Source organism: Tiliqua scincoides, chromosome 1, assembly GCF_035046505.1.
Source record: "Tiliqua scincoides isolate rTilSci1 chromosome 1, rTilSci1.hap2, whole genome shotgun sequence".
In the NCBI taxonomy this organism is placed as follows: Eukaryota; Metazoa; Chordata; class Lepidosauria; order Squamata; family Scincidae; genus Tiliqua; species Tiliqua scincoides.
The window spans coordinates 222,263,977-222,408,155 of record NC_089821.1 but is presented as its reverse complement, the minus strand read 5'-3'; the positions used below and the strand labels follow the sequence as shown (position 1 = coordinate 222,408,155).

The window sequence follows — 144,179 nt, the reverse complement described above, 5'->3', positions numbered from 1 at the left end:
GGCAAGATGCCACAAGGAGGCAGAGACAAGGCTATGGGTGGAGGGAAATGGTTAATTTTGTTTGTTTGTTTTGGGTTTGGGTGGGGTTGCTAAAGTCCATTAGAAAAGTCATGACTTTGCGAAAGGTGCTCCCATGCCCAGGGAGGGAGGTGCTTCTTCTTGACCCTGAACTATCCATTGGACTGAGGATGTATCCTGATTTTGTGTCTCTGGGAGGGGCAGAGGAGGAGCCACTTGGCCATAGGGACAAGTGGGTTTTGCAAGTGGTGGGGGAAGCCAGGGGAAGTGGTTCCAGGAGTGAAAGAAAAGGAGGCGCACCCACACCTTGTGTGCTTTCATTGCATCAATCACTCAGCCGCACGTGGCAACAGTTGGTATCTCTACGCGCTCTCTTTCAGGTGTTCTCAGCGCAGCGCCCACCCAGGCAGCGTTCCTTAGTTTTTGGACAGGCAGGCAGGGCAGGGCAGGGGTGTTGGGATATATACTTCTGCAGCAAGTGAAGGCAGCCTGTGCCTTCTTTTGGGGGGGGGGGCTTTATTCTACTCAAGGCAGGGTTGCTTTAATCAATGAATGCACACCAGTGCACAGAATTTCAAAAAGATATTTTCATTAGCAACCAGCTAGGCAGTTTATGGGGGTTCCTTGTTTAGGATAATCTCTCATTATCAGGCTGGGGATAGTACGGAAGGAACCTATTGAAGCATTCTGCACTGCTACCTTCACAAGCATGGCTTTGGTTTACGGATGAGATGGGTGGGGACAGCAGGGGAATGTTTAAAGAGAACTCCAACACAGAGACAGAGACAGAGAGAGAGAGAGAGAGAGAGAGAGAGAGAGAGCCCAGTAGCAGCTCCATTTTTTTCCTACAGAGATGTCACTGGTTTTTTAAAGGGCAACACTCATGACTTGAGTCTTCCCATTGCGAAAACACTCTGGGCGACTTGGAAAGTTTGCCCATTAGGACTTGTTTTCAAGTTTAGTTGCAGGGTGGTGGAGACTTGTGACTTGACTCGAGTCAAGCCAGGCTGGACTTGCCCATCCCTGGTATGTGTATGTGTAAGCTCTTTGAATTCTGTGATAAGTGTTGCGTTGCTTTTGGCCCTCTGCCTCACTTCTTGTGAGTAGCAGTGAACTGCTTCCATTTTGCAGTCAGCAACGAGCCAGCAAGGCCCAGGAACAGTGATAAGAAGGCTGCAAACACAGAAGTAATTTGTGTGATGGTGGGGCATGATTTTTGAAGCTTTTTGTAGGGCTCCCTCTTATCCATAGTTTCTATGTACATAGGAGGGCAGGGAATGTATCCCCCACCAATACAGGGGGATGCTTGCACATGTTTATGTATTTATGTGTGTATACATATAATACACATTTTTAAAATGACATGGGGCCCAACCCTATCCAACTTTCCAGTGCTGATGTAGCAGTGCCAATGGGGTGTGCGCTGCATCCTGAGGAGGGGGCAGTCACAGAGGCCTCCTCAAGGTAAGGGAACATTTGTTCCCTTAAGGAACAATATAGAACTGAAGAAGATGAATAAAGGGGTCCCTGCCTCAATGTCATTGGGCTTTTCATTTGGACAGCAGGGGAGACATCAAAGGAGAGCAAAGGAAATTCAGAGACAAAGGTAGCATGAATAAAATGCCCAAGTGCAGTGACATCTACCTTAGCTTCAGTGAAAGGCCCCTGCGTGAGGGAAGTAGGGCCTTTCCACTCTATCCATCATCAATTGGCTTGGTTTCTACCAGGAAGAATGCTCCAAAAATACATCTGTCATGATATGGGGACCTTAATAGCCCTCTGGATATTGGGGGCTTGCTTTTTCTCTCCAGTTGCTATTCTCAGCTGCTCCAGTTTTGTGTGCTCCTGAGCTTCAGTTGCCAGAAGGGCTTCACAGAGGCTTGGGAAACAGCAGGGCAGCTAAGCATAGCAGCTGTCAGAAAGCAAAAGTAAAATGAAGGGAAGACAACTGAGAAAGGGCCAAGTTGTAAGTGTGATCAGGTTGATTATCAAATACGCAGCACCTGCTAGGGCCAGGCTTGAGCAATGACTGCCTAATTGAAGGATTTGTCCTCTGGATTTTATTTTTTACAATGTGCATCTTCCCAAGGATATCTCACTTAGAAATTTGCATCAGTGATTTGCTGAGGGCTTCTCCCTAAAGAATCATGATTTAATTGCTGTTATTATCTTCATAAAGCTGTCCGGGTGGCATTTTTTTTTCCTCAGTGGTTATTTAAAGCTTATCTCAAAGACAGTGATAGCCATGGAAGGTCTGGTTGGAGACAATCGTCCTGGAATTCCACCAACAGAACTGTGGTAAAAAATAATAGGCCTCCTAAATCAATCATTGTCTGTCTGTAATTTATGTCATTGTTGTATTTTCAGGCCCATGCAGGGCATACACAGTACATCATTAGTGAGAAAAGCAGTTACCAGATATTATAAAAAGATAACTGCAGAGATAGTTAGTGTCAGCCCTCCGAAGAAGAAGAAAATAAATACTTTGACAATGGGTAGGAACTCGACATTATATATTTCAACGCAAAAAGACTGAGGAGATGTCTTACTATAAAACACAAAATACTGCTCCCCCAAGCTTTAAGAGTTCACATTCAGTTTAACAAGCAAAACTTTCCAGAAGGGATGTTCTTAGAGCCATTGAGAGGTCAGAGGATGTCAATAGGGTTTCCAGGATTCTTCTCTCTCCGGTGGACCCATCTAACCTTGTCCCTTTCTGTAGGGCCAGCTTTAGAGCTATGGGGCCCCTTTGGAAACATTTTTTGTGGGACCTCAGGTTCACAGCCAAGGTTCATAGAATCTTAAGAGATATAAACACAATGCATTATAGAGTTTATATCTCTGTGGTAGAATGGAAAGCCATCAAAACATGCGCTTAAAAAGTGTATGTGAGTTAATGGACCAAATCAGGGCTCTCCAAACCCCAGCCCATGGGCCAGATCTGGGGTTTGGAAAAAGCCCTTCCTCCCCCAAGCGGCGCTTACCATTCTGCCTTGTTGACACTTTTCTTTCAAGCTGATCTGGTTACAGGGACACTCTGGGCAGTTGCATCTGCTCGGACATCCTGCTGCACAGCCTGCTGGGATGCTGGGCAATAAACCAGAGTATCCATGTAACCAGATCAGCTTGAAAGAAAAGAAGCAACACAGCAGAATGGTAAATGCTGACCAGGAAGGGGAGGGCTTTTTGGGGACATAGCAGTTTCCAGTTTGGAGACCACTGGACCAAGTGGATCTAAGCACATTTTAATATAAAATTGCATAAAAGATTATCCTAGCACACGCACACACACACCCAAGTCATGGGGTCCCAGTGGGAGCAATTGGTCCCATTGGCTTAAAGCCGGCCCTGCCTTTCTGCCAAGTTGTGGACATACCATCCAGCAAAGAAGACATGCCTCTACCAATTCAACTGATCAGTCATCGCATGAGGACAATAACATCTCCTACAAAATATACTGGGAAATGGAAGTGCTTCATCCCACCACTACTGAGTGGTAGCATTGCTAATGTGTGTCCACAAGGGATCCTACAGCTAATTATGCATGTTAATAATTTATCCTTCAACCCCAAATAAAACCATCCCAAGTTCCATTTTGGTTGCTCTTCTCAATATTGGAAATGTTGCTAAATGTCAGCATTGTGGGAACTATCACTTCAGCTCTACTGCTTTTGCACCGATATCTAAAGGACCGTGGGGGGCCCTCCAAACCTCCCTGCCCTTGTATTGTTCTGTGTAGTGAGAGCTGCAGTTGTTACTGTGGCTTTGGAACATGTTTTGGATTGACAGTTTGCACTGAAGAATCTTTTTCTGTAGAACCTCTGATGTGTCAGATACCATTAGATTGCAGTCGCATTTGCCATGGCAATTGCTATTATTGCATTTTGGAAAATCAGTCCTGGTGCACAGTGTCTTGGGCAGGCCAAATACATTTTGTGCTCTTGCTCTGAAATGTTCACTGCAGTCCATCTGGGGAACCTGCATCCTCAGCCACATCTATAACAGTCTGTCTGCTTGTTGAATCCTGCACATGCTGAATTCCTGTAATATAGGATGACAGTTGAAAAACAATAAGGCCTACATTGCTCTGGCATTTCCCTTCTCTTAAAATAAAATACTGTGTCATGGACCAGTCACAGCTGCACATTTCTGAAGAGCACTCTGTGACTTTCAAACAAAACAACATCAAAGTCTGAAAGTGAGCACCTACCAGAAAGTCCCAAGTGTAAAATAAGAAGCTGAAATGTTCTGTGCTCAGGCGATTCTAAGACTGAGGAGGTTGGTTTGGTTATCTGTTATTTCAAAAGCACTTTGGACCATGAATTTGTCTCCGCCAATAATGTCACTCCTGCATTGGAAAGCCTCAAGTTCGCATCTCTGTAGGGTTGTTCTACACAGAAGTGAAGCAGAAACGTGAAGTGGCTCCTACTCAAGAACAATAACAAACAACTCTAATTCTTACATTGTCTTTTGAATAGTGAAGACACCCCAAGATGACTTTGCCCTTATTTTTTTATATGGTGAGTTTCTGGAGGGAAATTCATCTGGCAAGGTCTATTGTCCATGTTAGGTTCTGGTGATCCCTAAGATAGTGTTGAGAGGGATCTGGAGTCACTTTTAGGAATCTGTGCTTCATTCCACCCCTGATCTGCCTTCATAGGTCAACGCTGGCACAAGTCCAAGCTGACCCATCAGGCCAGCTGGGTCCTTTCCCAGGGTAAGGGAACAAATGCTCCCTTACCCTGAGGAAGCCTCAGCATGTCAAAACTCCCCATCCATCAGGGGATGCCACACTGGCACTGCTGCATAGCTGCACAGAGAAATATGGTTAATTGGGTTGCCCATTACCATAGTGAAGGGGAAAATAGAGAGCATTTTGAGAGAGCATTTGATTCTCTCTTTCTCTCTAATACACACACACACACCCATGCACACGTACACACGCAGGCACAGAGAGAGAGAGAGAGAGAAATTCACTTTCACCAGCCTCTGAAGATTACATTTGGCTGAGTAAGAGACATGCAAGGAAATTGCTATTTATGTTAAATAAGTAGAGGGGTTGGTTTAGACGAAAACAAAGGAAAAGGTTTACAGAAATATCTCTCATAATGCAGGGAACTCTTCCAGAAAGTTGAGTGCTGTATGAAACAGACCTCAGTGATATTGCTAAGGTAGGAAACTGGCAGTGACTTGCTGCATGCTTCCCAGAATGCACTGCTCCCATTGTTTAGAATAACTGTCAATCACACGGGGACAAAGAGTGCTGAACAAATCCATGCTAAAGGAAGCAGCATTAGGGGAGGTAATACACTGGAATCCATGGAGATAAAAAGGAGCAAAACAAAAGATATACACAATCAAATTCTACACTTGAGATCAAAGGCAAAGTTCAACAGAAATAAAAAAACAGTTTCTAACTAAAAGCTTCTCAGCCTGAAAGCAGGACTTGCGATCAGCACCACCTGATACCAGAAAGATCTTAGTAATTAAGGGCCCAATCCTATCCAATTTTCCAGGGCCGGTGCAGCTGTGCCAGTGGGGTGTGCGCTGTATCCTGTGATAGGGAGGCAATCACAGAGGCTTCCTCAAAGTATGGGAACATTTGTTCCCTTAGCTCAGGGCTGTATTGTGGCCGCACCGGTGCTGGAAAGTTGGATAGGATTGGGCCTTAAACTGTCTAGGTTGAACAGAATCACAACTTCCATCCTGGCTTGTGTGGCGTCATGCAGCTTAAACTATCTGGTTAGGGAACCAATCCTATACAACTTTCCAGTGCCAATGCAGCCACAACGCAGCCACCGAGGTAAGGGAACAAATGTTGCATCAGCTCTGGAAATTTGGCTAGGATTGGGCCATAGGTCTCTTTTATCCGGAGGCTACCCCCGCCCCTGAAGTTCTGATAGGTTTAATTTGAAATTTTCAGACTCTCAAAATTTCCCACTTCTAAGTCTGGTGAGGTTTCATTTGTGCATGACCAGGTGTAGGCTAAACCCAACAGGAATCCTGGAAGATTTTGGTCAAAGTTCTTGTTTTCCTGGTAATCCCAGACTGGACATTACACATCTTGGAGGTGTGCTATGTGCGGTACATGACCCAGAGCTCTTGACAGGATGGAAGAGGTGACAAGCTGATTCCTGGTTAGACTCAGTCAGTGGTGCCATTAGGGGAGTGCAGGCCACACCGGATGATGCATGCGGGGGGGTGATGCGGAGGGATGATGCACGCAGGGGGAGTGATGCATGCGGGGGGGGGGGGTTGGACCACTGACCAAAATTGCTGTTTTAGGTTTATATTAGAGAGACTGGAGTTCATACCCTTGCTCAACTATGAAGGTCACTAAGTGATCTTGGATCAGTTTACCCTCCCTTACAGGGCTGTTATGAAGATAAAGTAGGGAATTACGTATATATGTAGCTCTGTGCTCTTTGAAGGAAAGGCAAAGATAAAGATGAAACACTATCCAGAACTGTACATCCGTCTTAGGATCCGCCGTCCCGTCCCCCCAGGGGCTCTACAGGAGATCTGGACAGGGCCCAAGCGGCAGTAGACTTACCCCTTCTTGGTATGGACCACAATGAGCACCGATTACTTTGAAATATGCTGTTTATTCTTGTTAGACGTTTGCCATTCACTGGCTCTCGTTACATCACAGAGCCTGATGGGTAAGGGTTAGCCCCTCCCTCCAGAGTCAGTGCCCCCCGTCTCTCTAAGAGTTCATGAGTCCTGGTCCTTGCCAGGCTCCTCTAGTTGCAAGGCAGCACACCCCAAGTTCCATGAGTCTCCATTAACATGAGCTCTGGCACTGCCACTATCCAGGATGTGGGTGATCTTTCAAGGTCTGTGAGGGGAACCAGCTGTTGGAGGATGGGGTTTGGGAGACCCCAATACCTGGTTGTCCTTTGCCAGCCCCTCGGGAAGGGGGTTCCTGGTGTGCCCTTTGGGTTTCCCCCACTGAGTCTAATCTCCCTTCGGCAAGAGGGTGCCCCCTCTCCGTGGCTCCCAGGGCTGCTCTTCCCCGGCCGTACACTGAGCCTCTGAGCGGCTGGGTACGGTTGTGTCTCCTCACCAGTAACTGGAGCCCCAGGAAGAGCCTCCTCTCCTTTTGGCTGCTGGGCTCCATATGAACCCAGCAACCAGACTCAAGGGCCCCAACCCTTCTGGCCATGTGATCCTCCTCAGATCTGTTATCTGGCCCTACTCCTGGGGTGACCCCTTTCCTTGGGGCTGGATCCTGAAGGTACTTATCCACTTCCCTGACTGCCCTCCTTCCCTCCTGAGGAGTCCCTTGTCCCCATGGGCACCTGCAGTGTCAGAGCTGGGCCCTGGTGACAAGAACCAAGGCTTGAAACAAGAAAACAGCAGGGAAAAACATCTTAGTGCCATCAAAATGTAATGTGAAAATTCTAAGTTCAGTTAGTCCCACAGCTTTCCTAGAGCTGCATGTAGCTGCCTAACCTCTTAAAAGGTGTTTCGTATTTGTGGGCTTCCATTAAGAAAAACATGGTTGTGTTTAGTTTGTTATTTTTTTTTTCTGCTTATTGTTTACAATTTCACTTAAAGTGCACTGCAATTCATGAGGCCCTGTTTGGATTCTTGAAGGTCACTCGGGTCTCTGTATGTAGTCATACAATCCTGTTTTTCAAAGGTCAGCAGGAAAAAAAATCTGAAACTCTCCTTTTGGCCTACTCTGGCTCTGGAGTAATCTGATACTCCAGGAATCAATACATTCTCGAGACAGCGTTCCATGGAAAATGTAAACCTTAATGTTATCTGATATTTGGGTTGTACAAACTCAAGCAAATTGCAGAAACTATAATCCCAGGCTGTGAGTCGCTGGTCCAGATCTAATCAGTGACATGCTCTTCTGTCCATCAGCGGCATTCCTTGTGTGGCAGAGGGAAAATGGGCCCCATCTTATTACAGGGGTTGTTTTTGTTTCCTGCAGTCGCAAGATTTGTAGAGGATTGAATAAGGCGATGTGGTTCTGCTGTATTCGAGTATTTTCAAGTGTGCAGCTGCATAATGCTTTAAAAATGCTAGCTCTTCATGGGGTCTTGTAGACTACATGCTTTGATTGTCACCGAAGCCATGCTGACATCTCTGATAACTCCAGTTAAAAGGATGTCAAGTCACAGGCAGTGCCGGCCCATTACGTTTTGCTGCCCAAAGGAGAGCACCAAATGGCATTCCTCTTCATTCCCTTTCCTTTCATTCTATTAAAATCTCTCACACACACGCCCCCGATTCCTTCTTTTTCCTTTGAGACCTCTCTCCCTTTCTATTTAAAACTGAAGTAGAAAAGAACCATGGTTCCATTTTTTCCTTCTATCTTCTGCAAGGTATCCATGGGGTCATTCTGAATGACCAGAATTTCTGAAATTCTGATAGAATTTTGAAATATTCTGAAGAAAGTCAAGATGGATAGTGCTGGTGGGAAATTGGAACATTGTAAAGAAAGAGGGAGGAAAGTGTGTGCAGGGGAAGGGGTATTTGGGTGGAGCTCTGCTCCTTTAGGGTCTGTTCACACTCTTGTTCTTCCAAGAAGACCATGCTGTGCTGACTGGACAGTACTCCTATCATGGGATAATGGCTATTAAGTCATATGTCTAACCGTCATCAATGCTAAACAATGATGAATGGCAGTGTGTTTGATCTTTGACCAACAATAGCTGGTTCACACATGCAAACCATCATCTGATGTTGCCATTGTCTGTGACAAACTGTTGGACAGCTGCTGCCAGTCAATGCAAACAGTACTGAACTAGATGGACCATTGGTCTGTGTTCCTTTATCATGGGCTGTGTTTCAGAGTTCTAATTCATGCAAACTAGATGATTGATGTAAACCTGCTTTCCAAAGCCAAGTTTGCTTGTGCCATAAATATATCAGATTTGTGGGGGGAGGGGACATCTTCATCACAACAGTACTAAAAGAAATGAATAGGTAACATTCAAATGAAAATGCTCCATCTTTCCCAATGTGCCCTGAGCACAGTTCATGAATGTGTTTGAAGCACCTGAATCCTGTTAATAGTCACTCTGGTGGGCCCGTAATAGTTATCATTTACTGGTCCTAAATTTGCTCTTGTAATTATGGTCTTCCATACTTGTGTGTGTTCCCAGCAAGCACTTGCTTTTTAAAATGGACTACCACAGATTTCTTTCTTTATTTTAATGCTTCAGAGGAAAGTGTCTTGCAGCCAGCACCTGACACAAGACAACAATTCAAAAGGTCCTGGGAAGAGCAAGAAACCAGCAACTCAAAGGGGGCATGTTTCATGAGATGAAAGCATTTTTGGAAATTTCCCGTGGAAGCCTCCAGTGTGAATTCTTCTTTTAAAGAGTCACCAATTTTTATTTTTCTCACCAAGTTCGCTTTGGAAAGCTTTAGGAAAGCTTTTACGTAAATCAGAACTAAGCAGGTTACTTTGTAAAATGCAAATGTAGAATTTTTTCATAATAATAATAACAATAATAGTGACATTGTTAAAAGCTTAGTAATTGTTCTGAAATTAAACACGCATTAAGCAGTTAGCTTTCTTTTCCTTGGACACCTGTGTTTGTGTAACAGAACCCAGCTTGGAATTTTCTCCAAAGTCGAATGATTAGCTCCAGGAACTGGCAATTCCCAGTTACCATCCCCAAGCAAAGGTCTAATTTCTGACACTCTGGAACTAGCCATATATCGCAGGCTTCAAACTTTTCAGATGGAGCACCCATCTTTAACTCCAATCCAGGGAAATGTAGGTCAACTAGGACCAGCAAAAGAGGTACAGTGTGTGACTTGCAATACTACAGGCTGCGTTCATCAGCCAGCCACGTGAAAGCTGCATGCTGAGAATATGGAGAATGGCATTCAACTTTAAGGTGAGGCGGTCCTGCCAGCAAACCAAGCAGAGCTCTCCAAGCTCTGAGAATCAGCAAAAGTAACATTTTGTGACCTGGGAACAGTTGGCACAGTCGGTGGGGCAGCTTTGAAAGGAAGCACAACTGGAAAGTTTTGCAGGTGCTTGGAACCAAAGTATGTACAGGTTCAAAAATGTTGTGGGGTGGGGGGGTGCACAAATTGTGACACTGGCTATATGGCAGAGTGTATGAGGAAAAACTGTACAGACTGCATTAGAAAGAAAGAGAGATCACTTCTGAGAAGTGTACGCAAGCAGTGGCATCGCTAGGGAGGTGCGGGGGGTGCGGACCACACGGGGTGACATGCAAGAGGGGGGTGACATGCAAGAGGGGGGTGACATGCTAAAATTGAGGTGGTTAGGAGTAATACCATCATGTTATATACCGTTGGATGTGGAATTTCAAACTGAATGCAATGCAGAAAACGGGAGTGAAATACCACCTTTCTATCAAAAGTTATTGGCAAAAAACTGGAAAACAAAAAATGCATGGAGCCCAATGGAAAGTTAAACCAAGCCATATCACGTATTTACTCATGAGTAGGTGAGCGTGCCTTCATCCATCTGAAAGGGCAGGCTGAGAGGAATCCAACAACACCAGGATGGTCTTGATCCAATGAATGTAGCCCCCCAAAAACACCCGAGAAGAAGGTCCCTCCCTCCAAGCTGGTGAATGTATCGAACCCTACCCCCTCTAATGACTCACATGGCAGATTTAAAAACACCACCTGGGAAGATTGTTTATGTAGCTGCAATTTAGGCGAAGTAGAATCAGCCATACAAATTATGTTGCACTGTCCCAGATATCAAGCGCTAAGACAGCAATTTCTCTCTCCCTTGCTCAATGCTAAAACAGGGCATTCTGAGAACGCTATAATTCAATTCCTTCTAGCAGGTGACATAGAGCATACAACCCTCTGAGTTGCACAGTTCCTAAATTTGAGTAATCTGAATCGAGCCAGGCTTTCTGTACCAAGCAATCACTGAGTAGATTACATCTTGGCAATATCTGTAGAGTAACTGATTGTTTTCTATCTTTTAAATAATTCATGTGTGTATGTAAAATGTAATGTATGTTTGTATCTGTGTGTACACGTAGGTGCGCACATAAACATATATTTGTGTACTGCTTAGGTTTCTATTCTCTCTACGATTTCTGTACAGAGTCTTCACCCATCAAATGTTTATGCCTAATAAAGGTTTTGTTGACTGTTGACTGTATTGAGCCCTATGGAAAGCGAAAGTAAGCCACTCACAGTAAGCGTGAGTAAGCAAATGTGCCTTGGCTGCTGGGCAGGTCAGGCAAAGGGAAATGTGAGGCCACCAGAATGGTCCTGATTTGATGCAACTGGAGCTCAACAAATGCTCCAGAAGGCAGCCCCCTCCATAAAAAGAATGAAACAGAGGCTTGACAGGGTAAGGTGAATTTTTTTTCTGTTTTAGGCTGCAAGCCTATCCACACTTTCCTGGGAGTAAGCCCCACTGACTATAATGGGACTTACTTCTGGGTAGACAGGCATAGGATTGGGCTCTCAGACTTGTAAAGCCAGGTGGGTTCTGATAGTGATATGCTTGAAATATAAGAACTTAAATTGAACTGGGTCCTGGGTAGGGGTGAAAATCTTACTGATGCTTTTTTTTGGGTGGGGGGATGTTATTGAAGGCAGGCTACAGAGAAACTTGGTGGAACAGGGCTGGCTTTCCCTTATTTATTTATTTTACTTTAATTTATTTACAATTATTTATTTTAATTTGCTTTATGATGGGTCCTGGACAGATTGTCATTCTAAAAAGTGGGTTCCAGTGCTAAAAGTTCGAGAACTGTTACTAAGTTGACACCCTGGGGGGAGGTGACACCACTAGTGACCAAAATCACTAAAATCACAGTTTGCAAAAATGCCATCATGTTATATATCAATCAATGTATAATTCCATGCAGAATGCGATGAAACAAACTGCATTGACATATCTTTATTCTATCAAAAGGTATAGCCAAAAAACCAGTGGGGGCGGGGCAATGGTAGATCACCACGTCCACCACCTGGAGTGTTGCCCCACTCACTGCAGGGGGGTGACGCACTGGTCTCCTGCACCAGGTGACGTGAACCCTAGTGACACCACTATACACAAGAGCTGCTTTTGACATGGCCTTTTCAGTGTGGAAGCTGTCGCATCTGGGGTAGAAGTCCTTTGCCATCACCGTCTCTGCAGAGAAAGAAAGGAATAGACTCATGTTCAGAAAACATGTGCTAATAGAAAGACACACGCTTCTGAACAACCTCTGCCAAAGTCTCTGCCACAGTTTGCCTTTGTTCATGTGAACAGAGTCTCAGGGCGTAATCCTAACTGCGCCCTGGGCTGGTGCAAGTCCCTTGTGCTGGCCTGGGAGGGTCGCAATTGTGCTGTAAAACACGTTTACACCTCCATAGGAGTGAGCTTGGCCAGCTAAGGGACGTGCGCCAGCCCATGGAGGCCAGATCCAACCTCTGTGGCAACAGGGAATGGTAGGTCTGTGCCGGCCAAGCTCAACCAATGCAAGCATCGGGGGGGGGGCATGGGGAGGGCAAGGAGGAGGCAGGGCCATGACCTGGAAGTTATGCTGGATGCAAGCCCTGTTCCCAGGTGGCGCAGAGCAGTTCCAGATTGCTCTATTCAGCTTGGATCTGCGCCACCTCTTTATGGGGCGCAGATATGAGTAGACCCATTGGGACTGCTGCGGCTCTCCCCAGGGTAAGGGAAATTATTCCCCCTTGCTGTTAGAGGATAGAGACAGCAAACAAGCAGCAAAAAGTTACCCAGCAATGCCTGATCATTGCGCTACTGTTTGGATTTCAGCCATTGACCAAAGAGTTTCCATAGCCACTTGCCAATCCATGAAGCAGAGATTCCCAAAATGCGGTCTGTAGACAGCTGCTTTGTCATATGGTGCTGGCTCCCCTCTGCATTGCAAACGGGTGCATCATATCATCTAAAATTACACCAAAGCATTTTCAAAGATTCTTGTTGCATGGAACCAAGTTGCGACAAAGGCAGCCGAAATAGTAGTGTGAAACTGCCCTGATGGGCATAATCTTTCTCACTGTAGCAAATGTAAAGAGAATTGACAGAGAGCCATTAGTTGTTTGTTTGATTTTCTCTGTAAACCGCTTTGTGAACTTTCCGTTGAAAAGCAGTGTAGAAATACTGTTGTTATTATTATTATTATTATTATTATTATTATTATTATTATTATTATTATTATTATTAATAATAATAATAATAATAATAATAATAATAATAATAATAATAATAATAAATACTTCGAATAATAATACTCAGCATTTAACCAGTGTTTTGTGAGAGCACAAAGTGCTTCCTATATACCAGTGGTTCGCAAAGTAGGGTGTCACAACACCCCAGCCAGAGAACCCTGACCACTGCCCCTTTAAGGGGCAGAGAGGGGGAGAAGGCAGCGACGCAATGCACTGGAGCATTCCATTTTGGAAGGGTGCAGGGGCTTGCTCCCACTTACCAGAGCCTGCAGCAGCCTTCTGGGGGTACGGTGAGCCCCTGCACCAGCCTCCGCGGTGCTCCCCACCATACAGAGAAAGTCAAAATCGCAATTGCGACCACTTTCAGTTTAACAAATACAAAACTGGAAGTGGTTGCGACTGCAATTTTAAGGGTCTCTGCAGAGTGGGGAGCACTGTGGAGACTGGTGTGGGGACTCCCCCGCACCCCTGGGAGGCTGCTGCAGGCTCTGGTAAGCGGCAGTAAGCCCCTTCGCTCCTCCAAAGCGGTGTGATCTAGCGCATCGCATTGCGGCCTTCCCCCTGCCCCTGCACACACTTACTGTGGCTCAAACTCCCTGAGAGTTTGAGAACCATTGCTATATACTATCTCAGTGTTAGCAAGTGTCCATATAGCAACACAATAAAGCAGCAGTTTTCAAACTCTCTAGGAGAGTTTGAACCACTCTGAGTCATTGCGGGGGCAGGGGGGAGGCAGCGACATGATCCCCAGGATCACATGGCTCAGGGGGCTCTAGGGGCTTGGCTGTACTTCCCAGAGCCTCCTGCAGCTTCCTGGGGGTGTGGGGAGCCCTGCACGACTGTCTGCAGGGCTCCCCAAAGCTTCAAAAGTGAAAGTGGAGCAATCGCGCCCCGCTCTACTTTCATTTCTTAAGCTTCAGGAGGTTTAAGGCTCTGCCTCTTCCCTGCCTCCTTGCTGCCCCCGCGCCTTAAGGGGGCAGAGGCCAGGGCCCACAGCCTGGAGCGTCGCAATGCCCCAGTTTGAAAACCCCTGCAATAAAGTAAATAGCAGTCCAATCCTAACTTAAGTTCCCCTCCCACCAATGCAATAACAAAATGTGTGTTGCATCCTGTGGGGGAGGGACAGTCATGGAAGTCTCATCATAGTACAGGAACTTGTATCCTGGGGCAAGCCTCCACTGCCCAAAAGGGTCTCCTTGGATCTGCGCCAGTCATTTTACTGATGCGAAACCAAAGAGAGTAAGGGAGAGGGAAGAAGGAAGAGAACAGGGATAAGATCCTGGTGTAAACCTCTGAGTAGAAGCCATAGGATTGAGCTATAATGGTCCAACCCTATCCGGGCTGGCCCTGAGTATGCAATGGTGCCAACATAGCCTCCGCTGCATGCTGTGGGCTGGCCATGGACCAGGCAGTGTGAAGAGGTAAGTATAGTACATTTATACTTACCTGATTGGTTGTTCCCTGGTGCCCAATGGGCCTATTAGGTTCTGCACCAGCAAAAGAGCTGGTGTAAATCTGAGTAGTTTCAAGGGGATGTTGGGCCTGGGCCAAGCACATAGGACATGGATGCTGCCACCGCCACTGAGATCTGCCCCGGCCCAGCCCAATCCCTGCCCCAATCCTGCCATGAACTGCCACCTCTGCTATCTTACCTGCATCAGCAGAGCATCCAGGCAGTTGTGGTGCATGCGTGCAGCCTCTGGCCATTTGCACCGGCAGCCACTGCAAAACAGAGTCTATGACACTGGGTCATGAGTTACCATTGGGCAAACCTGCCCTAGTATCCTACAGAGGCCTGCTTACAGGGATGGGAACTCAAGTCAGGTCACTCAGACCTGAGTCATGGAAATGTGTGTTTTTCACTGCCTTGTGGACTCATGAGTCGTGTGCCTGGAAGACTCAGAAAAACACTCAAGTCAAGGGCCCCTTGGCTCGGCACTTGTCCCCATACATGCAGATTTGAGTCTGTGTCTGGATGTGCTTGCTTACTGTTTTCGTGGCATGAAAAAGCTCATGGGGCCATCATTCAGACTGGGTAATCAGCAGGGACGTTCCAGCCACACGGCAGGGAAGGGTTAATGTTTGCGTTTGCATCTGAGCAGGAGGGAGGAGGGAGGAGTGGGCTCTCTTGCCCGTCCCTGATAGGAAGGAAGGAACAAATTATCATTGGCTGAAGCAGTGTTTCTCAAACTGTGGGTCAGGACCCACTAGGTGGGTCACAATTCAATGTCAGGTGGGTTCCCATTCATTTCCATATTTTATTTTTGATATATTAGACTTGATGCTGCTATGGTATATGACTGCATTGGGGGAAATGTTACAGATCTGTTCTTTGAACAGGATACTACATATATGCTTTTAAGAATGATAGTCAATGGGGCTTACTCTTGGACAAGTGTGAGTAGGATTGCAGCCTAGGATTGTTAAAAATTTCCTGCTTGATTATGTCACTTCCAGTCATGACATCACTTCTGGTGGGTCCTGACAGATTCTCATTCTAAAAAGTGGGTCCCTGTGCTAAAAGTTTGAGAAACACTGGGCTAAAGGATGGGTGTCCGATATTTTCTTTGACTCATTTTTGAGTCTCAGGTGGGCTGTTACTCTAGATTCAACCTGAGTCAAGCCACATTGGATTTGCCCATCCCTGCCTGCATATCATTAAGTAGGAGTTAGTTTCCTTTTTAAGTCATTGATTTTCTGTTTTACAAAATTTATAGAATGTTTCTAAGAAAGGAACTAACATAAATAAAACAACAGATACATGATGAGAAAGAGGAGTAAATTTCTAAAAGGAGATCCGCTGGGCCTCCAACCTGCCTACCCTAGCAGCAACAAGGGAGAGGCACTCTGCACATGCTCACAGATGGTCTCCTTTATCACATCACAAGCATCCCAAGCTGAAAAATAGTTTTTGGAGTGAAACTCAACTACATCCAGACTCAAATGAAGCCCTGTTATGAAAACAATTTATTTGGAATAACGAATGACCTGAACGTCATGCTGAAATACAGCCCCATTCCATGGATGCCGCTTGGAAACAGACTGGGATCGTTCAGAAGCCAGCATGGTGATATCATAGACCACAACCAAGTGAGGAATGCTGGGAGGCAGCTCCAAGAAGATCCTGGATGGGTAGCCGGACAAATTAAGCTCCTACACATGCTTTTCAGCAGGGCAGCTGCATGGAGTTCAGTAGGAAACTCTTTGTACTACACGATTAGGTCACAGACACAAACAACAAGGGCCCAGAGAGCCTGCGTAGCAGCCAGCATTTACATCTGTATGTGTCATATTCATGTCACTAAAAATCAAATGCTTTCAAGGAGAATCTGAAATGAACGCTCAAATGACAAATATGCCCCGGAGAATAAAAATGTAAGAGGGGCAAAGGAAGGGGGAAAATCCCCTTACACTTGCAAAAATTGCATCGCTACTGACACAATGGCTAAGGGGTAAGCTTTCAGCAAGAAGCACAGATGCGTATTCAGCTGTGCAACTTCCATTAAGATTAATCCCGTCAAACGTTTGCCTTTAAGGATCTGGGAGGAGGACGAGGCTGCGCAAGTGAGGAGGGCCTATTCATTGCAGAAACACACAAATCTTGCAATGGGGAGAGAGGAACAGGAATTGAATGGTCATGGGAGAGAATTAGGGCAAGGAGCATTAAGATTCTCCCCGGCCCTTGTCAGAAGCGATTGTACTTGGCGCTGTGGATTTAGACACTGAATTTGATCTCATTTGTTGGTGACCAAATTATTACCAGGACAGTCTTGAGAGAACAGGGATGGGTAAAAACAGAAGATTCTGAAGAGGGGGAATTGTGGGAGCAGATTAATTCCATTTAGGTTATTGAACTTCTGCCACGAAAAGCAAAGGAAGGGAAAGCCGGCCCTAGTCACAGGATAGTGTCCCAATAGCTGCTGAGAACTTGTTCCTCCTCCCTCTCTGGAGAAAAAGAATCCTTTGTGATGACGCAAGTGAGGAGAAAGACAGGATAACTCCATTCACCAGCCAGAGGAACAAGAGAGGCTGTACCCTTTCCCTTTCTGTAGCGCCTTTTGAGACAGAATTATTTCAGTTGCTCAGTAGCTACAGAACTAGGGGGTGGGAAGGATAGGATACCTGCATTCATTTGCCAAAGAACTAAGACCTGCTGGAAGACTGCATCCAGTAGAAATTGTACAATGAGCAACTGCTCTCTGACTCTGTGCCATATGGCAGTGTCCATTGGGGGGGGGGGAGGTTTTAAAATATTTTGAGAAAATCCATTTCTTTGCTCTTTCCTTTGCTGTCCCTATTCATCCAAGCACAGTGTCTTTTCTAGTAGTTGTGAGTTTCTTTGTAAGCCCCTTTGGGGTAAGAAATAATGGTCTCATTCCTTTGGCTACATTATGAACAATCCCATTATGAAAGCTTTCTTGAAAAGTGATTTATAAATCTTCTTAGCAATAACGTTAAACATGTAAAAGCCCAATCCTATCCCTTGCCACACCATAGCATGCAGCTATCATAAGGCCCTTTATGATTGCAGATCTGCTATCTATTATAAATGGCCCATAGGATTGGGCCAACAGTAAACCACTCAGAATGCAATCCAAAGCCCCTATTAGGCCACCGCAAGTTCCTAGCACAGGCCTGGAGGTGTTGCGAAAGCGCCATAAGGTGTTGAAAAAGTGCCACTTTTGCATTACCAGGAGAGTCAGGAGGCTGCATCCACGACACCGACTTAAGGTTGCACAGGCTGAGTCAGGCTGGTGCGAGGGTCTGGGGAGGGCAGGGGGAGGGCATTTGAGGGGTTTTCCAGGGCAGAGGGAGGGCAGGCAGTTTGGTGGGTGGACTGAACCCAGGAGGGGGTGGTGCCAGGATCAGGCCACTCGGATCTGTGCTATCTTTTTAGGTAGCACACTCGGGCCACTCAAATCTGTGCTACCAAATATGCTACCCATTTGGTCCACTGCCGCATTACCCAGGGTAAGGGGAATCTATTCCCCTTGCCCCGGTTGCACCACAGCCAGCCCCAACCCTGTGTTGGATACAGTGGCTGCAACCCTGTGTTGGATACAGCACAGGCCAGCTGACCTGCCTGTTCCAATGCAGGTTAGGATCGGGCTGCCCATTGCCTTTGGGATGCAAGTGGGGTATAAAATTGATTAATTAGTTAAATGGCTTGGAGTGAATAACAAACCTAACATTGCAACCCAATAAAGGCAATGCATTAAGCTGTCCATTAAATCATCATATGCTGAATACTAAAATAGAATTGAAATCCCGGGAGACCGGATTACCTTTCACTCGTAAAATGCTCCAGTGAAGGAGAAGGGGCACTGCTAAGTGATAGAAAATATGTACACAACCTCTAGCACCACCAGTTAAAGAATAGCAGGAAATGCCGTCTCCGTTTGAGACTCTAGAGTAGAGGTGCCCAAACCCTGGCCAGGGGCCACTTGCAGACCTCGGGGACTCCCAATCCAGCCTGTTGGGAGCCCCCAGTCTCCAAGGAGCCTCTGGCCCTCTGGAGACTTGCTGGAACCTGCGCTGGCCTGATGCAACTGCTCTCAGCGTGAGGGCGACTGTTTGACCTCTCACGTGAGCTGTGGGATGAGGGCTCCCTCCACTGCTTGCTGTTTCACGTCTGTGATGCAGCAGCGGCAGCAAAGGAAAGGCCAGCCTTGCTTTGTGTAAGGCTTTTATAGGCCTTGAACTATTGCATGACCTCCATTCATTCATATAAGTTCCATCTCTAATATATTCATTTATGTAAATTTATGTACATTTATTTAAATTTGAAATGTAAATTAATTCTTTTTTTTTCTCGGCCCCCAACACAGTGTCAGAGAGATAATGTGGCCCTCCTGCCAAAAGGTTTGGACACCCCTGCTCTAGAGACGTCAGTGGGCTACTTGCAGGCCCAACCCAAGTGCCAAAGGGCACAAATTCCATCACTATAGCTGCACACAGCCCCTGAAAAAACCATGCAGAAGGTGGCAATATGGCATTCAACTCACTTCTCTGAGGTTAGTGGGTAGTTGGCCAGATCATCACATTTCTGCAGTTGTCGTCCCCCAGCACACATACTGGCAGCACTGGCAATTCACTTCCCTGCCCTCTTACTTGGCTCCTTCCTTGTATGGTCTCTTTAAACAAATCAGGAAGTGCAGAATGCACTGGCAGAGCTCATGCCATGTCTGGAACTTCCTGTTGGCTTAAGGATCTTGGTGAGGATGACACCACAATCGTATGCTAGAGCGGAACATACTCCCTTTGTAATCCATACTCCCTGCTTTGGGGAATAATTGCAGCAGAAGAAAATGCACAAAATGTGTGGATCAAATAATGGACCCCTGTCCAGAAGCACACCCTGCTTAGCTTAACAAAGCAAGGCAGCAAACCTATGGGTCATGGAGCTCAGGCAAAACCAAGGGAAAGCAGCACACCACTGCCACAAGCTCTTATTAACCCATTTTTGCCTGGCCCACAGCTGTACACATTTGATCCCTGTCGCATATATGCAGCATCGGGCAGAAATAGCTTTAAAAGCAGCCAAATGGATCACCCAACTACCAGCTTGAGCAAGGCAGACCCTGCTTCGTTATTCATGAGCCCAATCCTATGCATGTCTACTCAGTTGCGTAGCTGCCATTGTGTAGGGAGGATACAGTGATCCCAGGCAGCACATTGCAGAACTCTTGGGGGGGGCGTGGCACTGCCACCCCCCACATTGCAATCCACCTTCCTGTTACACCTCATTCGCAGTTTCGAGGCTGATGGGCATCCCCGTCTATTTCCTGTGATTGGCTGGTCTCTGCACTGGCGCCTGCTGTATTTGGTGCTGCTGCCGAGAGCCTGGCAGGGCTCACTGTATCCTCCCTACACGAGCAGCCAGCAGGAACTGTGCAGGTAATACCTCTTTCTCTCTCTCCAGTGAACTAGCAAGTGGGGCCTTCTTCCTTCCCCTTGCCACTGGATTTGCTGTCCTTTGGAGTTCCAGGCAGTTCAAAGAGTTCAGGTTTGGTTTTAAAAAAGTTTTAAAAAAGACAATCAAAGCCAGATGCAGGAGCAGTTTCAGGTCTACAATGCTGTCTCGTAATACACCTCACTGCTTTTTGTATCTTCTCATTTATTCAGCCCATTCCAGCCTATTCCCTTTCCCCCTTTACACCACCCCTCTGTGTTCCTCTTGGACCACCATACCCCTCCATTGTGCTTCTCCCAAGGCAAAGCTGCCACTGGTATTGTGGAACAGAGACATAGGTCCACGAGCCCTGCATACTCTTCCGGCTTCTTGCAGTTCACTGACATCTGAAGTCATTCAGAGTTTCCTTTTCCCTTGCCTTGTGCAATAAGTAGTTCCTTCAAACCAATTTGTGAAACTCTTGCCTCCTGCTTCTCATCCTCCACCTGATAATTGCCAGGAAGTAGGGCCTATGAGAGGAATTTTATTGGGGAGTACAAAGTTTCTTTTGGGCCCCTTCCCAATGGGAGAGGGGGGCAATGGGGGCAGGCAGAATGGCGGGCAAAATAGGGCGGGGGGAAGGTGCTAACAGCCACAATAGTCTTTGGAACCAAGGTCTACTAGGCTTCTTGATGCAGAGCCCAGGTCTACCCAACCATGCAGCACTGGCAGCTAGATAAAGCAATATGGAAAACCAAACACACTCCTAAGTCTCTCTAAAGTCTTTAAAATATATATAATTCATTGCAGAAAATTAGCATCATCATATTTAGGCTCACACTAGAATGGACCAAAATGAACTTATAGCCCCACAGCTGGGTCCCTGAGCTTCTATATGCTCCTTCATAGTTCTGGGATCCACAAGCCAAAGAGCTATTGAGGCAGGCTAGTTTCCTCCCAGATGGGTCATAGATGCATTCCTGAGCCCCACATGTATGGCTTGCAGCAGCAGTTAACAATGCATGCAATGTGGTTGTGCCCACCATCATGCAGAGGCAGTGAGTTCTGGTGAGATAAGAAAATGTCAGATCCCAGGAACTTTCTGGGCCCCCTCCTTTGACTCCTGGACCCCCTTTCTGACCTTGGGCCAGGGTACAAAAAATTATCCCCTGTACCCCCCTCTCCTAGGCCCTGCTAGGAAGGGAAAGTTCACTAGGTATACATCCCCCTCACCACCAACAGAGTCCTGTGAAATTCAGAACAGCTACACCTTCTATGCAACCCTTTGGGTGCACAAAAGCCTTCTCAAGATTTGGACTTGGCCAATGTATGCTTACCATGCTCCAATATGCTAGAGTTCAGTAGGAACCTCTTTATGACCACAGCAGTCTTACAAATTATCAGAGTTTTCTAGAATTGCAGTTGCTTGTGTGGGTTTTGAATTATGAAAACAATCTGTACCACAACCTTGGCCATTAACAAAAAGGGAGCCTTTTGGTCAATTATATGTTTATGAAATGTATATGGGGTATATAACGTATTCCAACATACACTCTTATATTGCTTTGCAACTGATTGTTTGAGCAGAAATACAATTAAACTCTGGCAGCAAGGCCCCGCTGAACACACCAGATGTTCTTGCCACTTTCTTCCACTGCTCTCATTTTCACTAAGAGAAAATTCAGTTATAAGTGGTTGCTCTTTCTAAGGTATTTTATAGCCCTTTCTGTGAAATATGATTTGTTTCTGTGTGATCATGATACATAAAAATATGCACATTATTCAAAAGATTACACCTTCTTCAGGATTCCTCCTGAACCAAAATGGCGTATTTCATACAAGAAAGGAAAGGCTGAGTTTGGGCTACTGGAATACAAGCTGAATTGATGGATAGCATTCTCTAGAAGGCAACACTACATTCATTCTGTGTCACAGAAATGAATAGTCAGTAGCAGACCTGCCATTCACTGAATGGGGCAAATGCCCCAAGTGCGGATAGTAGTAGTAGTAACTTTATTGTCATTGTGCTACAGCACAATGAAATTTGTGCACCTTTGAGATACAAGCATAAATATATACTACAATTCCAACAATCACACTCTACAGACTCGCCCACACAGGCTTCCATGTGGCGTTAGAGGTGAGCTTGAAAGCACTGACATAAGGGGTTAGGATTGCACCCTATGGCTTGTAACCCATAATGGATTTTTCCTGCAGAAATTGGTCCAATTCCCTTTTAAAGGCATCTAGGCCAGATGCCATCACCACATGCTGTGGCAAGGAGTTCCACAGACCAACCACACACTGAGTAAAGAAATATTTTGTTTTGTCTGTCCTAACTCTCCCAACACTCAACTTTAGTGGATGTCCCCTGGTTCTGGTGTTATGTAAGAGTCTAAAGAGCATCTCTCTAGCCACTCTATCCTTCCTGTGCATAATTTTGTATGTCTCAATCATGTCCCCCCTCAGGCATCTCTTTTCTAGGCTGAAGAGGCCGAAACGCCGTAGCCTTTCCTCATAAGGAAGGTGCCCCAGCCCCGAAATCATCTTAGTTGCCCTCTTTTGCACCTTTTCCATTTCCACTATATCCTTTTTGAGATGTGGCGACCAAACTGGACACAAGACTCCAGGTGTGGCTTTACCATCGATTTGTACAAGGGCATTATAATATTACCCGTTTTGCTCTCAATACCTTTTCTAATGATCCCAAGCATAGAATTGGCCTTCTTCACTGCCTCTGCACATTGGGTCGACACTTTCCTCGACTTTTCCACCACCACCCCAAGATCTCTCTCCTGATCTGTCACAGACAGCTCAGTACCCATTAGCCTATATGTGGTTTTGATTTTTTGCATGATTTTTCATGACTTTTGCATGATTTTTGCATGAAAGACTGAGTTTGGGCTCCTGGAATACAAGCTGAACCCTGCTCAACCTTGTCTCCAGGTCATTTATGAAGAGGTTGAAAAGCACCGGTCCCAGGACAGATCCTTGGGGCACACCGCTTTTCACCTCTCTCCATTGTGAAAATTGCCCATTGACACCCATGCTTTGTTTCCTGGTCTTCAACCAGTTCTCAATTCATGAGAGGACCTGTCCTCTAATTCCCTGACTGTGGAGTTTTTTCAGTAGCCTTTGGTGAGGGACTGTGTCGAACACCTTCTGAAAGTCCAGATATATAATGTTCACGGGTTCTCCCGCATCCACATGCCTGTTGACCTTTTCAAAGAATTCTATAAGGTTCATGAGGCAAGACTTACCTTTACAGAAGCCATGCTGATTCTCCCTCAGCAAGGCTTGTTCGTCTATGTGTTTTGAGATTTTATCTTTGATGAGGCTATTCTACCATTGATAAGGTAAGGGGCATTCTGACAAGAACAAAGGATTTTTGTGAGTATATTTGTACTGTGAACTGAGACATAAAAATCTTGTCTTTTGGCTTTCCTCCAGCCACAGATTTATAATCTCCTTCCTTTCCCAATAGACTGAAACACAAAGCTACTTCAGGCTGGGGAACTATGAGGAAAAAAGCACAAGGAACAGGGAGACTCTTCCCACCTTTCAGCTCTCAAACAATTTCATCATGTATTTTGCAAGAGGCCTATGACATAAGGCATGTTTAATCTGAAGCTGAGCGTGGCTCTGTTTGTGCTTCACCGTTGAGCAAAGTTCATGGGTGGCTTCCAAAATCTGACCACCATTTCTGCTTAGGACAACTGTGTTTCAATGACGGTGGTTGTGGAGGTAAGGCGTCAACCCCCTTACCACGTGGGTATCTTAACCCCAATTATTCCATAGGAAATTTGCCCAGGCTGGGCTTTTTGCATTGCTGTCATTACAAAACTGTGCAAAAAAAGAAAAAGAAAAGAAAAGAAAAAAAGACAGCAAATCAATTTCATAGTCGGTGCTCACGCAGCAGGAGACAATTCATACTGACATTTGATACCTGCTGGCTGCTGCTTCCAATTATGCCAGATGCTGGAGAGCAGGGCTGTCGAAATAACAGTGTTGACGGTGCAATCAGACTGGTTAAGATTCGGGGAGCGTGGTTGCACTCGGTTCAGCATGTCGTCAAATTCCCACCATAAGTAAAAGAGTGACACCTACTCCTTTATTTTGTTAACTTCTTAACTGGCAGGGAGACACACATTAATTCAATGTAAAGCTGCATCTTTGGCTAGAGAACTGAAATCTGCCCAGAGGCCAACTATCAAAAAGATTGGAGGAGATGTGAATGAAAAGTGAAATAAACATGATAAGCCCCTTACAATAATACAGCCCTACCAGACAGTACGATAAGAGTGCATGGCAGCCCTGGAGGCGAGATCATGTGCAACACTTGTCCAGTGGCTCATCGCACATGAGGGAATCCCCACGTCATCCGATTCAATTCAGTGCATCCCTGAAACAGACTCAGAACTTGGTCAGGCAAGACTGAAAGCAGAGTACAAGAACAGAGAATTGCTAAGGCCTTAACTGGTTTACTGAGACAGAGAGGGGTAGTCATCCCTTTGCAGCAGATGCCTCAGCATAAGTTGAGAAAGGAGGCCAGCGGGGAATCTCTGACAGGAAGCATGAAACAGCAGAATTCCCCTGGCCCTCTTCCTTCCACACCATTCGGAGAGTTGGAAGAAAACAATCAAGTTTTAGAATTAAAGGCAAGGCTATAGTAATCACAACACATGCCTCCCTTAATCAACCCCTTCCCAGGTGCAAAGAAAGATAATAGGCCAAGATGATAGCTGAGCAAGATCACCCTGGCCCAAGCTCAAAAATCCTCACTTTCTTTCTGTGCCTTCTGTAGCTTTGATTAGAAATGACCCAATCAAGCTGGTTTCTCATATAGACAGTGAAGTCCCTTCATTCCAGGGGTACTTGTGAAGTAGAGGACAAAATGCAACAAATAAGTTTCATCCCAACTCTCACATTCAGATATGATTATTATTATATTTTATTATTTATTTTGTGCTGCCTGAACTGTGGTTTTTAACTTGCAAATCTTAATATCATTGTTCCTGTTATTTTATTGTTAGTATTGAGTTCCACTTTGTGATTTTGAAAAACGGAAAAGCAGCCTAAAAAACCGTTAAATGAATCAATAATATGGTGTGTCTTTTATCTATCTTTTTCATGCAACAAACATCTAAATATACAGTACATGGTTATGCAGGGAAAGGCCTTGGTACAGAAAGGTAGAGGAACAGGGCCTGGAGGTTTTGAAGTATGTGGCTTGACTTGGTTCTACTAGAAGATCTACTATGTCCTTCACAGTATCTTTCTATCAGCCCTATCTTAACTGGGCATTTATAACAGTGGAACACAGTTGTCCATAAATGTCCATACGGCAATATGCAGAATGTACCATCGGCAGCCACATTGAAACAGCTGCCACAAACTATGGTGGTGCCAGAGACTCACTGCCAGATCCAGTTACCTCCACCACAAAATGTAAGCTGATGGCGGGGGGGGGGGAGGGGGGTGTAACAGGGGGGGCTCAGGGCCTGGGATCAGGCCATTGAAATGCTAGTTCTGGCAGCAGAGAGGGGAGTTAGGATTGGGTTAGGGTTAGGGTTAGAGTTAGGATTGGGATTCTGGATTAGAATTAATATCACAATTTCCTGACTTTCCAACAGTACAATGAATACCAGTGGTGTAGGAGGGCAGGGAGTAGTAGTGTAGTGAGGTGGCTAAGTTTGCAGATGACGCCAAACTTTTCCAAGCGGTGAAGACCAGACGTGATTTTGAGGAGCTCCAGAAGGATCTCTCCAGACTGGCAGAATGGGCAGCAAAATGGCAGATGCGCTTCAATGTCAGTAAGTGTAAAGTCGTGCACATTGGGGCAAAAAATCAAAACTTCACATATAGGCTAATGGATTCTGAACTGTCTGTGACAGATCAGGAGAGAGATCTTGGGGTGGTGGTGCACAAGTCGATGAAAATGTCGACCCAATGTGCTGCAGCAGTGAAGAAGGCCAATTCTATGTTTGGGATCATTAGAAAATGTATTGAGAACAAAACAACTAATATTATAATGCCGTTGTACCAATCGATGGTAAGGCCACACCTGGAGTATTGCGTCCAGTTCTGGTCACCACATCGGAAAAAGGACAGTGGAAATGGAAAAGGTGCAAAAGAGAGCGATTAAGATGATTGCTTATGCACCGACTCTGTCGACACTCTTTCTCTCGATACCGAGCTAAACAAGCGCATCGGTAAAACAGCTACCACGTTTTCCAGACTCACAAAGAGAGTCTGGTCCAACAAGAAGCTGACAGAACATACCAAGATCCAGGTCTACAGAGCTTGCGTCCTGAGTACACTTCTGTACTGCAGCGAGTCATGGACTCTTCGCTCACAACAGGAGAGGAAACTGAACGCTTTCCACATGCGCTGCCTCCGACGCATTCTCGGCATCACCTGGCAGGACAAAGTTCCAAACAACACAGTCCTGGAATGTGCTGGAATCCCTAGCATGTATTCACTGCTGAAACAGAGACACCTGCGTTGGCTCGGTCATGTCGTGAGAATGGATGATGGGCGGATCCCAAAGGATCTCCTCTATGGAGAACTCGTGCAAGGAAAGTGCCCTACAGGTAGACCACAGCTGCGATACAAGGACATCTGCAAGAGGGATCTGAAGGCCTTAGGAGTGGACCTCAACAAGTGGGAAACCCTGGCCTCTGAGCGGCCCGCTTGGAGGCAGGCTGTGCAGCATGGCCTTTCCCAGTTTGAAGAGATACTTGGCCAGCAGTCTGAGGCTAAGAGGCAAAGAAGGAAGGCCCATAGTCAGAGAGACAGACCAGGGACAGACTGCACTTGCTCCCAGTGTGGAAGGGATTGTCACTCCCGAATCGGCCTTTTCAGCTACACTAGACGCTGTTCCAGAACCAACTTTCAGAGCGCGATACCATAGTCTTTCGAGACTGAAGGTTGCCAAAGTAAGATGATTGCTGGGCTGGGGCACCTTCCTCATGAGGAAAGGCTACGGCGTTTGGGCCTCTTCAGCCTAGAAAAGAGGCACCTGAGGGGGGACATAATTGAGACATACAAAATTATGCACAGGAAGGATAAAGTGGATAGAGAGATGCTCTTCACACTCTCACATAACACCAGAACCAGGGAACATCCACTAAAATTGAGTGTTGGGAGAGTTAGGACAGACAAAAGAAAATATTTCTTTACTCAGTGTGTGGTTGGTCTGTGGAACTCTTTGCCGCAGGATGTGGTGATGGCATCTGGCCTGGATGCCTTTAAAAGGGGATTGGACAAGTTTCTGGAGGAAAAATCCATTAAGGGGTACAAGCCATGATGTGTATGCGCAACCTCCTGTTTTTAGAAATGGGTTATGTCAGAATGCCAGTGCAAGGGAGGGCACCAGGATGCAGGTCTCTTGTTGTCAAGTGTGCTCCCTGGGGTATTTGGTGGGCCGCTGTGAGATACAGGAAGCTGGACTAGATGGGCCTATGGCCTGATCCAGTAGGGCTGTTCTTATGTTCTTAGGTAGGGGGGTACATTGCCCCGGTACCACGTCTTGAGGGGATGCCAACCTGCACTCCCAATGGCAGATTCTGAGGCAGGTGGGGGCCTCTAGCAGGCCTTCTGAGGCCAGAGGAGGCCATGTGCAGCCTCCCTGCACCTCAGACCACTTTCTGGACACCCCCTAGAGGTGTTCTGGGAATCTGCCTACCAGAGGTATTAGATCCCAAGGAGTGTATTAAATGTTTTGTGCCCCCAGATTCCTTAGCTAAGACACTGCATGGCAAATGCAAGCCTTCAATGCCCCCAATACTCTCCCAGTTCTCCTGCAAAAGCATAACTGGGCCATGATAGAAGTATCATTAGTTTAGAAATGCTTACAGTGGGGACAGTCCCTACTGCAGTTGATGAAAGCCAGTTGTACTCTTACTCCAGAATTGGGATTCATACTTGCTGCTCTATAGTCTTCTCTGACTAGAGTTGCCTTCTGACCAGCATTTTGCTAGGGTTGCCAATTAATCAACATTTTACTGGACCAAGCAGTAAAACCACATTATGGCAGGTGAATAAACATCAGATTCTGCCAGACTCCATCCATGACATGCTGTCCCATCAACCTCTACCATAAGCCACCAGGTTCTCACATAGCTCTGCTTGTTCTGACTGTACCTCTAGGCCCTGTCTGGTGGGAGCAGGAGAGGGAATCAATATTTTTGAACTCTAAGTTGTCATCTCTTTCTCTTTTCTCCCGATTTGAATGATGCAATGTTTCCCATGGTAAAAGTAACATGCAGGAGAGAGAAACAGATTCACAGAAGCAGGCCCTGCTTCTGACTTATGTACATTCACCAGACTGTTACACAGTTTCTATGTGCAGAAGCATGTGCAGATACACACAATTTTTATTTTTATTTTATTTTTCACATTTTTATAACAATCTTTTTCCAAGGAGCTCAGGGTGGTTCCTCAGGGTACACCCTGAGTTCCTTTTCTCCTTTTGTCCTCACAACACCCCTGTGAAGTAGGTGAGACTAAGAGAGAGTCACTGGCCCAAGGTTACCCAGGAAACTTCATGGTTGAGCAGGATTTGAACCTAGATCTTGCAGGTCTAACTCCAGAAACATCCTAGCATGGAGAGGGCCGGGGGGGGGGTATAATTGTACATATACATCTAAAGACATAGAATTGGCATGCAGTCAGTGGGAGGCATGCTGTTGTGATCCCACCTTACCTTACTATGCATGCTTCAATGGTGTGAAAAGGATTTCTGTCTGTGACTCTGTAGAAATTAATGGAATTGGCCTAGTAACTGCACAAAATCATTGGGATCATGTCGATATAAGTGCCAGTGTGAGTACATCAAACATATGGAGCGAAAATGGGATCCTACTGGTTGACCCTGTCCTCTCATCACCACGCATTCGCTCAAATGTATATGGATTTGTCACGTGAATAGGGCTTATGTCAAAATCTTTGATCTACTGCATAAACCTTTACTTATTAAGATTCAGAAAACCTATGAAGACCTTGCTCTATTTACGATAACCTGTCATCACAAAGCCCAATGGGCACTGAAACATTCCTACTAAAAGTTGGGAAATCTATTCCATCTGTCTCTGTGATCCCCAGCATTAATATCTTTTTAATATGCAATGATAAGAGTTTTGTTATTAATGAGCAAATAACATTAACTTTATATTAAATGAATACTTGGGACTCTAATTTAAAATGTTGCTCTTAATCTCAGACAATGAAGCCTATGGCTAATTTAAGCACGTACTAAGCCACAATGGCTGTAACTTTGCAAAGCTTCAGTGACTCCTTTGCAATTATAGCCTTGGGAATTTCCAGATGAAGAAGAATGGGAGAAGACAAACGAAAACAAGCTTTGGTGCTGCTTCCTTCCTAGCAGAAACTGATTACAGAAACTAAATCTTAATTTCAAATTTCACTCCTATATTTGCTGAGAAAACATACATACATACATACATACATACATACATACATACAGTAGTGATCCATTTCACTGAGATGCATGTTAAGGACTTCTATTCTTTGAAGTCAGATCTTTCTCTCTCCTGTGAATGCTTTTGACCAACAGCATGATGGTCACAGGGTTCAGCTTTGGAACAAGTTATTCCTCCTGTGCAGCGGTAGATAATCCAGGCCCCTTATAAGGGTACTTCCACCTTTATGGTCCATCTCTGAATTGACCCCCAGGGCAGTTGTAGACATTACCTAGGAGTTCTGTGACTGGAACTCTCCACATCCTTTAGTTTTCAAAAAGCAGTTATGGGGAGGGTGCAATTTGGATTAAGGCCCATGGTTCAGGGTTAAACTCTTGCCCCTGCACCAATTCCCCAAGGCAAATTCCCCTCTCAAGCTTCTATTAGTGTGGAGGTGCCTGTAAGTTTTCTTCTCTGAAATTAATAGGAAGTTCAGGGGGATGATTTACCACTGGGGAATCAGTATGGAGGTGAAGGGCTAAAACAAAATGAAACAGAACAGAAAGCTGCCTCTGAGCCATGGGACTGTTCCAGACGGCTGCTTTTTCAAAAAGACCCATAATTCACATTATAGAACTTGAGCAAAATGCCCAGTATGATTCTACAATAAGACACAGTGCTGTTGTGTATTTTGGGGGCGCTGATACAAATGGCCTGAGGCCCTATGCATGTAACAGCAGCTTCCAGGTGCCACACAATTGCAGGTAAGGTGGTGTTGGGGGACAGGAGGGGAGGGAGCAAAGAAAAAGTGAGGTGGGGATCAGGGGGAGAGAAGAAGCTTTGCAAGGGTGGGAGGGGTTGGATCTCAGCAGCACTAGCGCACACTGGATCCAAACCCTACCTCTCAATCAGACATATGCCAGTTGGCTTGAAGTTCTTGAGCTTGAAGCAAGTAAGTGTACTTTATGAAGGCCCTGCCTCTCATAATGATTCTAATAGCCCAGGGATAGCCAGTTTCTTCCGCCTTATGACTTGATACTAGCCATGTCAGCGCCTGGGTTTCTTGGTGAGGAAGGCCAAGGTCCAGACCTGACGTGCCAGACACCATAGTGCAGAGGCGGTTGAGATGCTGTCTCCTTTCATGCTGAGAATAACACTCACGCGGTGGGAAAGCAACCTGAGATCAGAGTTGTCTTCAAACTTCCCTCCCATCTCAGTAGCACCATCATTCCCAGGGCAGAAAATTCATCCCAAGATTACTGATATCTGCTGCAAATATACCACCAGCTCCAAGATGTCTGAACGGAGGGGACAAAATGTTGAAGATAACATTGATCAGCTGCTGAAAATACATCATTGCACAGGATTCTGAGACACTACTGTGAATTGGCCTCAGGATAGTGGAAAGTTTGCTTCTTTGAAAACTTGCCATTACTTTTCCAAGCCTCTAAAAAAAAGTTAAGAGGTAGGGTTGATTTGGCTCTTGGGAAAAATTTTTCATGACATCCCTTACTCATCCATCTCAGTTTACCTTACTCTGGAGCTCTCTCTAAGTTCCAGTGTAATTCTGAGAGGCCCAAATCCCCCTCCAATGAGTTCCTCATGATCATCCATTCCGGGGGGGGGGGGGGTTGACAATGATTAGCAGCTTACTGTAACAGGCTATCACAAGGGGTTACTTGATCCCAAGGAGCACTTTATGTGCTTGACACTCTGCCAAAAGTGTTCTCCAGTGGATAGCACAATAAATGTGTGCAGTTTATTTTTTGGAAGAATCATAAAAAGATTTAACACTGAAAGACTGACTGAAGAACCATAAAGGAACCCATAATTTTGTCAGTTCCAAATTTCCCTTTATTGGCACTCTATTTTTTATTTTTGTGTTGCATGTCACTGGAAAAGGTAGATATTCGTTCGTAGAGGTAAAATTATGAAGAAAAATAATTCTTTCAGGACTAGTGCATGACAGAATCATACATTCTCAAAGTATTATTGGGGTGTCCCTGTGAAAATTCAAAGAGCTTCCAAAGAGATGCCAGCTCCTCCCATACATGTAGCTTCAATGGACCAGTCAGCAGAGGTCAGTTCACACACAAATTGGGCATGCATATTCTACAACAGGGAAGTGTGAGAGTGAGCTTTGGGTTTTCGTGTCTTTTTCCATCTCATGCACTTGATGAAATGCATAATACGATGGACGATAACTGACCCATTAGCTTGGGCAACAGAAATATAAAAAGGGAATCTGTTCAGGCATGATGATAATGAAAATAATGATTAATAGCCCAATATTCATTATCAATAGCCCAGATAATGAAAATAATGATTAATAGCCCAGTCCTATCCCCCACCAGCCCCACTGATGCAGCCACACCAAAAAGGCAGGTCCTGCATCCAGCAGTGGAGGGGGGAGCAACCCAAGCACAAATAGGAGGCAAGTATAAAGCATTTATACATTGCTCCCAGTAGGCTCTGGAGCTGTCTATGGCACCGGCGTCACTAGGGAGGTGCAGGGGGTGTGGGCTGCACCGGGTGACGTGCCCTGGGGGGGAGGATGTGATAACATTGCGGCTTCAGGAGCTATCCCATCATGCCATACACCATTTGATATGGAATGCCCAATGAAGTGCAATGCAAAAAACAGAATTGAAATTGCTCCTTTCCTTCAAAAGTTATGGCCAAAAAACCGGAAAGAAAAAATGAACGGATCCCTTTGGAAAATGAAAGTGAGCTGTATCGTGTGTTTATTTGCGAGTAGGAGAACTTGCCATAGTCCGTCGGAAAGGGTAGGCTGAAAGGAATCCAATGACACCAGAATGGTTCCGATCCAATGAAAGCAGCCCCCCAAAAACACCCAAGAAGGTCCCTCCCTCCCAGCTGTGCGTGTGAGCAGGAAATGAAGCCATGAGTAAACACAAAAGGGAGAAGGAGGTCCCTCCCTCCCTCCCAGCTGCAGTCTATTGAGCCCTATGGAAAGCGAATCAGCCTCACGTTGCATTTACTCACGAGTAGGCAGACGTGCCCTGGCTGGTGGTCAGGTCAGGCAAAGGGGAATGTGAGGACACCAGAATGGTCCCGATCCAATGGAGCTGGAGTGCAACAAATGCTTCAGAAGGCAGCCCCCCCCAACTAAAAAGGACAAAAAAGAGGTTTCAGCTGGTAAGAGGAAGTTTTCTATTTTGCACTTCCAAAGCCAGGAGGGTATTTATCTTGATGTGCTTGAAATAGAAGAACTTTAAACTGGGCACTGGGGAGGGCTGGAAATATCTCTTTTTGGGGGGGGAGGTATTGCAGGCAGGCTACAGAGTAAGTTCCATTGACCAATGGTCTTCTGAGTAGATATGCATAGGATTGGGCTCACAGGCTGCAATCCTACCCACACTTTTCCTGAGAGTAAGCCCCATTGATGACAAGAGGACTTACTTCAGAGTAGATTCACTTGGTGGAACTGGACTGGCTACCCCTTATTTTATTATTTCTTTTATTTTAATTTAATTATTTATAATTATTTATTTTAATTTGCTTGATGATGTCACTTCTGGCCATGACATCACTTCCAATGGGTCCTGGACAGATTGTCATTCTAAAAAGTGGGTTCTGGTGCAAAAAGTTTGAGAATTGCTGCAATAAGGTGTTAATAAGCTGACACAGGAGTGTGTGTGTGTGTGTGTGTGTGTGTGTGTGTGTGAGAGAGAGAGAGAGAGAGAGAGAGAGAGAGAGACTCTACAAGTTTTCAAAATCACTAAAATCAGAGTTTGGAGGAATAATCCCATCATGTTATATATCAATCAATGCGTAATTTCATGCAGAATGCAATGAAACAATCCACATTGAAATATCTGTGTTCTAACAAAAGGTACAGCCAAAAAGCCAGTGGGGGTGGGGCAATAGTACATCACCACACCCACCACCTGGGGCATTGCCCCGCCCACTGCATGGGGTGACTCGCAGGCCTCCCACATCGGGTGGCACGAATCCTGCTCTATGGATCTCCTCAGACATACGCCAACACTTTTGGTCCACAGAAAAGAAGCAGCTTCAAAAAGAAGGGAACAGAATCTGGCATGCATTATTGCTGCCAGATTCATCCTTCCCGCTGCCTCTCCCCCATGTTCCCCTCCCAGTTATGTCCCCAGTCCAACCTCTCTACATCCACCCTCCCAGACCTGCCATCTACTTACCTTTGTCTACAGAGTGGATAGGGAGATGCTAAAATAATGCCAATATGAGACATCTAAGAGGGATGAAGAGAAGACTGCTGCATCACCCATGAACCACAGCATGTTCTCTGCCATGCATGGAACAGGAAGGGAATGAGGCTCGGTTCATGCACTGCCAGTAGAACAATGTTGTGGCAAACAACCTTAGTTCTGCCTCAGAAGATTCATGTGAGAGGCTGGTCTTTCATGGATCCAGAAGTTTGCCATTCTAAATTTTGGGATTTGAAGAATGCCAACAGTCAGAAGGGGTCTAACTGCATCTTAGGTACACAATAGACTGGGGGGAAAAGAAATCAGGCTGGAGTGGATGAAGATGTATGTTTTGTGTGTTTTTAATTAACATGTATTCGCCGGGGTAATATATGGATTTTCTACAGATCAGAAAGAAGTGCCAGTCAGAAAGAAGCATTTTCTTTTCTTTGTTGTTGTTGTAGTTGTTTAAGATGTGAAGGTTTCGCCCAGAGCCTAGATGAGGAAATAGCAATAAGCAAGGAGGGACCCAAGGCTGCCATGATCACTTGGTCAATTTCAGTTCTCAAGCACAAAGTGCTCAAAACAAGTTAGTGATTTCTGACCATGTCCTTGCAGCAGTTCAGCTGAGAGATTGAAAGCAAACAGTGTTCACATTCTAATGTATTTTATCCTATACCAAGCAAAAATCTGCCAATTTCCCCTTACCTCTGGCTGAGCCACTTCAGGGCCCTATCTTGCGCTGGATACAGCACAGACCTCCTGGCATGCCTACTCCAGCATAAGACAGGATTGTACTGCACATCAGATTCAAAAAGCTGCCCTGCTTGGTTCAGCACAAATTATTTGTAAATTCATTACGATGTCCTAGGCCCCTGGGTGGGGCCCAACTAGTAATTATTGCCAAGTCCAGCTAAAGAACAGGCAGCTGCAAGATGATGATGATGATAGTTAAGATAGCAAAGGAGCTAAAGAAAGAGGCAAAAACATTCACGAGATTACCGAAATACTTTCTCGTGTAGTCTCCACAAGACAGAGAGTTGAAGAAATTCCAACTGCCCTGGCTTTATAATCCAAACTAGTCAAAAAAACTCTCTGCTGGATGTGAGGGTTTTTGTTGCTTGCTGCTAGGTTACATATGGGATTCATTTTAAGATCCTGTGGCTTTTCAAAGCACTGCACAATTTGGGCTCCAATACAGCTAATTGAGGTTTTGGTTCCCCGTTGCCCAGGGTCACGCTCTGCACTCAGCGGATACTGGACTGTGGCTTTTACAGAAATTTTAGACTGCTACAAGTTATTGGCTGTTGGAATACTTGCATAGCTCATCCTTCAACCATCACATGTCTCTAGGAAATACCATCACTGCGTACCTGGGCTATAAATGCAACATTTTGTGCTAATTTAAGGCTGACAAACATCTTACAGCTGTCACGTGAAGGCTGCTTTGACAGCTTCACAGGGTGGTGGTTGTGCCTGCCTTGGTGCAAAGCAATCGGTTGCTATCCAAGAAAGGGGGCAGGAATAAAGAGCCAAGAAGTAACAAATGTAAGGCTACATACTGTTAAATATCTGTGGAAATGACACAAGCAGGCATTGATTATTATCAGAACGATGACAATACCTGATTGTCTTTGAATCCCTTCTTAACTCATCAAAACATTCTTTGTTCATCACACGCTGGTTCAAGGGGCATGAAATAAGCAGCCCTATGACATCTGAGCTGCAATCCTAGGCACACTTTCCTGGGAGTAAGCTGCATTGAACACATTGATCACATTTGAACTGACTTTTGAGTAGACATGCATAGGATTGTGCTGTAAGACAGCAGCATTAGCAAGACTGAAAAAGAGAGAGGAAAGAAGAAAAGCCTGGAGAGGGGTGCAGATGAAGCAGTATTATCTATGACATCCCATGATTCAGAGCCATCCCAACAGATATGCTCAAAGCTTATAGCCCTCATACCTGAGCCGACAGCATCTTCAGGCCCCTTATTCCTTGCAGCTTATTCTTCTCTTCCTTGTTGATTTGGGACCTTCGGCTTGCCATCTCCACTTCATCACTGCAGTGCCCAAGCCTGATTGTGGTGTACACTCTTTTTTTTTTAATCACAAAAGCTCAGTCCTGTGTTCAATCATTTAGTCTGGCTGGTACTGAGGCCTAGTGCCAGAGAGCAGGGGAAGGTAACAGGAAGTCCTTTCACTGAACTTCAAAAGTATGCTGAAATGGACTGCTAGCTACTCACACTCAGCCGCCAGGCATTTTCTCGATCTAGACCTGATTTTGGATGAAAGTTCAGACTTTGAGAAGCCATTTCTTGCACTGTTCAGATCCTTCAAGGGCGTAGGAAAAAGTGCCAAAAGATGCTTACAACGCATAGGTGTCGCTCCAGCAATAAGGATTTAACCAGCCAGATGCAGGCTGCAGGAAGTCCTCCATCTGTAAGTGTGAAATGCCAAAGTCTGAAAGGGCTAGGCATTTCCATCATTTTCCTCCCTGAATGAACTTGGCCCAGATGGATAAATGGTAGACTTGAGTTCAAAAAGTGCTGGGGAGAGATTGTCAAATGAACCAGAGTCAGAACAACAGAAGCTCTTTAGAACGCTGATTACAGCCCCTGGAAGAACTGGGAGGAAGACACCATATGGCCAAGAATCTTGCCAGCTCTGTCTTAATGAACACAGACCGAAGTCAAGTGAGTTGCTTCAGCAGTGCCTTGGCTTACTTCATCCAGACACAAAGCCTGCCACATCCTCTGGAGGATATCCACAAATGCCCCCTCCTCCAGGGGCAGCAAGAAGGACAACAGACGGTGACCTCTGCCTGGCGACACTAGACAGTTCGCTTATCTCCTTCCTGTTATAAAAGCAGGAGCCTAAAAGGCAGCCTTGTCAAAGTTAAAAATAAGAGGCGTTTCCATAAGGAAACACAGAGCAATAATACATGCATTCGGTCTCTGCCAGAGTCATCTAGGCACACACTGATGTGTTCAAGTCTAGGAAAGAAAATCTACATATATCCCTCCCATGTGCAAACTAAATACAACTATATTTGGCAGAGTAAAATTTGTGTTTCCTTTTCCACTTCCCTAGAAATCACCGTCTCACCGGATTGACTCAGCCAATCTGAAACGTACAAATAACTTGCCTTCTCTGAATGATTTCTGCCTACACTGACTGCCATTAACATTAGCCGTAACAGATGAAGAGGCAAGAACAGATTGTTCAAATTACGAAGACCCTTTCGTTTCCTATTACAAGGAGAAAAGAAGCTGGCAACGTGGCAGAAACACTGGAGAACCAGAGAACATTGCTTTTCAGAACGTCAGTTAACAGGAAGATGTGCGTCATATGTGGATTCATATCCCATTCAGGCTACAATCCTATCCAGACTTTCCTGGGAATAAGCCCCATTGACAGTATTGGGACTTCTGAGTAGACATGCATAGGATTGGGCTCTTAGCCAAAAAACACATTTTGGGTGGCCCTGGGGGAATCATTGTTCTGGTTGGTGGTTGGTTGTGAGGATGCAATGGAATGGCTGGTTGTGAGGATATAATGAGATAACCTTATTGGGTCATCTGGAGCTCCCTGAGAAAAGTGCAGAATACTAGTATAAAAAAAAGAAAAAGAAAGAAGAAAACAGCCACCATCAGGGAAGTGATTTTGTGAAATCATAGAAAGCTGCCTTATTGTGAATCAGGTAATTGTCCACCTAGATGAGTGTTGTCAGCAGTTCTCCTGAGTTTCAGATGGGAATTTTTCTCTCTCCTACCCGCGGACTGACCTGGGGATATTCTTCATACAAATTATGTGCTCTGTCACTGAGTCACAGACCTTACCCTGAATTAGTCAGGAACTACTGGCCATAGCTGTGGGCCATTCAAGAGCAAATTCCTACCACTTTATGTAAATATCGGGGGGGGGGGTGTGGCAGGCAGTGGGCGGGGGATGGGATGAACAGGAGGGGGAATGATGAGATCTTGGTGGTAGTCGCACACACCAGGATCCTAACCCCTTTTCACTGCCCTCCTGAGTCTCCTTGGGAAAATAGCTGGCATAGGTCCAAGGAGACCCATGGAGACCAGGTGGCCTATGAGAAGGTAAAAAAAAGTTTTACTTACAGCTCTGGGGCTGCCTGGTCAACACCCCCCCCCAAGCATTCAGCCTGTGCTTTGGTAGGGTACTGCATGCTATGAGCTGGCAGGGGGCAGGCTTTGACTATAAGCCCCATAGCTATTTACAAATGTACAATAACTAGTAACCAGTTACCACTGGGAATAACTAGAGTAGCTGGGCCCAATGACTACAAGATGTACAGTAGTTACCTGGGTGTATGACCTTACTTTCGGTTCAGCAGAAGACTAAGCCTATGCCTGTTTGCTTGGCTGTGAAACAGTTGCCTCCATTAGCGTAAGTACATGAAAGGTACATGAAGGAGCGCACATCAGTGTACCCGTGGGGTTTAAGACCGGGTTAAAAGTGTTTGCTCAATGTCACATCAGACATTCAGTTATGCCAGTGTTACTTTTCCCTGGAAACAGCATTGTTTCTATCCAGATAACCTGGATACACTAGAGGTAATTCTCCATACCAGCACATTCAGAGCACCTCCCCGCACAGCAAAACCTTACGGCAGAAAAAAAAAAAAGCCAGGCTCCATACCAGCGCCAGAAGCTTTCAATTGAGGCTATTTTCATCCAGAAATCCCCTTTGTGGTTGTGTCAGTTCTAATTTAATGTCAGCAAGCTCATACATCTCTAGGCTTCCAAGTCATATAAAAAAAAACCTCACGCACTGATTTAGATTAGCTCTGACAGAAAATCAATCCTTGGGAGGAAGCAGCAGCCACACCTCAGCTTGCTTTTCAATGGAAAAGCCAGTACTAAAATTAAAAGTACTGTTAACTTCCAAACTGTGCTTTTTGTTGTTTTATGTGCAGCGTAACTGACCAAATGGGACATGTTCACTTTTAATGTGGTTTTATTTATTTTTCCGACAATATTTCTTTACTACTTTTTTTTCCTTTTATATGACATATTAATACATAATTCAGTAGTTTTTATGTCTCCCTGTACAGTCTGCATGATTTCTTGTGCTAGTGAACTCTACTATTTATGATCAAATGCCCCAAATGTCTTTTTTTTATTATTAATCTTCTTTTGGTGGTGAAGTTTGTTTAGTTTAGCTTTTTAGCCATTTTTCTAAACCTGCTGAGAATGTTTAACTCTTAAGATCCCCTGCCTGCTACGACTTTTTTAAAGATGTCCAATTCAGAGGAAGGATAACAGGAATGACAATGAGAGTAGGGCATACTGTCAACTGAGGAAAAGTCTTTATTGTTGGGATGGTGAATTCTCTGACACCAGTGTAAAAGGCTTCAAAAGGCCTTGCTAACTGTAGGAGTGACACAACCTGCTCCCCCTCATAAGGTGACAACCTTCCTATAGACAGTCCAAGAATTTTCTCCGATAATCTTTGTGAAGTGCTTTGAATCCACAAAATGTGCTAGCTGAATTATTCTAATTATCAGGTTGTGCATGGAGGACTGGCTTGCACACTAAAGAAAGGTTCTCTGGGGGGGGGGTGTTGCATCACTGTATGTAATACATAGGGGGATACATGTCACCTCTTGCGAGATTCCTGTATAGGAAGGTTGAACCACCCCATGTCAAGGGTAGAGGGCAGATACAGAAATGGAAGTTATTACAGACTGACAGTGCAACCCTAAGGATGTTTACTCAGAGAAGTAAATATTATTGAGTTCAGTGGAAGTTACAGCACAATCCTTCACATGTCTACTTGGAAGTAAGTATCACAGAATTCAATAGGGCTTATTCCCAGGTAAATGTGTATAAGATTGCAGCTTCAGGGCCCAATCCTGTGGTCCGCGGCACGGCTCCATGCCGCAGACCACAGTCGCAAACGTGCCATAAGGCATGTTTGTGAGGCTCACCGCCGGGCTCCCGGCTGGTGCTGGGCTAGAGCCGGGCGGTGGCCCAGGTTCCACGGCTCGGCGGTCTCCCAGACCACCAAGCTGTGGAACGGGAGGCGGGGGCGTGGACAGGGGAATGGGGGAGGCATTCTGGGGAGGGGGGAGGCCGGTGGGGGTGGGTGGGAGGCATGCCAGGGGGCGGGCGGGAGGCATGTCGGGGGAGGGAGAGAGGTGGATCCGCGGAGCTGTGCTCCACAGGATGCAGGGCGCTCGTGCAGGGCTGCACGCCCTACACGAGTACCTTTACTTTAGCGCTGACCTTTTGGTTGGTGCAAAAGAGAGTAACCCCATTGCAGGGCTGCTTACAATACCCTGGGAAGGGGACAAATGTCCCCTTCTTCCAAGGTGCCTCCCGTGGTAGTGCGGGAGGTGCAGGATTCGACGGCAGCCCTCCTCGGAGCTGCCAAGCCTGGGCGCTGCGGGCAGCTCAGGATTGGGCTGCCCCGCTCTAACAACTATATTTAAGAAGGCAGCCTCTGTGACATGAAAATGGAGCATTTTTATGAATTTTTTAATATTGTGTGCTTAAGTTCAAAAGACAGCCATGGAGCTTTCCCCCTTTTTTTATTAAAAGGACTATACACCTGGCTCTGTTTCTATTTGTATAGTATCATCAATGCCACATAAGTCCCTATGCCATAAAGTCTACAATTTAAATTTTGATTGAACACCTACATGTCACTTCCATCCCTGTTGCAACTACTCCCTAGTTGCCTGAACTACATCACTCCCATCTTGAGAACAACTAGCAAGGCTCCTGCAACCAACTTACACATTCTGATCTGACATGCCTGAAATCTGTTAATCATAAAATGCTAAACAATTAGAGAGGGAGGTAGATTGGTCGAAACACCAGAAATCCAAAGTGTGGTCCTTAGTGACTTTATTGGAAGATCCCAGAAAAGCATTTTATTACAAGTTGCTACTTGATGTTACTTCAAATATTACATTATATAGATACCAATACCAGAGGCAGTTTTTCAAGTGGGTGAGCCTCTTTCATTTAGCAGGGGGAGAGTAACTGGCTTGCCTCACCCCAGCAGTGTCTTTTCTAGTGGCTGTCTGCTGGTATTTTTTTGCATGTTTTTAGATTGTGAGCCCTTTTGGGACAAGGAGCCATTAGTCATTTGATTTTTCTCTGTAAACAACTTTCTTTTTCTTTGAAAAGTGGTATATAATAATAATAATAATAATAATAATAATAATAATAATACACATTGAGACCTGTGTCAATCTCATGTCACTTTCATATTTGGGGCAGGTTTAGACTCTTCTCTTTTTCCAGTTAGGATGTGAAACTGACACACATGTAACCATTCCAAAGTGACACTGACATGGGTTTCAAGAGAGACATGGATTTTAAAGTCTGACGTTAAAGAATTAAGACATTTACATATTGAAGCATCATTAATTAAAAAAGGGAAAGTTGCTGAGCTAGTGCATTGTTTATTAATTATAAACAAAGTCAGCTTTTAACTTTTCCCATATTGCAAATCTTATTTCTCCTCATTATTTCCCCTTATTATAAATCTTATTTCCCCTTATCAGTTCTTAACTTCATGACTTTTTCTTCTTCTCTTTGTTACATTCTTATATTCCCCATAGCTTTCTTAATGTACCTTAATGTATCTGATGAGTAAAGCAAGTTAGGGCAAAACATCCTTTAACAAAGCCACCCTATCCTTCTTTAGATGCTGTTGAAAAGTGACATCATAACTAGCAGGTCAATCCAAATGATTTGCAATTTCAGGAGGAGTTGAAGTCAGTCCTGCTCTGGCCCAAGTGAAGAAGTGTCCATCTGAGTGAATAGCTAAACTTCTATCTCCAACGGCTTGTCCTGGGTAAAAATGAGCCACTTAAAATAACACCAACAGGCTTACAGTTTAGAACGAGAGAGAGAGAGAGAGAGAGAGAGAGAGGTATTTATAACATTATATGACCTGTTGGAGAACTTTCTTCTTCTATCCTTGGCTGCAAAGCAACTGAGGAAGTAACTACCACTCCAGCCTCTATGCAAGCAGAAAGCTTTCCTTGAGACGGGAGATAAGTCTAATCCACTCTTTTCTAGTCTCTTCCAAAGTGCACAGTAATTCTGACCCCTTCCTCTCTCACTTCCTTAAAAAATCTGTAAGTACCCCAGTGCCAGTGATCATAGCATGATAAATGGAGGCGGTGAAACCAGAAAGATCCAGGAAAGTTGCTTTTTCAATACAATCATAAACCCCAAGACTAGTATGTGATATGACTGTATATGAACTCCACTCAAATCTTTAATTAGTCCAAAAGAGGCTCAGGAGTTCATATTCTTCTCCTCCCCCCTCCCACCACAAAAAAACACCTGCTGCCTACCTATGCTGAACCCCACTGCTCTTTTTGCCCTGTGCCACCATTCTTTTCAAATTGCATGTCCTACGGTGCTTATGGGAACTTTTTCTTACCTCAGCAAAGGCAAACTGCACGGGCAATCTAGATCAGTACTGTAGTGGGGATAGGGCTAAAATCTCCTACCCTCCATTGTCCCTGGGAGGGCTGATCTGGCTGCTATTTACCAAAGATAACAGAAGGAAGTCAGGGCCATCAACACAGCATGTAGTTTGGCCCCAAATGCACTTCGCACGTATTTCATTTTTATTTTATTTATTTGAAAAATTTATATCCTGCTTTTCCCATGTCAAAGCAAATGGCCAAGGTGGCTTACAAAGCACCATACTAAATGGACAATGTATCACAACTATAAGTAAAAAAAATCAAAAGAAAGCATCAAAACATTATACAGTAAACCATAAAAATGCGAAACAAAAAACCCCACACACATTGTCGAGCCATTGGGAGGAAACACAATAATCCAGGGAAGCAGTCAAGCCACAGCACTAGGACTGTGCAAAGGGCCAACATCCATCCATCAACTAAATGTCACTGAGTATTGGTGGTACTTATTTGATGTATATAGATAAATAAAATACAGAGAGAGAGATACACAAATATATCTATACAGATATGCAGATACATAAAATACACAGAATGCTCCTTGGAACCATGCTTGTTTTCCATACTGCAGGGGCCATTTCAATATGCTGGGAATGCAAACTGACAGTATTATAGCCATTCACACATAACTATTGCAACAAAAATGAGCTGTGTGTGGCAGAGAGGGGAGATGGTTGGCTATAGAGAAGGTCTAGGACAGGGGTCGGCAACCTTAAACACTCAAAGAGCCATTTGGACCCATTTTCCAGAGGGAAAAAAACCTCGGGAGCCACAAAACCCTTTTGACACCTAAAATGAAGATAACACTGCATATATAGTGTTGTGTTTTTTTTACCTTTATGCTCTTATAGGTCCCGTTTTTATAAAGTAGCCCCCTCTTGTAGCTTTTAGTTAGTTTTGTCATACATTCTTGTCCTGTGTTTTCAGACACCTGGTCCTCTATGGTGTTTTGCCTGATTCCAAGGCCATTCTCTGCCTGGAGAATTATGCCCACTTTAAGCAAATTAGCTCCCCTTTCCCCCAACAAATGACCCTGGTTCTGCCCTGCAGTCCTGCTGGACCCCACCTCCAGGGTAGCTCCCCTGTTCAACCTGCAGAGGTCCTCTCTCCTGCCAGCAGCCTCCCACCACTGCAGCAGACCCTGGATCGTCAGCAGGTCTTGGGCACAGCAGCCGCACTTCAAACTCCAGTGTCTCTAGCAGTCCCTTAGTCACAAAGTCAGTCAGAGTATCCAGGGCAGAGTCCAAAGTCAATAAGCCAAGTCACAATCCAAGGTCAGATTCCAAAGTCAGTCAAATCAGTCAGAGTATCCAAGTCAAAGTCAAAGTCCAAAGTCAATAAGCCAGGTCAGATTCCAAAGTCAACCTGCACTCCTTCTACAACCCACAAACCCTTCCTGCCTCAGGTGCTCTTATATCCCTGAGGACCCTATTGCCTTCCAGTGGCTGCAGCTGTGCAGCACACTCTGCTGGATGCCCAGGCCTTACCCTCAAAGGGGCCATTGCTGACACCACATCTACCTACTCACCAGATCTTCCTAGATTCCAATACAAGTGGGGGGGGGAGCAGATCTCTATACAGACCAGTGCAAAAACAGGGAGAAGGTTGGGGGGGGGGAAAGGGAAGATCTCTATATAGATATCACAGCAAGACCATTGCAAAACCCCTTGCACACAGAACCAACACATGGAAGTTGGGGGAGGGGCAGATCTCCATACATACCAGTGCAAAAACAGGGGAAAGGTGTGGGAGAGGGAAGATCTCTATATAGACATCACAGCAAGACCAGTGCAAAACCCCTTGCACACAGAACCAACAGATGGAAGTTGGGGGGGGCAGATCTCCATACATACCAGTGCAAAAAGAGGGGGAAAGGTAAGTCAGCCCCAGTAGAGTCAACGGGGCTTCATCCCAGGGATGCATGGACAGGAGTGCAGCCTGCGAGTGGCTCATCTCCCTGTCTACTCAGAAGTCAGCCCCAGTAGAGTCAACGGGGCTCACTCCCAGAGGAGTATATATACACTGCATATATAGTTTGCGCTCCCCTCTTGTAGGTCACAGTTATATAATACACTTCCCTCTTCTAGGTCCCACTAAAAGTCAGGTCCAGACCCACAGTTGGAGAACAACTGTTTTAAATTGTGCACAGGTGAACTGCTTGTGAAGGATACTGTCATTCTTTACTGTCATTTACTTCTGTACTTCTGTAAATGCCTTTCCACACAATACTACCTCTGAACAAGACCACTTAGTACTACTTAACACTGTTCACAAAGGTGCTCCTGAACAAACAAGCTAAGAGTTCAAAACGGCATAAAATAAAAGGCATACTAACAGTGATTACTTCCCAACCATGAAATATGCTTTGGTGCTACATATACAGTATGTTACACATACAGTATAAAAACATATACAGAATACCATCTGGTGCAGGGGTCTCCAAAACCCTTTCAAGTTTCCAAGTGAAGGAAATGGAGCAGTGAGCATGTGAGTGAGTGACCGGGGGATGCTGAGTGGGGAGCTTGAAGGCTGTAATCCTGTGCACACTTTCCTGGGAGCAAGCACAATGGGACTTACTTCTGAGGAGACGCGCACAGGATTGTGCTCTAAGCTTGGGAGGAGGGCAGAGCAACTGCACTCAATTGCTTGCTTTTGCCTTGGCTCCATGGGGTCAGGTTCGTTTATGCACCCTCCCCTACACGGGCATGTGGCTGGCGCTGCGGCTCGGGCGGCAGGGAACGTGCAGCGGTGGCGGCGGCAGCTGCTGCTGCTGCGGTGCGGGCTCTTTGGGCAGGAGCTGCTCCGCCAGCCGTTCATGCCCTCTCCTATGGGGTGCAGCCGCAGGAGGTGAGGGAGCTGCGCCTGTGCGCTCGGGCTGGTGAGCAGCGGCAGCTTCACGGGAGGGGCGTGCCCCTCCCCCCACGGCTTGGCCCCACAGGGAGCTGCAGAAGAAGGCTGAAAGAGCCGCTTGCGGCTCCAGAATGGCAGGTTGCCGACCCCAGGTTTAGGAGATAAGCAGGCTCCTTGATGGCACTAGGATGTGCAAAAGGATCTGGTCAAAGGAAGGGCTGGGTGCCTCTCTGTGCCTCCAAGACCTGAATCCAAATTCAGCCCTGCACAGCCCTGGTACAGAACTCCAGTATGAGAAACCTTACCAGTTGATTATCCACAGGACCTTTATAGTGGTCCTGTGGATGGGTTGTTTGTGTTCTTTAATGGGTCCCCTTTAAGGGAGGCAGGCAAGAACCTCTGGCAAAGTGCAATGTCATTGCGTGCAAGGGGATTGCAGAACAGTGAGACCTTCCAAATTAAATGATGTCTTCATCCTTTTAGTGAATGCATTAACATGATTGTGCTTGGCTGCCAGCAATTTTACTGTTGTTGAGAAGCATCCAGCAATTCCAAAAAGCTTTTTCATAGTCAATTCCAGCAATCGTGATGCTCATAAATCTTTTCCTCTCATTTGTGCGCATGCACAGATGCACACAGGCACACATTCAGTCTCCCACACACACGCAAATGGAACATTCTCAAAAGGACATTTTCCTCTGGGTGATACTCCTCAATGAGTTCCTTTCTTCTCTCTGTCCATTCTCTTCCTCTGGTGACATAATCTGGGAATAAGGTAGGGGGAAAGGTGTGCCATTATCTATAAGAAAGCAGCTTGAACCATGAGAACATAAGAACTGTCTTGTTCAGTCAGACCAAGGATCAGTGACCAGTTAGAGGTTTCTAGGGAGCTTACGAGCAAGACAGAAACCTCATGAAGTCCTTACCCTCATCCATCCCAGACCTTTGGCAATGAGAAATATAATGCCTCTTAACAGCGATCTCATGACCATATTTTTCTGAGCCAATTCTGTTGTTTGGGTAGTGGAGATGGAAGTTTCATTGTTACAACAAAAGGTGAGTGTGAGGAAGGGGAGCAAATCCTTGTCTCTCTCCTACCTTACCTCCCTGTGCTTTTATCATTGCAGGCACTTTTCCCCCCAGACTGACTCCAGTACAACAAGTGGAAAGGCAACCAAAGGGAGCAGGGTGTATTGGAATCACAGAAGATCAGGCAAGGAGCTAGGATGTAGAGGGTAAACAGCTGGGAGAGTCTTTTGTCTGAGATACTGGAAAGCCACAGCTGTGAAGGTAGGCAGCACCATCTTGCATGGAACAAAGGTCTCACTTGGTATAAGCAACTTCACATGTATACATTCAGTGAGATGCAGTGGTGTACTCAGGGCTTCTGGTGCCCAGGGCAATGCCTGTTGCCATGAAGCCATGCAGCATCACAATGTCATCAGCACATTCACACTGCTTCCTGATGAAGAAGCAGTTGGAATGTGAGCAGTCGGCCTCTGTCACTCCGCTGGCACTGGTGGGCTCCGCTGGCTACAACCTTCCCACCAGTGTGCCTTGGCCTCATCCTGTCACAAAGAGCTTTACAGCACTTTTGCAGCAGTGTGCATCGATGGAACATGTGTTCCTCTGGCGTAGGCCCTCAATACGAATGGGCCGTAAAATGCTGCTTATAAAGGAACTTCCATGGCTATAATTAAGGTTTGTCAATGCCGCCATTAAAAATACCAACTTCCAGAGGTTTATAACTGCCATAAAAAACCTTGCCTCAAGCTAATTTAGATAAGAGGCATTTTTCCCAAGTCAGCAGTAGTACACTGGCCTCAATTTAGTGCAAGTTTCCCAGCCTGTCTCTGCTTTGACGCCATTCCCTCCTTTTGTCTATCTCTGTCTCTCTCGCCCACCAAACCATTGATCTGTTTAAAACGGATAAAAATCTGTTTTGTCCGTTGTAACCTTCAGGAGTCGGCCAACACCACAGCTGAAAGTAAAGAGATGCGGTCACATATGTGCTACCTGGATGTCTGGCTCACTCACAAGTGAGGTAAGGCTCAGCGGTAAGGCTGAGTGGTCCCACAGCATGACAACACACTACACCTGGAGCTGTAATCTAGGTGAAGATAGGCAGATCTGACAGCATCTGAATAGGTAATTCTCCAGGGGTGTAGTTGAGGAGCAGCAGGGAGGAGTGGAGCTCTGAAACTTTTTCTACAGCAGCAAACTGATGTCGTAATTAGGAGCGCTGCCTTTAAAACTTTTTTCAGGAAAGCCAAGAAGACAAGGACGGGCTCAGCAGGAGAACAATGGATAAAAGTGCCTAGGGGCATCTGTTAATGTCATCCTGGCAACCCTTGAGAAATACAGGGGCTAAAAGACAATATGTAGCATCAAGACTACAGTCCTGTGCAAATTTACCTGGGAGTAAGTCCTACTGAACACAATGAGATGAATGTCTGAGCAAAGTTGAATAGGCTATTTGTTACTCTACTACAGTGTTTCTCAAACTTTTAGGAGATTTACTCCCTAAGTAAGTTTTTGTGGGGGAAAGGGTGAGAGCAATGACACAATCTCCAGGATCGCATTGCTGAGGGGGTGCTTGTACTCACACAGGGCTGCAGGACATTGCAAGAGGTGTGGGGAGCCCCACACAGCCTTCCGCAGGGCTCCCCAAGGTATGGAATGTCCAAAACAAGTGATCGCAAAGCACCTCCTGGAAACCGGAAGTGCTTTGCGCTCATTTTTTTAAATGTTCCGAGCCTCGGGGAGCCCTGTATGGAGCTCCCCACAAATCCTGGGGATTGCATTGCTGCCTCCCCCTTCCCCTGCCCCTTAAAGGGATGGGGTAACCTTTACAGGATGGGGGAACCTTTACCCCAACTGGTGGGTCGTGACCCACCAGTTTGAGAACCACTGCTGTACTATACCTTGTATATGTGTCCAGGATATTCTTAAATTCCATTTCTCAGTTTTTATATATTTGGTTTAAAGTATTGCAAACAACTACATGTGTTTTGGTAAAATGAGCTTGATCTTTAAATGAGCTATAGTTATTATCATTAGTTGTAAGTTTCAAAGTAGAAATAAGTGACAGAAGAAAACACTCAAAGAAATTTAAAGTTGATGTTGTTGCATAGCCTTCGTGGGGCATGGCAATGAGGGATGCCATGAAAATCTACTTCACTTTAAAATGTATCCCTACACCACTGAGTCTATCTGGGAAACCTGTGTTCACCACTGTGAGTTTTATAATGGAAGAAAGGCAGGATGTACCGTAAATGAATAGATAAATAAATTAACAGGCACCAGCCATAGGAGAATCAAGGCAGCTTTTCCTATCACTTTGGACATGGCTGGCTCCCCATGGAAACTGAGGGTGATCCCAAATCTTATGTGATGGTCCATCTAGCTCAGTATTGTTCACACTGCTTGGCAGCAGCTCTGAAAAGTTCTGGGTCAGGATTTTTCTCTGCCCGACCTACTGATGTTAAAGTTTGAACCTGGAACCTTCTGCATATAAATCTGAGGTATGAGCCCTTCCTCTTGAACAAATTCTATAGGCACAACAAAAGTGTCTACTGCTGTTGCAAAACCCTCCATAGTCATGACCCCCCACCCCCCCAAAAAAGAAACACATTTTAAGATAACATCTAGTTTGATCCTCAGATATTTCTGCATGTCTGTTTTAAAACAAATGAGATTTTTGCTGTCATAATTTTTCTAAGGAAACAGTAAACAGCTACAGAAAATCAAGTTATTAATTGGCATTAGTTCATCAATAAGATGGACTCTCTCACTAGTAGCATTCGGCTCCACTTTAACCCACTTTGGTAGTGCTTCCTGTATTTCCTGCTTCTTCTGCTCCGCTCTACAAAAGTGATATCATATCAGTTGTTTGTCAGTTACTAAAGCGAGTCTCATGGATCTGGCATTTTTAAGATAAAGGCAGAAAGACACAAATCCCAGTGTGGCACCATTTCAAATGCTGCTTCATACCTGAAGTAACAGGTGCATGCAACATCACCTTCTAAAACATTATCTCAAATTTGCTCTGGGTGCAAGCCACCTGACAAAGCATTCTGTGTGATTCTAAAACTTGCTACTAGCATTCTGTGTATCGGTTGATCCAGTAAAGGTACAACCTCCCTAGCTCTGCATTTCTTATATGGTGAGATCAATGCAGGAGTTTGATGTTACAAAAGTTTGGGGGTGATGTAATCAGGTCAACCTCAAACTTCTGGGCTGTTATATTGCCTTCAATATGAAAAGCCTGCCTCTGGACCACCTTAATTCAGTGATTGTTGGCCTGCTCTGGGCCCAGTCACTTTGGGTCCTCACTTGCGAGCAGCAAACACAATCATCACCAAGTGCACAAGGCAGATGGACTTGGGATGATCCCTGAATAGAGGCTCAAGCATTGTGGTGTCATTCCCTCCTTAAGGTGACAAATGGTGTAGCCCACACCAGCCGTACCCCATTGTGATGCCACTGGATGGTATAGTGATGGTACATGGGAAAGAGCAGAATTGAGGAAGGCTCCTGCCTTCAACAATATTGGGAAGTGGCAGAGGAAGGGGAAGCCAGGGCTTCACAGAGCAGGCTCTGGACTTAGAAAGTAGCTAGCAGCCTTGACCATAGACCACTGACAGACACAGCAAGCTGCTCTCCGGGTGTGAAACCTGCTCCATACAACTAACTGCTGCCCTAGCTTGGCCCCTGTCTACAGCACTACCAAGAGATGCCCTTAGTTAAGGAATTTCAACATGCAGTGCCACTGGGTAGATTCTTTGAACCTTGAAAATATGCATCATGAATGTAGTAGGGGGTAGAACTTCCTCATGCTTCAGGAAAGAGCTTCCATAGCATAGTTCTAATCTCCCTAGTCATCTCCTAAATCACAGATGAAATGTCCCCACTGTTGCCTTTTTCCTAGTGCTGCCATAAACCAAAACTTGAATGGACAATTTCCTGGGCTCAGCTAAAGCCTCCTTTTGCCATGGCTTTATATCTGCTTCCCAGTTATCTTCAGATTTATACTTCTGAGTGCCTCATTTAGCAACCTAGAAAACAAAGATGAGCCTGCTGTTAATAACGTTTTTCAGCATAGGTGAGAAGTAGGTGATACGAGACGTTATTTCTTCCTAGTGTATGAAGGCTATCTGAGTCCTTTAAAAAAATGAAAAAGGAGAGTGTGTGAGCCACATCTTTGCAACGTATTTTACAGCATTCTGAATGATATATGTATTTTTTATGTTTATGGAAGTGCCATCGAACAAAAAAACCCCGCCGCCTAATACTTTGACATGAAGGTCATTTGAAAGTTTTACAGCCTGCAAGGAAGATCCATTTTGTTGACAAAAAGCTCTCTCAGGGCTCTTTATGGTGCCCAAGCCTACTTGCCTTTCTCTCTGTCTAGCATTTCTCCCCCCCCGCTCCTTGCCCCCTCCCTCTAGACTAATTATCAACTCATTAAAGCTGTCCTAATGAATTATGTTACAGCATTAAGGAAGGACTCTGGGAGAGACAAGATGCAAGTTTAAGTGTAGGGAGGAAGGGGACAGAGAGATTCCACTTCTGTCAACCTCGGCAGCTTCAGCTAACTTGATCTGACTGCGCCAAACTCCAATGCCACCCCCTCCCTTCCAAAAATCATAAATATTTCAGCCAAAATGAATTTTAGATTGATATAAACGTGCTCTTGGGAGGAATTGGCTTCCTAATGTTCCTTGGCTCCTCAGAAACTGAAATTCTCCAGAAGGTTATGGCTTGTGAATGTCTGAGTAGACGCTCTTTGAACTGTATTATCCAAGTGTGCCTGTGAATATATACCGATTCAGATGGAACAACAGGGTGTCCAATAGGAACGTGCGCATTTAGGAAGCACAAAGATTAAAACACAAATGATTTGTCCTCAATCAGTCCTTACAGCCACTGAAAAACTATCTTGATTTATATTTGCACTAAGTGGGCAGAAATCCACCATGAATACCTGTTGAATAACTTCCATTCATGATCATGGTCTTGGGCAGGAGATAATTCCAATGAATGGGGCCCTTAAGCTACAATTCAGCACAGAGTCCCATGGTTAATATAACTTTTTGTGGCACACAGATAACAGAAAGCAGCAAGTAAATTTAGCCTATTGGTCATCACACAGCAGACTGCAGGACTGCAGCCAAAGAAATTAGGATTCATGTGCTAGCTAGTCCATGCCCACTGATATTAATTAGCTGTCCTTAGTTTCTAAGCACTTTGATTTGATTTTGGCGTTAAATACTTGAAAGGAAGGCTTCTTCATTCAAATACTCATCAAATAAAAGGAGCTTTATCCCCTTAAATTCATGCTGGGGCGATTGTGGTTTTATTACTTTGCATTTATTAAAAAATACCTGCTGGCTATATCTTCAGTGGACATTCTCCTGCACCGCCACCAATCCAACTTGAAGTTAAAACAACGTCCTGTTGTAATACATGAATAGAAAGAAACAGAAAGCATTGTGGGGGAGGCTTCATGGCAGCAGGCTTTGCCCTAATGTTTGCACATTTGTTGCAGTGTCTGAAATGAGCCTATACAGGGCTGGCATCGGGGTGGGGGGTGGGCCTATGTGCTGCGAATCTATGATTTGCATAGAGCGCCAGCCATCCCACCCTCTCATTGCAGGAGTTGCAACAGCCACAGATTTTCTTCAGAAAAGAGAAGAGAGAGAGTTCATCCAGACAGTCACTCTCCCCCAAGGCCAATGCAGCTGGGACATCCTTGCCCATCCTTTTCTCCAACTGCTCACCCTTGCCTTCAAGACCACTTGTCCGTCTGCCAGCCTACCTAATTCCTGATAAGTGGAGGGAGGAGAATCTATAATGACAGGAATAAGCACAGGAAGAGGCCAAGCTAGGGTGGTAGGGCATGCACTCACACAGAGGAGCTTCAAAAATGTAGAGACCCAAGGCCCAGTGAACTTTGGCAACCACCCTGAGAATAATAATAATAATAATAATAATAATAATAATAAATCAGATTTCTCCTCAGACTTTAATCCAAGGCAGTTTACATAGGCAGGCTTTTCTAAACCCCCATAGGGATTTTTACAATAGAATAGTTCTAATCTTTTGTCGAACTCCTCACTCCAGCTGGATACCTTCCTGGTCTGGCCTCTCTCTGACCACTTTGACCACTTTGCCTCCCATACTCAACTTGACAGTAACTCCTCTTTGCCACTGAGGGTCAGCTTGTCAGTATATCAGTGTGTTGTCAGTTCTCATGGCAGCCTTAGATCTTCAGGCATGTAAGACAGCAGCTCTACCACTGAGCCAGACCTCCTGCCCTGAGCCTATGTATATACGTGTATCATCTAGTCAACTGATAGTACACTTTGGGCATAAACCTAACCCCCTTATGTCAGTGCTTTCCAGCACTGACATAAGGGCAATGCAGCTCTGAGGTAAGGGAACAAACATTCCCTGACTTTGAGGAGGCCTCTGTTAGTTCCACCCAACTGCAGGATGCAGCACACGTCCCATCGGCACCACTATGCCAATTCTGGAAAGCACTGATATAAGGGTAAGGATTGTGCCCTTAGTGACTGAAGGGTTGAGCTCTGTTTGAGACAGTGGACACAAGAATTGAGGGGGGGCAGAAGCTGTGTTAGGTGGTGGTGGTGGTGTAGAGTGGGTGTGAAGTTTTGGGTATGTATTGGAATGCTCACTGGCTGTTAGCATACTGGCTGTTTGATGGTGACAGAGGTTCCAGGTTGGATACTGGCCATTACAGGTCAATTCCTGAGCCTTCAGGATTGATAGCAGTGGTAGCACCAGTGCACTATCAGGGAGGTGCTGTGGGGAGGCCAGTGCAGGACTTTATCCCAGGACCGCAAGCAATCTATACCAGCACTGGTTTGGCTCATTAGATTAAGGTTGCTTTTCTATGACTGAAGTGGGTGATTGGGACAGATGAAGTACTTATGAGTTCTTTCATATCACAGGAGGGAGGAATTTAAGAGGGTGTTGTCTTACATTTCACAGGTGAACCTTCTTTGGGTCAGGATGCAGAGCTAGTCTCCTCTTAAAACGGTTAGGCTAATTGCTACCCTGATATTATGCATGCAACTTGCTCCACTGAGCACATAGATAATAGTTCCATTAATTAATAGAATTGGGACCTTTGGTTTAAATGTATATTAAGTAAATATATATCAAGAGCAGTATGCAAACAATTGTCATCTGCATTACATGGGCATAACTCTCATATCCTAAATATTAAAATTAGGACACTGGAGATCCCAGGGTCAAATTTGGCCTCTGGGGCAGAGCCCAGATACTGGTTTGCAACCTCAGTGAGGCCTAAGACTAGTTGCTGAGTAGGGATATGTATATTCTAAATACTCTGTCCAGTTCCAAGTATTTGGTAAAGAATCATTAAAATAGATCCAGATGACAGCAACTGCTAAATCTTGTCACATTCGGGATCATTTCTGAGCATAGTAGCATACATTTTTAAAATACATTTATCCTGTGTACATTTTCTATGGCACTGTCCTTACACCAGATGACAGTAGCAATTCTTGGCAAGCGAAATGTTACAGCCCATGCTGCATGCATACTTTTGGAGATGGATTCATTATCACTAAGCAAAAAGTAAATACTTCCAGGAAAGCCTGCAAGCTGACATTTTCATGTGGCCCTCAAAACCTTTCACTACTGCAGGCAATAATTTAAGATGTCTTTTGAAATAAAAGGCCACAGATAACTGAGGTCTTTGTACTTTTAAGAGCTGTCAATAATTGGTGACTTTTTAAGTAAATGCATAACTCTCTTGACCCAACCAGTGGCTTAAAAAGCTGCTAGTTTACTGCAAGGTCCAGACTGCAGCCTTTTTTAATGTTTTTTTTAAAACTCTTAGCAAACTACAGCAAGTCATTCCTATTCTAAACTCCTTAAATTATGTGTGTGTGTGGGGGGGGGGGATTCTGGAATATTATCTGTTTGAATTTTTTGTATGCTACTATGATCTTCACAGTCATCTAAGGACAGGTTCTTGGTGGTGTCTTCTGTGTACCATCTGAATGGTGTTTAGACTGCACCCTTGGCCAATGGAGTGCATCACTTTGTTATTCTACTGTAATCCAAGGGACAGTGTTTTGTCATATTTTGGAGACCAGGAATTACAAGTCAGTAAAGCTATGATCTCACTTAAGGGCCTTAGAGAAATCTTAGTCTCTCCAGTTGTATTGCTGCTGCTGCTGCTGCTGCTGCTAAAGTGTCCAAATAGCATTTGTTTGCAGTTCTTTAAAAGGACTATTTGTGTGTGTGTGGGGAGGGGGGGGGGTTTCCTGTAAATGTTGTGAGAAACAAAACCTTATTTTAAACCGTCTTTTGGGAAGCTGGAGATTCTTTGTTTTTGTTCAGGAAATCCCTTCAAACTTGGGTGTCTTGATCAGGCGAGGTCAGAAAAGGCTCTTCAGGCAAGCTATGCTGCAACAGGCACACTGTGGAATCAGATTGCCCAGACTGAACTGATGAGTGGGTGGGTGTTGTTCATGCTTTGGGGCAGGAGGTCTCTCTGGAGAACTATCTGGGATATTTGTCCTTGCTGCCTTTCCAATTCACACACAGACACCTACGGTATATACCAGTCAGCCTCTCAATGCATGGGCATGTACTTCATACGGACACATCATGTGTGCGCATATGTACAGGTATAAGAATGTACATTATGATGTAGGTATTTTATGCAATAAAGGTCAGACTTGCAGCCTAGCGGTAGTTTAGTCTGATCACTCCTCTGCAGAAAACCAGGCAAAGATGGAGAGAGCAGGAGCACAAGTCAATTTCTGCTGCCAGAGGAGCAACATGGGTGACAGCTAAGTGAAAGGAGCATGGACAAGCACATGGGCGCACACTCAGATTGTAAACCCTTTCTCCTTAGTTCATTCCCTGCCTTTATTTTTATTCTAAAGAAGGGGAACTTTGTCCTCTGCCTGGAGAGGGTGAAAAATGGTGTGGGGAGGAGAGAGCCAAGGGTGTGGGAGATGTCCTTTTGCCCTCTGCCTATCCACTGAGCCAGGCAGAGGTGTCACCGACGGAATGACAGGAGCCATCAGGCACCTGCCAGCAAAGCACGTGAGTGAATTGGGTGGTCGGCCCTATCAGCCAGGGCCATCAGCACATTCAGCTGCCTATCAGGACTGTGCCTGGCAGCTGGGGAGATACATTTAGATAAAGCAGGAAGCAATCGTTGATAACAAGTCCCTCAAATGTCAGGCAGCATAAAGGGCAGCATTGATTGCTGCCTCACAACCCGCCTTTCCTTTTCTTTGGTGCTCTATTTTCCTCCTCTCTTCCCTCTCTCCTTTTTTTTTTTTTATTATCGGAAGGACTGGCTAGGATAATCTGCCTTCAGAAACATCCCATTGTGCTGCAACACATATTGTGTTACTCAGTAAATAGAACTTATCAACATTTCTCCCATTCCTTTTGCCTAGTGTCAACCCACCCACCCCCTTCTCTCAATTTCCTTTCTCTGCTTCCAAACTGATTTCTAGCCTTTTGACTTCCTTGCTGCTGGAATGGGGGGGGGGGGGAGAGAGAGAAAAAGACAGGTCAGTGACTTCCTGATCAAGGGCTAATCTGAATTAAACTCAGCCCTCTCTTCGCCTTGGGGGGGGGGGGCCATAGCTCAGGAAGCCATGGTGTAGGCTTCCTCATGAGGAAGTTGCTTGAACCTTTCACTAATGAGGCTATATGTATATCTCCAAAACTAGATGTGATAGGGCAAAATGGATGCCATTTTTGGAATCAGCACCCCAAATACACCCAGGAATTGGTGTAACGTTTAAGGAAGCAAAATGTGCGTTGGCCTGTGTAATTTATTGATCTCCAGCATAAGCTTGACTTATGACCCGAGGTGAGAATAATTAGCCAGCTGAGGAGCCTCACAGGAATAGCTAAACCCCGCCTGGACGCAGAGGCAATACATTCCAATTGACAATAGCCATAGTTGTCATTCCCTTCCCTCTTCATTCATTTCTGGCAAGAACTTTGTTCTCACTGGTAGGAACAGCCCACACCATTTTCCACTATCCTTTCTTTCCAATAATAGGCTGAGACGTGACCTACCTTCAGCTTGGATTCACGATGGCCTTTTAGTGGATAAGGGTCCTGCATTTTTCCTGGGTACAGTCCCAAATGTGTGCTTATGAAGAAGTAACTGATAGGGAGAAAGGGTTGAACCCTTTCTCTCTGCCACATTTGCACTCCTGATTGCCTCTTCCTATCATGGATTTTCTTTTTGGGGAAGAAAAGAAACTTCAGGAAGGGGCAATCATGAGTAGAAAAGTGGTGGAGAAGGGGATTTAACCCTTTTCCCCACAAGTTAGTTCTTCATCAGCACATATTTTGGGTCCTACACGAGGCAAAATGGCTGGAGGTGAGGACTTGAACAGAGACAGTGAAGGAGGGAGAGGATGAACACATGGAGGGAGAGGCGCACACGCGCGCACACGCACACGCACGCACGCGCACACACACAGAGCCATTGAGGATTACTTAGGCACAAATACATACAGGTGATAGGGTTCAGGTCTGTAGCACAATGACACCCTTCATTGGACCGGGTATGTGTTCTGCACTCTGTTCAATTCTCTCTTTTAAAGCCAATCTGGATTTCAGGCCAAATTTTTGCTTCAATAATGAACAGATTGTTCCCAGCTATTAGGGGGGAAAATTGCAATCCTTGACACTTATAATCACCATTTTAATTATTATAATTTGAGAACATGTACAACGCCAATAATAGGGCTCTGAAACAAAAAGCATGGTGTCCCCAGAGAGATAAATGACAATGGGTTTTGTCTCATGTGCTTGCTGTAATTGTGGCTGGCTGATCTGGTGCAATCATGTGCTTTTATATTTTTAGTTGATTACATTTTTGAATGTGAAAGACTTTATAATAGAGAGGCACAAAGGGCCAAATCCTGCTGCTGCTGGCACCAATCCAAGCACAGGTGATATTCAGGAGGGCCTTGTGGCAGGAAAACAATGGCTCCAAGGCTGTAAAATTGCAACAGAGCCATCTGAAAATGAAGGACTAGCTCAAGGCTTTGGGGAGCCTGTGGGACAGGCACTTGCAGTGGAGCTGCTTGACCTAGGCAGGACTAGCAATCTGACAATTGTCTGGTGCTTCCTCTGGTCTTTTGGGTATTCCAAAGTTGAAAAGAAAAGAAAAGAAAAAAAAACAAGTAATAGCTGTTGGAGTGATGATGCCTTTCTTGATCTTGGGGCACTAAACTGCTACCCACTCTTTCCACCTTCTCCCAGCTGACCCTGTGACTGTGTAGAGCTGGATATAGGCCCACGCCAGATGGGAAACTGGGTTGTCTACTAAATATTTCAACAAGCCGTTAACCAGTATTAAACTCATCTTAGTTAAACTCATCTTAATACCGTGGGAATCTCCACACACTAAGGACCTAAGGACCTTCCGATAGTCCAACACCGCAATTCATAAACATTATCAAAGGCAGAAACATCCAAACATTCAACACCAAACTTGTCATCAGAATTTTTCTGTACCCCCTTGTTTTCCATGAATTGTCACTTAAATTTAACACAGAGTTGGTTTCGGTCATTTGCATTCATTTGATTATATTTTATCTGTATTAACCTTCTTTCAAATCTTAATATTTAGTGCAAAAGGATGCCCCTGAACTCTCTTGGAGTAGGTCCCCTCAAAATCATAGGCCCATACCAACTTGCCCCACTGCCCTCCCACTCTGGCCTGCCCTGACCTCATCAGTATCAGTTTCTGTTAAAAAAAACAACATACAGCCAACATAGGAGGAAATGCCTGAAGGAAGCATGTATTGACAAGAGACCAATGACTGTCCAACAACACAGCACTTCTCAGATTACCATGAATGCCCTTTGAGAGAGTGAGTGTGTGTGTGTGTGTGTGAGAGAGAGAGAGAGAGAGAGAGAGATATTCTTGGTTGACCCACCTGTGAAACTTTCTCCCTTTCTTTCCAAAATCTGGCCATCTGCCAGAAGTTTTATAATACTGAGGAACAAATCACCAATGCCAAAAATGGCCACTTTGTGGCAAATCATCACACATTCAGTGTAACCATCACAGCATAATTCTAGGCATGTTTGTTCAGTAGCAAGCCTCATGAATTTCAACAGCACTTTCTCCCAAGTTGCAGTCTTAGCAGTACTTAAGCCTAGACCTCAGCCATCACATTGTCTTCTTGCTGCCTTTCCCCAGTCGCCACCAGGGATGTGGAACAGGGCATGAAAATGCATAGCATGATAGCTAAATTCCACTGATTATTCTAAGTATTGTGGAATGGCTGAAATTCAGTCAGCAAGCAGAGGTCATTTTGGTCGCAATCCCATAGCAACTGTAATAAAGTGCTATACTCCTCAGATTTAAAAAATAAATAAAAACATATACTGGCTACTGAGGGTCAGAGATAAATGGTTGGGTTTCTTCCTATATAGCTTTATGCAAGCATTCATTTTATATAGAAATGAATGCGTGGAGGGGTGATTGCACTCACTAGCCCCAACCCTGACCTCCATGTATTCAAAATGTCATTTGCACAGAAGGTTATGTGAATCCAAACATGTGCAGGATCCATATACATAATGATAACCTTCCTTTTTTCAGGTTACAGATCACACAGAAGAAATCTACATGCATTTAGGTGTACACCCGTCAGCTTTCATACAAACAATAATCTCAATCTTCCTTCCACATATTCATTTTTACAGAAAACATTTGCAGAGGATTCACATTTGAGTGATTAGTAAGTTTATTGAGCTTTTTGAACAAAAGTTTTAATGTAATCTATTCATATCCACCCTGTGCCTTCAGAATGGGACAGGTTGTCAATTTAAATAAATATACCCCTTCTCCAGTCCTAAACTCAAACTCTCAGGAGATATCTACCTCAAGGATGAGCTGGCTTCAGCTTGCCTGATCTACTTCTCTGCTAAAGTTCCCTATCATCTTCCAATATATATTCGATAAAGCAAGAATGGATTTGAAGGCTCTCATAAGAGTTAAGATTATACAATTATAACCACTCTTTGATCTGGAGTATATGCTTAAGAACATAAAACTACCATGCTAGATCCAATTAAGGTCCATCTATTCTAACATTCTTTGCAAGAATCCTAGCAGACATTTTGTGGCCCACCATCAATAGGACACATTCTCCCTTCTCCCCACCCCTTAGCCTACACCACCATTTTAAACCAGTGTAACAACCACTCTGAGAAAACCCTAAAAATTGGACTTTGGTGAGGGGACAATGGATCTCTTACAGAGTATTCTCAGGATCCTCACCGCATTGCAAATTCTAAGATTCTTTGGCGGAGCACATAAGAGTCAAACTATTTGTTTGTAGTACCCATAAGCTCAGTGTGAACACTGAAGTTCAATGAAGGAAAAAATGCAAGGGTCCCAATCCATGGCTTACTAGTGCTAGGGATTCACACTGTGAAAATCCCTCTTCTCTATACAATTTAACCACTCATTTTCTGTTAAGGAGCTTTGTGACTATGTTTATGAAGGCAGGATTGGCCTCAAAATTCAAAAATGGATGAAAGAATCAATCAATACATTTGAGGAATGTGAGATCTGAGTAGAAGGCTGTTCTGATCCTTAAAGGAAATGGAGTTTTGTCATTAGCATGCCCCCAAGATCTTTCAGCCTTAAATAAAGTTTGCACAGGTGGAATGGGAGAGAGTTTATCTTTTCAGAACTAGTCTCTTTGATCAGTTGCTCACTCTGGAGAATGGAATATTGAATTCCTTTTGCAGTCATGCAATGCTTACGCATTTTTTTTTTCCAGTCTGGCAGCAGTTTCTGGACTTGCGATATATGAGAATCACCACCCCTCCCCTTCATCCCCTTTCCTTTGACTTGGGGACTTTCAGAGGACACTGCATCTGCAGGGCCTGAGAAATAAGACACCATAACCATTTCTATAGATGCACAGCTACCATACTACTGCTGCTGCTACTGCAATCTGAAGTTTATTAAGTGCAGTGAATATCCATCCTGGCCTGCTTATAAGCTTCCCAGGGCCTCTTTTGAAGCCAGAGCTCTGGACTAGATGGAACTTAAGGAAATCCTTAAGTTCTTCTAATGCAATGACACAGACAATTTCCAGGAACATACGTTTTGCATTAAGTAAACAGAACAGGGTAGAAGTTAGAGACTTACCAATGAATAATTGTGGGGAGTTAACCAAAATTATTTGGGAGAGGAGGTGTGGATGAATCGAGTGGCCAAAGGAGCAGCAGCTTGTGAGAGGGCCAGGTCTAAGTCCAAGATGACTGGCCAACATGACTGAATGCAGACATCTGTCTACCAGGTGATCACACACCATGGTGTTCATAGCACCACAGGGGTGCCCTTGAAGCATTACAGCCTAGCAACCATTGTGTGGTAAAGATCCAATTGGCTGTGCTCTTGCTGGCAGGCTTTAAATATAACAGCATTAACTGTGGGACAAACACCATGGGGAAAGCAGTTCCCACAGCACCGAGGTGAAAGGCACCTGGCACTATGCTGTCAAGTGACTAGGAGACAGATGGCAAATTCAGCGTGGTTTGACTCAAGTTGAATCATGAGTCTCTACCCTCTTTAACTTGACTCGAAAAAGAGTCCTAATAGGCAGACTTTCTGAGCCACCCAGAGGATTTTGGGGACTCTAAAGGACTCGAGTTCCAAATCTTTTCTGTAAAAAAAAAAGTCAACTGTGGCTCCGTGGGGAAAAAACAGAGCTGCTACTGAGGTGCGCGTGTGTGTCAGAGTTCTCATTTAATTAGTCTGTGGAACTTCTTGCCACAGGAAGTAGTGATGGTATCTTGCCTAGATACCTTTAAGAGGGGATTGGCCAAATTTCTGGAGGAAAGTTCATCAGGGTTACAAGTCTTGGTAGGTACGTGCAAGCTTCTGGTTTTAGAGGTAGGCTGCCTCTGACTGCCAGATGCAGGGGAGGGCACCAGGACACAGGTTGTGTCTGTTGTCTTGTGTGTTCTCTGAAGCATTTGGTGGGCCACTGTGAGATACAAGAAGCTAGACTAGATGAGCCTTTGGCCTGATCCAGTGGTGCTCTTCTTATGTTCATCTAGGGAAAAAACCTTCACCCAATGATCACCGGTTCCTTCAGAGATGGACAAGAGAGCCCTGCTTCTGCCTCCCCACACCTCCTGCTCAATGCAAAACCAAAACATTAACCTTCCCCTGCCTCCTCGCTGGAACTTCCCTGCTGCTCGCCCAGTCTGAATGATGGCCCCACGAAGTCTTTCGTACCACGAAAAAAGTGAGCAAGCACACCCAGACATAGACTGACTCAAGTCTGCATGCGTGGGAACCCACTTCTGAGTCGGTGGCCTCAGATTCGAGTCAATGTTGCAGTCATTGACATGCCTAACTCAAGTACACATGAATCAGCAAGAAACACAAGCTTTTGCAACTCAAACTCAAGTCACCAGTTCCCATCTCTGCTAGGAAAACATATGTTTGGGGTATATTATTGGAGTGTAGACCTTCAAAAGGGCTTTGGCAACTTTTGGAAACTGAAATGGTACTGGACTAGATTGCACTTGATCTGCCCTACAGGGCTCTTCTTGTGTTTTTAAGTTGCAATCCTGATTCCTTACAATCAATGGATGCTCTGCCACTGATTTCTGTCAAAGCAGGATTGCACCCTGGGTGTTCGTGACCTTCCTCCCCACCGTATCTGCAGTTGTCGCCCTCTTCACTAATTTCACTGCAGACCTCCTTTCCAGCTGAGCAAATTTCTGCCAATCTATTCCTTTCTCTCTCAGCTCCTTGTCACAGTGAGAAATCTGAAACAAGGAGCTGCGATCAACGGCAGCATTAAAAAAAAAGAGAGAGGAAAATTGCAAAATAAACATTCAGCAATCTACAAAAAATGACAGATTATTTGTGACAATAAAAAGCACACTACCGAGAATACTCAGTTGCTGCTGACATCTTTTTAAGCAGATAAAATGCTAATATCCACAGGTAGACAATGCCTCAGTCAAAAAGGAGACAGAAGTTGTTCATATCTTCAGTAATCAGGGCTGATTTGTACTGCATTTGACATCCTAATCAACTAGCACAATTTCCTGTCATTTAAGCATAAACCCACCAAAAGCGATATGGGCAAATCTCCATCCCGGGTGAAGGTCAACCTAAGCCAGATTGTGCCATCTACTCATCACAGGGAAAGTTGCCCTTGCTGTTAAGGTGCAACCTTTCTGAAACAATTAGGGTGGTGGCAGCAGCAGCCTCGGTGCTGTTTCAGTGGCAAGCCCCTTAAAGCAATCCAAAGAAGTCAAGCTCTGAGTGTCGAGCCCTGTCATGGCAAATGCAGCGCAAATGCCCTGCAGTGATGCTGCTGCCAGGACAGAACAGCATTGTCAGAACACCAGCTGCAGCTCAAGAAAAACCAGCTAATATGACAGGGCTGGTTGAAACATAGAATTGGAGATAGAGAGGAAGCTGCAAGCGATGACTTATCAAGCACGTATCCAGATGCAGGAAAAAAAAATCACGTTCCACTCAGGGAGCGTGCAGTCCCCTTGTAGAGGATATAAATGAATTGAAAATGAAGTGCTAAACACCCACAGGAACCAATTAATAAACGACTTTAGGGGGGAAATTTCTCATAGCTATGTCTCGGTTAAAGATGAATGCTGCCCTTCTGCATTGTCCCACTGGCTTCTAGGTCTGCACTCAAACCATTCATCAAAAGTCACCTTATGGGGGCAGTTGTTGCTTAGCTAACATTCTGCTTAACAGCCCAATCCTGTACTTACCGACTGAATCCCAGCACCTCTTCTGCTGGTGCTGACTTTATGGCTGGTGCCATAAAGCAGTTGGTGCCATCGTAAAAGACATGCTAGCAACACGCTCAGTAGAGCACTGCTGGCGAAGCTGACCGGAAGGCCAGGGCCTTCCCGCCTGTGTCATTGGCTCTCCCGCCGCCTGCCAGAGTAGGTTAGTCAGCAAGAGAGGTAGAGGGGTGGAGGGAGAGTGTAACAGGGGTGGGGAGGGGGCAAAACCAGTTAGGGAGGGGTGGTAATGAGGGCAGGGAGGATGTGGGAAGGTGTGGATTCAGTGGTGATGGCACACACCAGATCCTATTCCTCTTTCCTTGCCCCATTTCTCTCCTTGGGCTTGTGCTAGCAAAATCACTAGTGCAGGTTCGACGAGACCCATTTGTGAGTTGGAAGGCTTACAGAGGTTTAAGGTGATTTAAATCCTGTTTTACCTCTGAACTCTCCCAATCTACCTTCCCCCCCCCCCTTGCTGGATACAGCATGCCCATTTTTGGCATAGCTGCACCAGCAGTTGAGGAAAGAAAGATTGGGCTTGAGCAGCCCAATCCCAATGGCAGCAGTGCCACCAGGTGCAGTGGTGCCAAAATGGCGACTGTTGTATCCAGTGGCCCCGCTGGGACTGCCAGAGGCCTCCTCTGGGGAAGGGGACTTTTTTCCCCTTCCCTCAAGTAAGGGCACAGGGACACAGTGGGTCTCCTCCAGTCTACACTGGCTATTTTGCCAGCACAGACTGAAGCCCAACAGGGACCATAGAATCCAGCAGAGCAGGGCTCTGTCGGTCCCACTCCCTCCCTCCTAGTTCCTCTCCCACCCCATTCTGCCCACTCCTCACCTCCCTCCACCCCAAACCTACTCACTGCTTGCTGGTGCTGCTGGAGTGCCAGCCGGCCTTCCACACAGCACTGAGGCTCCACGCCGATGGCCCCTCCTTTCCGGGTGCCACGGATGTGCCTTACAGCACATTTTTGACACCCAGCGCCGGTGCTGGAGTTCAGCACCAGTGCTGAGGAAGTTTAGGATTGGACTCTTAGTCTTTGTGTCAACAGTCCCACTGCTTCTTTGTGGAAGAAGATATAGATGCCCCCCTATGTCAGGAAATGTGCATGTGTCCTAGTGACTTGAATATTTCTTCTACGATTCCCATCATCTTTCCAATTCCAAATGGCTCAGATTCACCGCTTCTGGAGATTAATCCTGATGAATAATTTCTAAAATTCATCAGGTTTCACTTTCAGTTTAGACAGGACCTTTCATTGATAAAATAGGTTCAATTACAAGAATTATTTTATTTGCCTTTTTTCAGACTTGAGTTTTTAATGGAACCAGAAAGAACTGCTTCCCAGAACAATAAATCTGAAATGATGATCAGAGCATTGGTATTCCCATGTGAACCAACATAATTCACCATATGGTCATGAATGCCTTACAAATGTATAGATTTTCCAGGAAATGTGCACTTTATAATGGCAATCCTTTTTTTTTTTTTTTTTTTTTTTTTTTTTGCCAGTAAATCCTAGATTCAGGGGAGTGAAGAACTTCTATTCTTCCAGCCCTGTGATGGCTGGTTTTGAGAGTATTACAGTATCTTGCAGTACAGTCCTATGCAAGAAGGTGTCACTAAGGCTTCCTGCCTAGCCTGTGAGTTTAGGGTGGCAATGTCAGAGAAGGAAGCTTCCAAAAATTTGCTCAGGCACTAAACTGTTTTGCTGCCCAGCTGCTCTTCCAACATATCCAATACAAATCTCCTCCTCTGGAACTTCACTGTATTGTTGTATTGTTTACAAACCCTCCATTGACTTCAGACCTCTTTCTCTAATGGACAATTTCCTGGGCATTTGAGGCTGCTCCACCCACCATCACATCTCTGGCAGGGCTTTAAAATAACAAACCACCAAAATATGAAATGACTCACACAATAATGAGGAAGGCTCAGAACTTGCTTGGAAACGCTGAGGAATTTTGTTTTTGTTGCACATGTAGCTCTGACCCTGGCTTCCAAATAGGGAATTTGAACACCTCCAGGGTAGAATTACCCCTTTCCCCTCACAACTCCCATTTCTTTTTCCACATAATATAAGGCAGTCATTAAGGCAGCCCAGCCATGAGTCAACCAATACAATCAACAGAAATGACGTCATTTAGAGTGACTACACCTCCTTGGCTTCCCTCAAGCAAACTGTGCTCATTCCCCACAAACATCCATCTCAGTACAGCTCATCAGCCTTCTTCTGCTTGCCAGTTAACTGGAGCACTCAAATAAAAGCCTGGGTTTACAGACATTTCAAATGTGATTAGTTAATGACTGGAAAGCCCAATCTTGTGTTTCTAGGTTTAATTAAAAATGGGCCTTCAGTCTTATTGACAAGGACTTATTGTCCATAAAGTAGCTGTCTTAAACTTTGAGTTCATGACAATGTGCATCTACTTTTGTGACTGATTGACAAAAGAAAATGCAGAAAACTGCAGCAATTGAATGACTTTGGGGCAGCAGAGAAGCAGAAATTCCAAATGTGAAATCCTACAAAATGACAAGCCTCACTTCTCCAGAAGAATGTAGCTCTGCCTTTTCAGTTGTCCCAAAATGAGGTCCCAGGCAAAGCACTCTTGGAGCTGGGTGATGTCTGGAGAAATCCGCTCTTCTCCCTTCACCTGTGGCAGCACATTACCGCATGCTCTCGTGCGGGCTACTGACATCGCAAAGTCATCTGGTAGGTGATTGCAGCATCAGCAATCAAGATGTTGGAGGGCTGTAAATGGTATGACTTTCAGAGCTTATCAGATACCGTAAAGCTTGTGTTGGGATAGGAAGGCACAGAGTGACAAAGCAATCACTGGGCATGCCCAGCTACTATGAAGTTGGGGAAGGGGAGGGAAGATTGAAGGCATTGCAAGGAGAGGAATGTGAACAGTAAGACATAAATCAGCGATTCAGCATGGCTTTTTTTGCAATGTATTCAGAGAAAAATCTTTGTGTTTTCCTTTGCAGTTAATTTTTATACAGAACAAAGGGGCTTTTGAAAGGTGCAAAAGTCACACCTTGATTGAATAAACACATCAGTTAGCAATATCTGCTTCAGTGCAGTTACATTAAGCATGCACAGTGTAGAAAGCTGTTTGTATCAGGCAACAATGATAAATATCTCTTATATACTATCATCGTGCTTTCCATCTCCAGCTCCTCAGCAGGAACCTGTGAGTTTTCATGTGAGTTTTCAAATGGTCCCAAATAAGGAAGGTGCATTATATGTTTATTGGAATACATTATTTGTGGAGCTATAAACATGAAGAAGGATGACTTTTTTTCTTAAGGTAAAAAAAATTAAGTAGAATTTCTTTGCACATGGTGCAAACATTCTAATAGTCTTCCTAGAAGCTCCCAATAATAATAATAATAATAATAATAATAATAATAATAATAATATTAACAGTATTTATATACCGCTTTTCAACTAAAAATTCACAAAGAGTTTTACAAAGAAAAATCAAATAACTAATGGCTCCCTGTCCCAAAAGGGCTCACAATCTAAAAAGATGCCACACCAGCAGACAGCCACTCGACAGTGAGACAAGATGCCCAATTCTTCTTCATTTAGGCTTCATTCTCCTCCCCCTGTTCCCAAGCAAACAGAACAAAAAGCATGTATTCTTTTCCCATATGTAAGGCTGCGTATTGCACAGGGGGGGGATGTGGGAGTCCCTCAAAGATAGGTAAAGATAAACATGGCCTCCTCTCACCCAACCTCGTGCTCCAAGATGGCAAGGAAAAGCAAAATTGGTCCTACTGTGACATAGAATGGAAATCTGGTGGGTGCAACTTGTAAATATAGGGTGGCAAGTATCTTTCCTTATATAACAAACACATCTAGAACATGTACCTATACAGCTTGCCTTATGTTGAGTCAGACCTCTGGTCCATCTTGCTAGGCATTTTCTACCCTACAACTGCTAAAAGTGGCTCTTTTGGGTTTCAGGGCTTTATTTCCTGCCCTATCTGAGTATACTAATGATTAAAACCAGGACTTTCTGTATGCAAAGCATGTCTTCTACCACCAAGCGACAGTCCCATCTTCAAATGTGAAGTACTGAATCAGATGATTCCATAATTCCAGTACTATTGCTTATATCTATATATTCAATAGATAAATCATTTTTTTAAGTAGCAAAAGATGGAAGGTGTCATAAAATAGTAGGACAAAGTCTGCTGAGATATTGGTTGTCAAACTCAGTGGAACTTCCAGTAGTTTCCATCTGAGTCATGATGACCATACAGAATTCCCAATCTCATAGGTCTAGTGGACCTCAACAGGTGGGAAACCCTGGCCTCTGAGCAGCCCGCTTGGAGGCAGGCTGTGCAGCATGGCCTTTCCCAGTCTGAAGAGACACTTGGCCAACAGACTGAGGCAAAGAGGCAAAGAAGGAAGGCCCATAGCCAGGGAGACAGACCAGGGACAGACTGCACTTGCTCCCAGTGTGGAAGGGATTGTCACTCCCAAATCAGCCTTTTCAGCCACACTAGACGCTGTTCCAGAACCACCATTCAGAGCGCGATACCATACTCTTTCAAGACTGAAGGTTACCAACTACTAAGTGCCTGGCCATCATTTCAAACCAGGTCCCTGGCACTTCCTGCAACCTGTCCAATTTTAGAAGACATTCATAAATTATCTGCATGTGATTTGCCTTATGCAAAAATTATCTCTTAAAAGAAAAGTTCATTCAGTTAAGCCTGAGCAGTAGAACCAGATTTCCCCAGTGTGTTTTGCTAATGATGACTTAACAAAAGAGCTGGTGGAAACCAATTGATCCAGTTCCTCTCTGAAGAAGCTATATTTACTTGGAGAGCAGTCATTGAAGAGGATTCTTTTTTCTCCTGGGATAAGAGAGGTGCCACGGTCTCCTAATGCTGGAGAGGGAAAGAGAGTTATACAGGTGGAAGAGGAGAGGTTTCATGGCCACTTCTTGTTCTCCTTCCTCAGGAAAGAGTCTCAGACAATTTCTGAAAGAGGCATTGGGATTTATCCAGGTAAATTGTGGCTTAACCCACATGAGTCACTTGTTCCTGCCCTGCCTTACTGTTGGATTTTATGATCTACATGTCTAGCTTTTGCTTGCTACTCGTTTTTTTCCTCCACAGAACTTGTCTCATGACATCATAATGGCTTTTTTTTTTGTATTATGAGCTTCTGGGCCAATTCGTGTGTCAACCTCTATTAGCCTGCCTAAAGCAAAGAAAGGTGGTTTGTCAGTTTTGTTTGGTTACAAACCCCTTTTCATGATACTGGTGATCTGTCATCAAATCTTTCTGCTCAAAGGAAGAGGGTAGTGAGGCTCAGTAGATGCTGCTGTGTTTAGATGTGGGGAGCAGAGGTTCAAGCTCCCACTCAGCCTTGAAGATGACCTTGAAGTGACCTTGGCTGAGTCCTGCAACTTCTGTCTAACCTACAGGGCATGCTAACCCAGGACATGCAGTGGTGCCAATGCAGCCTCCAGTTACTTACCTCTGCATCGCTGCCTGGTCTCCGGCATGCTATGGGCTGGCCAGGAACTAGATGGTGACTCACCTACTCCACTGCTCCCTTGTCCCCAATGAACCTATTCGGTTATATGCCTGATTTTGCTGCTACTATAAATCTGAGTAGGTTCAAGGAGCCAAGTTGGGCCCAGGCTGGGGGCATAGGATATCAACATGCCCCTGACCTGGCCCAATACCTACCCCAATCCTCTCATGAAATGCCTTTCTGCTATCTTACCTGCAGAGCACCTGGGTGGTTCCAGTATGCACACCGAGCCTCTTGCCATTTGTGCCAGTGACATACAGAATTGTGGTACAGCTTTTGCGCTGTATCAATGGGGCCTATGGCAGCAAATCTTGTGATTCATCCCAACTACATAAAGATATATACGTGTGTGCACACACGCACACACACACACGTTTTTTGGTTACATTTCATTTAATCCCCAATCACATAGGCTGCGCTTGACGCTGTACCATATTTTTTAAATGAAATTCAAATTCTAGTCATGGGAAGCTATAAGACAATAATAATGTGCTGTTAGACAGGTGACAAAAATCATGACAATTGGCAAATAATGTGTAAATACATCGCTTGAGAAAGGTTATATGGCAAAATGAAAGGCCTATTAAGGGAAAATTCGTTCATTTCTTGTCAAGGATTTAACTTGTGCAGATTTATAGTATAAGTCCCAGAACCCTGCCAAGCTGTCTGAGGGAGTTCATGGTGGGGAAGGGGGAAAGGGTGTATTTTTTTCACCTTTGAAATCAGCTGTCCTGCCACACTTTTAATTAAAGCTTTTGGAAGGACATAGTGGAAATGGAAAAGGTGCAAAGGAGAGCAACTAAGATGATTACTGGGCTGGGGCACCTTCCTTATGAGGAAAGGCTATGGCATTTGGGCCTCTTCAGCCCAGAAAAGAGACGCCTGAGGGGGGACATGATTGAGGCATACAAAATTATGCATGGGAAGGATAAAGTGGAAAGAGAGATGCTCTTTACACTCTCACGTACCACCAGAACCAGGTAACATCCACTAAAATTGAGTGTTGGGAGGGTTAGGACAGACAAAAGAAAATATTTCTTTACTCAGCATGTGGTCGGTCTGTGGAACTCCTTGCCACAGGATGTGGTGATGGCGTCTGGCCTGGACGCCTTTAAAAGGGCATTGGACAAGTTTCTGGAGGAAAAATCCATTACGGGTTATAAGCCATGATGTGTATATGCAACCTCCTGATTTTAGAAATGGGCTATATCAGAATGCCAGATGTAAGGGAGGGCACCAGAATGAGGTCTCTTGTTATCTGGTGTGCTCCCTGGGGCATTTGGTGGGCCGCTGTGAGATACAGGAAGCTGGACTAGATGGGCCTATGGCCTGATCCAGTGGGGCTGTTCTTATGTTCTTAAACTCATAAGCTCTTATAAAAAGTGATTCAGGACTGCATTAACCAAGACAATGGTGACTCATTTCTCCCCATGTCATCCTGGCATCCTACAAAGAGAAAGGTGGGTGGAAGTGAGGATTTATAATAAATATTATTTTTAAAGCTGGAATAATGATCAGGCATATTATTATCTAGAGTAACTGTAGCTAGCACAATGAGGATGCATTGTTCTGCTGAATGAACAGTCCCAGGCTTAAACAATGCTAGTAATGTTAAGTGATTTTTTTTAACTAAGAATTATCAAGGTGAATAAAAAATGTAAGAAAATGAAGCCATAGGATTCTACAAGTCCTATGTTTTGTTACCAAACTTCCAAACAAAGCTATGTTTTGTTTCCAAACTTAACTAGGGTTTAAGGATGTAAAAAATGGAACATTATTTCAAAGCAAGGGTCTTTGTGGTTCTCCAATATCCTATCACTGCATTACAAGCCAATTGGGTGCCAATGAAAAGGACCTGGGTTCAATTCACCACTCAGATATGCCACTGACTACAACCCTATTCAGATCCTCTCCCCACTTTGTGCACAGCAAATATAAGAGGGCAAAATGTCCCTGTGGAATTTCATTGGTTGGCCACATTTCCTGCTACCAATGTGCCTGCTGGCCATGTTTCCCAGGTGTTTGTACGAAAAAGCACTGGTGGACATGGGGCAAGTTTATGCAGGGTTTCAAATAACCTGGTGAAATCCAACCCATATTCAAACTTTTTTGCACAAATAACGTATGCACTGATGCCCAGGGGCTTGGTCAATGGATGCGCCGGCAAGAGGTTTGGCTAGCTGGCACACTCCCATTTCCTATATGCATTTGCTATACACCAGTGGTTCTCAAACTTTTAGTACCTAGACCTACTTTTTAGAATGAGAATCTGTCAGAACCCACCGGAAGTGATGTCATGATCAGAAGTGACATCATCAAGCAGGAAAAGTTTTAACAATCCTAGGCTGCAATCCTACCCACACTTACCCAGGAGTAAGTCCCATTTACTATCATTGTTAAAAGCATATACATAGTAGCCTGTTAAAAGTACAGATCTGTAATATTTCCCCAAATGCAGTCACATACCTTGGTAGCATTAAGTCTAATATATTTTTAAAATTATATTGAAATGAATGGGGACCCACCTGAAATTGGCTCGCAACCCATCTAGTGGGTCCTGACCCACAGTTTGAGAAACACTGCTATACACAATAAGGAGGTCTTCTGAGCAGGGCATAGGTGCCCTTGCTTGTTGTTCTCACCTATCTCTAAGAAAATAAAATGAGACAAGAATTGTAAAATGATGAAAAGTGCTTTAAAAATACCTATCAGTCTCCTGGTTACAATGCCTCAGAAAATCAGACCTGTTTGTAAAGCTAAAAAAATGTTCACCAAGGCCATGTATCACAACAATGTGCATTTCATTACATGGCAATTCAAAGCATAACAGTACAACAAAATATTGTTTTTCCCCAACTCCAAGGCCAATGTCAACCTGTAAAAGCTCAAATAGACCAAACTCCTGTTATGTTGTTGTGTACATGTGTACTTCTTCATGGCTCAGGAATCTCTCAAGTATGTAGAAATCACTACATTGTTTGGGGTTGATTCCTTTTTTTTCTTGCAATCTGATAAACCCAACCTTCTGAATTTGCTCATAGTACTGTATAGATATTGATGGTGGTGGTGGCAAGGGGCACATATGCAAACACCCAAAGGTATAGGAAAGTTTAAGAAAGGGCTGTGGAAGTGCTCACCAAGAGGAGTCCAACAAGGACAGGGAAGGGAGGGAGAGAGAGAGAGATAATCCGACCAGCTAGTCGGAATAAACTTAAATAATCCAACCAGCTAGTCACAAACAACAAAACAAAATACACAAGATTAAAACCAACATCCCTTTACACATAAATATATAAGGACAGGAGGAATAACTGAGGTTAAATACCAAATCTCCATACCTATTCATTAAAATACATACCTCATCACTTTGACCTGAGGGGGCTCTTGAGGCAGCTTCTAACACAATTAAAAGAAAGTTAAAACAATTTGAAAATAATGCAACAGCAACCATTCAATATAAATCCAATATAAGAATAGCTTAAGAAAGCCCTGAAAAATGGCAAAATAATAAGAATGCCTCCATAGGTTTCACAAGGAGGGTAACACCTGCAGCTACCGCCTTTCGCCTGCAGCTACCTTCTTTTCTTCAAATTAGTTCCTGATGAGGCATTGCAGGATGACTTATTTTGGAACCACAGCTATCGAATATTCCCACTTCTTCTCATATTAGCGCACATGAGAGGCAAATCCCAGGTATGGAACAGGTTATTACGCTGGTTATTGACAACCACAGAGTTTGCGCAGTTTGAAAACTGAGGAGATGCAAAAGAAAAGTTCAAATAGCAGGAGGTCTGAAAGAGTGCTCAGATGGTTTTAAAAAACGTGTCTGTTTCTGATAGATGAAATAATGAATATATGATAGATTCTCAATCACAGTCAGCCTCTGAAAAGTTTTTTTTTTTTTTTAATAATGTGGGATTCAAAATAATGGGCTTGTTCTTCAGATTCCTTCTAGGCAAGGTTTATGAATAGCAGGGAATCCGAATGCTCTGCTTCCAAGAATACTCTTCACTCGAGTTTGCCTAGCAAAATTCTAAAATATACCTCAGTTTCTTCATTTCTTACATTCCCACTTGTCAGTATAGCACTAAAAATGGAAAACATAATATTCAAGATTACAAATGACTGAGCTTTATTAGGTGGTTGAGGCATTACAACAGATTTAATCTACTAAAGCCATTAAGTATTTGCAAAGTACATATGCAATTAGCAATTGGCGCAGTAAAAGAACAAACAGAAAAAAACATTGTTGTGTTGGATAATAAGACACGACTGATATCAAAATGTTTGAGGCTCTGCGTGGAGCTGTAATATTAATTTTTTTTCTATGTCTTTTCCTTCTAATTGGTTTCCACCACCATCTTCTACTACTGTACTCTCCTTTGAGAGAGGGGATTTACTCACAAAGTAGTTATGTATATTAGGTTCAGTCTTAGACTATAACAGACCAATGGACTATGTAGCCCTGCATTGTTGATCCTGAATAGAGGAAGCCCTCAAACCCAACTTCCTGTAGTTCTCAGGGAACCATTTCATCTTTGAACTGCACTAGGTATCTCATGCACATAAACCTGTATCTTACCATAATTGCCAGATCACCTTCTTTCCTTCCTTCTTTCTCGAAGCCTCTAAAGTTTAACAGACTGTTTACAGTTCCTTCTTCCTGACATTTTGGGATGAAATGTGGGTGTGCCATTGCCAAGCTGCCTTATAGTGAAATATGAGGTCATAATGACCAGAGGGGCTCAGAAATGATGACTTGAGTGATGCAAGGTTATGAAAACCACTAACTCCAGAAGAAATGGTTACGAGAACCATTGAGTTCTTCCTTTTCTTCTAGATGAAACCATCAGGAAAACCCAGCAAGAGAGCAGCTAAGCTCATGACTAGCCCTGATTGTGGATGGTATAAAATCACATGTTTCATTTTAGCAAAATATCAGATAACTTGCCTGGCTGACCGGGAACTTTCAAATTGTTACGCTGAATTACAAGCACATAGGAAAAAAACTTCATGATGTATTATGTTCTGTTCTGCTTCATCTTGCCTCCAATTCCATCACTGTTTTTAACTAAAACACCACCCTAAAGATGCCGCCCTAAAGCGGGCCACCTTGCTCAGCGTCTGTGGCTCTGCCACAGAAATTGCCCAGAATCTCATGGCACCAGCAGAATTAAGGGCTACCAGTTATAAGAACATTGTGGCCCCCCTGAAGAATCACTTCTCGCCCCAGCCATCCCGTATTGCACGCCGCCATGCCTTCTACAAGCGAGATCAGGCTGCCAGTGAGTCTGTTCCAGTGAGTTCTTCGGGGGTCTGTCAGCCAGGAAGAGCTCTACACTACTTCAGTGGACCCCATCCAAAGCGTCCGTTTGCCAACAAAGGAAAAGGTACATGTGACAGTAGAAATTCAAGGGTCTCCCTGCATAATGGAAGTGGACTCCGGATCAGCGCTTTCTATTTCTACAGAGACTTTTCAGTGCCTTTGCCCTAGAAAGGGCCCCAGTCTTGAGCCGATTGGACTTCTGCTTACAGATTTCCAGGGCAACCATGTCCCTGTTCGGGGTGCGGCTAAGTTTCAGGTTCGTTATAAACACTTAGATGGGCTCCTGGATCTGGTGGTCATCGAGGGCCATCGCACCAGTCTCCTCGGCCTTGCGTGGTTTAATTCTCTTGGCATCCAGGTAACTGGGGTCCAGAGTATGAGCAAATTACACTTTGATGCTGACGGCATTCATCCTGCGCCAGACTGAACTTCGGAAAGACCACTGACTTCCAAGATACAAGAGGCCATTCGTGGGTTCAGCCTAAGCGACCCAGTCTATGTCTGGAACTATGCAAATGGCCCAGCATGGATCCCAGCAACCGTCATTAGAGTCACCAGTCCTGTCTCATACAAGGTTGCCATCCAGGACGGCCGGACTCTCTGCTGTCACGTGGACCAGATGCGCCGCCGCCTGTCTGACTCAGCACCCCCCACGCCGATTCCAATCCCTGGTAACCAGCATCAGGTCTTGCCACAGTCCAGAGAGGCCATCACTCCTGATATGTTACCACAGGAACCAGAGACCTCCCTGGACTTATCTGAGCCACCTGATGTCAATGCATCTATGGGGAATCCCTCTGCCATAGCTGTGCCAACCCCAGAGCGGACTAAGGAACCAGAGGTCCCGATACCAAAGCCTCGCCGCACCTTGCGAATGCGGGTACAGCCCCGCCACTCTGAGGACTATGTTTGTGAACCTTGAACTGTACTTTGGTGGGGAGGGGTGTTATGTATGCAAGTTGTGCAGGATCGAAATCCTGCATAACTGATTGGCCCAGACTTATGACTGGCCAATCGGGTGGTGGATTGAAATCCATATATATATATAACAGGAACCATGAATACTATCCTTGGATGAAGGTTTGTAAGGGTATTGCTTTAAGCTGCTGTCTACCTAGCAGATATCTCAATTTCTGTTAGCTGATTCCAACAGTGCCTTACAGCCCAATACTAACCTGCCCTGGAGCAAGTAGGCCAGTGGGCTTGCACTGCATCCAAGGCAGATTGGGGCTGAAAGCGGCTCAGCCTGGGGCAAGGGAAATTGCTTCCCCTTACCCCAGGTAAAGCAGCAGCAGCCCCAATGGAGCTACTCGAATCTGCACCACCTCAAGAGGTGGCGCAAATCCAAGCAACAAGGGACTGCCCTGGGCTGCCAGGGGTTAGGATCTGGCATAATTGCCAAATCCTGGCCTGCTCCCTGCTTGCCCACCCCAGGAACGCCCTCTGCCCACCCTCCCCCCTCTCTGAAACGCCTTCCTCCCGCTTCCTCCCCACACACACCCCAGTTCAGTAGGAAGATACAGGCCTTCCTACTGGCACTGCCAGCAGCGCAATAAAAACTGTCAGAGCGCCTTTTGCGTCTGGCGCTGATTGCTTTACCGCAGTCAAGCAGTAAAGTGCAAGAAACAAGGATGCACAGGAAATGTAGGAATGGTCCCCAATTGTAGATAGAGATGAGAAACTGCCACTTTGGATGACCATTTAAATTCAACTGTATTAAGATTAGCTTGAGAGCCATTCCTCTGTAGTGGCTCATCAAGTGAAATCTCCATTCTTTATCATTTTACAATAAAACAGCTAGGTGTGAGTATGTGGTAGCATATTGAGAATGGGAGATTTTTGGTGGTGCAACAAAGAGTTCCCACCCATGGAGCGATTCCCCATGCAACTTGGTTTAAAGCAGTCCTATTGCAATCACTTGGTCATTTGAAGTTGCTCTGAATCAAGTTGAAAACATTTCCTTGAATTGAGTATTCTGGTACTTCTTCTAAAGAAAAGAGAGAGAAAAGGGAAAATCTAAAATAAAATTTCATCAACTTTTTCTAATTTCAAAAGGCTTCCATTTGCAATCTGAGCAAATGTTCGTTACGTCATTTTGCACTCAAATGAATTCACCCACCTTCGTCTCAAATAAAATGAGCGCTAGTGAATCCCCATATTTATTGTCAAAAAGCAGGCTCAGAAGAATATATCCATACAGAGCACTGCATTTAATTTTTTCTACAATGAAAACATTAGGCTTTGGTCTTTGCGGCTTGGTTTAGCCCTTCATTAAGCATCTTGATTCAGTATTCAATTGTTTATTAAACTGCAGGTAAGCCACACGCTTTCAGAAGGGGGAATGTGGTGGGTCAGAGGATGCTGGACTAGATGAGGTTTTGGCCTGAAATTTCAGAGCTAAAAAGTGTTACAGTTTAGATGAGCCAGACATCAGCTGTTCTTATCCCTACTCTGATCATACAAACATAGTAAAATCAGTATGGTGGAGCAGTAAGAATCATGCAACACCAGTAGTCCAGTTTGTAAGCCCCAGTATTAGCTATACCTCTCCTAGGGAGTATATCCTGCTTCATTTCCGGGGTTTGGCCCGCTGACCTCTATTTATCTGAAGCAACAGTTGTAAGAATGAGTGACTTTGAATGCTAACATTGGAGGTGCTCCTTAAATAAGATGAAAAGAGAAGTTTGTAGCTCTCTGAGCTGTTGTTTCAGATTGCCTTTGCCGCATTGGTTACACTTGCTTCATTCTGTTTACAACACACACAGCAAGTCATTGTAAATTACATTTTTAAATGGGGAAAGAGAACAAGCTGAGAGGTGAGTTCAGTGGCGTTAAGCCCAGAAGTGAAGCCAAAGGAGTGGACCTGGAATGTCCATCTGCTTTCATCTGTCCCTGGCTGTAGGGGACTCCAGGTTTGAATGTCTTTTCCTTGCAGGAACCTGAAAGTAATTAGCTGCCACCATTTAAAAGCTTCACTGGCTCACTGCCCAGCATTCACAGCACTGTTCAGGTAGCGACCTCCAGCATCTCATCCAGTGGACCTTGACTGTTCTGTCACCCAGAGCTAATTGACTAAAGCAGCAAAGGTGGATTGGTTCCATTCACAGGCAATGCAATCCACTCTGTTGAGCTTCATTTTGTTTTTTTATGCTTGGGCAAACGAGGGTTGCCATCTTTTCAACTGACCACTGTAACTGCAGTTTTAACAGTAGTTTGATGGTCAGACGTTACACAAGTGATAATGTTTGTCTCCATGCTGTAAATAGCACAGAGCTTTAAAAGCATGGTGTAAAAAATGATAGGTATTGATTTCTGAACATCAAATTTCTGTTAAAGGCACAAAAGCAGAGAGAGCTGTTTTCTGCAGTCACTTAGAACAAAGGACTCAGTGACAATCCAGTTTAGACGATAGCAAATATTTGAATATTGGTCTTAATTAAAAGGGATTGCCAACTGACACAAATCCAGCCCGCTCTGCTCTTACGTCTCTATCAGTAGACTGTTCTGCAAAGCTCAGCAAGCAAGCACAATCTTTCATAGCACGAAGATAAACACATCAAGCTTCTGTTAAAGGCACAACTACAGGGGTTAGTTCAAAAGTGGGCAGTCCCAAGAATTGAATTTACAAAAACAGAATGCTAATGCTGCAGTCATATGAACCTTTGATTGCAGAAAGCCCCATTGAACTCAGTGAATCTTTGGCTTCATGTGGCATAAGGCAGAAAACAAAACAGAACAAAACAAACCTTGATTATTCTTGGACAACATGACATTGTTGTTCTTGTTTACAAGGAACACGGTTCATGAGAGTGACAAGTGGTGACTTATCCCAGTGGCTTCTGTCTAAAAACCATAGGCAGCTGAAAGGGAATCACATTTCTTATGACTATGCACCATAGTGTGAAACAAGCAGTAATTGGAATGTGACTTTGGCAACACTTGTGACCATGGAAAATGATTTCTTAACTAGTACAATCCAGTAAGGATGTGAAAGAACAGAACCAATATTGCTGCTAAAGAACAAAAGGATAAAACAAATGCAAGACTATGATATGGTTCCAAGCCCTCTTTGGGTCTTAGACTAAACAGCACAAGACAAATAGAGTGACTTTGATCATGGGACCCTCACCACCTGTAAGGGAGCTGGGGGGGGGCAAGTCAGGCACAGTGCTTAACATCTTCCTGCTTTGCCCTTTGAATTGGGCAGATGGGGATTGAACGGAGAGATCATTCCTACTGCCACCACCCAAAGGTCAGGTAGAATGAGGACTCCTTGGCAAATCCTCCCTCCCAAGCTAACAGGGAGCCCCAAAATCTGGGAAGTTCCCATAAAAGCAAACAATGGGCAGTCTGGGAGATGCAGCAACCGTCTTCTCCAAGTGAACAGAAACCAGGCAGGTAAAGCAGTAAAAATACAAGGGGTTTACTAAAAAGCTGCAGAACACAAAGGAATGAAGGGGAAGATGTCAACATAGAAAAAGAAAGTACTGATAATCCAGCAAAAGGAGCAAAAGGGAGAGCAGTGAAGGTTAGCAAGAGTGCTAAAAGGCAAGCAGCAAAACATAAAACTGGGCATGACTTCTCTTGGTATTCTCCCTACCCTACTTACTCCTGCAGTTCCAGGATCTTGTACTCACTCTTAACAAGATGGTTGGATGAGTTCCTGTGAAATTTCAGATGCTTCCAAAATTGGTCCTGAGCAAATGTACAAAAGTGGTGTGTGTGACCCCATAGCCTGCAGGTGTTAACCAGGTGTCCCTTGTGTGGGTATGAAGGGGTCATCTGTATTCTTGACTTTTCAGCTCCTGTAAATCAGGTGGACATCACGGTCCAATAAGCTGGCTCAAAGTCATGTTCTTTGCTTCCCCTGGAGAAAGTGGAGAAGAAAGAGGTCAGCAACATCAAGAGTACACTATAATGGCTACTGGGTCTGGATGATTCAGCAGCCCTGTACAGCAGTGGTTCTCAAATCTTTTACCGCCATGACTCACTTTGTCATCTGCAGCAGTCATGTCACACTCTAGAATGCCTTGGGGCACAACATGGCCTAGAGTGTCTTCTGGCTTCCAGGTTGTACCAGCCCCGTAATCCACAGTCACAACCCACAGCTTTTGCGAACAACTGCCCTACAGTTTGTTGAAGCATCATATAAGCCTCTGAAGTGATAGCAAGACCAGAACTAGCTGAAAAACAGGCAAAGGATCAACAAAAACTCCACCCCACCTCAGAAAACTGTGAGCTAAAACTGACATCCAGACAGAGAATAAAACCACTATTAAAAAGCCGACCATTCATTTGGTCTTGATTCTGCCAAGTGTTGAGCCCTCAAGAACACGAATATTTGACATTGCCTTGTAGTGAGTCAACCACTGGTGTACCTACCAAGCCAGGGATATCTTCCCCAACAGGCAAGGACTCTCCAAGATCTCAGGCAGAGGTACTTCTCAGCCCTGCCATCTGAGGTCCTTTCAAATGGAGATGCTCAGGAAGTGCTTCACTGTAGTGCAATCAGGTCTACCAAATTAATGCGTGTATGTCTTTCATTGCTGCCTAACAGCAGACCTCTGGCAAAGACAGCTTTGCCCATCATTGCATCAGCATGCTGAGGAAAACGACACTTCTTGAATGTATGCAGCTGTTAAATGCGTAGATCCTCAGTCAGGGGATGAAGTGGCTGCCCTGTGTTTGGAGTGCATGCTCATTCTCTTTCACTTCTTATGCTGTGAATGAAGTAACTCCTTTTCCTGCGAATACTATGGCAACAGAAGAATGCCAGGCATGCCCTATCATGCAGCCTTTCTGGGCAGCTAGGCATAACAAATCAACCATCCGTATGTCAATTTTTACTCCAGTTGACAATTTGGCAAATGTGCCTTTTCCAGGTTCAGCTTTCAGAAGAGTGGAAACCAGGGAGCAAGTCAAGGCCTCTCTCTTCACAACCAGGCACTAAGATAATTGTCTATGGCAGGCCTGCTGGGGTAATGGTGATTTATCTTGAGAGTACCTGCAGCAAATAGACACCGTTATTTTGAACAAAATAAAAGCCACTGGCGCACAAGTGAAGAGGAGAGAAAAGGCAAAAGGAGAGATCATTTGAGCATTATCAGCCAGGATATTCCAAACCAGAACATTATGTTTTTCTGATGCATTCTACATGGGGTTTTAATAATCAGGTAAGAGTTTGAGCTGCTGATGGTTACTCACCTCCTGAAAACGGCTGGTGAACTAGCCATGCACAATACCAGCCATTTTCAAGCACTGTGCTGTGACACACTGGTGTGCCGTGAGTGGTCCACAGGTGTGCCATAGAAATTCTGGGAAGGTTATTTATTAGCAGGGGGATGTGAGCTCCCCATTGGCAGTATGGTGTGTCTTGTCAATTGTCAAAAACCTGATGGTGTGCTTTCAATTATAGTGCCTTGTCAGATGAAGAAGGTTGAAAATTGCTGCACGATGCAGTCAGTTCTTGTTATCTGCTGGGGTTAGGTTCCTGGAAACCCCAGTGGATAGTGAATACATAGATGGGGATTCATGGGATCAATGAGGTGAGGAAGAGGTTTAGGGCTTTTTTTCATTTGAAAATCTCATCCAAGGAGCACAATTAGACTCAAAACCATGTTAGGGCAAACTAATAAAATCTCCTCCCACCACCATAGTTTCATCTTGTTTTGCAACGAAGGCTTCACATGCTACTTAACTCTAAATTAACTGCGCTGCCCCCCCACACACACACACACAGCCCACCCCAGTTGCTCTATTAAGTATATATTTGACTATTGGACTAGAGGTCCTTAATCTAACTTCAACTGCAGAATTTGTCCACATTTGTTGATTTTTTTTCCTTGCGGAAAAAAGGGTGCACTTATCTAATTTGGTAATCAAAGATTTTTCTCTCACAGACACACACACCCCAAAGAAAATGGTCGCAAGTGTTTGCAGGTTTAAATGGCATGTGCAGAAATAAGGCTAAAACACCTGGCTCATAGGCACTTCTGCAAGTAGTTTTACTTTTGCTAGTTTTGGTCATGGGTCAACATGACCAAACTCGCCAGGAATGAAACTACCTGGATACTTTTACTAAGTGGATAGTCAAGGCCTAGAGAATCCTACAAAAACTTGCATTGGACATGGAAAAAATTGCCCAACCCCTCAGGAGTTTGTATCACATTAAACCAAGCCATGTTGTCTTCGTCTTCTGCTTCAGAGTATCCTTCCCACAGGCCCCAAGGCTTTCAAGCAGGATAATTTTGTGCCTGTCTTTATGTACCTTTCTCCATTTGTCCATGTTTATATGAATTGCAAGTTGCTCAGTCTGCCCCTGGAATCCAGAGATTGTAGCCTTTACTGACCACATGGGACTAGGAGCTCATTGCTATAAAACACTAGAGCCAAGCTGCCTGGAATGAAGCTTAAATGGATTAGAGTTTGATCAGAGGGATGGTGATTAGAAGAGCCTACAATAAAATGAACCACAAGGATATTTTCTGCACCTTGACTTAGTGGGAGCAAAAATATGAAGCCAATGGGGAACAGGGAGCTAAGGATATTTGAGAAAGGTCATTTGAGATGGGATCTAGCTAACAATCTGCTACAATGTGAATGCAGAAGCTTGAGATCCTTTTGGAAAGACCTTACTCAGTATGATGACATATTGACATTATAACAAAATGGAAGCATTTATTTGTTTTGTTCAGTCTGGTTTAAACACATGCATGGTGAAGAGAAGGAATTACCTAAATGGGGCTACTTAACATTTAGATGGCCACACACTGTAGTGAGCCATGTATGGTCATCCAATCAATCCTCCAGACATATCCATTTGGTTGTGAATTGGAGGAATTATTTTTGGGTCCTGCAGATGCCTTTTGGCCTGTCTATGCAGTTGTCATAAGAACATAAGAACAGCCCCACTGGATCAGGCCATAGGCCCATCTAATCCAGCTTCCTGTATCTCACAGCAGCCCACCAAATGCCCCAGGGAGCACACAAGATAACAAGAGACCTGCATCCTGGTGCCCTCCCTTGCATATGACATAGACCATTTCTAAAATCAGGAGGTTGTACATACACATCATGGCTTGTAACCCGTAATGGATTTTTCCTCCAGAAACTTGTCCAATTCCCTTTTAAAGGCAACCAGGCCAGATGCCGTCACCACATCCTGTGGCAAGGAGTTCTACAGACCAACCACACACTGAGTAAAGAAATATTTTCTTTTGTCTGTCCTAACCCTCCCAACACTCAATTTTAGTGGATGTCCCCTGGTTCTGATGTCAGAGTGTAAAGAGCATTTCTCTATCCACTTTACCCTTCCCATGCATAATTTTGTATGTCCCCCCTCAGGCGCCTCTTTTTTAGGCTGAAGAGGCCCAAATGCCGTAGCCTTTCCTCATAAGGAAGGTGCCCCAGCCCAGTAATCATCTTAGTTGCTCTCTTTTGCACCTTTTCCATTTCCACTATGTTCTTTTTGAATTTAAAGAGAACTCACACACAAACAAGCCTCAGCAGCAGCCCTATTTTTTCCACAGCTGGTTTTTTAAAGGGGGCAACTCAACGTGAGTTCTTTAGAGCTGCAAAAATGCAACTCGGAAAGTGCCCCCCTGGTGACTCATTTTCGAGTTGAGTCGCAGAGAGCTGTGACTTTACACTCAAGTCAAGCTGCGCTAGGTTTTCCCATCCCTGCTTATTTACATTGTTGACTTAAGTGAATGAGACCATTGCTTCCCATTGGTCAGTTGGGCTCGACTGTATGACACCTATCATTTAATCCAGCCCATCTCAAGGAAGGGTAGTGAAACAGGTTGAACCCTTAACTCATATGACCTTTCTCTGCTGACCTGAGTGTCCATGCAGGGAGGGGCCTTAAAAGACAGGCTATAGGTATCAATGAAAGCTGCACAGTTGATCTTCTCCTGCCTGCAAAATCCAATTACTGGCCATACAATTTGACCTAAATGTGTAGAATTTTACATGTGTAGGCTGTATTTGTATGATCTGCCCCCTTAGGATTGTGGAAGTGGGGGTGATGTTCAGGATTGGTGGAACCAGCAAGCACACTGTAGCATTCCTCCACTTCATGGGCCGGATCAGACAATGACTGTCATCCAATCCAGACCAGTGTCTGGGACATTAATAGCTACAACCATTTTACCATTTATTAATAATTTGTAGAGTACCTTATTCCACATCAATGTCCAAGCAGAGGAGAGGATCATTATATTACACAGTCAAATTCTCTATCTTTAAAACTGATTTTCATAAGTAATATTTTTATGTTTTAAAGGCATGCCTATGGAATGCCATGAACAAGGAGTGGTACCAAGTGACCTTGTTAGTGATATCAGCGGGAAGGAGCATTCACAAAAACCATGGTAGATGGCATTCTAGTGCATGTAAAGATTCCTTCAGGCAAAGTTGATGATATCTTTTTACTTTCCCTCAATTTGAGAGAAGTTACTTTCTCTCGAAATGATTTACGACTTCTTCCATGTGCACACTGTTCCATAGGGTGACTTGAACATTGGGTCTCTCCTTGATGAAATGAAGACCAGTCACTCTTAAATGACGTTAAAAATGCAAATTTCCACCTCTTGAAACCTGAAAACAGTCAGCTGCTATGTTTTTGGTTGATAGTCATAGGAAGTAAGATATCACACACACACACACACACACACACACACACACACCCCCAAAGCATCCATTTTTGACTGAAGATTTACAAATTGTCTGGATAGTAGAGCAATCTACTGCCTCTGGCAGAAATCTTTGGGAATCTTAGGAGCAACTCATTCAGTCACAATATCTCTGCAGGTATAAACACCAGGCAAAAAAAAATAAAAGTGGAGATATACTATTGTTCCTCTAACCAAAGCTTTAATAGTAATGTTGAGATGAAGAAAAAGGTCAGGAAGGCAGCCCAATAAGAACAGTTTGCAATATTAGGTAACATCAATTATATCCTCACATTGACTGAGTTGATGTACACTTAGGTCATTACAAAGAGACAAAATGTCTAGGTGTGATAAATGATTGTGCTCCAGAACAAACGACAAGAGCCGAGGTGACCCTTGATTTAATAATGAAGAATACCCAGTTCCTGGGTATTCTTCATTATTAAATTATATTGTTACTGTTGCCAATGGGAACATTTTTTTCTGGGGCAAATAGCAGCTGGACTGGGGATCCCATGGGTTGGGACTATGATGGAATAGGGTAAAAGCTCCCCTCATCTTCCCACCATGGTCCCAGCCCACAGGGGGTCGATTCAGCAGCTATTGACTAGAGAAAAACCAAGCCCACTGAAGCTAATAACACTTTAAATGCCATGTGTTTGGTTCTAAGTGCTTACTTCTGTCAGGGTCCTTTGGTAACTTTCCTTTTGCATATTTAGTGTTTGCATCCTCGTGGCAGATCAATGGGGTTTGGCTTGCTAGGTAGACCTGGGAGCAGAACTGGTGTAGCAAGCAAGACTCCATATGTGCCACATAGCAGGTGGAAGAGAGTTCCCCATGGGGGGAAATGAACAGGAGAAGTCATGGCCGCTTCGTCTCCCCATTTTATTGCGGAAATGAAAGGTATACACATAAAATCAATTTCTGGGTTACAACCTGGCAGCTCTTTTATTTGAAGAAGTACTCTATTAAAACAATTTTCTACTTCAGAAAATCAGGGCTTTACGTTCTTCAGTATCATTAAATTTGACAAGAACATGAGCCTGATGAGATGTGAAACCATGTCTCCAAAGCAAGAAACGTATTGCTGACCCTGGATTTATGCAAGCTGACTTGGAGTGGGGGACAAAATGATAATAATCAGTAGTGGTAATGGAACACCAGGTCTAGGGGCTTATGTCAATGCTTTAAAAAAGAAGAAAGAAAAAATGTAAAAGAATTCAGAAGTGGACTTCAAGAGTGATTCATAGCTCGGGAAGCCTGGCTTCCATCAAGACTGCTAAACTAAATGTAATGACCTTAAAACAGATGGTTAAGTGTTGCTATTATCACTGCTTGTGAATGCCTCCCATGGAGAGATTTCTAATAGAGAATGCTACTCTAGCAAGAGCATGATGATACTTTGGATCTGGAAGTTGAAGCCAGACAAACTGAAACAGGAAAGAAAGCATACCCTTTTAATTAAAGAAGTATTTGTTGGCATAAATAAGAGACAGTTGGGGCATCTCCAACATGTCCTGTTTCTCTCTCCCCCTCCCCCCCCCCATCCTTTTGCTTACAATCTAGTCTGATAGCCAAATTCTATCCTTTTTCTCACCATAGCATGCAGCTCTGCAACAGCAGGCTGGGCTACATGCTATTATGAGGAGGGGGATCAGAAGGCTTGGGGGGGAAGGGAAAATATTTTCCCTTACCTCTCCATAAGCCCTTCAAGCACCAATGGGTCTCCTCAGACTTGCACCTCTGAACCAGTCCTCCCTCCTGTTTCACCCCAATCCACCCACCTCCACCACATTCTACCCAGTCCACCAACTTAGCTAAATCAGCGGGGCTCCTCTTTGCTGCCGCCACATACAAGGTTCTGCTCGTTGTCACAGCCCATGTATGTCTGTCCATGTGCTTCCAGAAGGCCTTTTATGACACTATAAAGCATTGTCTGCCACCAGGCAGGCGTGGTAGTGGTACAGCCCAATAGGGTTGGGCTGTAAGAGTTCTGTAGGAGAAGAATATGAAAGCTTGCTTTTCGATGCTTTATTACATTTTGGTTGACTCCAAGAAAACCATTACCCTGTTCTGGACTGTGATTTATTGGCACAAAGGCTGTAATGATTAAGATTCTGGCTGCAATCCTATACACACTTTCCTGAGAGTAACTGGGAATAAGCCCCACTGAGTTCAGTGGAACTTATTTCTGAGTAGACATGGCTAGTATTGTGCAATCAGAACTGTACTTGTTTAGGCCATCTTTTGGAAAGATGGAATCCAGTCAGAAATTATAAGGTACATATATGACTTTTCCCAGTCAGGAATTCACATAATTTACCATGTTCATTGTGGCTGTAAAGGATTTGTTCAGAAGGAAAAAAAAAAACCCAAGCAAGTAAGGGTGACGTTGATAGTCCTCTAGGTGGGAAAAAAAAAACACATTTTAAATAAACAGATATTATTTTTTAAAAAGGAGTTCAACCTCAGGGACACAATAATAATAATCATAACTTTATTTTTATCCCACCTTTCTCCCCAAAAGGACTCAAGGCGGCTTTGGGGACACAAAACATTGCTTTGGGGTATTCACACAACCCATGTCCAAAACATCCCTAACATTACCTGGAACTGCCTTTATATAGGAAAAATGCGTATGACTGGTTTGATGTTTGGTTCTCGCAACAGCTCTAAACAAAGCTTGACCATACCCAGAGCCTACCCTAGGTTCACTACCTCTGCCATTCTGAAGAGGTCATTAATTCAACCACATTCTATCAGATACTAAGGGAATGCCTTCACTATGCCCAAATACATGCCCAATTACTTCTTGAACTCTGGAAGGTCAGGAAAATAAAATTACTTGGACTCAGTTTGTCCACAGGGTGCCTGACAAATCCTAACCTAGGAAATTCTGGGACAGTGCACTGTTTTAAAAAAATCTATTGCACTTCAGGCCAAGCCTGATGGCAGCTCTTTGAGGGCTTGCATAATGATGGGTGCAGTAGTTGAATTTAAATGACTACTTGAAAGGTCATCTCTTCCCATCCACATTTCACATGACTAACCTGTTTAACTCATTTGTGTCTGAAGGATTTTATAATATTACTAAATAACAGAAACAGAAACATCAGGACCAAAGGAAAGCACAACTGCTTGTTTCATGGGTTTCACATTGCAAAGAAAACAATGTATTTGGGGCAATTTTCTTAGCAGTTTAGAAATTCACAAGAGTAGCATTAAGTGAATGTTCCTTTACTTCAATGAGGCCTCTGAAACTGCGCTTCCCCACAGGATACCATGCATGCTCCATTGTCACAGCTGCATTGGCAGATCAGGTTTAGTTAGGATTGGACTGTGCATAAAGGTTAATCTTTTTCTTGATTCCCCTCCCTCTTACTGTGCATTTATCCCCACAATAAAAGTTAATGTGTTTGCATCTATACTTACATCTCTCTCATCCTTGTCTAGTGCCAATTTCTGAAAAAGGAATCACAAAATTTTCATTTCCCTGAGCCTTGAATCAATGTATATTTATAGGCCAAGATATTAAGTACAACCTTTGGTAGCTAGCAGTGAATACCTTTAAAATAAAGCCCAAATCACTTTAAAAATCGACATGAATGATGTGATTTGTGATGTAACTAAAAGAAATATCTACAAATATCATTGTAAAATGCAAATACCAGGGTCCAGTAAATGTTATTTTTTAAAGGAGTCCATTAAATACTGAGTTAATAAAACTGCATAATAATCCACTGTTTCTGCTAAGTGGAACACATCTTGCTCAGGTTGCTTGAACTGGAGCTTTGTTAGGTTACTGCAGTGATATTCAAACTGGGGCGTTGTGATGCCCCAGACTGAGGGTCCTGGTCCCTTTCCCCTTAAGGGGTGGGGGCAGCCAGGAGGCAGCCGTGCAATCCCCAGGATCGCGCCGCTCAGGGGGGCTGCAGGGGCTTGGTGCAGGGGTTTGGTGCTTCCCGTTTTGCGGAGGCAGAGTGCAATTGCCCCACTCTCACTTTCCCTGACCCAAGGAGCCTTGCAGGCGCTCATGCCTGGCTCCCCGCAGCCAGGGACAGCTGCTGCAGGAACTGGAGGGTGCACCCCAGCCCCTGCAGCCCGGTCAAAAGGGGAAGAGGAGTGATCGCACACCGCTTCCGGTTTAGCGGAGCGGGGTGCGAGCACTCCGCTGTCACCTTCCCTGACCTGGGGAGCCCTGCCAAAGGTTGCGCAGGGCTCCCTGCACCCCCGTGGGGCTGCAGGGGGCTTGGGCAAGTGCACTAAGCCCCTGCAGCCTCCCTGAGAAGCGCGATCCTGGGGACCGCGCCGCTGCCTCCCCCCGCCCCTGCAAAGACTTACTTCGGGATTCAAACTCCCTGCGAGTTTGAAAACCACAGGGTTACTGGGATCATTCCAACTGCAAAAGGTGGCAGGGCAGAAGCATGGGGTTTATTCAGTGGAAAAATTGTCTGGCTATAGCAGTGATTTTCAACCATTTTCATCTCACAGCAAACTGACAAGATGCTAAAATTGTCAAGGCGCACCTTCAGTCTATTTGACAGTTGACAAGGTAAACCGCATTGCTGGTGGGGGGTCATCTCCCAATGGTCCTACTAATGTGACCCTCCCCCAAACTCCTGCAGCAAACTCCTGGAGACTATTCACTGAACAACAACGTGCTCCGGGCTATAGAAATACAATAAAAGAACTAACATCTCCCTGTCACTTTTAGAATTTGATCTACAACCTTCTCTTTGTTTTTCTTCTTATATGTGTTCTCTAAACAGACAGAAAGTTTGTTTCTTCATTAAAAGATTTGTGCAATGAAATTGTATGAAGAATCATACAAGAACGGAGTGGCTACAAGAAGACAACAAAAACAGAACACCATGGAAAAAGCTATAAGTCCTGTGGCCCTCTCTTCCTCAGGAGACTCAACATCATTCAAGTCTAAGCATCTTAGACTTCTGAATCTCCTCCCCCCTCCCAGCTCTATCATCCTCAAAGATCCCCAGTTTCTGTGGGCTATAGACAAAAAAACACCAAACCTACTGGCACAGGGGGCTGCATTAAATTCTACAAAACTGCAGTATCTCCTGCTTTGGACTTGACTTCTGGCCAAAATGACTGGCCACCACTATGCTAGCCTTGATAAAATGCTTTTTGCAGCAAGCACAGATGGCATTCAGGTTTCTATTTATGAGTCTAGTCTTCGTATTTGGACTTGAAGTCCAGCAGCAGGAACTCTTAAAGAATCAGGTGAGGAATGCAGAAGGGGCTTCAGAAAAGGCAGGTTTTAATTCCGAGGTTCTGTCTTTCTAGATGGCCATGTCATCTCTGCCTCCTCCTCTTCCTCCCAAAGGGGGAGCTGTACCTCCAGGGGTGTTTGGATAGCTGTGTAGATATATGAATCAGGATGTGCAAATGCACTTTTAGTGACCCACTAGGGATAAGAGAAAATAAGGGTTATCCCTCTTCTCACTGGGTTAATTTCACCTGTGCTCAGCCCTCTTCCATAGAGCAGTGGTTCTCAAACTGGTGGGACACAGCTAGTAGTTCATGTAAAGGTTCCCCTGTCCCTTTAAGGGGCAGGCAGCAACACGATCCCAAGGATTGCATTGTTAAGGGAGGTGCTTTTACTCACACAGGGCTGCAGCAGGTGCAAGGAGCTTTGTGCAGCCCTCTGCAGGGCTCCCCAAGATTTGGAATGTTAAAAAAAAAAAAAGCAAGAGCAAAGCACTTCTGGTTTCCAGGTGGTGCTTTGTGATCACTTGTTTTGAACATTCCAGACCTTGGGGAGCCCTACAGACAGCTACACAGGGCTCCCCACACCTCCTGCAGCCTTGTGTGAGTACAAGCACCACCACCCCTTAGCAATGCAATTCTGGGGATCACTGCCCAGACCCCTCCCCTGCAAAAACTTATATAGGGAGTAAATCTCCCTAAAAGTTTGAGAAACACTGCCATAGAGTATCCTGGTTTTAATTCCTCAGTGGGGGCTCATTGCCTGAAGCCCTGATGTCTTCAGACTTGACCCCAAGAATCAGCCAGGAATAGGTTTTGGGTCTCAGCCCACCTCCGAACTGAGTTGGCTGCCTTCCAACACTCCCCTGGATGCCTGTCAGGTCAACCACAGCAGGCTTCTCTTCCCCCTCCCAGGGTCTTTGCCAGTTTTTCCCCTCACGTATCATCTGAGACAGGTCTTCCTTGCCCCTGCCTTCCTCCTTCCACTTCTGTACAGAAGTCCTGCCATGCCTCTTCCCTCTCTCACCCTCCTCAAAGACCCAGTCTCTGCCTTTTCCTTCTCTACCTCAGTCTCCTGCTCTTAGTCTCTTGGCCACCCTTACTCTTGTGAGGAGCTTTTAAAGGCTGGAGACAGCACTAGCACCCTCTGCCCAGGTGCATCTTATCAGCTGGCTCAGCTGACATCTGAGAGCAAGAGACAGCTGATGACATCAGTGGTCATTGCTCTACTATTGAGAGGATCAGCAGAGCCTTGCCAGCTAGCTTGCTGTTCCCATCCAGGGTTCTCAGTCCACAAGTAGACTGCCTAGTCTCAGTCCTAGAATGGATTACTTGTTTGTGCTTAACCCAGGGTGGTCTAAATACCAGCCTGGATGAAGGAATGGCTCTGTTACATGTATACCATACCCCTGCAATGGCCACTGATACATTCTTGCATGATGGGTAGTGGGGAGAAGGTTCCAAAGTCAATGTTTTGGAGTGAGGAAACACTGGTGGCTTCTGGTCTGGGGAGGGTGACCAGATACAAAGGAGGACAGTGCCAATACCTTTAACCACTGTTTAGAAGAGGGAATTTTGGCAGGTGCAGCTCAACTTGAAAGGGTTTAAAAAGCTACACCTTCCAAAATCCCCTCTTCTATACACTGGTTAAAGGTATAGGCACTCTGTCCTCCATTGTATCTAGTCATCCTGGGTCCAGTGCCCCACAACTGCCAGGAGCCAGCCCTTCAAGTACATTGGATAACATAAATTTAATTAGGGGAAACTGTCAGGTTGCTTTTCTGATGATGCTTCCATAGTGTTAAGTCTTCCATAGCGTTTTATTGCCTAATTTCCCTCAGACTCACCTGCACGGTGGCCCTACCTGGAACATGTTCTATAATCAAGCTGCATGGGCAATAGCAGGTACTATCATGCCATTATGCCTGAAGCTGACTTCAGGCAGATTTCTGCTTTCAGTAAACCTTTTGCACACCTTGAGGATCACCAGAACAGCAGAAAAAGAGCTGTCCAGAAATCCCTTTCTTTGGTCTTGTCTCTTATTTACAGAGGTAGCTACTTCAAAGAACTGACAAGTTCAGCCTTCTGCTCTGGAATATGATTTTTTCCCCAAAACCAAATTTAAATGAACATCTAGACATTCTTTCACCAAGAATAAAAAGGGTCCCATTCCTCATAAAAAATAATAGGCTTTTGTACAAGTTACTGGCACTGGTTTCAAAAGAGTTGTCTTACAATTAGATACATCTTTTCTCGTATGGAATCATATGTCAGTGGGAGGCTTATCCAAGAGCGAAGTCATAAATAGCACCTTTAAGCAGCATTTTAATAATTATAACCTATCTAATCTTTCCACGATAGGCTTGAATCCAAGAACCATGAAGGGCATTAGACAATGCTAGCAGTCTGCAGAGACACAAAGAAACTGCAGGAACTTCAGTAATGGAGGGGAGGGAAGCATGTTTTAAGAGTTTTAAAGACAAAAGTTTTAAGAAGCATACAGAAGGGCAAAATGAATGTCTGTATTATCACTGCAAGCACTTTTGTTTATCTGCTTGCAAAAACAAAAGAAGAGAACAAGAGGGAGAAAAAAAAGAGGAATGTCGTGAAGTATTCCAGGAATTGTTCTGTGACATCCTGTGTCACAGCAGAATTGCCAAGAAGCACTAAAGCACCAAGAAGTTGCTCACATGCACATCCCATTGGCATGAAAATAGCTTTCGTGTGCTGTGGGCCCATGTCACGGGCATGTGTGAAATTACACAGCCATGCGTGTGGTCAATTGCACAATTCTTTGCCACTGGAATGGGTCCCTTCTGGCAGAGGGGCAACTGCTTCAGAAAGGCCTGCAGCAGTGGCCCTGCTTACGTGATTGTTAATTCACATGCACTCTGAATGCATGGGACCACACCAATGCTGTGTCCTGTGTCAAGGGCATCTGCTGTTTCGTGTGTCAAGAACAAGAGAAGGTTTCAATTGGGCTTGCAATGGTGTCGTTGCAGTTGGGGCCAAGGATCCAAAGAGGCAAAGGAAAGCTCCCTTCTGGCCCTTGGCCATAAAAGATGCCTCCATCTCTGAGGGCTGAATCCTATCCAACTGAGGCCGACCTGGAGGCCTCCTCAAGGTAAAGGAACATTTGTTCCCCTACTTCAGAACTGCACTGTGGCTGCATTGGCACTGGAAAGTTGGATAGAATTGGACCCTGAGTTGTTTTGTGAAGCCTGGCTCATAATAGCCATTGATTTTTTGATTTTTTCCTATAAAATGGAGCAAGGGACCCAGCACTTTCTAGTGCTGATGCAGCTGCAGTGCAGACACAAGAGAAGGGAACCAATGCTCCCTTACTTTGAGGAGGACTCCATTACTGCCCCTCCTCCCACTGTAGGATAGGAAAGTTGGATAGGACTGGATCTGAAGCGTTATTAGCTAGTCTGAGCTTTGGGATAAGAATTGGGTAGAAGTCCAAATAGAGGAATCAGGCTGGAGGTGTTTACAGGCAAACAACACACAAATGGCAAGACCATACTGACTTACTGAGATGAAGTAGGTGGAGTGTTACCCACATTCCCAATTGCAGTGTCGTGTTTCCACCATGCATTCCTGATTAGCCTTATCATTTTAGCAAACAGGGAAAGTGGAGGATTGGAGTACATCCAGACACCTGCTGGATTTGTGTGGACGATAATTTCCCAATAAGAAATCAAAGCTGAGATTGCAGCTGACCCAAATTGTATTGAATGCAGTCCGCCACGGACATTTTGTGCAAGAATAACAGGCAATGTGGATGAATTAATGCAAACATGCCAGGAGGTGCCTGATTTACAAGGACTTTGGTGAGGCAGCTTTTGGAACCAAATGCTTACAAAAATGTCTGTGGGAACTGCAGAGGGTTTACAGCACTCTCAATATTATACTTTATCACTCCAGTGGACAGTTTATCACCCTTTACATTTTTGTAAAGAGACTATAGCCAAGCTGACTCCATGTAGATATTTAGTAAAGAATAAATAAGACAATTAACTAATGTGGATGGATTACGGAATTGATTTTTTTTCCCAGAAAAAAGAATTTCACAAAGTCTTGAGTTTAAATCATGCCCATTTAACAACAGTCTGATGGTCACATATGAAATATATTGGGACAGCAGGTAGAATGTATGGGAAACTGTTATTCTTTATTCCAAAAGCTTTCATCATTCCTTGGTCTTCCTACAGCACAATCCAAACACGCACACACATACCCCCGAGCGGCAAAAATCCCTTATGCTGGCTCCCAGCCATTGCAAACATGCTGTAAAGCACATTTGTGATGACTCGGGAATAGGATAGGCCAGCACATGGATGTGCACTGCCCTCATGGAGCCAGTCCCACACCCAGAGGGGGTAGGTTTGTGCTGGCCTGAGCAGACTAGCACAGGGTGGTAGTGGGTGGCTGGAGGAAAGAATGGTGGCAGGAAGGGGGCATTCCTGGGGGGGAGGGCAACCCAGAGTGCGGATTGGACCCAGAAGGGGGGGACTGACAGCAGCAGTGCAGGATGAATCCCAATCCCCATCCCGGGATGTTACTTGGGCCGCTCAGATTTGCACCCACAAAATCACACGTACTGATCTGAGTAGAGCCATAGAGCATTTCTCAGCATAAGGAAAGGAAATCCCCTTACTCCAAGTTGTGCCCCACCTGCACTGAATACAGCACAGGTCAGTTGGCCTGCCAGTTCCAATGCAGGTTAGGATCGCAACCTAGTCATCTAAATGCAGAGGTCAAGGTTCATTTGCCATCATGGGCAGTATGCATAACTCTACGTGTTCAAGAGAGATCTTTCCATTCTCCAGAGCAAAGTAGCAAGACACTATGATGTTACTCTGTTGTCCCAAACCCAACACTTTCCAGAACATCCGTGGGGCCACGTTAAGCCCACCTTGGCTGTTCTACAGCCTTTGGCATGGCACAGAATAAATCCCTTTGCCATGCCAGAGGCATCAGAGAATACAACATGATGCCAAGAGACACCTCTCCTCACCTGTAAAATTGTTCCTCCATTCCATTTGTTTTCATTTGGGTGAGGGAAACAGCAGCTATTGGCAGAGATGGGCCTGGGCACAACCTCACAGGAGCTCTACCACTGTTGCCAGCACTTTCCACATCAGGGGCGCAGGGCTGACAGGTGGAAGAACTTTCAACCAGACTGCAACCATGCCATTGACCATCAGGAAAGCAATGGGGTTAGCAGAGGGGGGGAGTCACTGGGGAAGCGGAGAAAGGCCAAGCACGGCTAGAAGGGGAGCTGCCTGTGGATGGCAAGGACCTTTATGAGGAACAGGAGTGGTTTATTCAGGAAGAAAGCCTTGTAGGGCCAGGCTGGGCTAATGTTGAGACTTTTTGGCCGGGAACACAGCCCAAGGGCAAGGAGGGAGGTGAAGTCAATGGCATGGCCAGCCTTATCCACTGCCCAAGGAGGGAGCAGATCGGCTGAAAAGGCAGAGGACTTTGAGTGGGGCTCCCCACTCAGAGCTCTGAGGGCATCAGCCTGCTTGGGCCACTCCAGCAGAGAAACCCATGGCTGAGTCTAGTCTCCAAGCCCACCCAAAAACCAGGGGAGACTTACAATTTATGGCAGCATGCATGACACTGGTTATGACACTGGTTATTTCCCTTTCTTCATAGATGTTCTGAACATGATGTTTCCATGTCTTAGTCTCCGTATTTCTTATTAGGCAGACAATTTTCAGAGTTTACTTCTTAATTTATATGCTGGGGAAAATAAACAACCAGTTCACATACCCGTTATATAGCAATGGAATAAAGTAAAATGTAGGTCTCAACATCAATCCAGAGAATAAAATTTTCTGTCAGGATTTATTTCACATTTAATTGGTGTATAGTAAATTATATGAGCTCAGGACATCCAATAAATGACGAAGTGATTAGTCTATTTTCTGCTACACCTCCCAATTTAATATGCACAATTTTAATTAATGAGATGTTTTCCCCACTCCGTTCCAATACATTAGGAAAGATAAATAAATCTAAGCCTTCTCCCAGTGTCTGTGACACCCCACTTGGGTGCCTCCCCAGGACTGAATAGATCACTCCAAATTGTTGCCATCTATTTATGCTTCTTCCAGCCATATGACATCATTTGTAACCAGGCCATTAAGAATTAATTTTTCAAGTAAAATACATTATTTCTAAGACTAAACTAACATTAAAATGTGTCTGGTATTTGCTCCTGTTCCATCTTTTTTAAAAAATCTTTTAATTTTCTAACAGCCCAATCCTAACGGGCAGCCCCCGCTTGGTGGCACCACGAGGGCTGCTGTCAAACCCAGCGCCTCCCGCGCTACCGTGGGAGGCACCTCGGGAGTAGGGAACATTCTTCCCCTTCCCCCGGGTAAGGGAGGCAGCCCCGCAATGGGGCTACTCTCTTTAGCGGTGCCCAAAGGGCGCCGCTAAAGTAAAGGCGCTCGTGTAAGGCACACAGCCTTCACGAGCGCCTAGGATCCTGCGGAGCAGAGCTCCACGGATCCTCCTCCTGCCCGCCCCCAGGCACACCTCTGGCATGCCCCCCCCACGTCATGCCGGCCTCCCCGCCCCCTCCCCATTTCACACTGGCCTCCCCACCCCCTGGAACACCCCCCGGAACGCCCCCATCCCCGCCCCATTCCCCATTCCGCAGCCCAGCGGTCGCAGCCACTGCCGAGGTACGCTACGCAGGTGCCTGCTGGGCAGTGGCTCAGTGCTGGCCGGAGCTGAGCCACCTCTGGCTGGAACCCAGCGGTGAGCCCCGCAAACGTGCCTTATGGCATGTTTGCGTCTGTGGTCTGCACCACAGAGGCACAGCGCAGATCACAGGATTGGGCTCTAATCTAATCTAATGAGCGACTAAGATGATTACGGGGCTGGGGCACCTTCCTTATGAGGAAAGGCTACGGCGTTTGGGCCTCTTCAGCCTAGAAAAGAGACGCCTGAGGGGGGACATGATTGAGACATACAAAATTATGCAGGGGATGGACAGAGTGGATAGGGAGATGCTCTTTACACTCTCACATAATACCAGAACCAGGGGACATCCACTAAAATTGAGTGTTGGGCGGGTTAGGACAGACAAAAGAAAATATTTCTTTACTCAGCGTGTGGTCGGTCTGTGGAACTCCTTGCCACAGGATGTGGTGCTGGCGTCTAGCCTAGACGCCTTTAAAAGGGGATTGGACAAGTTTCTGGAGGAAAAATCCATTATGGGGTACAAGCCATGATGTGTATGCGCAACCTCCTGATTTTAGGAATGGGTTAAGTCAGAATGCCAGATGTAGGGGAGAGCACCAGGATGAGGTCTCTTGTTATCTGGTGTGCTCCCTGGGGCATTTGGTGGGCCGCTGTGAGATACAGGAAGCTGGACTAGATGGGCCTATGGCCTGATCCAGTGGGGCTGTTCTTATGTTCTTATGTTCTTATGTTCTTAACCTTTCTATAAAAAGAAACAGGTATTCATTCTCATTCTTTTTATGGTGCTGTGTTTTCGTCATTTTCTCATTATTTGGTTCACTATTATTTTGGATTAAAATAAACATAAACTTAATTTTCTATGTGTTTCTACCCCTCCCCCCCCCCCAAAAAAAATTCTAAGGATGTGTATCCCACCCCATTTGGCAAGATCCTGGAGTGAAGTATGCTAAAAATTCAGAATTAAGTTGTCATACCTTGGACCCTTCATGGACTATGACTTCAACCCTATACATGCTTAGCTGGCAATGGGTCTGTAGTCCCTCACCCCATCATCTGAGAATAAGCTCCCTTGAAAACAATTTATTTATTTATTTAAAGAAATTTATACCCCACATCTCCCATGCCAAAGCAAATGCCCAAGGCAGCTTACAAAGCATTAGAAACAAGTACAGAGTGACACAACAAGTAAAACAATCAAACAATGCAGTAAAACCTTAATTTTAACATTACAAGGTAAAGAACGAATATCAAAAACAAAGCAAACTTAAAGGGAGTAAGGAAAAGAGAACTCACTGAGCCAGTGGGGAGAAGATAAGTCAAAGGAGGTCGTCAAGTCACAACAGAGGCGCAATAGAGGTGCAGAGGGCAAGTATCCACTCAGCAGCTAAATAACAGACAAAACAGGTATGTTTTGAGTCCTCGCCAAAAACCCATAAGTGAGGGAACAGTTCTCAGTTCCCCTGGGAGGGCTGTGGTGCCACCACAGAGAAGGCTTGCCCCTGAGCTGCCACCCCTCTCACCTGGGACAGAGGCGGCACCTGTAGAAGAGCCCCTTCAGCAGACCTGAGAAGATGGGCTGGAATGTATGGAAGGAGGCGATCTTTCAGGTAGCCTGGACCCAGGTCATGGAGGGCCTTAAAGGTTAGAACTAGCACCTTGAATTGGGATTAGAAGCAGATGGGAAGCCAGTGTAGCTGCTGGAGCAGTGGTCCAGCATAATGTCTGGCCCCCGTAACCACTTGGGCTGCCACATCCTGCACTAATTGCAGCTTTCAAATTGTTTTAGTAGGTAGCCCCACATAAAGCGCACTGCAGTAGTCCAGACTTGAAGTTACTAAAGCATGGGTCACCATCATCTGGTCCAAACGGCACAAGTATGGTCTCAGTTGGCACACCAGCTTAAGCTGGGTGAGTGCACTTATAGCAATTGCTGCCACCTGATTTTCTAGGGAGTGCTGAGAGTCCAGGAGAACTGCGCACCTGTTTTTGCAAGGGGAGTTTAACCCTGTTCAAAGTGGGTAGCTGATTCAGTGCCTGCACTGAGGATTTCTTGACCAGGAGAACCCCTGTCTTTTCAAGATTTAGTTTTAGCTATTGGCTGTCATCCAGTCCCTAATGGCATTCAGACAATGACCCAGGACTTCCACAGCTTCCTCAGAACAAGCTGGTAGGGAGAGATAGAGTTGGGTTTCATACACATATTGGGGGCACCCCACACCAAATCCCTGGGTGATCACCCCCAGCGGTTTCATGAAGATGTTAAAAAGCATGGGGGATAGGATAGACCTCTAGGACACCCCATACTATAAGGGCCAGGGTGCCAAACAGGTGTCACCCATCATCACCATCTGAGACCTGTTAGACAGGAAGGAGTTAATGAGACTTACAATGAGATTTGCAGTTATGTACTTTGAGGGGGGGGGTGGCTGGTGCTGCCCACTGTGGTAATAAGGATTGGGCCCACAGTCCAGGCACCAGGTCCCCACTCTATTTTTACCACCCTTAGCCTTGCTACCCCAACTTCTAGAAATCCGGGGATCTCCATGCCCAATTCAGGTTCTTAGGTAGGCCAGGCACTTAAGGGGTCTAAATATCAGCTTAAGTGTCAAGCCTACAGTTCTTAGCTGTGGTTTTTCCATTCTTTGAAATCTCAAGGGGGCACAACATAGCTTAAGACTGCAAGGCACAGTTCTTAACCAATTAAACCAAATTACTGAGTACTCTGGGCAGCAGAGAGATAAGTCGGGTTGGGAAGGCAGGAGAAACAGCAGCTGCAAAGGGGAACCAATCCAACTGGAACAGCACCCAGGGAAAAAATAAGACCCCTCCCCAGACCTGAAGTCTTGGTCTGGACCCTCATTCCTCTCCCCTCTGCCCCCCCCCCATGGCTGCTACTTTAGTAAAAATGCATGAGGGGGGGCAACATGTTGACTGTGGCTCTGAGTAGATGTATTTAGGATAAAGACACATGACAATTTCTGTGTATCTAATATTTTTAGTTGCTTTTCAGCTGAATCTACCAATAAAACTTACTAAAGTATAAATAACAATAAAACATCTGCAGCAATAAAATAGTGGAGAAGAGAGGCAGATAAAAAGAAATTTCAACTTCAAAAGGCTTGGGTACCTTGGGGCTGCATTGCCTTGCCACCATATCCTATCCCCCCTCCTGCCCTGGGAGACCCAACACAGCTCTCCTTGAATCTACACCAGCTCAATAACGGTCGCAGATCCAAGGAGACCCATTAGGGTTGCCTGGTGGCTACACAGGGCAAGGGAGCATACGCTCCCTTACCCAATAGCCCTGGCACTGCTTCCCAGCCCCATGGGATGCAGCAGTAGCCATTTCAGTGCCAATGCATCCCTGGGCTCTGGGAAGCTCAGGATTAGGCTGTCCGTATGACAGAACCAAGGGACACACTCCTTCCTTTATCGAGTTTCTTCAAACATGACATTTTTCAGTGTACATTTGAAACATTCCAGCCATGTGTACCATACAGGTACTTGTTAGCTAACTAGGGTTGGACTGTAGGTTCTAATCACGTCCCCCAGGAATGTGTGAAATATTCCTTGTGTAAGTAACTCAGCAGAGGGGAATGCTGCAACTGCCCTTTGAAATCACTTATTTAAGGACTCGGACTGCAGTCCCATGAGGTTTGCTGCTTCAGATATTTCATTGGGAATAAGTTCCATTGAGTCTTACTCCTAAGTAAGCATGTGTAGGATTATAGCCTCAGGGCCCAATCCTATCCAACTTTCCAGTGCCGATGCAGCCCTGAGGTAAATGTTCCCTTTCCTTGAGGAGACCACCGTGACTGCCTCATCTACTATAGGATGCAATGCACCCCCTGTTGGCACAGCTGCATCAGAACTGGAAATCTGAATAGGATTGGGCCCTCAGTCTAGAAAGTTGTCCTGGGGGGGGGGGGGAATGAGACTTCATCCTCAAGTATTTTTTGAGAGAAAAAAAAATGTGTATGTTCAAACAGAGATGGAGAGGAAAGCTGAAGTACCCATGAAATACCTTGGCAATCATTTATTTATTTTCACATTTCCCATCCTCCAAGGAGTTCAGAGTGGTTTATGTAGCTCCTCCCCTCCTCTGGTCCTTACAACAACCCTGTGAGGTAGGTGAGGCTGAAGTGACTGGCCCAAGGTCACCCAGGACACTTTATTGCAGAGCAGGGATTTGAACCTGGTTCTTCCAGGTCTAAGGCCAACTCCTGAACCACTACACCATCCTGGCTCTCTTGGTATAGTCAAATGTAAGCACACACCACACGTTTCATAATATGGCTTGCAAGAGCTGCTTAGCAAATAAGAAGTGCTATTAAAAATGATACTTTTCTCTTTGAAGGACGATTTCAAAAACAGGGAGCTTAAGCTCTGGCAATTTGAATTGAGAAATTCATGTTAGCATATAAAATGTAGGTGGTATGCATTTTATGCTCCCTAAGAGGAAAATAAAGGCATCGCTTATTGGTGGCTAGAGTTAATAGGAATTGATAAATTACTTTCCATCCCAATGGGCAAGAAATCTCAAAAGTTTTAGATTTCTATTGTAAGAGAAATTATCTCTGCAATTCTGCCAGCAGGAGTGAATTTAACTGTGGTGTGTTTTTTTTCAATCTTATCAGAATGTGACAAAAATCAGAAAATTCACAGCTTTGTGACTGCAGTGTACGAATACTCAAGTTCCAAGGGCCCTGTTTAGAACATTCTAATTTATGAATGCCACCTGCATATTTGCCACGCCGACTTGAAAGTCGAGAATTCTTTGGATGTTGGGAGGCTGTTCTTCAAGTCTGCTCAGCTGCATTGCCTGGAGAAACCAAAAGGAGTGCGCAGAGAGGATTATGACTTGAGCCACACAGGGCCTGTTTCACACTCCCCCAAGCATGTCGCTTTCACTTGGGGTTAAGGGAGCACGTTCTGTAGTTAAAATACCACACTGCATATGAATCTACTTATTGAAGTTTGAAGTTACTTTGGGATGACAAGACATTAATAAAAGATTTTAGGCAGAATGCAATGTCTTGAAGAATGAATTCTCAAGCAGTTGTTTTGGATTTTTTTTAAAAGAAAGATTTGCCCTGATTTTGATATCTGCACTGTGGGGCCTGTGTGGTCCCTTATCAGAGGCTGCTGTTTGGATAAAACATTATGAATTCAGCGAGTGCAATAGATAAGTCAGTTCTGTGTTCATATAGCTATCCACTACAGGATGCAGTGCATGCCCCATTGGCACAGCTGTACTGACACTAGAAAATTGGATAGGATTGAGCCCCAAATCAACCAGAGTTGATCCCAATTTTAAATGCTGGTTTAGTTGTTGATGGACCACAGTTGAAGCACAAGTTCGAGTTTGAATGAGCTGCAGAGTTGTTGTCTGAACAAAACATGGTGTTGACAGGTGGAAGAGGAAAGGGGAGGGAGGGGAAGGGGTGCATAAGCTGGTGTCGTCATCATGACCAAATAGACCATGCTTCATTTAGTTGTCTGAATCTACACAAAGAGACTACAGAGCATCTATCTTGGCAAAAATCCCAGGCAAGACAATGGAATGCTTAATCCAGAATTTTATCAATGAAAATCTGAAGGTTGTAAACATAAATACTGTACTCTTGTGTCAGTGTGGTTTTGTGAACAAATAATCTCAGATTAAGTTTTAGAAATGGGCAAAGAGTCAAACAAGCATTTTACACCACACATTTGCTTCTCTCAAAGTAAACAACCTTCGATTGGAAGCTGTGTTGTTTATAGACATTCCAGAAAAGCTACATGTTCCATCACAAATTGCCAAATCATTCAGCAACAGTAGCCATACCGTGGTCACGGCAAGACAGTTTGTGCTGAAGTCTGAAAATATTTTTCTAATACTTGACAGATCAAACAACCTAAAATGAAGAGGATAGAGGACTAGAAATCTGATGGCCTGATTTAGGAGATCTGGACCTTCTGTGCAATGCTAATTTCAAGTTGAAACGGATTGTTTTGATTGCTCATTAGTTTCTGAAACACAGCAGTCCATAAATGCTCTAAAGTAAAGCATGTAGAGACTTTAGCTGCATTCACACACATGAACACTCTATCACACAAACACAGTATTTTGGATTGTCCTCCTCCCCAAATATGAAGGAACAAGACAGCATCCAATTTCTCACACATGCACTCAAGATCAGATGGTGCAAGTAGTCATCTACCCATATTGGATAAAATGATAAACACTGGAAGCTTCTTTCAGGCTATACCCCCTAATACAAGTGGTTCACAAACTTTTAGCACCGGGACTCACTTTTTAGAATGAGAAACTGTCAGGACCCACTGGAAGTGACATCATAACCAGAAGTGACATCATCAAGCAGGAAGAGTTTTAACAATCCTAGGCTGCAATTCTACGCACACTTACCCAAGAGTAAGTCCCACTTACTGTCATTGTTAAAAGCATATACATAGCAGCCTGTGAGAACTCGTGCAAGGAAAGCGCCCTACAGGTAGACCACAGCTGCGATACAAGGACATCTGCAAGAGGGATCTGAAGGCCTTAGGGATGGACCTCAACAAGTGGGAAACCCTGGCCTCTGAGCGGCCCGCTTGGAGGCAGGCTGTGCAGCATGGCCTTTCCCAGTTTGAAGAGACACTTTGCCAACAGTCTGAGGCTAAGAGGCAAAGAAGGAAGGCCCATAGCCAGGGAGACAGACCAGGGACAGACTGCACTTGCTCCCGGTGTGGAAGGGATTGTCACTCCCGGATTGGCCTTTTCAGCCACACTAGACGCTGTGCCAGAACCACCTTTCAGAGCGCGATACCATAGTCTTTCGAGACTGAAGGTTGCCAATACAGTAGCCTGTTCAAAGCACAGATCTGTAGCACCTCCCCAAATGCAGTCACATAGCATGATAGCATCAAGTCTATTAATTTAAAAATAAAATATTGAAATGAATGGGAACCCACCTGAAATTGGCCCACAACCCACCTAGTGGGTCCTGACCCACAGTTTGAAAAACACTGCCCTAATAAATAGGATTACCCTAGGTTGTGTCTTCAACTAGAAGCCTTTTCCTTACAAGCTCATATGCCCAGACCGAGGACCTAACTACATATTACAAACACCATCAGACCTGAGGGGGGCGATGATGTGGAGGGGAAATATAAGATAATGACAGGTGGGTAAGGAAGGATCAGACTTTATCACAAAATGCCATGTAGGAAAAGATTTAGGTATTCCTTCTCTGGCCACATCTCTAGTTGGGGGACAGAGGCTGTTAAGTTTCTGTGCATGCAATGTCTTGTTCAGCCCTCACTCAGTAGTGAAGAAAAAACACATCTCACATCCTTCTTTGTACTCAACTAAGAATTTAGTAGGCAATTGACTTGCCCCCCCTCTCTTTACAAGCTTCCACTTGTTTATTAGCAAACATCACCTGAAAATACTTGACTATATCATGCCCTTGTGTAATTAGCCTTTCTACTATGGAGAATGGGGGGGGGGGGGGACACCTTCTTTAGGCTGCTGCTGTGGGTGCTGTGCTACAGCATATCCTACTTCCTAATTAATCAAGCCTTGTTAAGACTACTTGTTCATCAACAGCGGTGGGGGGGGAGCTTAAATGCCTATGAGAGAAGAGCCTTTTCAATGTACACACAGAGCACCTACACAGGAGAGAAGACAAAGAGTTCTTGTCAAGTACAAAATAAATGTAGTCTGTAGAGACACTGCGAGCAAATGCTGGGCTACAATAGCAAGCACGATAGGCATCTAATCGTGTATGGCAGAAATGTTGTTGCCGAATTTTCTCTGTAGCCACAAGATACCATTTTATTTCTGGTCCATCTCGCTGTTCAGTCTGTAGTGCCTCTGAGGATAATTAGACCTGAGCCCAGCAACGCAATTTATCTTACACCGGGGGACATCCTGCCATGCACTGCTTCTCACAGAACATGCAGTGCTGTGGCTACCATCGGGTAGTTTAAAAAAACAAAAAGAGCTCCTGACAGAAAGGAGCACGTTTGGGGTCTTCAAGTGCTGCCCTTCCTGAAACCTCAGTGGTTGCTTTTGATCAAAGGCTGTTTGCTTGGAACAGAGAAGGTTTTCTCCTGAGCTAAACAAGCTTAAAAGACAAAAAGAAAGAAAATTGACCATTCTTGTTTTTCTTTTCCAACAATCACTATAAAATATCAGAGGACATTAAAGAGGAAGCACCCAACAGGTAAACCTGGGCTCCTTATGTGTGTTGGCAACCTTCAGTCTCGAAAGACTATGGTATCGCGCTCTGAATGGTGGTTCTGGCACAGCGTCCAGTGTGGCTGAAAAGGCCAATTCGGGAGTGACAATCCCTTCCACACCAGGAGCAAGTATAGTGTGTACCTGGCCTGTCTCCCTGGCTATGGGCCTTCCTTCTTTGCCTCTTAGCCTCAGACTGTTGGCAAAGTGTCTCTTCAAACTGGGAAAGGCCATGCTGCACAGCCTGCCACCAAGCAGAACGCTCAGAGGCCAGGGTTTCCCATCTGTTGAGGTTCATTCCTAAGGCTTTCAGATCCCTCTTGCAGATATCCTTGTAGCACAGCTGTGGTCTACCCACAGGGCGCTTTCCCTGCACAAGTTCTCCATAGACGAGATCCTTTGGGATCCAACCATCATCCATTCTCATGACATGACCAAGCCAACGCAGGCATCTCTGTTTCAGCAGTGTATACACGCTGGGGATTCCAGTTCGTTCCAGGACTGTGTTGTTTGGAACTTTGTCCTGCCAGGTGATACCAAGGATGCGTCAGAGGCAGCGCATGTGGAAAGCATTCAGCTTCTTCTCCTGTTGTGTGTGAAGAGTCCATGACTCGCTGCAGTACAGAAGTGTACTCAAGACACAAGCTCTGTAGACCTGAATCTTGGTATGTTCCATCAGCTTCTTGTTGGACCAGACTCTCTTTGCGAGTCTGGAAAACATGGTAGCTGCTTTGCCAATGCGTCTGTTTAGCTCAGTATTGAGAAAAAGAGTGTTGGAGATCGTTGAGCCAAGGTACGCAAAGTCATGGACAACCTCCATTCATGCGCAGGGATTATAATGCAGGGAGGTGAGAACATCCTGAACCATGACCTGTGTTTTCCTCAGGCTGATTGTCAGTCCAAAGTCTTGGCAAGCCTTGCTAAAACAGTTCATGAGCTGCTGGAGATCTTTGGCAGAGTGGGCAGTGACAGCTGCATCGTCAGTAAAGAGGAAGTCACGCAGACATTTCAGTTGGACTTTGCTCTCAGTCTGGAGAGGTTGGACAAGTTTCTGGAGGAAAAATCCATTACGGGTTACAAACCATGATGTGTATGCGCAACCTCCTGATTTTAGAAATGGGCTATGTCAGAAGGCCAGATGCAAGGGAGGGCACCAGGATGAGGTCTCTTGTTATCTGGTGTGCTCCCTGGGGCATTTGGTGGGCCGCTGTGAGATACAGGAAGCTGGACTAGATGGGCCTATGGCCTGATCCAGTGGGGCTGTTCTTATGTTCTTAGGTTGAAGAGCTTTCTGTCTGGTGTGGTCTGGAAATAGATGCCTTCTGTTGCAGTTCCAAATGCCTGCTTCAGTAGGACAGCAAAGAAAATCCCAAACAAGGTCGGCGCGAGAACACAGCCCTGCTTCACTCCACTTCGGATGTCAAAGGGGTCTGATGTGGAGCCATCAAAGACTACAGTGCCCTTCATGTCCTTGTGGAAAGAGCTGATGATGCTGAGGAGCCTGGGTGGACATCCAATCTCGGGGAGAATCTTGAAGAGGCCGTCCCTGCTGACCAGGTTGAAAGCCTCCGTGAGATCTATGAGGCTATAAAGAGTGACTGTCGTTGTTCTCTGCATTTCTCCTGCAGCTGTCTAAGGGAGAATACCATATCGGTGGTGGACCTGTTAGCTCGGAATCCGCACTGCAATTCTGGATAGACACTCTCTGCAAGTACCTGGAGCCTCTTCAGTGCAACTCGGGCAAACAGCTTTCCTACAACGCTAAGGAGAGAGATGCCACGGTAGTTATTGCAGTCACCCCTGTCGCCTTTGTTCTTGTACAGCGTGATGATGTTTGCATCCCTCATGTCCTGTGGTACTCCACATTCTCTCCAGCAGAGGCATAGGATTTCATGCAGCTCAGTGGCGATGATCTCTTTGCAGCACTTTAGGGCTTCAGCAGGGATGCTGTCTTTCCCAGGTGCCTTGCCAGAGGCGAGGGAGTCCAGGGCCATGTGAAGTTCTGCTAGGGTTGGTTCACTGTCAAGCTCCTCCAACACAGGCAGGCACTCGATGTTGTTCAGTGCTTCCTCAGTTACTACATTTTCTCAGGAATACAGCTCAGAGTAGTGCTGCACCCAGCATTCCATCTGCTGCGCCCAGTCCTGGATGAACTCGCCTGTGGCAGACTTCAGAGGGGCTGTTTTCTTCTGTGTTGCACCTAGGGCCAGCTTGATACCATCATACATCCCCTTGATGTTGCCCATGTCAGCTGCTATCTGTATCTGGGAACGGAGCCAGTAGTCGTTAGCACATCTCCTGGCAGTCTGCTGGACTTTGCTGCGAGCAGTTTGGAGGACCTGCAGGTTGTGTTCACTGGGACAGGCTTTGCATGCTGCTAGAGCTCTCCTCTTTTCCTCAATGACTGGTGTCAACTCCTCAGAGTGGGCTTCAAACCAGTCTTCCGTCTTGTTGGTTTTCTTGCCGAATATGGACAAGGCGGTGTTGTAAATGGCATTCTTGAAATGATCCCATCTGTTGGATGCATCTGCATCGGCTGGGCCTGGAAGAGATTCCTCAAGCGCTCGTGCAAATTCCTCCACTTTTCCCTGATCCCGGGTCTTGCTGGTGTCAACGCAAGGTCTTCCTTCCTTTTTCGTATGATACAGTCGCTTAGTTTGCAGTTTCACCCTGCTGCACACCAGGGAGTAGTCAGTGTTGCAGGCAGCACCCTGATAACTGCATGTGATCTTGTTGCTGGGAAGGCTGGAGCGTTTGGTGAGAATCAGGTTGAGCTGGTGCCAGTGCTTTGATCTTGGGTGTCTCCAAGAGACTCTATGTTGGGGCTTCGTGTTGAAGAATGTGTTGCTGATGCAGAGACCGTGATGACAGCAAAGCTCTAGCAGGCGTTGGTCATTCTCGTTCATCCTCCCAGTGCTGAACTGGCCTAAGCAAGTGGGCTATGAACTGTGATCGGTACCAACTCTAGCACTGAAATCGCCGAGGATGAACAATGGCTCTTTTGGGGGGATTTTCTTGATAGTGGTGGCCAGATCATCATAGAATTTGTCTTTAGCTTCTGCTGAAGATGACAGAGTTGGTGCATATGCACTGATAAGAGTGACAAGTCCTGCTGATGAGTGGAGCTGTAGGGGCAAAATTCTTTCACTTCCTGCAGAAGGTGGGATGATGGATTTCAGCAGGGTATTTCTGACTGCAAAGCCAACACCATGTCCCCTGGTCTCGTTTAGTGGTTTTTCCTGCCAGAAAAATGAGAAATTTCTCTCCTTAACAGATCCTGAATCTGGCAACCTCGTCTCTTGAAAGGCGACAATGTCCATCTGCAGTCTGCTCAGCTCCATGTCGATGACAGCTGTTTTGCGTGCATCGTCTATTTCTTGCAGGTCGTCAGAGAAGCCAGGTGTCATTGTCCTAACGTTCCAGGTGCCCAGCTTTAGGGCAGGAGTTTTCTGTTTCCTGGTGCAGAGTTGTCGATCTGCTTGTCGGTTTTCACCCTAAACCCCACACACTCCGTGAGGTTAACGGACCGTGGCGAGGCAGCACCTTACTGTCTGCGGACTGCCCAGCTTAAGGCGGGCGGTAGCTGCCCAATGAGATGCAATGATCTCTCCCACCTTCAGAAGCAGCCCCTGGCGTCACAGTCTACGCCAATCGAGTGAAGACTTATAACCAATAAACTGCTGCTTCCCGTGTTGTGCCGACGCCCTTTAGCGAAGTTGGAGTGTCCTCTCCAGTGCGTGAGGCCTGGGTAAAGTGGATATGGAGGATATACTGTTACCCATGCAGCAAATCCCCCCTCTCCACGTGGCTGGAATGGTTCAATGGAAAGGCAGAAGCCAATAAGGTTGGTTCCAGTGGCATCGCAGGAGTTGCCAGAGTGTGACTGTGTTCAGCCATGAACTCCCTCAGGGACTCCAGCTCCGGATTTTGCCTCGAGGTTGATTCCTTAAGCCTTTTCCATAACTGGATGTAGCCACAAGGCAGTGGAGATTTGAGGTCAGAGTTTCCTTCTGTTAGATGAGCTGACTTCCCAGGCTGACGAGCCTCATCTATCCAGTGGCTGTTTAGTCACCTCTTATGACAAGTACAGCCAAACTGGGGTTGTGGAGGGAGAGGATTGCAGAGTAAGGAGTGAATTGTGGGATATGGAGGAGTGAGGAGGAGGGCTGAATTGTGGTGGGTAGAGAAAGCAGAGGGAGGAGAGGATTGTAGGACATGGAGGAGTGAGGGGTCAGGCTGGATTGTGGTGGACAGAGAAAGCAGAGGGAGGAGAGGACTGACTACCTACAAAATTCTCAGGTAAGGTGAAGGATTTTAATGAGTTATATCTTAGCTTAAAGATCAAAGGTAACTTAAATCATAGTACCACAGTATCCACAATTATGACTAGGAGGAAACTTAGCAAAATCTAAGGGAACTTAGGGTCCAATCCTATCCAACTTTCCAGGACCGTTGCAGCCGCATTGCAGCCCTGAGATAAGGGAACGAACATTCCCTTATCTTGAAGAGGCCCCTGTGACTGCCTCCCCACCAAAGGATGCAGCGCACACCCATTGGCACGGCTGCACCAGCACTGGAAATCTGGATAGGATTGGGCCTTTAGTCTGCCCCTTTGGACCCTTCACTCCTGTAGTCTTTCCTGCTATTACCAAGTGGAAATCTGTCTTTTTATAAAGCTGCCTCCACTGGCCAGATCTTTTACCTTGGGAACATTCACTTGGTTTAGAATGCAGACACCCTTCCGGTAGAGTGCAACAAGCTACTAGGTGTAGGGGTGGGAGCTCCGCAAGAAAAAAAAATTACTCAGAAGCAAAAACAAGCAACAGTAATAAACTTTTACTAAATATTAAATACTAGGTTTCAGTACTGAAAAAGAGAAAGAAAGCACAGTTTGAAGAAAAGTACCCATCCAAAAGAACAGGACAGAAAAATTAACAGGAATAATGACATCCCACTGAGCCAAACTTGTTTCCCTACATGACAAGATTCAGATGGAGACTGTCTATCCACTAATTTTTTTTTCAATTATTTTTCACCAAGTAACACCAGTTTCCTATAATTATCCAGACCTGCACTTCCCAACTTCCAAGATCACCTTTCAGTCCTTGTATAGTCCCCTGTCTCAGCTAACAGTCGAGTTCTCCCTCCGCTTTGGACCAATCTGATTCGGAGTTATTTCCCCAGAACCTGTTCTCTTCCCTCCTTAATACCTTGTTTCTCTTTCTTGAGCTGTCCTTATGACCCTAAACATAAACATGCATAGTGGCAGTTTAGTGGTTTTTCTTCTTCTACTGTTTATAGCACAATATACAGGTGGGGCCACTTCATCCATGCATCCACTTCACCATGGATGCCAAACCCCCCCAGACAGTCCCACTGAAGGCCTCCCAGATGCAAAGTATGCATGCCTACTCAGAAGTACAGTCCATTAAAATTCAATGTGACTTACACCCAGTGAAGTGTGTATAGGAGTGCAGCCTAAATGTGTAGTTGCTGCACTAACACTGAATACATTGGTAATAATTTTAATCCAAAAGTCATGTACATCTTTAAATTTGATAAGTATGCACAATTCACTGGGCAGTCCTCACCTCCCCAGCCCTCCCCAGGTCATCTGGCAACTCAAACTAGATGGGCGTCTAGTGATGCCAATTTTTCCACTGGGACCAAATCCATCCAAAAGCACATTAAAATCAGTATCAGCCACCCCTATGAGTGAGCAAGAGGAACTCATTCAGAAATTCAGTGCATTCCTTTGGCCTTTTGGAATAAGCCAATGCATTTCAGCAGCTATCTCTGTAGTTCATTTTGTATGACCCCATGTGTGACCTTTGGTAACCAGCACAATCCAGTGGTTGTCTACTCAGAAATGTCCATTGATAGAGGTGTGATTTTTCAGTGATAACAAAATACGTGTTTTATTGCATTATCACTGAAAAATAATATACCACCGACACTATACCACCCATATCACCTACCTAGAACACTATTAAACTGATTATAACTTATAATAATAATTTATAAATATGCACCCTTGGAATAAAAACACAGAATACCGCTTTCTGCACTTTTCCTCCTTGAGGAAAAAATGAAATTTGTGTGTGGGGGGGAGTTTAAGAACAGCTCTACCCATTGAGTTCAATGGAACTTACTTCCAGGTAAGAGTGTTTAGTATTGCAGTCTTAGGGCCCAATCCTATCCAACTTTCCAGCTCCAGTGTAGCCATGATGCAGCCCTATGTTTCCATACCTTGAGACGGCCCCAGTGACTGCCCCTCCACCCCACTGGCACAACTGCACCAGCACTGAAAAACTGGATAGGATTGGGACCTTAGAGACCTAACAGAGGAACAAAAATAACACTGTAAACTTCCAGTCTCTAGCCCAAAGGATTATCTTAATCTTTCTAGGTACTTTGTCCAGAAGGATAAAGGCATTACATGGGGTGAGAGAATCTTAGTTAGAATTCTTCCAGATTGGAATATGCAGGTTTACTTAACCAAGAAGGTAGGTTTATTAACACAACAAAGAACATAGGATCAAAGCCAAGCTAATAAAAAGCAGATGTTCTAGTTTAACATACAGCTCTTGCCCTAACTTGTAAAATAGGATAATCCACAGCAAAAAATTCATAATGTATCTAGATTAGAAATTGTGGGTCCTCTTCACCTCCTGTGTGGAGAAACATAGCATGGAACTCACTTTTTGCCTGCTCTAGAACTGGAAAGTGAAGACCCAACACCAGATTTAGATGTATTTTTATAGCTGAATGTTAGTATCAAGTTGGCCCTTATGCAGATTGTGCTGCAGGAAGAAAAATCTGGGGAGTGAGACAGTTCCCTCGTGTAGGACATAAGGCAGGAGACCTCAATCCTAGCCAACTCACTTATGCGTTGTTTTGATATTGTCTGGGAGAAGCAGAAGCCAGCAGGATGAGCGAGGCACATGGGTGGGTAGCGAGTGTCTGGGATGTCAGTAAGGGTGTCTACATACAGCTGTTCCTCTTACAAAGGGAGGCAGAGTGGCCTGGGCAGATTAAACACAATCACTGAGGATCACATTTAACCTAGACAATTTAAGAGTCCTCACTCCATGTGACTCTTTGTTTTAAGATCAAGATTACAACTGCTGGTGGCATGGTTGTAAGTGATTTCCTAGATGTCCTAAAATGCTCTTAAACATATTCAATGACTTTGTCATTGACTTCCAGAGAGACAATGCAGAGGGCTTTTTTTTGGTGAGTTCAGTAAAATCTTAAAGTTCACCATACAACCAACTTTCATAAAGTGCCACCTGAAATCAAATATGAGATGTCATATATCACATACTATTAAATACCATATACCACATAAATATCCCATGCTATTAAAGTGTCAAATGACAGATATTGAATGGTTGGTGGATACTTTACCTCAGAGTCCACAGTGAAGAATCTGAGGGAAAGAAATTTAATTCCATTCTACTTTCAACCCATTTCCGTCTTGCTTTTAATGCATCACTTTGGAAAGCCCCAGCTCACTTCTGCATTCAAAGAGTTCGCCAAGCAATAAGAGGGGTTCCCCCGCCTTGTCCCCATTCTGCTCTGACTCCCAGAATGAATGCACTTTGATTGGCTGAACTGCAGCTCTTCAGGAAGTGACATTTGGTGCAAAGCCAGAGTAGTGTAGTGATAGCCGTTTGAGGTGTTTATCCTTAAATCAAGCAAGCTGAAGCTTACGCAGTCCAGCAGGCATAGCCCAGCAGCAGAAATAGGACTCCTCCGATGTGTTCTTGCTATCTAGATGGCATGGCAAAGAAATGGGAAGGTCTCTATAAGAAAATAGCACTTTGAACAATTGTGGTATCACTTCTCGTCTAGTATTTCAAGCATGGGTAAAATCTGAGGCTTCACAAACCTGAACAGATTTTTGCAAAAACAAATCTGACTGAGCCTCTGAGATCAAGAAAATGAAAAGGATAAAGCATCTGTTTCAAGTAACATGCAGACAAATAAGGGGGCAGATAATAGCAACAAGAGGCGACAGCTGTAGATGCAACTGTTGCTCTTGTGACTCCAGAATTAAAAGAGGGGGTAACGTGAGCCGCAATAATGAGCGAATGCTTGCGTGGGCAACTGGAACAGTCTGATATTTGTTCCGACTATTAGTCCAAGATGCACTCTGATGCATCTGATTGCAGTCTTTGCACCGAGATAGTCCTGGATGTCTCAGTTCAAAGGCAAATAATATGATATCCAGTTCTGCACATGGTTGCATTTCAGTTATTTTTAAAAAATGTGCCACAACATGGTGTAAGGATTGGAGTAGGAGATACGAGACCTCATCAGTGGGAGAGTTCAGATAATATTTTCAAGTCTGAATGGACCCCATGTGTTAATTGACATGAGTACTCTCAGAACACATGTATCCTTTCCCCTCCCTTCACTTCCCCCACTTTCTGCAAACATCTCCCTAGTTGCATGGGAGATGATACTGTTCGTCCATAGTAGCACAGACAAGTGGGTGGTTCAGGCAATCTGCTGCCCCGCAGTTGGGAGCATTAAAAGGAAAGGTGAGGAGCCAAGAGAAGCACATGTTATGAGAGCACATTAATTAATGCATGGGGCTGGTTTGGGCTTAAAAATATTGCCTAAACTAGCCCAGGAATGTCATGAGCATTATCCAAATGCTGCTGATGTCACTTACACAGCAACTTTATAAACAATTACAATGGCTGGCTCTAGCTGGACTTTACTGGCTTGTACTGCCAAGGGGGGGCGAGCATTTGTAAAAAAAATTGGCAGATGGAAAGGGAGTGCTTAACTCTTTCCTTGCCTGTCAGTGCTCTCCTACAAATACCCTCTATCCATTTATAAAACATTTTTCCATGGACAAGCTCTGAGAACAGATGTAACATTGTCAGGAGGAAAAATAGCACGCACGGACATTTGCAGGGGAGAATCCATGAGCACGGGAGGAGTTAAGCACCTTTCCCTCCTGTAGATTCTCCCTTGCAAGACTGCCACACTTGTATGACCTTAGAAAACATAGGGTTTGGGGACACTCTTTTGCTAAGACAACATATATGAGTTTCCCCTTCATCTGGAAACTGTATGGCTAGAGGAAAATGTGACATCATGAGCTGCCTTGTGAATCCTTGTGATTAAGCAGTGAGCTATCAATAGTATAAATAAAGAAATAATCTGCTAAGAAAAGCTAGGGTGTATGGCTGTAGAGCACTGGCATACCTGGAGGGCCAAGGAGGGCAAATGCCCTGTGGCACCATGCCTGCAGGGGCAGTGCCTCCTTCCTCACCGCCCCCCCCCCACTGCCACCTTCCTCAACCCCTGTAGGAAAGCATCTGGAACGCCGGGGAGGCCGTGTGTGCCTTCCTGGCCCTCAAAGGCCTTCTAGGGGCCTAAAACCCCACTTCAGACAAAAACCAGAAGTGGGATTTAAAGGCCCACCCCAGAAGTCATAGAAGGTCTTCAGGGGGCTGTGGAGGCTTGTGGGGGGCACTCTCCTTGTTGGGGGGGGCACCATTCTGCCCAGGGAGCACAGAAGCACAGGAGCCAGGATCACCAGCGCTGTAGAAGGCTTAGGTAGCTGGAGTTTGATCTGACTTCAAAACCCATCTCAGCTGTCTGACTTAATATTAGCCTTAAAGAAATCACCGACTTGCAGCATCAGCTCCCTATTTGTACAATGAGAATAATAACTTGCTGCATTTCTTACAAAACTTAATGAAATTAATGACCAGGGCTGCCTGGGTCTGTCTTTAATTCCACCCTTTCAATGGAATGTGGAGACACACCACTAAATCCTTTCTTTGCCTTTGTCATTTGAGTAAACACAACAAGCACTGTTCTCCATGAAATGACCAAGTCAGCTGTTTGTGAGGTTTTGAACAGTAACAAAATAGTTACCCAGGAAATGAAACTTGAGCTGGACACAGCTATTCCATTTCTGACGCCTGCAGCCTTACATTTTTGGTACTCCACAAAATAGATTTATCAATGTACCTTTATATAAAAATAGCTTTCTGAAATCAGAAGCAGGCATTAAAATGTCAGTGTTCTTCTTACTCATGTTTCATCACCAGAGATACTGGCTTTGCAAGCAGAATGAAGTTAATGGTTCTGTGCTGGTATAGAAGAGCATAATAGAATCTACTTCCGTATTTAACAATAGTAAAAAGTAATAGCACACATATTTTGGTGTCAGAAAAGCAATCAACAGACATAGGGAGTAAACCCATTGAGTAAGAATGCAATACTTTCCATAGTCACTTATCTGAATTACTGCACTTTAAACTCTCTCTCTCTCTCTCTCTCCCTCTCCTCTCTCTCTCTCTCTGTATAATAGAGGGTACAAAATGTTTTTTTGCCTTGTAGATTTTATGGAATTCATAACAAGCAAAAATGGAGCAATGAGTACATGTTTTAAACTTGAAAAAAACTGTGAATATCCTCATAGCATGCAGGTAGAGCACAAATTGGACTCCTGCTACTACCAAAATTGAGCTGTAATTTGTTTTTGGATAGCCAGCAGGCAAGAAAGAGAAAATCTGAATATGAATGGATACTGATTCTGACAGATTATGGGGCATAATTTAGGGCTGGCTTTGACCTTTGTGAGTTTATTGGGTCCAGAAACAGAGTACAACTATGTACTAGCACTCTATAGCAGGGCCTCCGAAAAGAATTTTATTAGGGGGCACAAAGTTTCTTTTGGGTCCCTTTGCAAAGAGGGAGGGGTGAAACAGAGTGGGGTGAGTGGTGATGGGCAAGCAGAATGGGGGCTGGGAGGAGCAAAACAGGATGGGGGAGGGGGAGACAATTGAAAAGTCTTCTGAGCCCTGGTCTACCCACCCCTGTGGCATTGGCAGATAGATACAGTAACACGGAAAACCAAACACACTCCCAAGCATTTATGGCTTGCCAGTAGCTGCGTGCTTGTGGTAGTGTCCCCAGTATCTCATGCAGGCAACAAGTCTGAGCAGATAGGAAAATGTCAGATCCCAGGAAATTTCTGGGCCCCCTCCTTTGGCTCCTGGGCCCCCTTTTTGACTCTGGGCCTGGGTACAAATTGCCCCCTTTACCCCCCTCTCATAGGCTCTGCTCTATAGTACTACAACATGTGCATGAAATTATTTTCTTCCTTACAGGTTGTCATTTGTTTGTTTATGCAAAATGAATCATCTGTTTCAGCCAATGCAATGATGGAGGAATGAAGAAGTGAAAATATTAGTCAAAGAGAAAACCAGGGCTTCAATGAAATTGCACGAAGCTGCAGATTAAAGCATACCAATAAAAGATAAATTATTCCTTACTTGGTTGAAAGTTACTGTTTTCAACAGAATCTCTCTTTCTCTCTCTCTCTCTCTCTCTCTCTCTCTCTCTCCCCCTCCCCCCTTTGTGTGTGTGTGTTGGTGGATTACATTATGTATTACTAGTGGCATCACTAGGAGGGTGTGCTGGGGTTGTGGGCCTCACCGTGAGGGGTGAGTGAGCACAGGGGGGGTGACGTGCACTGGTGACCAAAATCACAGTTTTTAGGAATAATAGCATCATGTTATATACCTTTAGATGTGGAATTGACAGCAGAATGCAATGAAAATTACCAGAGTGCAATATCTCCATTCTAACAAGAGTTATGACTAGAGGAGAGCACAGTTGGATTCCAGAGAGGAATCCAACAACACCAGAATGGTCCCGATCAAATGAACACAGCCCTCCCAAAAAACACGCAAGAGGGAAGTCCCTCCCTCTAAGCCAGGGGTGTCCAAACTTTTTGGCAGGAGGGTCACATCATCTCTCTGACACTGTGTCAGAGGCTGGGGAAAAAAGAATTAATTTACATTTCAAATTTGAATAAATTTACATAAATGAATAGAGGTGGAACTTATATGACTGAATGAAGGTCTTACAATAACTCAAGGCCTATAAAAGGACTTGCACAAAGCAAGGCCAGCCTTTCCTTTGCTACCGCTGCTGCATCACATATGTGAAACAGCAAGCAGTGGAGGTAGCCCTCACAGCTCACGTGAGAGGTTGAACAGTTGGCCATCACATTGAGAGCAGTTGCATCAGGCCAGCATGGGCTCCAGCAAGTTTCTGGAGGGCCAGAGGTTCATTGGAGACTGGGGACTCCCTGAGGGCCGAATTGGGAGTCCTCGAGGGCAGCAAGTGGCCCCAGGCCTGGGGTTTGGGCACCCCTGCTTTAAGCTGACAAATTTATTGAGCCCTATGGAAAGCGAAACCAAGCCACACAGTCGCGTTTATTTGCAAGTAAGCAAATGTGCCTTGGCTTGTGGTCAGGTCAGGCAAAGGGGAATGCAAGGTCAGCAGAATTGTGCCAATCTGATGAAAGTGGAGCTCAACAAATGCTCCAGAAGGCATTCCCCCCCCCCAAAAAAAGGATAAAAACAGAGGCTTTTGCTGCTAAGGTGAATGTTTTCCTTTTTTAGACTTGCAAAGCCAGGTGGATCCTGACAGTGATAAAGTTTAAACATAAGAACTTAAATTGAAATGGTTACTGGGTAGGGCTGAAAATCTTACTGATTTGGGGGGGATAGAAAATTCACATGGTGTAACAGGGCTGGCTTCCCCTTATTTAATTATTTGTTTTACTTTAATTTAGTTAGTTATAATTATTTCTTTTAATTTGCTTGATGATATCACTTCCAACCATGACATCACTTCCGGTGGGTCCTGGACAGATTGTCATTCTAAAAAGTGGGTTCCAGTGCTAAAAGTATGAGAACAGGTGCAATAAGGTGTAGGTAAGTTGACATCCTTGGGGGGGGGGGGTGTGTGACACCACTAGTAACCAAAATCACTAAAATCAGTTTGTAGGAATAATACCATCATGTTATATATCAATCGATGAGTAATTTCATGCAGAATGCAATGAAACAAACCACACTGAAATATCTGTGTTCTATCAATAGGTACAGTCGAAAAACCAGCAGGGGCAGGGCGATGGTACACTGCCACACCGGCGACCCGGGATGTTTCCCTACCCACTGCATGGGCGGAGGTCCATCATGGGGGTGATGTCCTGATCTCCCACACTAGGTGACACAAGCCCTAGTGACGCCACTGTGTATTGCAGATATGAAAATATGAAAGTTAAAGCTGACTATAGTACTGTGAAATCAATGGCCCAATCCTATGAGCCTGCTCCACTGCTGGAACATGTGCTCCAGTGGCACCAAGCACTTTACAGCAGTCACATAATGTGATGTGCCATAAAGTCTGGCCAGCACTACAAACACTGCTTAGAGGTGTTCAGATGACAGCAGCCTTCACAGGAACCCCAGTGCCAGTAAGCGGGCATGGGGTTGGGTGGAACGGCTTTCTGCCCTCTTAAAGGAAAGACACCCCTCCAAAGCTCCCAAAATCCCCCAGTGTATAATATATTTTCTTTAACGTTTGTTCATGATCTAACATGTTGCCAGATAACACATATGTACACAAGGAGTTGTCATAAAACATCTGTATTTACAAAAGCAGGTAAATTGGTCATTTATTCTTGTTCTTCTCCTTTGCATGACATTCAAGATCACACCAATAGTAGGACAGTCCTACAAGCTCTCCAACAGACAGGTTCTCAAAACCTCTAACAAGCTCCTCATCCATCTATTCTATACAAAGTAAAAAAAAAAAAAAAAAAAACCCTGTTATAAGCACCCCGAAACCAGCAGTTCCATTGCACAAGCATTCTAGCCTAACACGTATATTTACAGGAATTTTGGACAACAGGGTACTGTATCTCTCTCCATTTCCTGGTTTTCAGTTAAAGCATCTTTCACAGTAATTGGGCTCATAACTGCCTCTTCTTCTTCCAGCCCTTCAGCATGATTCCAGTATGCTACACATTGCAGGGCTGCAATATACCTAGCTCAATTTCTTCCAGCATCTGGTTATAAAAATTCATTGTTGTTCCCAAACACTGTCTATCTGTACAGTTGATGGGTTCTGTGCTCCCCTCTAGTAGCATAGCTAGAGAGGGGGACAAAACTAAGTACTGCAGGTGCCGCAATGCGCTGTGTAAACGGCCCCTTCCACTCACAATGGGAGTCATTCCGGGCAGTGACAGCAACGTGCAGGCCCTCGCTGAACCAAACAGCATCTCCTGCGCTTTGCCTTCGCTGCCTGGCATGGTTCCGATGCTGAGTGGGAGGGGCTGCTTACACAGCACATGGCAGCGCCTGCAGTACTTCCCATTTTGCCCCCCTCCAGCTATGCCACTAGTCCCCTTGGGAGACTCTTGTGAAGGGATGGGAAGTTCTGTACGCCTCTTGGATGTCTCCATTTCGTATGTCCTGAAACGTCTCAGCTGGCACAAGCAGTGGGTTTTTTCCCCTTCCTAAAGGTTTAAATACTTTTCCAGTTGTCCAGACATGCCAGGGCAAGTTCTTAGAATGCCCCATCAAGCCATATCAGGGATCCTATGGGTTTGAAACCCCATTCCTATTGGTACAGCGTGCTGCAGGGGTTCCTAGAGGAGCCCCACAGTCATTTCAAGGGTGTGACTTCTGACCTCTAATTTTCAGGTGCATATTTCCATTCCTGCCATGTGTGTTTTAACAGCCCCACATGTGGTTCTGGTGGCTTGATTGGGGGGGGGGGGTTGTAAACTACTTAGGGGGGTGACTTTTAAAGGAATGTTCCATTTCTTTAACCAAATGCTCACTTCTGGAATAACGTTAGGTAAATAGACCCTGTCTAGGGGGACAATATGCTAATATTTTTCAATGCTGAAGACCCAGTCCTGCAGTTAGGCCCCAAACCTATTGGAACTAGAGGTCCAGCAGTGCAAGGGGCATACTGCCAGGCTGCTGCTCAAATGGCAAGAGGCACAGCACATGTGGCAGCAGCTCCAGGGGGCTTCGCAGTTGCCGTTAAGTTGATGGCACAGGTGGGGAACTGGAAGTTTGGGGTGTTTTGAGGTGGAAAGGGCAGGGACCAGGTGGAGAGGAGGATCTTGATAGCACACACACATCAGAACCTTTCCTCAATTTTTATAGCCTTGCTGTCCCCTTTTCTCCTTGGACTTATGGGTCCAGGGAGACCCATAGGCCATCAGGGGACCTACACAGAGGTAAGCAAAGAAATACTTACCTCTGGCAGGCCTTCTGATCATCCCCTCCCCAACCATTGAATGCAGCATGCGCTCCACCAACACTACTGCATCGGCACCAATGGAGGGGTATAGGACTGGGCAGTGAGATATGCAGGAGCACACTGCCTTTGTGGTGAAATGCATGAGGATGCATAAGAATGATTGAGCAGATTTCATATTGTGCACACCAACATATGCAAGACCAGGCTCTAGCTCAGAGCAGCATATGTAAAATGAGAAAATGAAAAGTAATTTGTTCCCCAGCACCATCACCTCCTGCTCAAACAATTCCTGGCTGTCATGTACTGTAACTGGCAATCACAGAGCCTGAGAAGCAAATTAATTAGGATTGAGTGTGATTTGGACTTTAATTCAGGTATAATATTTTAAGCACTGCGTCAACACTTTCAGCTAAAATGAATTTGAAAATCCTAAGTGATCCTTCAAGGTGGACGTTTTCTGATGGTTTACGCCTGGAACTGATGGGGCTAGAGTGGGGAGGGGGGCATTTTCCAGAGAGAGGAACTTAGATATTATTTTAACATAAATCATGCTAGTCTCAGACACATGCAGTGCATACAACATAATGTGTGAATAGCCCTATGGTGTACCCCGATAGAAGCAATGATATACTGGTCTGACCTAGAATGAGATGGCACTGAATAAGTTTGAATGGCTGCTGATTCACAAAGGTGCTCTGTTTTTCTCAGCCCAGACCTGGATGGCACCATGTAAATGGCGAATGGATCATCCAAGGGTTGTTGTTCATCCCACAAAGAGAAAGGAGCAACATGTTAGAGGTACCTTTTTTTCCCCCAGTGGGGGCTGACAGCAGCTTCAAGGCATGATTGGTTTAGGAAAAGGGTTCACAAGCACAAATATGCTTTCATGTGCCGCTGCACACTCCATGCTGTTGGAGCAGTGTGCTCAGTAGCGCTGTGCATGCTTTGCGTGCAGAGCATCCTTGGTTTAATCCCTAGCATCTCCAGTTAACAGGTTGTGATGCTGGGAAGGCCCTTCACCTGAGACACCTGAAATCAAAACCTTTCCACCAGCAGCTGCTTTAAAAAATGATGGATTTCCCATATTATACAGGTTGTGACCCTGAATAATTTGTAATGGACACACGCTGCAACCTGATATAGTAATGTCCCATCACAAACTTTGTGAATGTGAGTGTAGGATGCTATATTGACTCAGATTGTTGGTCCACATAGCCCTGGATGGTTCACTCTGATTGGTTCCTGGATCTCAGGTGAAGGTACTTCCCAGCACCACAACCTATTACCTGGAGATGCTACCATGTTTCCCCCAAAATACGACACTGTCTTATATTTTCCTTGGCTCAAAAAAAAACACTAGATCTTATTTTCAGGTTAGGTCTTATTTTTTTCAGAAGTCAGTCCCTTTATAGTTAATGGGACTTACTGCCTGGAAAGTGTGGAGAGCCTCAGAACCCGGTAGGCAGGGTTGCCTTGCTTGCTGCTTCCCACCTCAGCTCCTCCTCAGGGTCCTCTGCCCAAGGTAGCACAGCAGGCACTTTCTAGATGGTGCACACAGGAGTGCAGCGTTCCCGGTCACGTTGTCCACCTGCCCCCACCCAAGGACCCCTTCTGCCCGTCCTGTCCCGGCCCTGATCACAACTAGGTCTTATTTTTGGGGTAGGTCTTATATTTCAGCAATTCTCAAAAAACACACTAGGTCTTATTTTCGGGGTAGGTCTTATTTTCAGGGAAACTGGGTAGGGATTAAACCAAGAATTCTCCGCACACAAAGCATGCACAGTGTTAGTGAGCACACTGCTCTGACAGTGTGGAGTGTGCAGCGGCACATGAAAGTACATTTGTGCTTGTGATGCACAAATCAGACAACCCCATTGGCTGTGTGTGCAGTGCTGGGAAGTGGAAAGAACTGGCCATGGACAGAGTGATCATGTGAACCTGCCCTTGGTGTACAGGGAACATTATTTTTATGGAAGTCTATGCTTCGAACAGTCCCTCAGGGAATTATTCACAAGATGACTCAGAAAAGGTAATTTTGACTTTAAAAAAATCTGTTGGCATCTGTGCAGAATATGACTAAGGCCAATCTCTGAGCCCTTTATCCCTTATTCCTGTTTTGTCTGATAAGTGAAACTGGGGCAGCTTGAGGCATTTTTATAATTAAAATATATAGTACAGGAGAAAAAGAGCCAGCAAAGCCACGAGGCAGTCACTCAGGGGTTGCCAACAGAAAAATCGTTTCTTCAGAGCTGCTAGAAGGTCATGTGACCTGAGGTGGTTCACCTCTCCTGGTAAAAGTGATAACTCTGGTTACCAAGGACAGTTTATATATATGAGGAATAACACAGCAAGCATGGACAATTCAGACCTCAAGAGGTGACTATAGTCAAGGAGATCTGGATTCAAAGTATAATGAGCCAGAGCCCTGGGAGGAATCATGGGAAGAGAGAAATGAAATAGTGCAAAATCGATGGGAAGCTTCATGTTCCCCCTTCCCCTGGAATTCAGCAGCAGCCTACTATTACATTTGCTCTGGACTGCTGACTGTTATGTGCAAAGGTTTGGGACTTGATGAAGTTTTGGGTTTGGAGAGCAGGAAGTTTCTTATCTAGTTTCACCATTCTGTAGCATCAGATGAAGAGGGAACATTTTTAATCTCCTCCCATCCCTGTGCCATATGAGACAGCTGAAGAATTTGAATGAGGAACTGGGTACCTCACAGCATGCACCCCTTGACCCCATTTTCATCCCAATTCCATGAAACTTAAAGCTGTTAGAGACTTTGCTCCCTTTGAAGCCAAAATATACCTTGGGAGAGTTACTAATTAGGTTCAGAGCAAGCACCTTTCCTCTGATCCTAAACAAAGCCTCCCAGGACACTTCCAGCTTCAAAGGGGCCAAAGCCCTTAATAGTGTATAGTGTCCTACACTGATTGGGGGAGAGAGCCCGACCCTAATGCCCTCCACCCAAACAATATACGTATATTGTTAGAGATTCTAGCAAGCCAAATTATTTTCTTAAATTTTTTGTGCAACCAACCCTCCACTTCCCTCAGTATACCATGCCTCTTTAAGGACAATAAACTTGCTCACTCTTTGGGGGTTATTCTCTGCCTTTTACTTTACAATTAACATTTCTTTACATGCCTTCACAGTCTGCTGAGTATATGCAACTCTCTCATTTAGGGTGACCCCAATCCACTACTCTACAGGCAGCTTGGTGCCCACTGCATCCCATGAGGGAGTTTCAGCCTCCAGGGGTGAACCCCTGCCAGCCTGGTGGATCGACTTGGACAGGCAGCCCAATCCAAACTCCCTTCCTGGGCTCAAGTGTCACTATATTTTAATCAAGTAATCAAGTATCCAGATAATTGTAATCAAGTAATCAAGTATGTTAGCAATATTGCTGGCGCAAGTCCACATGAACCCATGAAGGCAGATTGAGCCCAGGAAGGGAGTTTGGATTCTGTAGATGTTGTTGCCTTCAAACCTGCCCCCTTCCCAGCCCCAGTCCGCCTTCCCCCCTGCCCCTGTAATTGCTCCATTCTGCCCACCCCACCTCCTTCCCACTCCATACACATTCTTACAGGGGCAGCACCCCCCCTGCCATCATGCAATAGGTGGAACTACTGTGTTCTGATGAATCTGCTGACTTCCATGAAATGCTTCTAGGCTTTTTATTGCAAAAGGTTTCTGGGAATGCAAGAATCATCATAAAGTATATCATGTTCATAGGAAGAGTGGAGCTTTTAAGTATATTGCTTTCTGAAGAGATTTAGTAAACAGGTAAGTGAGAGGGCAAGTTCTATGCAATGAGGAAGAAGAAAATATAGTTAAATCACATATTTCCATACTGAAAAGTGACTTGGCTGAAGATACAATTTGCATGCATTTAGAATCTCATCCTTCATATACAGAATATTTTGGAAACAAAATAGAATCTGTTCTCAGCTTGAACCGACTGGCTGTAGTAAATGCAATACAATATTCTAAATTGATCGTGGCTGAGGCATGTCAGCGATGCTAAATTAGGATCTCAGAAAATCTTGCCTGTTTTGTAGATAGTATACAAGATTCTTCTTCCAGACCTGTCAGTCATTTCCAAGCATTAAATTCACTTAATAAAAAAAAATTAAAAACACACACACAAAAATAAGGCTCATAATTCAGATTAATAGAGCATACAAATGTGATGATACTCATTATAAAACAATTGTGCTGTCTAAATTTCTGCCCAATCCTGCTCCTGTCTTGCAGTCTTTTCCATTATGATAAATCAAAAAGTATTGTTGGACTTGAATCTGGTTTAGAGGTTGACTCACCTGTGATTTCTGTTTCACATTTTGAGACAAAAAAGCATCAACATAATGCAACTATTTTTTAAAAAAAATCCAAAGTGTATATGGAACATTCTGTCAAGAGACAATGTCCTTGTTGTAATTATGGGGGGGGGGGGATTCTAGGATATATAATCTTAGGTACAGGTACATGTCTGCATATTTGTGTGTGAAATGTATGTTCTTCAAATATGCCACATTCTCTCTCTCTCCCCCCCCCCTTTCTTTATCTTCCTTCCAGAATAATATGGTCTGATAAGTAAAGAGATGAATATGTGGGTATGAGTATATAGAGCAGCCATTTTCAACCACTGTGCCATGGCACACTGGTGTGTCGCGAATGATCCCCAGGTGTGCCATGAGAATTTGGGAGAGGGTCATTTATTGATAGGGCCATTGGAAGATGTGAGCCCCCCCCCCCATTGGCAGTGCAGTGTGCCTTGTCAATTGTCCAAAATCCGATGGTGTGCCTTGACCATTTTAGTGCCTTGCCAATGTGCCAAAAAGGTTGAAAATGACCAGTATAGAGGCAGCATGGGGGGGGGGGGAATTGAGGCAGTGCAAGGGCATGCTGTCTGAGAAGATGTGGGGCCAGCCCTGTTCATACAGTCTTATCCTAATATAGCACATGATGACTTATCCTAATGTAGCGCATGATGACAGAATCATGCATTCATATGAAAAAAACTATGGCACATTTGTGCACCAGTAGCTGATTGGAAAACCTAAAAAATCAGGCTGTCAGAAGACTGGATCAGATCCTCGTCAGGTAGACAGGAAATGTGGCCAAGGAGGTAAAAGCACAAATAGTGGGTCTTTGTTAGTTGCATGAGCAGCAGCAACAGCATCACTGTACCTGGAACCTCATGGAGTTCAAAAGATAGATCCCAGCCCTGAAGAGCTTACAGCCTAGAATTTGCCAAAGGGCAGACATTGGGATGTGACAAAGGGTTGAGATGGAGACTTGGGACAGGATCCTCATGATCAGCCCTACTATTGAGCAGCTAACTAGGACAGGGTTTTTACTGCTGCAGTGACAGAGTGAGGTTGAATATAAAACTAATGGTTTTTAATGTCTTTCAGTAAGGATTCTGAATATATCAGGAGCAGGAGGGTAGTTGGAGAATGTGTTTAAAAAGCAACACAGGATCACAGGAAGTTCTTTGCCCTGGTCTTTACTGCAAAAGATGTCACAGAGAGATTCACTCCTAAAACACTCTTTTTCTTCAATAGTGAAAGTGAAGAACTGGGTCAAGCAAAGGTGACAAAAGGTGAAGTATTAAAACTAACTGGCAAATTAGAAAGTAAAGAGTCACTGGGCCTGGCTGGCATTCACTGGAGAGTTCTTAAAGAACTCAAATGTCAAACTGTTGATCTTTTTGTTAAAATGTGTAAGATTATCAAAAGCAGCCTTCCTTCCCAGAAGATTGGCAGATAGCCAACACAGTGTCTTTTTTTTTTTTTAAGGAAACTAAAAAGATCTAGGGTAATTTAGAAAATTAAAGACTTCTAGCTTGACATTTTCTTGAGATAAATTGGTGCAATGCATTAGTCAGGCTAAAACTAATACACATATAGAGGGGGAAAAAACCTAATATATGGGAATGCACATGGCTTCTGCAAACCTTTTGAAATTCTTTTGGGGGGGTGTAATGTCCATGGCGGGCGATGGCCCCACCCCTTGGGGTACGACCGAGTGCGGGGGGCTTACCCTGTCAATGAGAGTTGGTCGTCGGCGGAAAGAAGGACGGGAGGCAGACACAGCTGTTTTGCACAGACGGTTTACTTGCGTCAATCGCTTAACATTCTTGGGGTCTGTTACGTCACAGGCCCCATTGCCTTACACAGACTCATGGTGTCGGCGTACGAAAGGCTCGTTCCCCGCTCCTCCCCAACCCCTTGAGGTTTCAGACAGAGCTCTCCAGCTGATGCCTGTCGGCCAGGGGTATGTCGGCCAGCCTGTCGGCGAGGGCTGTAGTACTGTTGTCCGGGGTCAGCTTAGCTGTCCTCAGGAGGACCCCGGTACCTCAGGACTTGTCCCTCGATCTGCTGGCCTCCAAGGGAGGTAGTTGGTACCGGGTCCTTGGTTCTGCAACCTCATCTCTCCTGCTGTCCCATCCCCCCCCCCGGGCCCAGGCAGGCCTAGGATTGGGGAGTTCCCAGCCCCTGGCCCTTCTCTCCAGGGCTGAGGTATGCAAAGTTCCCTTCGGGGCCTGGTTCCTCTGAATAAGGTGGGGGTGGCTACCCCTCTGGCCTTCCCTTTGACCCTGCTCCCGAGTGGAGTGGAGTGGAGTGACCTCTCTCTAGGCTGTCCAGCCTCGGGTTGGGCTAGCCGCACCCCTTTTTCCCACGTGGCTGCTGGCTGCTCCCAGGAGGCACTAGGTCCTACTCCCAGGGAGGTGTCTTGCCTGGGACCCCAGTCCTGACAGTGCTTAGGTCTTACTCCTGAGGAGGCTCCTACCCCTGAGGAGACCCCTGCTCCTGGGGAATTTCTGGCCACCTGGGCTGGGCCTAGGTGACAGGGTGCCAGCAAGCATAAAGTTAGGGGTAAGCCATTTACATTTGGACTGTCCAAAGTCTTGCAGGTGTAACTGTGAAAATGGGGGAAAGGGAGCAAAGCAGGGTGGGGTGGGGTGAGGCCTTTGTTGAGGATTGTCAAGTCACAAAACCAGGAAAGTCCGAGGAAGAGAGATCACCAGGTTCCAGAGCTCCAGCATCCAATGTAGCTCATGCCCAATTTCATTGTTTTTCCTGGGGAGTCAAAAGCGCTTCAGAGCCCAGTGAGGCCTGGGGCAGCATCCTCTGCAGTGGAATGGAAGACCTCCTAGCTGCTTTGGTCAATATTTCTCATGCCGTGAAATATTACTCCAAATTACTCCAAAGGGGTATTACTCCAAAGGGAGAAGGAAACACTCTTTTCCTGGCCCTTGCCTCTTTTAGCATTCCCCACTTGAGAAAAATCTCTGGCCACATACTTGGCTAGGTGACTGAAGGATAGCCAGATTGCTCAGCTATGTCCGGAGATTTAACATTGTTAGCAGAAGGATATAGACTCATTATCAGAGTGTGCTAATTTTAGAAGGTGACTTGTCAATGTCAACACAGCAAGTCCAAGGAATCCAGCCTGGAAAGAATTGTGCAGTGTTTTATCTATCTAGCCTGACAATAGGATTGCGTATACTGGATGCTGGGCTGTTTGCTGAGCTTATGGAACCTGAGTACTCACTGGCTTGTTGCCAGGCATCCAAAACTTGAATTGATGGCTACTGCCAGGAGGGCTTCTAGCTTACAGAGACACAAGGAATGAAGCCTGTTTCAGTCAGGTTGCAAGTCTTCATCATAGAACAAACCCAGTTTGTATAACTGGTTTGTATAGCATTTCTTCTGCTCCTCTGGCTACTTAAGGTTAGTCTACAGTAGTGCACTCTACATGGAATTGCTTTTGAAAAGTATCCAGAAACTTCAGTTGGCACAAAATTCAGGATAGGCATCTGTCTTTGTCACATGGTTTAAATTAATAATGCCTACTTTGTTTCCAGATCCCTTTCAAAGTTTCCTATAGCACAATCCTGTGCATGTCTACTATTTTTTTTTTTAAATGGGGCTTACTCCCAGGAAAGTGTATATAGGATTGCAACCCTAAACAGTTTGGAAATTGGGCATAGAAGTACCATCTCTACTATGGGCTGAACCGGAGGGCATGGGTGTATAGCCCACCCAAACCATCACACTAGTGGGAAGCAAAGTCGGGATCCAGGGGGAGGCCCACTGGGAGGGGCATTGGTGATTGATGGAGTTGAGTTGGAATGGGAGCCCAGGTCTACCCTGTAGGTAGATCTGGGCTCCAAGTTCAGACTGTAGCTCCACATCTGGGCTCTGGAGTAAAGGGAGTGCTCATGCCCCCCCCCAAAAAAACACAAACACTGGATCCACCCCTGACCTCTACCCATATGAACCTGAACACTTTGGTCTTCAAAGGGGGCTCTGTTAAGTGTCTCATCTCCATCTGAGCTGTACTTGCTGGGCATGAGAAACAAAGTCTTCTTGATGGTGGCATACAGGTTATGGAACATCTTGCCACAAGACATTTTGCTAACTCTGTGTTGCCAGTTAAAAGCTTTCAGTTCAGAGGCACCTTTCATTGATCAAAGCTATGAAATATATCTGTATGAGGATTCCTAGCAAGTTTTTAGTGGTTGTTATTCATGCTTCTGCCACCTTTGCATTAGTGTGCATACATGGATGAACTCACAAAAACTCTCTGTAGTCTTCACATGCATGTTCTGGCCATTAGCCCATCAATTTCTCGTTGTACAAGTGCAGACTCAATTCCCCACCTCCCATCTCTGCACATGCAAACTTACTTAGACTGGAAGGCACAATAAGCTGTGAAACTCTTCCTCCTTTTACTGTGCAGAAAACAAAGGTTATGAAATATTAGCAATTTCACACATGCCTTCCCAGGAGCTCTGGAGGTTGGTTTCCGCCGCAAATGGTTCCATCTGGTTCAGGCTGCTGTCCGGGGCTCCTGATGCAGGAAGGCCAGGCTTGTTTTACACACATCCTCTGAGGCTCACATGCTGTCAATGTTCATGTTGAGGCTCCTTGAGCTGCCAGTGCAGGTGTTTGTACTGCCACAGAAACATTTGAGTCCCAGACCCAAAGCATCTGCATTGCCTTGCGGGTCATCCCGAGCATCATTTCATGTGCATTCCAAAGATTCTTATATGCTGATCCATAAAGTCAATATCTGCAGCATGCCATATGGAGCCTTCCACATGATCTCTTTAACCAGTGCCCAAAGCACCCATCAATTAGCCTTTTAATGGCTCAATCACAGTTTAGATATAGATTAGATTAAAAATAGATGCACTTCATTAAATGGAGCTGGACATCTGGGCTCTGCCACTGATGCTTCTCAGGCCTGCTTTCCCCCTTTTCTGCCTTATTCCTCTCCTAGAAGGCCCTCTCACTCATCAGAGAGGTGCAGCCCAATCCTCAAATGTTGACTCTGAAACCCCTTAGTGCTGAACTGAGAAGGACTTTCTTCCAAAGAGGTGTGCATAATACAGCATTTCTTGAACTCCACATCAAGAACTTCATCTCTTGCCACTTCTATTTAACTCAATTTTTCCAACACCCTGCCAGAAACAAGCAGTTGCATATCTGTCCAATATCTGCTGCTGTGAAGATCACTGCAAATAATTCATCTGGCTTCTCCTCACTGTCCCTGATCACTCTCAGTCATCCTCTTTCTTCTCTGCCTTCTAAACGTCCAACAGCCCCAGGCTGATTTTCTGTTTCTGATGTAAAAGGACTGTTGTTGTTTATCTTGATGTTTCTAACCATCCTCCAGGTCTTTCTTACAATCACATTTGTTCTGCCAGAATTTGTGCCTTTGATATTTTCTTCATTTACAGAATATCCACTTGGAAAAGGAAGCCTTCTTGCAATTGATCACTTCATTGACTCTCACTAACCACACCATCACGCTGTGGGACATTTTTGCACCTTTATTAATCTGAGATATACATTTGGTCTGAGCTTCTATTATTGTGGTTTTAAGTAATCTCCAGGCATCCTAAAGAGATCTGACCCTCTTGATTCTCCTTTTCAGCTAAGCCTCTCATTTTTGAGAAGGTTTATTTTTTTTTTTAAGTTAATTGTGACCATGCTGGGCTTTCTGGTCAACTTCCCACTCACATAATCATTGGATTTGAGAGCACTGTGGTCGTTGCTCCTTCACAGCTCAACACTTACATCACAAACTAGATCCTGGGCATCACACAGGATTAAATCAAGAGTAACTGCTCTTTTGCCACCTCCATAACTAACTGATCTCTCATGAAGGGCAGGCACAAAAGAGTCCTTCACAGAACAGGTTTTGCAGTCAAAAGTCATTGTGAAAAGTAGACTAGCAGACTAGGCATTGTTGAAAAGCTTGATTACACTTTCTTTGTGATATCTGTCTGCATGGGTGGGGGTGAAGAGTCATTCTAGGACAGGAAGAGTTGTGAAGAAAGAATTTCCTGGAATATTGTATTGGCAACCTTCAGTCTCGAAAGACTATGGTATCGCGCTCTGAAAGGTGGTTCTGGCACAGCGTCTAGTGTGGCTGAAAAGGCCAATCCGGGAGTGACAATCCCTTCCACACCGGGAGCAAGTGCAGTCTGTCCCTGGTCTGTCTCCCTGGCTATGGGCCTTCCTTCTTTGCCTCTTAGCCTCAGACTGTTGGCAAAGTGTCTCTTCAAACTGGGAAAGGCCATGCTGCACAGCCTGCCTCCAAGCGGGCCGCTCAGAGGCCAGGGTTTCCCACTTGTTGAGGTCCATCCCTAAGGCCTTCAGATCCCTCTTGCAGATGTCCTTGTATCGCAGCTGTGGTCTACCTGTAGGACACTTTCCTTGCACGAGTTCTCCATAGAGAAGATCCTTTGGGATCCGGCCATCATCCATTCTCACAACATGACCAAGCCAACGCAGGCGTCTCTGTTTCAGCAGTGAATACATGCTAGGGATTTCAGCACGTTCCAGGACTGTGTTGTTTGGAACTTTGTCCTGCCAGGTGATGCCGAGGATGCGTCGGAGGCAGCGCATGTGGAAAGCGCTCAGTTTCCTCTCCTGTTGTGAGCGAAGAGTCCATGACTCGCTGCAGTACAGAAGTGTACTCAGGACGCAAGCTCTGTAGACCTGGATCTTGGTATGTTCTGTCAGCTTCTTGTTGGACCAGCTCTGTAGACCTGGATCTTGGTATCCATGACTCGCTGCAGTACAGAAGTGTACTCAGGACGCAAGCTCTGTAGACCTGGATCATGGTATGTTCTGTCAGCTTCTTGTTGGACCAGCTCTGTAGACCTGGATCTTGGTATGTTCCGTCAGCTTCTTGTTGTTCCTGGAATATACTGAGAGCCAAATCCTACCCACCCCCCAGCTAGTGCAGCCATGCCAAAAGGAGGCACACTGTATTCAGCAAGGGGGGGGGGGGAGAGATCAGGAGAATTTGGAAGAGAAAGAAGTATCATTTCCCCTTACTACACCAGAAGACTCCTGCTCCACAAAGGGTCCCACTGTACTAGATCTGTAGTAGGCACAAATCTGACCAGAAGGGCAAGGAGGCTGAGAAAGAAGGAAATAGAATCCTGCATGTGCCATTGCTGCCATCCCCTCCTGCAGCCTCCCCATCTCAGTTTTGCCCTCTCCCCGCTCACCCCCACCTCTGCCACTGCCTTACCTTCTCTGGTAGGCAAGGCAAGGCCTGGTAGCACATGCAGAGCACTGCAGCTTCTTGCAGCAGTGCTCCCAAAATGGCTGCTGATGGAGCACTCTGCAATCTGTCAGCAGTTCTTTTACAACAGCAGAAGCCTCATCTGCTGCCATAAAGCCCTGCCCCCAATAGCCCAATCTGGGAGAGGTAAATAATTCAAACTTCTTCAATCATTCTTCTTTGCTCCCAAGGAGGAACTGGTGAAAATTACCCTTTAAAGAAGCCTTTAAAGAAGCCAGGCTACTAATGGAACCAACTGAGACTTCTGGGCTCAGTTTAAAATGCTGGTGTGAACCTTTAAAGCCCTAAGTTATGTTCAACCAAGTTACCTTAAGGCAGGGGTGGCCAACCTTTCAACTTTAGGGCTTGTGGACCTTTAACTATTGTGTAGAGGCAGGAATTTCAGCAGGTGCAGCTCATTATCTATGAGAGCTGTCAAAGGTCCAGGAGCCCTCAAGTTGCAAGGTTGGTCACCCCTGCCTTGAGGACTGGTTTCCTCCTGTATGAACCTACCTGGACGCTAAGAGAAGCCATGCTCTCTGGCCTACCATGAATGGAAATCCAGTTGATGGGTGGTAAAACTGGACCTTCTCAGTGGCTCCATTGTTCACCCTTTTTAGATGGATGATTAAAATCTTCAAAAGTCTTTTTACATTGCTAAGTATCTGACTTTTATCTCTCTGATTTTCATTTTAGTTTTACACACAGCTGCTGCCCTTGTTTTATTGGTGTGGTTTTAATGATTTTCATTGTTTAATGCTTTTCAGTTGTTTTATTATTTGCGCTGCTCTGAACAGTTCTGTAAGCCACTTTGTTATTTAGCAAATGAAAAGCAAGATACATGTCATAATGAATTGTGATTTAAATTAATTAAATCAGCACAGTTTATAAACATTTTTTTTCCAGACTGGGATAATGCCTAGATACGTATGCAAATACCTGGATGGACGGCTTAACTAGCTGGGGGGACGGCTCACAGATGATCCAAGGATAGTCATTCCAATGCCAAACTGTCCATCAAAAAGTCCTTCTTCTCATTCATTCATCCAGCATGTCTCTGCCAACTTTGTTACTGGAATTGTTGCCCCATGACTGGAGACCCAATCCCAACTTGTTGTTGCAGCACACATGGCATGCCACTGCAGATGGCAGCAGTGTTGGCAGCCAGCTGCCCATTAGAACACAGATAAGCTGGTAAGGGATTGGATGGTGAGAGGAACAGGGCAGGGAGAGAGAGGAAAGAGGGAGGGTCTGGGAGGGACGGGGTGGATCCTGGCAACCAGTTTCTTATCCCCATTCCCTTGCCTCTTCTGTCTCCCTTACCTTCCAGCAAAATGGCTGTCACAGATCTGACAAGACCAATTTGTGCAGTGAAGGATTCCCTCAGGGTAAGGGGTTGAATGTTCCCTTACCATGAACAATCTCCACAATTGCCACCACCCCCATCCCACCCCACCCCCCATCACAGGATGCAGTGTGCTACACTGGTGTGATTGCATCAGTTGGGGTTTAGTTAAGATTAGGCTGTGGGGAAGGTCCCAAAGAAAGTTAGGGAACAATCCTAACCAACTTTCCAGCACTGAGGTAAAGGCAATGCAGCTCCGAGGTAAGGGAAAAAAACATCCCCTTACCTTGAGGAGGTCTCCGTGACTGCCTTCCACTACAGGAAACAGTACATGCATCATTGGTATAGCTATGTCAGAGTTGGAAAGTTGGTTAGGATTTGGGCCTTAATCTGATACCCTCTGGATAAATTTGTTTTCTTGTGTGCTACTGCTATGCATGTGCGAATAAAAATGTATCTCAAACTTGAGTCCACCAACACACAATAATGGGATGTTCTGGGATTAATACAATGCTTCTGTCCAAGAACAGATTGCTAAACAGATTACTTTAATGGTGTCATCAGGCATACACACACACACACACACACACACTATTCCCATCCTGTCCATCAGAATGCTAGGTTGTCAACCAGTAACTTGGGGGCAGCACCGATATGTAGCCATTGCTGTGAAGATGCAAAGTCACATCAAATTGAAGTTAATGCACTGCATTGGGGGGGGGGGCAATGCAGACCAGCCCTGAGTAACCAGGCTGTATTTGTCACAGAAATTGGGTTGCCGTGATGCCTTTTTCAGTGACCATTCTGCTTGTCACAGACTTGACAGGTGCCAAGCAATGATGCAAAGGCTTACTCTTTTCTGCTCTTACTCTTTTCAAAAGACCATTTGTTTTGGAATCAGAAAATCAGCACAAGAGCCAAGTTTTATTACTAATGAGGCTTGGATCAATGTCTGTTTGGTTTCAAATTCAGTTTTGTTTCCCCTTCTTTTTGCAGCAGGAGGGGCAGAGGACAGACAGACAACTAGTAATATAAGACACATGCCAACAGTATTCCCACTGACTTCTCAAGTGGGCACGTTCACTGCTGCACATGGGCGCCTTTGTTAGTTGAACTGACAACAGCTGGGCAGGAGCAGGCAAAAGTCAGGGAAACATCTATCTTTCCAATCTAGTGGCTGTAAATATACTTCCTGTAGTTTCTTCAACCATGGTGGAACCAGAGCATGGATGTGCTGAAGCTCCTGCCTACAGTTACATTTGCTGTGATTTTATTATTATTATTATTATTATTATTTTCTGGGGGAGAGTTCAGTGTAAGTGAACATTAGCTCACAGTTGTGTGCTTTTTAATTCGTCCTTATAATAAAAATATATTGATATTATTCCTATTCATCGTTTATCATTGCTGAGTAAGTGCAATGCAACAAGGTTATTTTCTTTTGATTAGAATGTATGAAAGAATTTATGAGAGAAATTATTAATTTCCACTTAATGTTTGTGAGGAGAGTGCCAGAATAGAGGCAGGAGTGAGGGATGATGGGCAGTAAGAGGACTATGTGAAAAGAGAGGGTGACAGTCTAGTATTGTCAGCCAGGCCAACTACTAAATGGTAATGGTATTTGGGTATGAAAAGAGGCAGGAGCCAGACATGACTGAACTTGAAAGTATATAAGAGGAATTCTTCAGTGAGGGAAACGTGAAAAAAAGCAGGCAACCCAATCCCACCTAAATTCCTCCAGGCCAATGCAGCAGCACCAGCACAGACTACACTGCATCCTGCAGGGGAATTTAGGAGATGGGATATCGCTGGTGCAAGTCGAAGTTGATCTGTGTCCTGGCACCTGCTGGATACAGTGGTAGCCACTTTGGTGCCACTGCTCCGGTTTGTGCCAAGAAGCTCAGGATTGGGCTGCCCATTCCTGCATCCTGGGGCCACAATGACCTTCCTTACCCCACAAATATGGGATAGTCATTCAGACAACTGACAACTCATCAAGCATCTCAATAAAAACATGTGCACACATACACACAGTGACCTCTCACACTCTCGGTTTGGCATAATAACAAAGAATGGGACACAGGAAACATTGCTGGTAGTGCACTTTTACTTGGAACTTTCCTGATGAATATTGAGGGGGGGGGGGAAACCACCATACAGATTGTTCTGATTTCATACTGGTTCATGCCATCCATGCAGAGCAGTGTGTGGTGAAGCACACTGAGCATTCATGCTGTAGGGAGTGCATACCTCAGTTTAACCCATTTCAAATTCTAGATGCATTTTCCCCATCCCAAATTTGCACTCTTTCCTGTCTTTATGTCTAGGTTTAATCAGAATGCCACTCTCAAGCACTAGGATCGTGCAAGGTCTAGAAATCCAGATATGTCCCTCAAAAAAGTGTGCAACTATTGCCTTTGGGACAAGGGATTGCATAAGTACATTTCAGAGGCCAAAACCTGCACCTAAGATAAGTCATATGAGAGTAAAGTTTTGATTCCACACAGCATCAAAGGTAATCTGGAAACCTGTCTCCTCTTTTTTTTTCAGCCTGGTTTATACCTTTTGCAACAGGCTGGAATTCAGCGAGAGGTCGAGCACTCTCAATTACAAGTGGATCTGCCAAAAAACATCAGAAGGAGACACAGACAAACCTGCCTGACAGTCACATTCCTCTCTGATGGTGATAAGCTGCTCTTCCCATGAGGCAAGTGAAAGGCTCAGCTCCCAACGAGCTCTAACCCACAGCCCTGGAGGAAGCCACTCTGTAAACACCAAACAGATGCCAGTCACAAGAGGCCTGAAGAATGCACGGTCCCTTCCTGACCCTACCTTTTCCTCCTGGTGGCCCAATTCCTCTGCAGCTGGCGGCACGTTCCTGGAAGGGGCCGCCTGTCAGAACTAATTGTGCAGCAGACATGGCTGTGATTGGAGGAGGAGGTGGCTTCAGGAATCTGCCCTGAATTAAAGGGCATTCAGCAGTGTTTGAAAAAGGAGATAGTGGATCTTTTTCATTTCTATGATAATGTACAATTGTGGCAAGCTTTCTATCGCACTGCATAATCTCTATCCCCAGTTTTCATTATGACTCTGTATGGACTCCCATGCCTGTCCTCCATTCACCGAGACACACAGGAAATGTTAATGCTGCTCAGAACAGCATCTCTTCCTTTGTCCCTGCTATTGCTCAGCCAGCCTCTGACACATTCACTGGCTTCACTCCCCCCTTCTCTCTCACTCACCCCTTAGGCAAAGATTGCCACTTGCTGTGTTCTCAGCAGATACACAATGAGAGTTGTCACGGTGTGTGTGATTCCACCAATATTTTGCTTATTTTTCTATGAAGGCTCTGGGACAATCTACCCCCCCCCCATGTGACTTCACTATACTTCACTATTTACCTTTCTAGCCCAATCTTATGCAAAGCCTGGTGGTCTAAGAAGTCCATTTATTTCAATACTGTGCTATCAGACTATTGCACCAATTAGTTAAAAGCTTTTTATTTACTATGGCTTTACACATTTGTTCATACTGCTGCAGGATTTTTTTTTGTGCATTTGTATAATTTTATTTTTTTGCAAAGCTCCCTGGGCAATTTTTACTGGAAAGACAACTAATAAACTCTATCAAAAAGCAAACAAATCAGTCAAAATTTATTTGGGAAACTTTAAAACCTAGATGAAATGCTGTTGGTGTGCTTGTTTTTTGTGATCTCTTATCTATAAAAGCACAGCCATTACTTACTGTCCAATAAAATGAAATAAAATAGTGGGATTTTGTTTCTTCTGTAACTTTTTTGTAATTGTCACCATTCACAAATATCACTCTTTGGAGGGACAGACAGACAGACAGACAGACAGACAGACAGACAGATAGATAGATAGATAGATAGATAGATAGATAGATAGATAGATAGATAGATAGATAGATAATTTCTAAACCAGTTATCTTGAGTTGTAGGGGGCCATAAAATACAGATCACTGCCTTCAAACTATACTCCTGCTAGGATACAATTTGTCTCAAGATATCAAGTTTGACTTTAAAACTCATTAAACTACTCAGGGCACAATCCTATCTGGCACTTCAGCCAGGCCCATAGCCAGGATTCTAGAGGTGGGGGGGGCAACCATTTTTCAGGGGGGGCAATTATGTCAGGTGTCTATACTGGTGTGCAAAATGAAGGATAAGTATGGAGAAACATCAAAGACCCATAACTAACCCAAATTTCATTAGGAGGAAATATTTTGGGGGGGTTTTGTTTGTTTGTTTTTTGAAAGATGCATTCATTATCTGTAAAGCAATCTAAAAATGATCTGCATAAAATAAATGCATCTCTGTATGCAATGTAAAAACTATTTACATAGAAATAACATGCAACTTGTCCTTTCATTTTGGACACCAGTGCAATACAGACTTGCAACACTGCAAAAGTAAAACATATCATTATGATACAGGTAGTATTTACTTGTATTGAAAGCATTTCATTTGCTGATGACAAAAGTAAATTTACCTTACCTAAAAGCAAGAGGAAAGATATTGAAGTAAAATATAGCAACGCCATGGAACATTAGTTTTTTACATTATTCATTACTTTTAAAAAGCAAGGTACAGAAGATTTGAAACTACCTAGTAGAGCTGAATTCTCCTATCTTTCTGAGAACTGAATCTTCTTAGAACCTCTTTGACACAAATTCTTGGTTCTCTTTAGCTCAAAAGCTAGGTATACTAAATTAGCCATTCTTGAGTGAGACATTGATAGCCTTTGAGGTCTGTTACTTCGTGTAAGCACTGAGATCGATTCACAAACTGCTGTGCTATATGCAAAAGTTCTTACTGCCGCTAACATACTGTAACAATCTTCAAAGGCACTCCGGTGTTTGTATATTTCACTGAAGAAATTTCGCTATTCAATTTTGTTCTTCTCAAGGAAATGTTTTACTACTTTCATTTCTTCTTTACTTGGAATGGTAATATTGAAATTTTTTAGATAATTAAGCCTACCATTTTATCATCTAAATTTTCTACTGCAATTATTGCCTGAAGAATCTCTTCATTGTCATGGAATCTTCTTTTTATTTCAGCTAGCACTACATCCAAAATTTCAAAAAAGTCAGAAGTATGCTTCCTTTGGGTGTCACTACATGATGCTCTGTTACCTGTTGTTTCAGACACCACATAAACATCAAGTAAGGAATTAAATTTCCTTTTCCTTGGCATTTTTACTTCTTCCTCTTTCGCCAGTTTTGATGTTTCCTGCAGAATTGATTTCAAACTCTCATTGTTTCTTAAGTCTTCTAGTGAACTTTCTGTAGCTTGAATTAAGTTATAGGCCTGCTCCAAGGAAATGTCAATACTTTGGAGTCCCTTATCTACTCCAAAGGGAGAAAGAATTTCCAAAATATTTTTCATTACCACTAGACAAAATGGTAATGGTAAATGGTAACTCTTGCTTCCGCATTATAAGATGGAGACCAGTACTAAGAACCACATCTTCCCCAGCAAATTTTTTCCATTATTTATTGATATTAGTTCAAGAGTTTCTGATATATGTTTATATTCTTCAAAAATTGTCTTACACACCTGAAGGTGTCCTGACTATCTCTGTTCCAGCAGACGAGAAAGAGGCCAGACCCTTGCTTTCCTCTCCCCCCTTCCAAAGAGAAAGGCCCTACTGGACCCAAAGAGCAGAAATGGTCCATCCAAAATCTCAGATGCCAGAGCCATGCTATTCTCTCCTCCCCCCCAAAGAAAAAGGCCCTACCAGACCCAAACAGCTGAAATGGTCCATCCAAAATCTCAGATGCCAGAGCCATGCTATTCTGTTCCCCCAAAGAAAAAGGCCCTACCAGACCCAAACAGCAAAAATGGTCCATCCAAAATCTCAGAGGCCAGAGCCATGCTTTTCTCTCCCCCCCCCAAAGAAAAAGCCCTACAAGACCCAAACAGCTGAAATGGTCCATCCAAAATCTCAGATGCCAGAGCCATGCTATTCTGTTCCCCCAAAGAAAAAGGCCCTACCAGACCCAAACAGCAAAAATGGTCCATCCAAAATCTCAGAGGCCAGAGCCATGCTTTTCTCTCCCCCCCCCCAAAGAAAAAGCCCTACAAGACCCAAACAGCTGAAATGGTCCATCCAAAATCTCAGAGGCCAGAGCCATGCTTTTCTCTCCCCCCCCCCCAAAAGGCCCTACCAGACCCAAACAGCAGAAATGATCCATCTAAAATTTCGTGCCTGTTCACTCCCAAATGATGCCAGAGTCACTCAGCAGCAGCCTCCAGGGTCCTGCAAAGTGTCTGCACAGCCACTCAGCTCCCAGGAAGGTGATTGAAGGCACTGAGCACGTTCCCTCCAGGCCTTTTCATGCCTGCCTCTCTGGTGTCCTGTGACTATCAGCAGGTCGCTATGATTGGCCCCTAAGGTGAGTTACTGAGCAACAGCAGCCTGAGCTGATTGGAGGAGGCTGCCTGCAGGGAGGGGCTGAGATCTCAAGGAACAGGAGCTGAATTGGAGAACTTTCAACCGCATTTACATGGCAAGTCTGGAAAAAATGCTGGGGGGGCAAACTGCTGGCTTGGGGGGGGTAAAAACCCCCCTGGCCCCCCACTAGCTATGGCCCTGACTTCAGCCAATGCAAGTCCTTTGCGCCAGCCCAGGAGTATTGCAAAAGTGCCATAACGTACTTTTGCACCACTCTTCTGGGAGATAGGCTGGAGCACAAATGTGTGCCGGCTTCCCCATGGTGCCACGGGCCCTGGGGGGGAGGGTGAGTTGTGTTTTGGGGTGGGGGAGGGTGAGCGGCAGGCAGGACCATGAGCAGACAAGCAGAGAGCAGGAGGCAGGGCCAGGACCCAGCAGTTATGCTGGATCCTGATCCTTTTCCCAGGCAGCCCAGAACACTCCCAGGCTGCTTGGATTTGCACCACCTCGTCAAGTGACGCAGATCTGAGTAGACCCATTGGGACTGCTGCAGTGCAACATGGGTAAGGAGAAATGTTTCCCCTTGCCCCGGGCTGGTCTGCAGTCAGTTCTAAACTTGCGCTGGATACAGCGCAGGCCCATTGGTCTGCCTACTTCCAGTGCAGGTTAGGATTGCACTCTCAGCATCTATCTGGTGGCTAGGATTTTGTAGTTGTGTAAGTTAGAATGTGTACACATATGCCAATTCTGATATGACAAATTTCCTTCAGTTCTAGTGACAAACACTTTTCTTCAGAAAAAAAACAAAAGAGAATGTTAGAATGTTTCCCCATCTAATACAAGATCTCTTCCTACTTGTTTTAGCGCCACAAAAGATCCAACAATCTTTCTGAATCTCCCCTTCAGCACAGTGCAGTGAGCTGGCAAAAATATTTGGCTAAGAACACTTTCAAATACTTGAAATAGTCACAAAGCAAGAAGAGCCATTTAGATCCCGCATGAAAGCAAAAACAAAAAGTGCTTTATAGGTTAATTAAGCACTGTTAAGGAATATCTCACCAATGATTAGTAGGGTCGCAGATATGGAAGTATTACATAACTGTTAAACTTGGTGTTTAGCAGATAACTTTCTTATTAGAAAGAGATTAAAAGCCTATTTCAGAGGCTTCATTTCTAAATGTCACCATTCCAGTTTTACTAGACTTCTTGCTGTGCTTAATGCTAACAGAGTGTATTTAAAGTAATAACAAATAAGCCATCAGCTGGCGCACCCATCGTAATGCTGCTTCCATATAACACTATCCATGCTAAAAGATCTAGGCAATTTGGCAGCCTGATTTCCTCTTATGCCCAAGGAAAATATTTACCACAGCTTTAAGTTCTGTTCATGGAACGTGCCTGTGCCCAGTTTCCAAGGATTCTCCCTTTGCCTGTATCTCTCCTTACCTCATGTCACAGCCTTCCAAGGGGTCCCCAAACCCTCACAAATGGATCCTCAGGGGACCTCAAGAGGAAGCAGGAAAGAGTCTTTGCATACCCTTCATTTATAATATTTTATATTTGTATCGTGCTTTTTGAGTCTGCACAGTGCTTCATGTGTATTATCTTGATGCTTTTCTTACAACTCTGTAAGGAAAGTACCATGATCCCGCATACTGCAGCTAAAGCTGAGACGGAGCAACTTGTCTAAAGCTACCCAGGAAGTAGACGGCAGAAGCGCGATTCAAACTGAGAAGCCCTAGTTTGCAGTCCAGTTTCCTCACCACTACGCTCCACCAGCTCATTCCACTATAGCTATAGGCAAGCCCTGACTGCTAATTTCTTCTCTACAAAACTGTAGTAGGAGAGGACAATTTGGAGCAGAGAAGTGGTGGGAGACATATGCTTAACCCCATGTTGCCCATGTCCTGGAAGCCTGCAGGCTATATTTAAAAGAGAGGTAGTATATAAAAGTTTAGTCATAGGGAAAGCTTGGGATCCATGGTCTAGTCTCAAGAACCAGGGCACAAATATAAGGAAGTGAAAAATTATCATTAAATATTATTTTCTAGAGATTTTTTTAATTGTCCAAGCTACAAAACACGTAACATGATCCAGTCAGAGTTAAAATAGTTATCCGTCATATTGATTCCCACAGGATACTGGGGGACATGCTAAAGTGGCTTGCATTGTGAATTCATTTTGGCAGGAACATGCCCATGGTTTGTTACACATCATGGTATGGACATTATTTCAGATGTGATGCCAGCAGTGTTGCCGCCAAGTCTGCTTCTCATGGACACGACACAGAGGCTGCATTGTTTATAAGCAGATCCGTCAGTGCATAGCCCCAATTGCATGGAAATCTGTACAGTAGCTCCGGCAGCCTCTACACAACATTGTGGTAGATCAAAATATTCCTGTGGTGAAAAGTATTATAGCTCAAATGTGGAACCCCTACCCCACTCATCATACATGGAAGCAATTCTGCATGACAATACTCCTAGTGCCATCCCATCTGAAGCAGCCGTTCGATAAGATCTGCTGGAGTCAAGTAGAGATGTTCATCCATCTGAGGCACAGTCCAATGTAGTTTCTCTTGTAATGTTCAGGGCCAAAGATCCACACACACATACATAGACCATATCAAGTAGGATGAATACTGAACATGTATACAGTAAAGTTTTAGCATGTGTCCCTTGAAAATGCTCAGAAGCTGTGCTGGGGTAAAAACCGGGTCTCTGCTACCAGGTATTTTTAAGGAGCATGATGCACCAACACTGTGCTTTTGCTTTTTTCCTCCTTGTTCTTAGGCTGAGTACAAAAGTGAGCATTGACAATAAAAACAATTTTCACAGAGGTGGAATTTGCTCATGCTTAGATTTAACTACTTGTCATGTATGAGGCCAGGAAGAGATTTCTCAAGCATATAGGTTAGGTGGAGAGTGACTTGCCTTGCCTTCCCATTGTAACCCAGACATGTTTCCCTTGCTTGGTTCATTTGAATCTACCATTCTGCAGGCAGTTTGATATGTTGTGCCAATTCCTGGCTTGTGGCAAACTACAGTGTGTGTCATCTGGTCCGTGGAGGGCCAGTCCAGATGGCTAGTCCTACCTCATGGCAGGGTGTTGGAACAGCTGGCCTCTTGTCCCTCCCAGCTCTGTTATTCTCCCAGCGGTGAAAACGCTGCTTTCAAATATCCCAAATGAAGCGTCAAGGAAGGGTTAAAAACACCTTGATTGGAGGCCCCAGAGTAAGGAAGCAGCAATAACAACAGTTCCAGAACAGGAAGTGGGGCTTGCTCATTTGTTTGTTTATTGTTTCAGCAGTTCCTATGATGTGTCTCATGTACTATCTCCAGTCCCCAGTCTCCCACCCAGTTAATTATACAAGGGAAGTTCTGCTTCCTGCAGGGAGCTCCTGGGTACTCTCCCATTGTTTGCAGAGTTGACACAGAATACTGGTGACTATAAAAAGGCCTGCTCATTTATGAGCCTGTGAGAAACACTCTGGAGATTTCAGTTCTGTGAGCAGAACAGATGGTTTTATTGGCAAAGGCAAATGTCTAAACTAGTGATGTATCTAATAGGGTTCACCCAAAGAAAATCCCAATAAAAACATAAGGATTTCAGGCTGATAAGATGGTCCATTGTTTTTGTTCAGCGCAGTATGGAGTTGAGTTCTGGGCACCATATTTCAAACAGGCTGTTGACAAACTGCAAAGTGATCCAGGGGCTAAGAGACTAACCCTATGAGAACATGTGCATCTTTAGCTTATGAAAAAGGAGACTTATAACGCAATTAAAAGTCAGGAGTAACAATTGTTTGTCTGTTCCACAGAGAATGGGACAAGAAGGGGTGGTTTTAAATAAATGGGAGGCAGATTTAGGTTAATTGTTCAGAAGAATAACCTTGCAGAGTTCAGCAACTGAACAAACTGCATAGGCAGGTTTTGAAATCCTCTTCCATGGGAAGTTTTCAAAAGAAAATGATCAGGCAGGAAATCCTGTTTTACAATAGGAAGTTGAACTAGGTCATAGTTAGGAACCCGGGAGGAGGGTCATCCTTTTGGCAAGTGAAAAACAAGGCAAGTCCATGCTTTGTATGAGAGGATGCACACTAGAAATGCAGCTTCTTTGCCCTGCAAACGCACCTCTGCAACTTTCTGTGTGTGCTCCTGGTCTAGTGAGCTGGGGGGCAGGCAGCAGCGTGGTGTAGTAGAGGTAGACAGGTCAAATCCCTACTCACTGTCAAGCATGTACTCTGCCACAGTACACCAAGCTCTACGGAGGAGAGCAAATGCATTTCAACAGCACATTAAATGCATTGTTTTGGCACAACATAGTGAACATTTGCAACTGCAATTGCAGCTAGGGGGGGCAATCTGAATCAGGACCACAGTGCCTCCTCATGCCACAACAAAAATACCCTCCCCTCAAGTGCTACCTGTTTCAAGAAGGAAGATGCCATTGGGGGCAGGGGTGGCAGCTTCCCTCACTCAGAGAGAAAGGGTTGAACCACACCCACCTCATGTGCAACATTCCTGATCCCAATTGCTGTCCCTGAAAATCTCCCAGGCCTAAAGTGCAAAGCTTGTAACCAGTTGCCTCTTCATTATCACACAAAGACAGCTTCCATAATAGCTTCAGTCCTTATTCAGGACACTGCTGGATGCCGAGACAGCATCCTATGTCAAAGGATGCCTAAGTCAAAGGATACTGAAATGGGCACAACCTTCTTCTGTGCTAATGCCCAAGCTGGTCTCCCCTTCTGAGCATGCGGTTCCATTTGGTATTTTCTGGAATCAATTATCAATGTCTTGTCTATGCTCCTTTCAGCATGAAAGATAATCATTTGTTGCTTTTCAAAGGTCCCTTTGTGGCTTTCTAACACACAGTTCAACAGGAGTTAGGGGGAATGTGTGTGTCAAGGCCAACTATGATACAGGAGCCAAAATAAATGAAGACGTTAGCTGAATGGGAAACAGATCCTTTCCCCCTGACCTCAGGATAAAGGAGAGAAGGCAGGAAGAACCTGCAAAGGAGGAAATCCAAAAGGTACTCCCAGTTGGACTGTGGCAAATGTGCAGGAAAGTGCTGTGCAAACTTTACCTACCTGCTTCCAAGTAGAATAGCATAATCATAAACAAAATGGGATGGAGTGGGGAACTGCATGTTGGCATCCTTCAGTCTCGGAAGACTAAGGTATCACACTCTGAATAGTGGTTCTGGAACAGAGTGTCCTCTCCAGTGCGCAAAGCCAGGTAAAGTAGATATGGAGGATAGACTGTTACCCATGCAGCAAATCCCCCCTCTCCACATCGCTGGAATGGTCCAATGGGAAGGCAGAAGCCAGTATGGTTGGTTCCAGCAGCGTCGCAGGAGTTGCCAGAATGTGACTGTGTTCAGCCATGAACTACCTCAGGGACTCCGGCTCCGGATTTTGCCTTAAGGTTGACTCCTGAAGCCTTTTCCATAACTGGATGTAGCCACAAGGCAGTGGAGGTTTGGGATCAGAGTTTTCCTTCTCTCAGATGAGCTGCCTTCCCAGGCTGACGAGTCCCATCTACCCGGTGGCTGTTTAGTCACCTCTTACGACAAGTACAGCCAAACTGAGGGCCTATTCTTATCCCCAGCCCCCAGGGGTTAGTGGGGAACTAAACCAAAGAAAAACAGATAGACTTGCATTTTGCTGGGAGAAACCGCTTCTTTTCCTCAAGAGAAGATTGTGGAGGCTCTTCTAGAGGCAGCAGTGGCCTGCTTTACGTTTGGGCAGCCAGATGAGTTGATTCTCTGGGTATGTTACATGTACATGTGAAACAGGGAGAGCTTATTAAAAGGCTGAGTATTAAGAGATGTTCATGCAAACTACTCCCAAGTGGTCCTTAAGGTATCTATTGGACAAAGGGTAGCTATGGACATAGGTGGGGGTGCTGGGCATGGAATAAGCTCTCTGTGTTGATGTGCTCCCTGAGGCATCTGGTGGGTCACTGAGATACAGGAAGCTGGACTAGATGGGCCTTTGATCCAGTGGGGCTCTTCTTATGTTCTTATCTTGTTTTATGTTCAGTGGGAGTTATGCCAAACAGACATCAATTAAACAGTATAAACATAGTTTATAGTGTAATCCTAGAC

At 44.9% G+C, this 144,179-nt stretch overlaps 1 long non-coding RNA gene across 1 annotated transcript; it reads right to left on the bottom strand.

Annotated features, from left to right (window-relative positions):
* Nucleotides 1-79,676: 79,676 nt before the first annotated feature.
* On the bottom strand, nucleotides 79,677-134,543 carry LOC136655812 (uncharacterized). Its single transcript, XR_010794675.1, has 3 exons — nucleotides 134,479-134,543; nucleotides 96,665-96,755; nucleotides 79,677-79,755 (listed from the first exon to the last, which is right to left on the bottom strand). It is a non-coding gene; the product is annotated as an uncharacterized lncRNA (long non-coding RNA).
* Between the last annotated feature and the right edge of the window lie 9,636 nt (nucleotides 134,544-144,179).